Source organism: Hemicordylus capensis, chromosome 5 (genome assembly GCF_027244095.1).
Source record: "Hemicordylus capensis ecotype Gifberg chromosome 5, rHemCap1.1.pri, whole genome shotgun sequence".
Classification (NCBI taxonomy): Eukaryota; Metazoa; Chordata; class Lepidosauria; order Squamata; family Cordylidae; genus Hemicordylus; species Hemicordylus capensis.
In genome coordinates, this window is record NC_069661.1 from 221,243,302 (window position 1) to 221,386,530 (window position 143,229).

General features: G+C 45.8%; 3 protein-coding genes and 2 long non-coding RNA genes across 11 annotated transcripts; 2 read left to right on the top strand and 3 right to left on the bottom strand.

Annotated features, from left to right (window-relative positions):
• Positions 1 to 31,961: 31,961 nt before the first annotated feature.
• LOC128325666 (uncharacterized) lies at positions 31,962 to 37,856 on the top strand. The gene is made up of 4 exons (XR_008307548.1): positions 31,962 to 32,248; positions 33,442 to 33,854; positions 35,056 to 35,780; positions 35,955 to 37,856. It is a non-coding gene; the product is annotated as an uncharacterized LOC128325666 (long non-coding RNA).
• Positions 37,857 to 44,778: 6,922 nt separating this feature from the next.
• LOC128328125 (uncharacterized) lies at positions 44,779 to 65,619 on the bottom strand. Of its 2 annotated transcripts, none has more exons than XR_008309039.1 (2): positions 64,994 to 65,619; positions 44,779 to 45,426 (listed from the first exon to the last, which is right to left on the bottom strand). It is a non-coding gene; the product is annotated as an uncharacterized LOC128328125 (long non-coding RNA). The 2 variants fall into 2 exon arrangements; XR_008309038.1 differs by lacking the exon at positions 64,994 to 65,619 and adding an exon at positions 50,600 to 50,935.
• A 3,147-nt stretch (positions 65,620 to 68,766) lies between these two features.
• On the bottom strand, positions 68,767 to 92,707 carry MCM5 (minichromosome maintenance complex component 5). 5 transcript variants are annotated; one of them, XM_053257359.1, is made up of 17 exons: positions 92,559 to 92,707; positions 91,855 to 92,030; positions 91,258 to 91,384; positions 90,830 to 90,958; positions 90,276 to 90,448; positions 87,628 to 87,783; positions 86,709 to 86,875; positions 84,953 to 85,124; positions 83,614 to 83,725; positions 82,120 to 82,263; positions 80,964 to 81,029; positions 79,799 to 79,975; positions 79,293 to 79,405; positions 77,377 to 77,505; positions 74,674 to 74,816; positions 72,065 to 72,192; positions 68,767 to 70,192 (listed from the first exon to the last, which is right to left on the bottom strand). In XM_053257359.1, exons 2-17 carry the CDS (start codon positions 92,019 to 92,021, stop codon positions 70,091 to 70,093), a joined length of 2,205 nt encoding a protein of 734 aa, XP_053113334.1. In that variant the 5' UTR covers positions 92,022 to 92,030; positions 92,559 to 92,707; the 3' UTR covers positions 68,767 to 70,090. The 5 variants fall into 5 exon arrangements, with proteins under 5 accessions (XP_053113334.1, XP_053113335.1, XP_053113336.1 ...); XM_053257360.1 differs by having other exon boundaries at positions 92,428 to 92,559; XM_053257361.1 differs by lacking the exon at positions 92,559 to 92,707 and adding an exon at positions 92,461 to 92,554.
• A 20-nt stretch (positions 92,708 to 92,727) lies between these two features.
• LOC128327950 (uncharacterized) lies at positions 92,728 to 104,076 on the top strand. 2 transcript variants are annotated; one of them, XM_053257365.1, is made up of 2 exons: positions 92,728 to 92,805; positions 101,962 to 104,076. In XM_053257365.1, exon 2 carries the CDS (start codon positions 102,209 to 102,211, stop codon positions 103,601 to 103,603), a length of 1,395 nt encoding a protein of 464 aa, XP_053113340.1. In that variant the 5' UTR covers positions 92,728 to 92,805; positions 101,962 to 102,208; the 3' UTR covers positions 103,604 to 104,076. The 2 variants fall into 2 exon arrangements, with proteins under 2 accessions (XP_053113340.1, XP_053113339.1); XM_053257364.1 differs by lacking the exon at positions 92,728 to 92,805 and adding an exon at positions 92,878 to 92,983.
• A 437-nt stretch (positions 104,077 to 104,513) lies between these two features.
• Positions 104,514 to 115,521, bottom strand: HMOX1 (heme oxygenase 1). The gene is made up of 5 exons (XM_053251534.1): positions 115,203 to 115,521; positions 114,902 to 115,022; positions 109,448 to 109,939; positions 107,880 to 107,988; positions 104,514 to 105,115 (listed from the first exon to the last, which is right to left on the bottom strand). Exons 1-5 carry the CDS (start codon positions 115,220 to 115,222, stop codon positions 104,979 to 104,981), a joined length of 879 nt encoding a protein of 292 aa, XP_053107509.1. The 5' UTR covers positions 115,223 to 115,521; the 3' UTR covers positions 104,514 to 104,978.
• Between the last annotated feature and the right edge of the window lie 27,708 nt (positions 115,522 to 143,229).

A 143,229-nucleotide genomic window follows, 5' to 3' on the forward strand; every position in this document is an offset into this window, starting at 1 on the left:
CAATAAGAGAAAAATGAAAAGTGAGAGTGCAGAGAAGTATGATGCATCTCCAAGTGGGAAAGGCAAAATGAGGTAATGGAGAAAATATGGCTTAGAATGGGACATTTGGTTTTCTACCATGAATTTCTTTAGGATTTCCTGTCAAAGAGGTACCAGAGCTAAAGCAGACCATGGGACTCCTCTGATCTCCTTGCTTGCCTGAAGTCCAAAAACCAGAAGCTGAGGGCTGTGTTGGAAAATCTGCAAAGTAAGTGAATGCAGAGAAGCAATAGCTGACACGACATCCAGAGCAAGGAAACTCATGCAGAATGTGTACACTTTGTGAGCCACTGTGGTGTAGTGGTTAGAGAGTTGGACCTGGCCTGGAGAGAACCAAATTCAAATCCCCATTCAGCCATGAAACTGATTGGGTGACACTAGGCCAGTCACTTATCTCTCAGCTTAACCTACCTCACAGGGTTCTTGTGAGGATAAACATAACCATGTACACTACTCTGGGCTCCTTGAAGACAGAGCTAGGCATAAATGTAGCAAGCAAGCAAGCAAATAAATAAATAGTGCAAGAGGATGGCTTAGCAACACTAAAATGATGTTCATGTCAGAGCACTACTACACTCTAGTCTAGCGCAAAGTTTCCCATTGAAATAAATGAGGCATGCTACAGTTATGCAACTATGCAGCCTCAAGCATACTAATGGTAGCACAGCACTAATCTGGAATGCACATTCAAGGCTTAGTGCTGCTAGCTAGCACAACACTATTGTTTTAGCATAAAATTCTTCCACAAGTGGTTCACTGCTCTGAATGTCAGCCAGTGATTTTTTTTTTTTTAAACCAAGGGATGTGTGTGAGGCATTGCTCAAGTTTGCCTGAAAGTCATGCCATCTGCTCTAGGAAACCTGCTCTTTAACTCTGCATGAAGGGAAACACACTGTAGCGACTCAGTGCTGAGGGCAAGTTACTCTGCTCATGCTCAGAGGCACCCCAACAATTTTAAGACCTTGCCTGGTATCGAAAACAGATTCTGCACATTCTTTGTAGAGCTCAGGGTTGTCTATGCTCTCCCTCTCCCCTGCCAACTGCTAAAGTAGGTAGAGTTTTTAACTTTAATCTATTCCTAGAGGTTCCCTCCCCAACACCCCGTAATATTTTTCATAATATCAAGCCATTAAAATCTCCACAACTGCTTCCTACATCCACAAGGAGATTGATGCAATTTCTGGAAAATCCACACCAGTCCTGAAGGGTTGGCTTCCCTAGATTAGACTAAATTAAGCTGAGAGAAAGTGATTGGCTAAAATCCGCTTAATGGCAGAGGGAGGATTTGAACCTAGGAGTCCTTCCTCTTAGTCTGGCACTCTGGTCGCTACACCACACTGGGCCTCCATGATAGCTCTCTCATTTGGAGGATGAATTAAGGGCTCTGGAAAAGCCAAGCATTTCCAAAAACAAAGGTTTTCTGAACAGTCTGATTCAAGAGGGAGGTATAGTATACACAAAATGAATAAGGATCGCAAATTACTGTTGCCCCGAATTGTGCTATTTAACAGGAAGGAGAAACCAAAATCTATATAAAAATAGAATAATGTTGTTCCAACTTTCCCACAGCTGCTGCCTTTTAAAATAAATGTTATAGAAACAAGACAGGGTTAAATAGTACCAACAGAAAATCACTTTGAAAAGGTTTGTCCTTTTAATGATTTGACATTGTAAAAGAAGGTTATGTTGCCTGTAGAGATTTCTAAGTTTCCTTAGGGTTCGGTACAGTATATCTGTGGTGGCAATCCATATGTACTTAGAAGAGTACATTTCCTTCCTGCTCAGTCTTTAAATCACTACAGAACATGGGTAAACTAATTATTATATGAAAAATTTGGTGGAGAGTAAGTATATTTTAAATATATCTCATATTCTTAACAAGTTGATAGCAGGGATGTTTCCTAATATCTTGTGGATATTCTTTTATGTGCAGACTCAAGTTTTAATAGTTCTGAAAACAGTTGTGGTTTTTGAGGTCCTGTCAATGACCAGAAATATCCATTCTGCACTCAAAGGATATGTTGCTTTAATTGTTTCAGCCTCATACAGTTGTTGTTTACAAGACTAAGGCTGCAATTCTTTGCACACTTGCGTCTCAATCCAGTTGAATTCAGTGGGTCTTATTTCCATGTCCACCTGCATAGGGTTGTGCTGGAAGTCAGGGGTTCTCAAACTTGGGTCCCCAGATGCTGTTGAACTACCACTACCATCATCCCTAGCCTCAGTCAATGCAGCTGGGGATGATGGAAGTTGCAGTCCAACAACATCTGCAGACCCCGTCTGAGAACCCGTGCTGCAATAAATTCAAGATGGAAGCCCGAAAGGAGGAACAGAGTTCCCAGAAATAAGCAGGGTCTCTTGTCATTCTTCACTGGAGCCAATGCAAAGAGTGAGCTGCAGGCTGGTCAGTGGAAAGAGGTGGAAGGAACTTGACTTGAAATGAGCATCTGCTTTATTGTAGAGGGTGCCCTGCAGAGCATGGCGTGCTGGGCGTGGCAGTGGCACAGTGGGTGAAGATGGGGTGTTCTTGGAGCCCTGTGAAAAGCTGCACCACATCCAGGTCTCTGTGTGTGCAGGGTTCAGAGTTATGATGACCCCAATCACTTTCTGTATGCAATCCACCCTTGAAAATATTCTTTGAGCCCTTTCTCACAATTGGAGAAAGGGCTCAGACCGGATGAGGGGAGAAAGCCTCAACATGCCCCCCCCTCCCCCGAAGATGATCAACTTCTTGTTGCAATTGCCGGCTTATGCTGGTAGCTCCGAGGGTCAGGGTGCCGGAACGTGTTGTCCACCCCTCCCCTGGAAGTCCCATTATTCACCATATGAGTGTGTGATACTTTATGGGGACCCTCCTTCTCTCCCCGAAGCCGGCCAGTAACCCTGCTGGGGCTTGCTCTCCTAACCCCATTTAAGAGAATGGCTCCAGAGGCAGGTTTCCTACTGAGGTGCCTCCAGGATCAGGCACAATCCCGGCAGTACACATGCACAGGGAAAACCGGGCTAGGCTTCCTTAGCCTGAAATTGCCTGCACGTGTGAATAGCTTCTTAGCTTTCAAAAAGTCTTTAAGGACGCATTTATTCACCCAAGCTTTTTAATTAGAATTGTGGTTTTACATTGTTCTAATGTGTTAATTTTTGTTTTAATTTGTTTTATGTAAACCGTCCAGAGACATAAACTTTGGATGGGATACAAATCTAGTAAGTGAGTAATTAAGTAAATAAATAAATTCAATTAATTTAAACAAACAAACCAACCTTCCTTTAATGGTGTTGAAATGAGCACTGGAGTCAATCAGAATATTCAGATCTGAAAATCTTGCTTGTAAATTTCAAGCACTTGAGTTTGACGTTAATCCCCTCCTAGTCCCATAATGTGCTAATGCACTAAATGCCATCCCTTCCCACTGCTGATCTCACAGCCCCTAACTGCATTTCCAATTATTGGCAACCTGAGTGGTGCAGTTAGCAAATTGCTGGATTATTCGGTTTTATTTCCAAGATACATTATTTCTAGCATATAATACTAGAACCTCTTTTGATATAGCTTGACTGCATATATTAGCTGCTAAACAATAAGAGTTCGTTTGCAAGCCTTACACATTACTTACATAACTTACCACACCATATAATCAACACGTCTTGTAATGCCAAAAGAGATCAATCATTCCGCCCATAATTGTCAGTATATTCTATCCCTTTGCCAACACATCATAGTGCTAAAACTTATAGGACTCTGATTAATCTTATCTATCTTCCCTCCTCCCCGCCTCTCATGTTCCTCTGTAAAAAATTTGCTAGGCATTTAACAAGCAAGCCTATCTCTTCCAGAGCTTAGAACAAAGCCAATGTGGGTGAGTGAATGAGATGGTGGGGCGGTGGCACTTGGAGATTGTGAGAAAAAGCCTGAGGTTATTAAAAAAAATTCCCATAAGGACAGCCTTATTTGGTAAGGCAAAGTATTAATCTAGTCCAGAATCTTGTATCTGACAATAGTCAGTTCTGGATGCTTGAGAGCTGAAACAGAAAGCATGTAGCCTCTTGCTGGATTTTTACATTGCTCACCAGCCATTTTGGAGGAGACTATTAACCCATGGTAGCTAAATGGAGCCTTCGTAGTTCAAGGCAGTATATCTCTCTGAATGCTAAATGATAACAACGCATAATCAACTGGTGGAATTCTCTGCCACAAGATGCAGTGACAGACAATGACTTGGATGGCTTTAAGGAGGGTTTGGATAACTTCATGGAGGAGAGGTCCATCAATGGCTACTAGTTGGAGAGCTATAGGCCACCTCCAGCCTCAAAGGCAGGATGCCTCTGAGTACCAGTTGCAGGGGAGTAACAGCTGCCTGTAGGCTTCCAGCGGCATCTGGTGGGCCACTGTGCGAAACAGGATGCTGGACTAGATGGACCTTGGGCCTGATCCAGCAGGGCTGTTCTTATGTTAGAAACAAAACAAGTCATTACCTTCATGCCCTGCTCGGGGGCATCTGGAAGAAAGGGTTGCTAATTCTGATTGAAACTATTCCTGGATATTTCCCTACCCCCATATTTCTTCCCCAGCTTTCCCCCCCCCCACAATATCAAACCATTCACACCCCCTGAGCATTCATCGCCTGTGATGGTACTGAGGGCCAAATGATATGGGCCTGGCTTATGGAGTATCCAGGAATTAGCATAAATCCCCAAGTGACTACAGTATTGAAAATGATCCTGGCGATTAGGGATGTTCATGGAACCAGCGGAGGCGCACCTCGTACTTCCGGGTATATCCGGTAAGCGTTGCAACAGGGTGGCAGGGAGGTATGTTGATGTCCCAATGGACTTTTTGGATGTCACGCACCCGTTGGGGCTAATGCGACGTGGGGGGAAGTACATCCTCCCCCGCCGTTTAAGGCATTCCCCCCTCCCGCCATCGAACCTTTGAACTGGCCAGGGCTTGAACTAATTTGGAGGCCCGTTAAATGGTCTCCGAACTGGTTTGTGCACATCCCGAATCCCCAGGATAGCTTTAAATACTGTAGTCACTTGGGGATTTATGCTGATTCCTGGATACTCCATAAGCCAGGCCCACATCATTTGACCATCAGTATAGGAATATGCTGAAAGGCATCATCTCATACTGCATGGGAGATGGCAATAGTAAATCCCTCCTGTATTCTACCAAAAAAACTCCACAGGGCTGTGTGGGCGCCAGGAGTCAAAATCGACTTGACAGCACACTTTACCTTCCCATCTCAGGGGATGAATGCTCATAGCGATTCTTGGCAACGTCTACCTTCCTAGAGATGGAAAATAGGTGGTAGCATAGTTGCACTTACAGCTTTCTCTAAATGTGTTATCACCCCTTCTTTATCCCTATCCCCAAATGATTAGGGTAAAATTGCAGTCATTTCTGCACAGAGAAAAGGGCTAGGAAGATAAGAATGAGAGTAACAATGAACATATTGTTGTAATCTCTCCACAAAGTAATCTTTGAAGGACATTCCTGCCAATTTTCATTTCCTATTCCTCTGACAGAATAAATAAAATTGTACACTTGTTTTTTGGTTTTAAAACTTTTAAAAACATTTAAAACACGATTGCAAATTTGGCCGCTATAGGCCCAATGGTCAGGATGATAAAAACATGAGAATACACTGAAAGCTGGAAGTATTGCAATGTTAGCACCTATTTTCCATCTCTAGGGATGTAGATCTGGCAAAAAATCACAATGAACATTTATCTCCCCAGATAATCTCCCCATGTGTTATTTGCACATAGCTTCATGCTGCGGGGTAAATGTTGAGAGAAGCCACTTCGAATCACACTTGTGGCATTGAGAGAAGCAGCCCCTCAGCTCTCGGTTTTGGTTTTTACAGTTCACATGGCATGCCTTCTTGTTTTCCTTCTAGCCAATGGGTGAGGGGAGAAAGAGAGATTACTAAAGAGCTACATCTGCACAGTATCCCTCTTATCATGCTAACGTTCCTGCATCAGTGCCTCTACCTATTTGCACTTCTGAGTTTTCAGAAGAAGTAGCTTAAAACCAGCATTTAAAAAACCCGAAAATACCTGGAGAGAAGCTAGAATTTGCAAGACAAAGCCCGATTTGTGTGTGGAGTGGGTCCAAGGATCTTGAAAGGACTTTGGAGTAAGTTTGGCTGGTGTGTGACCGCACACACACTCTTCTGAAGGAGATTCAGGGCAGAAGCCCTGTCTGTAAAGCCTCCCGATGATACCAACCATTCCCAGCTGGCTCATGTACTGAGATTCCAGGCCAGTCCTGGAGGATTGGCAACCCTACTGGCTGACCACTGTGTGGAGGCAGAATGCTGAGCTGGTCTGATCTGAAAGGCATTCCTTAATAGGACTTGGTTTAGGCGGAACAGCAGACACTCCCCATCATGCACTTATGGCATGACGCATGCTCGGGATAGAAAAGAAAGATTCATAGCCAACGTTATCTAAATTTGGGGGCCTCACCCTCTTAAGCCTTTCTGGCATGTGCTATGCATTCTGCTTTTGTCTCCATTTTTGAAGAGGCAGTTATACAGATGCACAAAGGGGCAGAAACTCTTTTCATACCCTCTTAATTATTCAAGAAATGAAACCAGCTGGGCTGTAGAAGGTTGTGCCCTCCATGCTGGGTGAGCAACCAATAATTTTAATTCGCTTCCTGCCTCTTCTAGCAACTCAGGGTGGAACTACTTTCCCCCCTTTGCCTCTTCCCCACCTCCCCTGAAGATTAGTTTGCCCAACCCTTTTTACCCCCACTGAGGAAAAGGTACAACCTATATATTTTCTCCACTGGAGGCAAAATCAGCTTTAGGGTGACTTTCACAAGGAAAGCAGCAAAGAGGGAAACGATTAAGAAGCCCTTCCCCTTCTACACCCACCTTTCATTCATTTTGCAGCCGCCGTGGGTACACTGTATATTTTAAAAGTCTCTACAAAGACTTGCAGTACCATGCGGTTCTGACTTGAGAACACAGTGTACTTGATCCCCTATTGCATTATGGGAAAGCAGGTACCATGTTCTCACCAGTGGGAAATGTTAAAAAGAGGTGAGCACAGACGGCAAGATAGGCACTCTCATGTAACTACCCTACTAACTGAGCAAAGAGGCACCTTTTTAAATATGGTGATTCTCTTTATTTAGCAGGGGGAGAGTAACTGGCCCTATCCACCCCCAGCACTGTACCTCCAGTGACTTTTGTTTCTTTTTAGATTGTGAGCCCTTTAGGGACAGGAATCATTCTTTCATTCCCTCCTTCCTTCTCTATTTAAACTGCTTTGGACACTTTTGTTGAAAAGCAGTATATAAATATGTGTTGTTGTTGTAAAGACCAGAGATGGCCTTTTACTGAGGCAAGGTAAGGTAGTTACCTCAAGTGGCAGATTATTTGAGTGCCAGCAGGATGCCTAGATGCCTCCTGGCCATCAGATCAGCTCTCAAGGACCAACCTGACCCTGGCAGACCTTGCAAGGAGTACCTCTCCTCACACTCTTTGCACAGCTTGCAAGAAACATGAGGAAAGAAGAGGAGGCTGCTGGCAACCTCCACCATGCCACTTTCAAAGCTTGCAGGGGTTGGTTTTGAAAGGGGGCTGTCCCCCAGCAGGCACATGGGGCAAGGCAGTGTTTTGTGGCCTGCCTCAGGTGTCACAGTATCTTGGGCTGCCCCTGGCAAGGACCTTCCTCTGCCGTGGGCTGCATGCAACATGAGACAGAGGAAAATCTTAGAGAAAAGGTTACGGCGTTTCTCACATTTCCCTCCTACCCTTTCTCCAAGTTGCTCAGGGCAGTGTGTCTGGTTCTGGTGCTCTGCACTGGCTGGTGACTATTGGTCACATTCCACCCACTCAGATAACAGCTCAAAAGAAACAAGCACGTTTGCATTGGGAAGATGCATTGCAAAAACTAGCATGGAGAAGCTCCAAGAAGATGCTGTTGTTTTTGGGAAATGGGTGTGGCTTGCTAGGTGTTGTCTCTTTAGGTGCCTGCTTCCTCCTCTAAGCTCAACTTGTATATTTGTAAGTAAACCAATTTCACAAAGACACCACAGCCGTATTCAGACATTACAATGTACTGTACACATGTTTGTGTGAATGACTGTACCTGTGCCCTTCCTGTATGAAGAACAGGCCCATCAAATGTATGGTACAGATAAGAAGTGCACTGACTTGTATCTGTGTACAGATCTGTACATGTTTACACTGTACACTTGTTGTACTAGCGTTGAACATGATGAGGCTATTCTCATGATGGGGGGAAACTGGAGAGCCCAGCCTGGTTTCCCCCCACTGTGAATACCACCAGGAAAGCCCGGTGGTTCAATGGCGGCTAGCCCACCAAAGTAGCCCTCCCCTTAAACGAGGTTAGCAGAGTGAGCGCTCCGCTAACCACGTTTTCCTGATTGTGAGGTGCAGCGGTGTGGCTCTGCACCATGGCAACTCACGAGTAGACTGCAAACCGAGAGGCTACAACAATCTTCCTGGGCTTGGGGTCTCCTCAGAATGCCCCATGCACTTGCGTGGGGCATCCTGGGACTTCCAGGGGCCGGGCAGCCCTGATCCTCACAGCCCCTCCCGGCTCCGTGATGGAGCCAGTAGTCATGTGGACAGCCTGATCCAGCTGCTACGACGGGCTCTCTGCTCCTCTGTGGGGAGAGCAGGCCAAGCCCGCTCTCCCCGCAGAACCCTCTAAATCTCTCCACTGCTTGTGTGGAGAGCCTCAATGTTTGCATAGAGTTCATCAATCTCCAGATATCTCAGGGAACCTTCCTACTGGTTAGATAAATTTGTGTTAATTCTAGGGGTGTGCACGGAACCGCAGAGCTGTGGTCCAGCACTGGGGTGGGGGGTGCCTTTAAGGGCGGGGGAGGGGTTACTTACCCTTCCCGCACGCGTATTCTCGTTAGATACCTCCCTGCCACCCCTTTCCCCGCTTGGCTGCAAAAGGCTTCAAGAGGCCTTTTGCACGTGCACACGTCGCACGCGCTTCATGTCTCCAAAACGTCTGCGCGTGGCCACACACATGCGCGCACGTCGCAGAGACGTGTGGCTTGATAGGTGTTGTCTGTCTAGGTGCCTGCTTGCTCCTCTAAGCTCAACTTGTATATTTGTAAGTAAACCAATTTCACAAAGACACCACAGCCGTATTCAGACATTACAATGTACTGTACACATGTACACATGTTTGTGTGGATGTCTTTACCTGTCATTCACACAAGTGGGGAAAGGGGCGGCAGGGAGGTATCCTGCCACCCCAATTACTAACGAGAATACGCGCGCCAGAGTGGGGGGAAGCGGCAGGAGGGGCAAGTAAACCCTCCCCCACCCTTAAAGGAACCCCCCACCCCAATCCATCCAAACCCTGAACTCCCCATGTCCGGACTGGTCCAGAGGCCTGTAGAATGGCCTTCGGACCGGTCCAGGCACATCACTAGTTAATTCATTTTTAACCCACCCTTCCTCCAAGGAGCTCTGAGAGGTAAACATGGTTTCCACTCCCCCCCCATTTTATCCTCACAACAATCCTGTGAGGTGGGCTAGGCTGAGAGGTTATGATTGACCTAAAATTATTCTGGAAGCTTAATGGCTGAGCTGATATCTGGGTCTTCCTGCTCCCAGTCCAGTATACCAACAACTCCATCACGCCAGCCCTCAGTAGAATGACATACCTGCTTCTCAGCACAGTTCATACATTAGTTAATTCAGCAATGCTGGCATCAGATGCTGGTGCCTCTTCCTTTCCTCAAACTATTTCTCCACACACTGTTCAATCTTCTTCCTATGTGCTCTCTTTGGAGAGTCCAGACGTCATCAGCCCTGCCATAAAATCCGTGGAGGATGTACGGCTGCACATCATCTCCAAGTTCTTGGTTAAAGCGGTGGCAAGAGAGCAAAGCAATCTATGTCATCAAGCCTTCACCCCCACCTTGCCCCTGTGACTCTCACAAGGCCTTGCAAAAAAAGGAAGATGATGTTCCTAACATTCCATATCCGTAGCTATTGGCATGTGGCAGCCTCACCTGCTCTTCCTTGCGCTTTCTTTTGCATAATACTGTCATACTATCACGGCAGCACTTGGCTGCCAGCACACAAAGAAACAAAGGGGAGCGCACTCTTAAAAACACTTCTGTATTCAGCAGCTTGGACAACCCCTGGCAATAGGAGAGAGAGACTTGTATGTGTGGATGGGGAAAGTGGCTTTCTCTGGCCATGAACCTCTCTCACAAAGAAGGACTCCCAAATAGAGCAGACTTTCCATCTATGAAAAGCCAAGCAGGCTTTTGGCTTCTTTCAAGAACCGGTGTGCTGTTTTGCTAGATGTGTAAACTGTAAGCCTGGAAGATTTGTAATGAACCACCTTGTCGTTAGGAACATAGGAAGCTGCCACATACCGAGTCAGACCATTGGTCCATCTAGCTCAGTATTGTCTACACAGACTGGCAGCGGCTTCTCCACAGTTGCAGGCAGGAGTCTCTCTCAGCCCTATCTTGGAGATGCCAGGGAGGGAACTTGGAACCTTCTGCATGCAAGCAGGCAGGCGCTTTCCCCAGAACAGCCCCACACCCTAAGGGGGATATCTTACAGTGCTCACATGTTGTCTCCCATTGAAATGCAACCAGGGTGGGCCTTGCTTAGCAAAGGGTACAATTCACACTTGCTAAGACCAGCTCTCCTCCCATGCTGTTGTAGCATTACATGTGGCTACTTCTTGATTTTGTGCCAATGCAAAGTTAATTGTTTGCTCTGCCATGATAGATCTGTAGAACTTGTGACCCACCAATCAAAATGCAGTTATGAAGGTGCCTTTGCCTGTGGCAGCCACATAGCTATAATGGAACAGCGGAGGACAAATGTCCCTGGGCCACTGGTGCCCATGGGACTCCTGGGGGGTCACCAGAGGCAAACCCCCTCCCCCCTCCGCCACCATCTCTTGGGTGGCTCAGACATCAGATGCCCAATGTTGCCTACCACTGCCAGGAATGAAAACTGCCCCATATCTCACCCTGGGGCTGCCCTCATAATTGCTACATACCTGGCTTAGCGATAGAGCATGTGCTTTGTAAGCATTCGGTCAAAAGGTCAACACACATGTACAGGTGAAACTCGAAAAATTAGAATATCGTGCAAAAGTTCATTAATTTCAGTAATGCAAATTAAAAGGTGAAACTGATATATGAGATAGACGCATTACATGCAAAGCGAGATAAGTCAAGCCTTAATTTGTTATAATTGTGATGATCATGGCGTACAGCTCATGAGAACCCCAAATCCACAATCCCAGAAAATTAAAATATTGTGAAAAGGTTCAACAGTCTAGGCTCCAGGTGTCCCACTCCAATCAGCTAATCAAGCCATAACACCTGCAAAGGGTTCCTGAGCCTTTAAATGGTCTCTCAGTCTGGTTCATTAGGAATCACAATCATGGGAAAGACTGCTGACTTGACAGTTGTGCAGAAAACCATCATTGACACCCTCCATAAGGAGGGAAAGCCTCAAAAGGTAATTGCAAAAGAAGTTGGATGTTCCCAAAGTGCTGTATCAAAGCACATTAATAGAAAGTTATGTGGAAGGGGAAAGTGTGGAAGAAAAAGGTGCACAAGCAGCAGGGACGACCGCAGCCTGAAGAGGATTGTCAGGAAAAGGCCATTCAAAAGTGTTGGGGACTTTCACAAGGAGTGGACTGAGGCTGGAGTTAGTGCATCAAGAGCCACCACACACAGACGGATCCTGGACATGGGCTTCAAATATCGTATTCCTCTTGTCAAGCCGCTCCTGAACAACAAACAATGTCAGAAGCGTCTTACCTGGGCTCAAGAAAAAAAGAACTGGTCTGTTGCTCAGTGGTCCAAAGTCCTCTTTTCTGATGAGAGCAACTTTTGCATCTCATTTGGAAACCAAGGACCCAGAGTCTGGAGGAAGAATGGAGAGGCACACAATGCAAGATGCTTGAAGTCCAGTGTGAAGTTTCCACAGTCTGTGTTGATTTGGGGAGCCATGTCATCTGCTGGTGTTGGTCCACTGTGCTTCATTAAGTCCAGGGTCAACACAGCCGTCTATCAGGAGATTTTGGAGCCCTTCATGCTTCCTTCCGCAGACGAGCTGTATGGGGATGCTGACTTCATTTTCCAGCAGGACTTGGCACCTGCCCACACTGCCAAAAGTACCAAAACCTGGTTCAATGACCATGGGATTACTGTGCTTGATTGGGCAGCAAACTTGCCTGACCTGAACCCCATAGAGAATCTATGGGGTATTGCCAAGAGAAGGATGAGAGACATGAGACCAAACAATGCAGAAGATCTGAAGGCCGCTATTGAAGCATCCTGGTCTTCCATAACACCTCATCAGTGCCACAGGCTGATAGCATCCATGCCACGCCGCATTGAGGCAGTAATTGCTGCAAAAGGGGCCCAAACCAAGTACTGAATACATATGCATGCTTATACTTTTCAGAGGTCCGATATTGTTCTATTGACAATCCTTGTTTTATTGGTTTCATGTAATATTCTAATTTTCTGGGATTGTGGATTTGGGGTTCTCATGAGCTGTACGCCATGATCATCACAATTATAACAAATTAAGGCTTGACTTATCTCGCTTTGCATGTAATGCGTCTATCTCATACATCAGTTTCACCATTTAATTTGCATTACTGAAATTAATGAACTTTTGCACGATATTCTAATTTTTCGAGTTTCACCTGTAGTAAGTGGATTGACCTTTTAGTTCCCTGCTAACTGGGAAAAGAGGCACCTTTTAAAAATGATGATTCTCTTTATTGAGCAGGGGGAGAGCAACTGGCCCTATTCATCCCCAGCACAGTATCCCTCCAGTGACTGTTGCTGGTGTCTATCATAATGTTTTTAGACTGTGAGCCCTTTGAGGACAAGGATCCATCTTATTCATTCATTCATTCTCTATGTAAACTGATTTGGAAACTTTTGTTGGAAAGTCGTATATAAATATTTGGAGAAGGAGGTGGTGCTGGGCAGAACTTTTGCCTGGGACCCTGGAGAGCTGTACCCAGTCAGAGTAGTCAGTACTGGCTAGATAGGTCAATGTCCTGACAGTATAAGGCAGCTGAATATGATTTTGCCCAAGCTTCATACTACATGAGGAGATGGATCTATGATTGACTTCTCCATGTTATCCTGTTGCAGGCTGAGCTGGGGTCTCCACCAAGGCAGGGATCTTGGGGATCCTTGGGCAACTCCAAGCGGAAAGGATCAAGACCTCATCGAACTCCAAGCAAGACTCCACAAGAGCTGAGGCCACCAGCATAGGAGAGATGCTCATCATCTCCCAGCAGCTGCTTGGGTCAGACTGCCAGTTTTTATGACTGCAGCTCAGATGTAGTAGACATTAACAAGCAGCTAACAATAAAACAGAACAATAAACATCAGTAAATGATAATCAATCAATCAATCAATAAACATAAAATCAAATGAATAATCAAATGATAAAAAATAGCCAGCAAGATAAACTGGCAGACAGTATCAGACAGGACTAAAACAGATTAAAACTAGAAAATGAATTTTAAAACTCCCCACAAAAAAAGGAGAGTTTCAGGTTCTTTTTAAAACTCATCAGGGAGGGAGAGTAATGAAGCTCCTTTGAGGGAGGATTGTTATGAAGGCAGTCACTGGGGTGATTCCCAGAATGGAATTTCCCACTGATATTTCCAGGGGCCAGGACTATACATCCTGGCCTTCGACCCTCTGAGTTGCCTGAGGCAGCAGAGGATCATCTGGGTGTGTGATCCATGTACCCAGCTCATTTGATAGATTGTCTGCAGGGAAGGGAAGGTTTAGTGAACCTTCCTCCACGCTCATCTGCCAAGCCCCTCTCACAGATCATGAGAAAGGGCTCTATGTCTAGTTTGGCCCTCAGCCACTCTGTGATCCCAGTTCTCTAGAAGCAGACTGAGCAATTGTGACTTAGTCAAGCCCCCCCCCCCGCCTTCCTATAAGCTTCACAGCTGATGAGGAGAGGAGAGCTGGTCTTGTGGTAGCAAGCACAACTTGTCCCCTTAGCTAAGCAGGGTCCGCCCTGGTTGCATTTGCATGGGAGAGTAAATGTGAGCACTATAAGATATTCCCCTTAGGGGATGGAACCGCTCTGGGAAGAGATTCTAGGCTCCAAATTTCCTCCCTGGCAGCATCTCCAAGATAGGGCTGAGAGAGATTCCTGCCTGCAACCTTGGAAAAGCTGCTATCAGCCTGTGTAGACAATACTGAGCTAGATAGACCAATGGTCAGACTCAGTATATGGCAGCTGCCTATACTTCATATGTACCTATGAGATACTAGCTAGCTGGTCTCTCAGGTGCAGGCGCAGCCCTTTCATGAGGCAGAGTGAGGCAGTTGCCTCAGGCACTGATGAGAAGAAGCATGCAGGCGGCGACAAAGGTTGGGCCCCCACCACTAAGGGCACCACTTGCCACCGCCCTTCCTCACCTCTTTGGGGCATACTGTTCATGTCCCTCTCTTTGCTCCACTGGGGCACACCTCTCCTCCCTCCCTCCAATGAGCTAGGAACATCTCAGCCACCACTGCCTGGCATGGTGGCAAAGTCTGATTCCACATTCTGATATCACACGAAACCAGAGTTACACTTCGGCTGGGCTTTGTATAACTGTGTGTCCAAATGCGTGAAACCGCAGTTGGACCCTAACTCAAACTGAGAGTCCACTCATCAAACTCCAATTTGAACCCTTGGTTTGAAGTGAGGTTCGCTGCTCCATTACGTCCAAATTCAGTCAGGGAGACCGCCTTCCCTGGGACCGGAGTTGAGGGAAGGAAGTTCCTCGCTCTTTCTGTCCTGAATGGCTGCCACGGCTGTCCATCAATCAAAGGAGGAAGCCAGGCAGACAGGTAAGCATGTGTGTGTGGAACTGGAGGTCCATTGGACCCTCAGTTCTGTGTTATGACTGAATTTGGCCTGAGAGTGCTCACATGTTGCCACCACTGTTTTGGCATGCTGGGAGTGCCGAGCAGCCACATGCAAAAGGGTGGGGTTATCATATTGTTCTTTGCCTCAAGTAGTACAATGTCTTGAACAATATAGAAATTGTTGGTATAGAAATCCAATTAATAATTGATAATAATTCCTGCACAATCGTGTACTACAGTCGTGCCCTAAGACCAGCGTCCTACATCTCTCTTTTCCCCATACTTTTCCTCCTATTTTAACTCTCCATCATTCCATTGCATTCTTTTAGGAAGGGAGGTTAAGACAGTGAAGGCATACCTACGGTGACGGGAATAAACTACGCGTTTATCTGCTGTGTAAATTAACAATTGCTATTCATACAAATTTTAATTAATTTATTTCCTTTGCACAGAGCATGCATTGTCCTGATCGCAGCCTGCAGTTTAAAGCCTCCGTTAGAGCAATTTGAGAGCAAAAGAATGCTGTGGAACAAGCAAAGAACAAAAAAGGCCGCTCAGAAGGCTCGGCAGCATCTGAAGTTTGACAAGAAAGGAAAGGAGAGAATGCGACAAGCAAAAGCGGCTACAGGTCCCCATGGCAACCACTGAACTGGCACAGGGTGCTCTTTTGCGCTTGAACTCCCATCCCTGCATGGAGCCCTGTCACTCTGCAGCACGTGCAGCTAGCTGGAATGTACAGCTTGCATTTATATTCATGACTCATTCATCCTACTTGGACAGAGAATGATGGGTGGAATGCCTACGTATTGTTGCCTCCTGAAAGGTGGTGATTGACGTCAGAGAACCATAAAGTCGAAACCAAAAGATTGTATTAAACAGGTAAGACCAGCAGCACACAGCAAACCTCTTCTGATAACAAAGCTATTTGTTGCTAGCAGCTAACTGGAACACAGAAAGCTGCCTTTTACCGAGTCTGGCCTTGGTTTACCTAGCTCAGTATTGTCTACACTGCTTTGGCAGTGGCTTTCCAAGGTTTCAGGCAGGAGTCTCTCTCAGCCCTATCTGGAGATGTCTGGAACCTTCTGCATGCAAGAATGCAGATGTTCTTCCACTGAGCGATGGCCCCATTTGTAAGGGGGATATCTTACAGTGCTCATATGTCATCTCCCATCCAAAAGCAAACCAAGGAAGACTCTGCTTAGCAAAGGGGGCAATTCATGCTCGCTACCACAAGACCAGCTCTCCTCCCATCCAAAGGGAGTGAGCAGGTAGCCATGCTAGTAACTACCACATGTCCAGCTCTTTCCTCCCTTGGAAGGACCTGGGGCTTTTAGCACAGCAAGTATGACCACAAGTTTACAGGGAGGCTTTACTGCGAACTCAAAGTTGTCTCCAAAAACCCGACACAAATAGTGGTTTGTTTTACTCCGGATATAAATCAGGTTACACTCTAATGCACAGTGAAAAACCCAAATTGTGTGTAAACTGCTCCCCGGGAATTCACAGGGACTTCGGGGTAAATCTAGCTGATATGTGAATGCATCCCCTCCATTCCGGAGGAGATGTGAATTAAAGGGCTTCAAAAGCCCCATGTGAAAAGCTTCCTGGTGCATAAACTTAGATTGGCTGGGAAATACCCTAGCACAACTTGTCTATTGACTGTCTCTAATTTATAGACCACTTGGTCCTAAGGTTGAAGTAATTGTTCAGGCCCAACAATTCATATAGATTTCTGCTGCAAAAGTAAAACCGTTCCCCAGTTATTTCACATGGCCTTCTCATTCTGAGGCCTTCTGGCCTTGCCTCTTAAAGAGGCAGTACACCACAGGCAATCTAACTCCCAATTGCTTATTTCACACAAGACAATCCAAACTCTAGCCTTCCATGGATTAGCATTCACAAATGATTTTCAAATGCTGCTGTGGGAAATCTAGCAGATTCCTTGGGAGCTTAGCATGAGTTTTCTCAAGGAGTAGACCAGTCATGGTAGATAATCTTCCCTAAAAGCTTGCCCAACTCCCAGTCTTCTCCTGTGACAATCAGGTAGTGATTGTAGTGATCAGGTAGGCATTAAGTAGCTTGGGGGATTCTAGTAGCTCCTGGGCTTATCTGAAGTAGTAGGACTGACTCACTACAGGAAGTACCTGAGGAGTCAAAGCAGGGGTCATAGAGCACAGGCAAGCAGGGACAGGTAAGGAGACCCTCACTAACTATCTCTACTCCCAATGCCCCTAGTGGTTATTAGGATAGTTGGTGTGAAAGGTTGATGCACTGGAATTCCATCTCCAACACGATGAAGAGTGGGCAGTAGATCGCCCATGCTGCTGGTGACTCCGAAGTGTGTAGTGTAGATGGGATCCAGTGAGCGAGGGTAGGGGCAGGAGCACAATGGCTCATGGAAGTGGGGATACTTATATCCCAAAACATGCCTTGGGGGCAAATTCCTCTTGCCCTTTCCTTCTGATTAGAAGTGGCAGAATGGACCTGCACGGAATGCATTGTTGCTGATCGCTCTTCCTGAGTGTAACTGTGTGTGAATCGAGGCACACCAAGGCTTTTGTCATGAGAAAGAGAGTATATAGGAGGCGAGGAAGGGGATCTGCATAAAGGGTGAAGTCTCCTAATCTAATCTGTACTTCTGATGGGTGCATCTTAGGTTCCTGGCTTGCTCAACCTCCTGTGAGGGGCAGCGTAAAGATAAGGGAGATTTACCTTCACCTGCTTATCTCTCTCTTCCTGCTAAGCCAATTAGCACGTTAGCTCACTGCTATCTTGTGGAAGGCGGGGGAAAAGCCAGGAGGGTTCAGCCTGAGTACAGGATGGCCTTGACTGAGAGTTTAACTCGCCTTGAGTTACTTCTGGGATCTACTTAGAGGGGTTCCCACATAGGGAAGGGGTGCATCTGCTCCCTGTTCCAATTCACTCAGCTGTAGCCAAATCCATGTGCGAATGGCCCACTGCCACCAAGTGACCCATCCCCATGTGTACGGATGGAGGGCTCACAATGCTGTGAAGCTCCTGAGCATATACGGAGTGCAATCTCCAAACCTGGAGACTCAAACATAGGCAGGGAGGCTTCTGGGAGCCTGACAGAAAAGCTCTGCTAGTAACATATGCCTGTAACTGCCTTTGTATGATTTTTAATGTCTTTTTTATGCCTCTCTTATGCCTTTCATATAATTTTTAATACATTTCTGCTTTTCTCTTTTATGTCTTATGACCTTTTAAACATCTGTACCCACTTTTTACCATTATTAACTACCATTTAGCATTATTAACTACTGATCACTACAGCTTTTAGATACTGGCCATTAAGGGCCACTTAGTATGCGGTCTTGCTTCTTGTACTAGACAGAGAAAGTTCCCCCCCCCGTTAAATTTTACTTCTACTTCTGATTTTTATAGTCTTTCATAGTTATTATAATTCCATACCATATGCTTGTATTGTGTCACTTTTAGGCTTCTAGTACGTCACTTATTATGTTTTATGTTCTTATTGTTCTTATGCTGGTCTGAAAACGAAATAAAGATGATTTATTGATTGACTGCTAGACTGCCTGGTCCTGGGGATTCAAGGAAAGTCAGAGTTGCATATCCAGGAGGCTTTACACACAGGGCTTTTATTTCAAATCCACTCCTGATTGGAGTGTGCCAGTCCACGTATTAGCAGGATTTACCCCAAAGTCCCTGCAGACTATCAGGGACCAGACAGATAGGACTTTGTCCCCATACCACCCCCAAATGGAAGATGCTAATTCTGGCTTAGCCCGAAGTATATCCAGCTTTTAAAAATCCTCTAGTTTCAGAGGCTTTTGGGGATGGGGAAAACGGGGCTTCTGTTATGCCCCACAGTTTTCTCTATTATGTGTGGGGTGGTCATGCCAGTAAATCAGAGTTTTTCCAAACTCAATGAAGGGGAGTTTGGCAGATGTTTGGGGTATGGTCTGCTCTAAGTGATTTGCAATTGCAAGTGCTGGGGTGGGGGGTGCTGTTGAAGATTGGTGATGCTCCATTGAGGGATGGGGAGGGAGAAATTGCTGGGGGAGGGGGAGGGAGAAATTCCTGATTTGAACACAAGCACAAACGGCAAAGTGTGTGTCTTCCTATGTATTACGTAGGCTTTAGATATGCAGAACAGATGTAACCTGAGCCCTTTTTTGTCTAAGCTGATTCCTTTAGGGGTATGTATGTGTGTGTGTTTGGTGTGGTGGGGGAAACATGAGGTGATGAAGGCAGTCACTCACAGAGGCAAGGGTTAAACATCCTGCTGTTTGATCCAGCTGTTTGGTAACTCGTCATGCTGGTCTTCCACTCTTAGCTGTCAAACTGTTTTTTAAAAGCACTCTCGCCTCTTCCTCTGTGGTGTGATTTGTGATTGGTTGGAGGAAAAACCCGGAGCAAGTAGGTGGGAACTCTCAGGGAAAAGATCTGCCAGGGAGTGCGGGGAGGAGCCGACAGCTATGTGAACTGTCCATTTAATCCCCCAAAGTAAACATCATGCAAATCTACTGCGAAGCAGATTCGCTCTTCAGATACCATGTCAGATGTACAGAAGCAAAAATGGGGTGCAGTCAGGATCAGGGGTGGGGGGTTGGAAGTCCCATTTTAATAGGGTCCAAGCAGTGGTCCTTCTAATTTGTTTTCATCTTTGTGCGGAATGAGTTTTGTTCTGGGTGGCAGTATCAAGGTACTGTGTGCGCGCATGCATTCAGAGTGGGGCCTTCCTAATTCAACCTGAGTGGGATCTAAAATTAACTGAGCAGACATTGAAGAACTTGTGAGCATCCACAAGTGTGCATGCCTTAGAGGAAACAGTGGGTCCAAGTCATGTGCTCAATGCCCATGTGAGTTACTGAACACCTCAATAGGCTTTTTGGGTCAGGGAGCAGGAAGAATGAGATTACAAATAGCCAGAGAGAAAACAGCCTTTTCTAGATGACCAAAGCCACAAAATAATGATGTTGGGCAGTTACCATCTAAGAAGGAATAAATGGCTCAGCCCTCAAGGTTAATGGGCCATCCAGTAGGAACACAATGAGGGCCAGGTATGGGCAAAAAAAGAGCTTCCAGGGGGTGCCAGAAAACCCATCCAGGAGATGAAGATGGACCAGAAAGCCCATCTCGTAGGGGATAGAGAATGGATCCAAGAGGAGACTGGGCCATTGAGAGGCTTGAATGCCGGAATGTCAGGACTGTTGCAAAGGTGCTCTGGAGGGGTCTGAGCAATGGAGACTGCCTCTGAGGGAGGTCTCAGGCTGTTGGGAATGAACCGTGCGGTCAGCCTGATTTTAATGGATCAGAGAGTCTGTACTGGACCCTCCTGGGAGTAAATCACATTGGCCATGCTTCTCCCTCTTGGGGGCTTCCTAGGTTATTCCAAACTGCAGTGCTTGTGGGGCGGGGGATTTGTGGGCTTGGCTTGCTGCCAAGCAAGATGGCTGCTTAAGCTGACAGCTCTGGATATCAATCATCAGGCCTATCTTCTAAAAACTAGCAGTAAATATGACAAAATGTTATCCAAAGGGTGTGCAAAATATGTGGGAATGGGTTTTGGTCACTCACTGAAGTGGGAACGGAGTCTTAAACCATATCTGTCTTTGCAAAATCCATTGAGCTATTCAGAGGGGGAAGATTGATGCAATATGACACAGGGCCCTGGAAAGACCTCCAAAAGCACCCAAATGGCTGAGAACAGTTCTGCAGAGAGCCAGCTAACAACACGGATTAGGCAATTCGGACTTGATTTATCAGTCTCATCAGCATGAGGAAGTCGTTAGAGTGCTGGACTAGGACCAGGGAGACCTGAGTTCAAATCCCCATCCAGCCATGATACTTGCTAGGTGACTCTGGGCCAGTCACTTCTCTCTCAGCCTAACCTACTTCATAAGGTTGTTGTGAAGAGAAACTTAACTATGTACACTGCTCTGGCCTCCTTGGAGGAAGAGTGGAATATAAAAATAATAATCATCATCATAATCCCTCGAAATTGTGAAACAGCAAATTACAGCAATTGCGAAGAAAATCAGCGGATATGATGTTCGTGTACTGCAATGATAACAAAATTTCCTTTTCTGATTGAATCAACATTGGTTCTACCAGAGTGTTAATGGAGAAAAATTGGATAACATCATGCAACCAGACAGGGGACAGCTCCTCAGATTTTGGAGAAATATTTGGGACAATCCTGTTGATTACAACAAGAATGCAGAATGGATAAAGATGTTGAGGGGAAACCAAAATGGATGACTTGATAATAACGCCCGAATTATTATTGAAAGCCAAGCAAAAAAGATTAAGAATTGGACAGCTCCGGGAATGGATGAAGTACATTGCTTCTGGCTCAAACATCTGACCAGTTTACATAAAAGAGTAGACTAGCTGAGCAATTTAATGATATGCCCAAAGGTGGAGAACTTGATAAATGGATGACAACAGGCAAGATTTGTCTTCTGAAAGACTGTGAAAAAGGCACAGTACCAAGTAACTATAGGCCAATAACTTGCCTTCCAACAATGTTCAAGCTCATGAGAGCAATTGTAGCAGATGCTGTGCAAGACCACCTAGAAAGGAACAGTTTGTTATCACTGGAATGGAAGGGAAACCGTCAGAAAACAAGAAGGATGCAAGATCAGCTTCTTAATGACAAAAGGGTTTTGGAAAATTGTAAACAAGAAAAACAAATCTAAATGTAGCTTTAAAGGAAGCATTTGACTCATTACCACAGAACTGGATTTTAAGATGCCTGGATATGACTGGAGTGAATGATAACATTAAAAACTTGCCAAAAAAAGGCAATGAACACATGGAAGGCTCATTTGCTAGTCAGTGGAGAAGAAGTGGGAGAAGTTAACAACTGGAGAGGAATATTTCAAGGAGACTCATTGTAGCCTTTAATTTTTGTAATCTCCCTAATTCCGCTATCCATTATCTTGAACAAAACAAACCATGGATACCAAACTTCAAAAACATCAGTTAAACTTTCCCACCTTCTTTTTATGGACAATCTAAAGCTTTATGGAAAGTCACTATCCAAAATTGAGTGATTACTCAATACGGTTAGAATTTATAGCTGTGACATCGCAATGGAGTTTGGACTGGACAAATGTGCTATACTGGCAATAAATCGAGGAAAAATGACAACTAGTGAAGGAACTGAGATGCCAAACAGAAACAACATAAAGAGTCTGTCACCTGAGGAAAGTTATTAGTATTGTAGCATCCTCCAAAGAGATAAGATTAAGCATGCTGAAGTGAAGACCAAAGTTAGCAGGTGAGTAAGAAAGACGCTGAAATCCAAACTCAATGTGGTAACAATATCAAAGCAATCAACACATGGGCAATTCCTGTAAGCAGGTATTGTTGATTGGACACAAGCAGAATTGGATGTGCTGGATTGAAAAACCAGGAAAATAATGACCATCAATCATGCCCTACATCCAAGTTGTACGTGCCAAGAAATGAAGGTGGACGTGGAATGTTGCAAGTCAGACAGTCTGTTGAAGAAGAAAAACGAGCATTGGCGGAATACATCAATGAAAACCAAGAAGAAATGCTAGAGGAAGTGAGTAAGACAGGACAGTTGAAAATAAAGGAATTGAAAGATGAAAACAAAAACAGCAGATGATGAATCGTCGAGCAAAACGGCACAACAAACCATTGCACGGTCAGTTCTTTAATGACATACAATCAAAAGTCAACAATAGCACAACATGGCAGTGGTTAAAGAAGGGGACACTGAAAAAAGAAATGGAAGGTCTCATTCTTGCAGCCCAGGAACAATCACTATGAACAAATGTTATAAAAGCAAAAAATTGATAAGGCCCAGAAAGACAGTAAGTGTCAATTATGCAAGGAAGTGGATGAGACGGTTGAGCACCTTATGTGTTGTAAAAAAATTGCGCAGTCTGATTATAAGGAAAGACACAACAAATTGCAAGCAAGAATTGGTGGAATCATCTGATTGAGTTGGTCACAGAAAATGAGGAGGCAAAAATCCTTTGGGATTTTAGAATACAAACTGATTTGTATTGTGTGTGTATTGATTTGTATTTGTTGTGTTTCCCTCTGCCCCACCTTCTCGAGGTGTGTTCCATCACTAGGGCTGCCGCTGTCGCTGCTGCTATAAGGAGGAGGCTGGGCCAGGCGTGCCATCCTCTTGGTGAGAGCACAAGGGCGAGAGCACAAGGGCTCTCAGCCTTGGGGTGAGCAGCCTGGGGCCTCAGAAGACCTTCTTCTTCTCATCAGGAAGCCAGGCTGCCAAGGTGGTGATGTGAAAGCAGCTGATACGCTGCCTTTTGGGGGGGGGGCATTGTTTAGGTTAGCTCAAAAGTTAACAGAAAAAAAATCAGTTGTCCTTTATTAAAAACCAAAGAATCCAAAGAAAACCAAAAGCTAAGCAATTGACCAGTCAGCCAGCTGGTCAACAGTGCTCCAGCTGATTGAGTGCATAACTCCTCCAAAAGACAAACCGCAAACAGAGGAGCAGAGTTTTAAAAGGGAAGGGAAAAGGAAAAAAAACCCTAAGGTGCAGAAGAGGGCAACCAAGATGATTAGGGGCCTAGAGCACCTTTCTTATGAGGCAAGGCTACAATACCTGGGGCTATTTAGTTTAGGAAAAAAGACGACTGCGGGGAGACATGATAGAGGTCTATACAATCATGCACGGTGTGAAGAAAGTGGATAGGGAGAAATTCTTCTCCCTCTCACGTAACACTAGAACCAGGGTTCATCCCATGAAATTGATTGCCAGGAAATCTATGACCAACAAATGGAAGTACTTTTTCACACAATGCATAATCCACTTGTGGGATTCCCTGCTGCCACAAGATGTGGTGACAGCCAACAACCTGGATGGCTTTAAGAGGGGTTTGGATAACTTCATGGAGGAGAGGTCTATCATCGGCTACTAGTCGGAGGGCTATAGGCCACCTCCAGCCTCAAAGGCAGGATGCCTCTGAGTACCAGTTGCAGGGGAGTAACAGCAGGAGCGAGGGCATGCCCTCAACTCCTGCCTGTAGGCTTCCAGCGGCATCTGGCAGGCCACTGTGTGAAACAGGATGCTGGACTAGATGGGCCTTGGACCTGATCCAGCAGGGCTGTTCTTATGTTCTATCTTTGACAGCCAGACTGAATTTGCATAACATTGATAAGCCCATGGTGGAAAATGTGCTCTCACAGCCAGCTGCTGAAATAGTTTTACATAAACAAGGCATTACAGTTGAAACTCTAGACAGCCTTCAAGAGGATAGCTTAACCTTCTCCTTAAATAATTCAGCAAAGGAGAGGCAGCAAGGAATAAATGAAATCAATCAAAATTTGCTTAATCTCAAATGGGCTCTGTCCTCAGTTCAAACAATTGTGAGTCCTCTTGCAAAATTTGGTCAACAGCACACTGAGTGTAAGCTATTTGATAACTCCGGAATTTCAACTCCTGGCGAAACGGAGGTTGTAGGGGAAACATGTTCAATTTGCCTTAACCAATGTCTCCCTAGATAAGGACTTAATAGAGCTTTTGAACTTGGAAGTTACACAGATGGACTCTCTCACTGAATGCTCTGTTTTCCTAGAAGAAATGCCTGCTAACAAACAGTTAAATGTGTAGAAGGGCTTTCTGGTCAATAAAATTACAACACATCAACTACAGAAGGCCACACTACTCGGAACAGCACAAATACTGGACAATATCTTTAATTTTTCTTTAGTTATCCTAGAACCTTGTAAAGGGCCCAATATTTAAAGTACTAAATCCAGTAAATAACATCTGGGACTGTGTGTAAATAGAATAATAATAATAACAACAACAACATAAACACCTGGGCTATACCTGCTATCAGATACACTGCAGGAATAATAGACTGGACCCAGGCAGAGCTAGAGATGCTAGATCGTAAGACCAGGAAAATAATGACTATCAATCATGCTCTGCACCCCTGCAGTGATGTAGATAGGCTCTACCTCCCTCGCAGCTCAGGTGGAAGAGGAAGGCTGCAAGTCCATCAAACAGTAGAGGAGGAGAAAAGAGGCCTTGAAGAATATATCAAGGACAGTAAAGAAGATGCACTTAAAATGGTCAATAATGAGAAACTATTCAACACCAATGAAACAAAGCAGGCCTACAAGAAAGAACAAGTCAAGAACTGAGCAGAAAAATGGAAAAATAAGCCACTGCATGTTCAATATTTGCACAATATAACTGGAAAATCAAACATCACCAAGACCTAGCAATGGCTTAAGAATGGCAACTTGAAGAAAGAAACAGAGGGTTTAATACTGGCTGCACAAGAACAGGCACTAAGAACAAATGCAATAAGAGCAAAAGTAGAAAAGTCAACAACAAACAGTAAGTGCCACCTTTGTAAAGAAGCAGATGAAACAGTGGACCACCTAATCAGCTGTTGTAAAAAGATCGCACAAACTGACTACAAACAAAGGCGTGACAAGGTAGCAGGGATGATACACTGGAACATCTGCAAAAAAATACAAGCTACCTGTAGCCAAAAATTGGTAGGACCATAAAATTGAAAAAGTTGTAGAAAATGAAGATGTAAAAATATTATGAGACTTCCGACTACAAACAGACAAACATCTGCCACACAATACACCAGATATAACTGTAGTCAAGAAGAAAGAAAAACAAGTTAAAATAATCGACATAGCAATACCAGAGGATAGCAGAATAGAAGAAAAAGAAAAAGAAAATCACCAAATACAAAGATCTACACATTGAAATTGAAAGGCTGTGGCAGAAAAAGACCAAAATAATCCCAGTGGTAATTGGCGCCCTGGGTGCAATTCCAAAAGACCTTGAAGAGCATCTCAACACCATAAGGGCCACAGAAATCACCATCAGCCAATTACAAAAAGCAACTTTACTGGGAACAGCCTATATTTTGCGGCAGTATCTATAATAACAACAATATTGATAATAAAATCCAGCCATCCCAGGTCCTTGGGAAGGACTCGATGTCTGGATTAAATAAACCAGTCAATAACACCTGTCTGACTGTGTAAACAATAATAATAAAAAATAACAATAGTGGTGCCAATAGTTGTTGGTGCCCTTGGTGCAGTACCAAAAGAACTTGAACGCCATCATGACACCTTGGGCATGGATAAAATTACAACACATCAGCTACAAAAGGCCACACTACATGAATACTACAACAATATCTTTAATTATCCTAGGCCCCTGGAAAGGGCTCGATAATCAAAGTACCAAATCCAGTCAATAACATCTGGTAGACTGTGTGTAAATAGCATAATAATAATGATAATGATGATAATAATAATAAATAAAAGACTTGCACTCCAGCCCACTGGAACTCTACTCAACGAAGTGTCAGAGAAACTGACAGATCTAGCTGAGACAGCTAACTCAGCAATCAACATAAGCTTGAAGCACCAGGAAAAGACTGAGGGACACACTGCCATAAGCAGAGGATGCCAGATTAAACAGGAAAACCTGCAGAACAGGAGTTGCTGGATGAATATCCGAATTAGGGGCCTAGAAGAATCTGCTGAAGGGAAAACTATGGAAAATTTCTGAGTCATATGGCTAAGCTTAGAGAAAACCTCCAGCACATTTTAAGAGGAAATGAACACCCCACCATTTTGGAAGCACTTTTGTGGGACTCAGTGAAAATAGTTATGAGTAGTTATGAGGGGTTCCTTAATTCAAGAAGCTAGTCTCTTGAAAAACAACAAGCTATGCAGACTTTGTTAAAGGAGATAGAGGAATTAGTATAAGCTTATAAAACTACAAAGAATCAGGAAATCTATAGGAAATTGTGTGGGAAGAGGGAAGAATGAAATGCATCAGAAGTAGATGCAATACAAACACACCTTGCATATTTAAATCAACATTGTTATGAATTTGGCCAGTGCTCCATGTAATTCAATATGGAAACAATATTGAAACAAGGTGGTACATACAGTCCCCTCGGACAACCCGGCACTAAAACCAGATAAGGTAGACTCAGTGCCAGAACAGCACTCGGGACCTTCTGTCACCACCTCTGACACTGTTGGTGAAGAAAGGAAGGAGGACAGCTCAGTAGCAGGACCTTTCCTAGGGCCTCTCGCCCACTCCAACACAGCAGGAGAAGTAGCAGACGAGGAGGAACCATCAGTGCCAACTTCTGATTCTCCTTCCATCTGCTCTGACCCTCCAGCAGTAGAACCAAAGGAGGAAACATCAGTCTCAACACTCCATGAAGCACCTTCCGTCCACACCGGCACTCTGGGCAAAGGCCCAAAGGAGGAGGAAGCCACACCCCCAGGGCCTTCCACCCCATAAGATACTCCAGGAGAAGAACTACAAGAAGGAAGTTCATAGCCAGGACCCTGCCCATGGGCTTCTGTCCCCACCCCACTGGCGGAATTGCCAGAAAAGGAAATCCCAGAGCGTTCCTTTTCTGTCAATGATCTTCATTCAGAGGTGGAAATCCTGAGTAGCTTGCAAATCAAGTATGTCCAGCAGCGTAGGTATTTTGGCGTATGTATTATCACCCTTTGGCATAGACATCCAGCCCACAGATCAGCTGGAGCTTTAATACCCAGTCCGGGTGATGGACCAAGCACTGCCCTTTTTGCAAGGCACCAGAAACCAGCCTGCTCATCACATACTATGTTGGGCCTTTTTGCTCTCTTTCTTGCAGAACTGAAGCTTCACCGCATTGCCCAACCCTCCTTTCTGTTTGTCTGGAGCCTCTACCACCAAGGCCCCAACACGCAGACGAGATTCTACCAGAGTAGAAGCTGGCTCCCGAGGAGGGAAAAGGAAGGTACATTCACAGCATGCCCCTGAAATTACTGTTGGGCTAGAAATGGCTCTTCAGCTCCCTGATTCCTTCTCCTGCGTCTTGAAATGTTTGAATGTCTAGAAGGGGAGGCCTGTGGGTGGATTGTCAGTGCTTGCGGAAGTGTTTCTTCATTTTTAGTCTTTCAGGTGACCAGGCTGTGAAGGCCACAATGAAAGCAGCTTCTCCTGGCGAGCATTGAAGGTAAGTGATGGTGGGTGAGGTAGGATGACACCCCCTTTGCAGCTGACCTTCTGTTTCTTCTCCTTCTCCTCCTCTCTTGAAGATGTCTCTGCTGGCCCAGCTGCATGTTTCCAGCCCCCAGGGTCCAGTTCCTTATTCTCCTCTGCGTTCCTAGAGGTTGCCTCCATCCCACGATCCACCTCCAGTTCCTCTCTTCTCTTGCAGCCCTCTCCCCCTCCTCCTAGAGTCACATAGCAGAAATCTGAAAGAAACTTTACATGGTTGAATGGAGTGGAGGATCCATCACCTACACAACTGTCTGTCTCACAAAGGCTGAACCCCATTTCCTTGACATTTTCCATTCTCATTTGACCATCTTAGAAATTTGCAGTCTCAAAACAGGGGCAGCGAAGCAATAGAGGAGGAGCAGGAACCTGAGGCAGGGGGCAAAAGGTGGGAAGTTGTGTCTGTATTTCAGCTGCACCTCCTTAGGACCAGGGAGACCTGGGCTGGGATTTCCATTTAGCCATGAACCTTGAGGGGTGACTTTGGACCAGTCACTTGTCACACAGCCTAATCTACCTCTTAGGTTAAAGGATAAAGATGACCAGATATGCCTCCTTGAGCTGCTTGGAGGAAGAGCAGACTAAGAGTGTGAAAAAAGCAGACCAAGATCAGCCCTTCTGAGTTCAAGCTGGGATGAAACAGGAAACCAAGGAGGATTGACATGCAATTGCACTTATGTTGATCCTCCTTATAGGGTAATCAATAAACAGGAGCAAAGGTTTCCTGCCCCATGGAACTTAAATTCTGGCGAGAGGAGAGAGGAGTGAAAAAGAGGAGGAATGGGAGAGGAAAGCATAAAGAGCCTTCAGTTCCAGCAGATGGAGCTGCCTCTGCTGAGGCTTTAAGCCAAAAGATGTGCAGAGGAGGTGGGTTTTCAGGTGGCATTGGGAGGACAGGAGCCAGAAGTGGGCATATCTCTGGGTGGGCGTTCCAGACCCAAGAGTTATCGAGGGAGAAGGCAAAGAGTCCTCTCAGAGAGTAGAAGACCTTCAGGAGGCTGAAGGGAGTTGGAGGAGCAAAGACCACCCTGATGGCATGCAAGTTGGGAGGGAGAGGTCAGTGCAGAGCAAGAGGATGGGAAATATCCATGGAGGGTTTTCCAGCAAGGGATGAAGAGTCTGTGCTGGGCATGGAAGGGGGCAAGAGGTCAGTGCAGGGACTAGTAATATGGGAGAAGGGACCCTCACCTTGTTGCTTTTCTTTCGTTCCAGTCCAAAGAGACTGCCCAGAGCTGCCAAGAATGCCTGCAGAACATCAAGGCATGACGTCATGGGCCTCCTGGAAATGGCCTTTCCCCCAGATATTTTATGTGCCATCCAAAATTTTTTTTCTAATCCAGTTTTTATTGGGTCAGGGTTAGGGTGATATTCTATTAATTTTATTGGTTTTATCTGCTCTCCTGTTTTGTGTTTACGCTTATACTCCCCCCCCCCCCCGACTTCATCTGTTGTATTGTTCTGCCATGGTTGCCCTGAGCAGTATCGCATTGGAAGGACAGGAGCCAGTAGTGGGCCCACCTCTGGGTGGTTGTTCCAGACCCAAGAGTCATTGAGGGATAAGGAAAGAGTCATTTTAGGGAGAAGGAGACCTTCAGGAGAAGTTTGAGGAGCAAAAACCACCCTGATAGCGTGTAAGTTGGGAGGGAGGGGTCAGTGCAGAGTAAGAGGGTGGGACAGAGCCATGGAGAGTTTCCCAGGTAGGGATGAGGAGTCTGTGCTGGGCATGGAAGAGGAGAAGTCTTCAGCGCAGGGACTGGCATGGTGGGGGACGCCCCCCTCACCCTGTTGCTTTTCTTTCGTTCCAGGCCAAAGAGACTGCCCAGAGCTGCCAAGAATGCCAGCAAAACCTCAAGGCTTGGAGGGAATGGCAAAGTAGATGGAGAAGCAGAATGGCCAGGATTCTGCCTCCTGGAAATGGACTTTGCTCACCTATTTTATGTGACACCCCCAAAAATTAAAATCCAGTTTTGATCAGATTAGGGCGATATATTAATTTCATCTGTTTTATCTGCTTTACTGTTTTTTGCTTAAGCTTACACTGTTTTAATGTTTTATGTGTTGTGTTGTTCTGCAGTATTACATTGGAGGTGCAGGAAATAAATATTTTAAATAAGTAATATGTAAAGAGCCAGTGTGGTGAAGTGGTTAGAGTCCTGGATGTGGGGAGACACAAATCCAAGTTCAAGGAGAATGGGGAGACCTGAGTTCAAATCCCCTTTCGGTCACAAAACTCTCTGGTTGAATCTGTGCCAGTCTTACAGTATCTCTCAGCCTAACCTACCTCACAGGGCGGGTGTGAGGATGAAGATAATCATGTACAGGTGGCCCTCGTTATTTGTAGGGATGCCATCCTCGCATATAAGCATCAATATGGAAATTACAAACAAAGAAACCTTACCCCATGGGAGTCTGGGAGATGGGAGGTAGGTTCCTACACACAAAAAGGGCTAAAAAAGAATGGGGGCAGATATAAGAGAAATAAAGTACTGTACCTTGCTCACCAGCTCCTCAACAGTGACCCCAAACCCTCCATCCCTCTCTGCTTCTATATGGAAAATCACGGGTTTAAAGTTGGGGCAACCTGGTATCCCTAAATTTGGATCACAAGACTTGGTTAAACAGTCTCCACGAGAAAAGACAGCCACAGATTTAATGGTCCAAAATAAAGATATATTTTATTGATGACAATAAAGAGGCATAGCATTTAAGAACACATGTGAGTATTCTCACATTACATAGAAGATGCTAGATGTTAACGGTGTCTAGACACTAACACTTCACCTTTATCATATAACTATAGTGGATTCTCTAATATATATGTAATTAGCTAGGTAATGAACTAAGCATTCAGTTAAACAACTAGGTAAAAGTATCTAAATCATTAACCAAGACTAAGTCCTATTGAGGACAGAGGAAGAAAGAAGCAGGGAAATAAGATTAAGAGCAGCAACCAGGGTCCAAGAATAATCATTGTCAGAGAAGGCATCAGGGGAAATGTGGGCTGAGGTGAAGTGGGGTAAAACAGTATCAGAGAAGAATGGACAAGGATAAAGTGAAAAACAGAGTTAGAGAACAAGGAAATCAAGCAGGTTCCTGGTTAGGAAACAGGTCTAGGCCATGTAGATGAAGCGGAGTTAGAGTACTTCCTGATCAAGGTGCTGATTCCTAATCAAGGCTGATTCCTATGACAGATGGGGGAAGAAATCCAAAGGGAAAAGTGGGGGAGATGCAAACAAGGCCAAAGAGCAAGCTGTGTCAGAGAAGAGCCAAGGGAAATAAAGAGGGAGAGCTGAGGCTACAACCAAGATACAGGGGGCAGAAAAAGCAAGGGAAGCAGATAGATCGACTGGGCAAATTAAGGAAGCAGTGAGAAATTACCGGGGGAGAACTATGAAAGACTGGGGAGACTCACTCAGACCTTCTGGGTTGCAAAACAACTTGAACATAAGTGTATTTATAAATGAATGAAAGAATGAATGAATGAATGAATATTTGTTCCAGAAGTTTTTGTAATTTTCTGACATAAAACAAGCCACTTATAAGCCTTAGACAGTTTTTGTTTTTAAAGCCAGCACATTTTTCAGTGTGTTTTAAATTAAATATTCAGAGACTTCTCAGTCTCGCCCCACCACCCATATCAAAGCCCTATGGCAAGCAGATCCCTATATACGGGGGTAACCACAAAAAGGAATTCACAGCCTACCTTGCAAGAGCTGTGCTGGATGGTCTGGTCTGCTGCAGGGAGGGTCTGCTACAGGGAGCTCTGCCAGCCTCCTTCCTGGCTTGCTGGGGCCTGCCCAGTTCAGGCTTCAGGGAGGCCTACTCAGAGGCCTCTCTGGAAGCCCCGCCCGCCCACCCACCCACCAACCAATCAGCTGAGAGGCGGGGAGAGAAGAGCTCTGCAGTTTGCAGGCTGCTCCAATCTAGGCCTCATTGCCGATCCTAGGCCGGAGCTGGAGGCAAGTGGCTGAGGGGCCCTGGGGCTGGGCAGGTGGGCAATGGGGTGGGGGTGGCAGGAACTGGCATGGCGTCCCCACCTCAGTGGTGCCTAGGGCACGTGCCCTGCCTGCCCCCCCCCCAGTTCTGCCTATCCCAATTTGTGAACCTCCATCCATTCAGATCAAATTTTGCAATGATGTTCTTTCTTGACTTTTGTTTTGTTCTAGTAGGCTTCTGTTCTTTTTAGCTAATTACCATAGTCCTGCCTAGGAGCATGTGAGGAGGATAACCCAGAGAGATGTCCTTGACTCTAGCAGCCAGAAGAAGCCTTCACGGTAAGTGAACCAATGCTCTGTTTTTAAAAAGCCAACATCTAATACACACCAAACTGCAGTGCTAAAACACTGCTTACTCCTAGACTATTTCCTCATAGAAACACGTCAACCATGCTGAACCGAGTGTTTAAACCAAATTAAAATGTGGGGTATGTGTTCCTGTCAGATCGAGGGTCCAGATCCTGTAACACAGGAAGTTGTTTTTAAGAGCCGCAAAATGATTCTGCGCTGTAAAATGGCAGCCCAAAATGACATTGAAAATCATTTCCAGTCACTCAAAACTGCAAATAGGCGAATTTTGCCTATTTTTAATATCGTAGATAAAGAAACCGGGTCTCTAAGACCCATCCACAAATAGGCGAAACTACGGTTGTGGATTGTGAGGGCCACCTGTACACTGCTCTGGGCATCTTGGAGGAGGAGCGGGATCAAAATGTAAACATAAATAGAAATAAATCTTAGCTTAGCTCACTTCAGAGTATAGGACACAGTTCCCTGTTTTCATCAGGACAGCATGGCAGGGGAATATAATGTTGGGATCATTTCTAACCCAGAATAAGCCACTCTTAGCAATGAAATGAGAGACCATGAGGCTGTTCTCATGCGCAGCCTAACCCACACTAGGGACGCCCAGCCCGAGTAAGGCTGCAAGTGTGAACCGCCGGGATTGGTCCCAATCCCAGTGGGGCAGCACCACCCAGCACTGGCCTTTTACACCGGCTGTTAGCCAAAGTTAAGGCAGTGAGCACTCCCTTTCCTCTGGCTACTTGCTCATATGCAAGAACGGGCTCCTTCCCGCCCGGCCTCACACAGCCTAGAGCAAATGTCTCTTGGGGGAATCCCCCATTGCAATGTGAATGTTGCGCATTGCATTGTGGGGATGCTTGTGGATAGGGGTGGTCTGCCTCCGCTGCCTGTGCAGGAGGAAACAAAGTTCATAATCCACCTTGCATGAGTCCCCTGAAACATGTAAAAGTGCCGAGGCAACAGTCTCGCCCACTGCATGTCCCCTCCCAGAATCTGGAATTCAGCCTGTGGTCCTGGAGGTTCTCTCTAGCCACTGAGGGGCCTCTCCTCCTTGGTGAATGTGCCCAATGCCTCTTTGAATCCATCCAAGTGAGTCTATCATCACTATATCTAGAGGCAATGAGTTCCAAGAGTTCATTGGCTTTCTTTTTGTGTCTTCTGAACAGAAACGGGGCCTCAGTGCCAAATGGAAGGCAGAGGAATTTCCTAGAGAAGACACTTCAGCATGCAATTAGGGGGAAAACACGTGGGGAGCAGGGAGGGCAGGACAGGGATGAGTCCCCCGCTGGTGCTTTGATACTTGGAGCTGCATCCCTGAGACACAGAATGGATTCAAACCAGAGCCAGCGTGGCCAGTAACTGATCTGGTGACCTCACAGTCAGCCACAGAATTCTGCAATCATGTTTCCCCTTGGAGACCAGCAAGGATTCTTCCAGAGGCTCACTTGGCAACCATCTAGAGAAGCGGTAGCAACTTGTACAAGTTAGCTGTCTTGGGCAATCAGATTGATCCCCAACTTCTCCTCGTAGCTCAGTCGGTTGTCAAGATGGGTGGCTGTTGTTCCTGGGCCATCTGCAGGTAGGTGTCTGGCATGAAGGGACCAACAAACTGTAATGGCTGCCTGGGCTTGGCTTTTAAAGACACCCTCCCTTTGTTTTAGCCTGTCTGGGCAAGGAGATGTATAGCCCAGCCGGCTGTGTTCACATGTGCTGTTGCGCTCCCTGTGTGAACTTCAGTGGTCACAATTCCACCACTTAGATGCACACCTCACAGCGGGCGACCTTTGAAGGTCACTTGTTGGGGTGATTTCCCCTGTATTTCACAGGAACAGAGGAAGCTGCTTGATATGGAGTCAGACCACTAGTCCATTTAGCTTAGAATTGTCTACACAGAATGGCAGCGGCTTCCCCAGAGTTGCAGGCAGAAGTCTATCTCAGTGCTATCTTGGAGGTGCCAGGGAGGGAACAAGGAACCTTCTGCTCTTCCCAGAGCGGCTCCATCCCCTAAGGGAAATATCTTACAGTGCTCACATGTGGTCTCCCATTCATATGCCTTAACCAGGGCAGACCCTGCTTAGCAAAGGGGACAAGTCACACTTGCTACCATAAGACCAGATCTCCTCCTCTTTAGCTTGCATGTCCTAGACCTGTGAAGCTGTAGCAAGCGGGAACTACTGCATTCCTCAGATCACAGCTATGCTTCCTGATGATGTTTTCCAGGCAGGTTTCCAATGCTCCCATCTGTCCATCCACACATGGGCAAGAGGCTGTAACTGCTTGGTCCATGTGAAACATCAGCTCCCACCCTGGAGCTGGAGAGGGAGAAGCCTCTTTCCTCACATGCACGGGAGGGCGGCCTACAGCTCAAGGGTGGAACCATTGCTTGGCAGGCACAAGGTCTCAGGCTGAGCCTTCATCCTTTTCTGTTCAAGGTTCTTAGCTAGCCAGGAAAAGCCTCTGCCCAAGAGCGGCTGCCAGCCAGAGTAGGGCAAAGAAAGCCAGAGGTATGACTCGGTAGAAGGCAGCTGCATTTGTATGTACTGTGGATGGAGCCCGGCTATGGCACTCTCTTCCAAAGCCTATTTGGAGAGGGCTGTCTTGCCAGTGCTATGCAACATCCTCCTCCTCATTCCTTGCTTGCTTCCTTGGGTGGCCCACCTTCCCCATCATCCCAGGTGATGTCCCCAGCTGGCTAATCAAAGCAGAAAGGGGAGGCAATTTCTATCAGGGCTACAGGCCATCCACATTTCCTGATGCCTGCTTTATTTCCTCTCTTGAAGGTCCTTTTGTACTTCCCAGCACTCTGGGTGAAAAACCAACAGGGGCAATCTCAGATCCCGTACCCTTCCCTGGGCATTGCATCCCCTCAAACACTCCATGTCAAGAACCAGAGGAGGAAGACTCAGTGCCAGCCCTCCGCCCAGAGCCTTCCACCCCCTTGGACAACCCAGGACTAAAACCAGAGGAGGCAAAGTCAGTGCCAGAACAGCACTCGGGACTTTGTTATCACCTCTGACCTTCTTGGAGAAGAAAGAAAGGAGGACACCTCAATGGCAGAACCCTTCCCAGGGCCTCCCATCAAATCCAACACAGCGGGAGAAGTAGCAGAGGAGGAACCATCAGGGCCAACCCTCCATGAAGGACCTTCCATCTGTTCGGACCTTCCATCTGCTCGGACTTTCCAGCAAGACCAAAGGAGGAACCATCAGTGGAATGACTCCATGAAGAACCTTCCATCCACGCCGGCACTCGCGCAAAGGCCCAAAGGAGGAGGAAGCCTCACTCCCAGGACCCCCACCCAGGGCCCTCCATTCCATCAGATGCTCCAGGAGGAGAATTAGAAGAGGCAAGTTCTCAGCCAGGACTGTGCCAAGGGGCTTCCGTCCCCTCACCACTCTGGTGGAAGAGCCAGAAGAGGAAACCTCAGAGCGTTCCTTTTCTGCCAAGGATCTTCATCCAGAGCTGGGAATTCTGAGTAGGTTGCAGATCAAGTATGTAGAACAGTGTAAGTATTTTGGCTCCTCATCACCCTTTGGCATACACACCCGGCCCACAAATCAGCTGGAGCGTTAATACCCAGCCCAAGTGATGGACCAAGCTCTGCCCTTTTTGCAAGGCACCAGAAACCAGCCTGGTCAACACATACAATGTTGGGTCCTTTTTGCTCTCTTTGTTGCAGAACTGAAGCTTCACTGCATTGCCCAACCCTCCTTTCTCTTTGTCTGGGGCCTCGACCACCGAGGCCCTAACACGCGGACAAGATTCTACAAGAGTAGAAGCCAGCTCCCGAGGAGGGAAAGGGAAGGTACATTCACAGCACAAATTGCTGCTGGGCTAGAAATGGCTCTTTAGCTCCTGATTCCTCCTCCTGAATCTTGAAATGTTTGAATGACTAGGAGGGGAGGCCTGTGAGTGGATTGTCAGTGCTTGCCGAAGTGTTTCTTCATATTTAGTCTTTCAGGTGACCAAGTTGTGACGGTCACAATGAAAGCAGCTTCTTCTGGTGAGTACTGAAGGTAAGTGATGGTGGGTGCAGTAGGATGCCTGCCTTTGTAGCTGACCTTCTGCTTCTTCTCCACTCTTAAAGATGTCCCTGCCAGACCTGCCGCATGTTTCCAGCCCCAGGATCCAGTTCCTTGCCCTCTTCTGCCTCCCTGGTGGTTGCCTCCATCCCACCCTCCACCTCCAGCTCCCGGATCCCTCTTCCCCTCCTCCTCTAGAGCCAGATAGCAGCAATCTCAAAGAAACTTTGCACAGTTGAATGGAGTTACAGGTCCATCAGCTACATGACTGTCAGCCTCACAAAGTCAGTATTGCATTACCCCGACCTTTTACATTCTCATTTGACAATCTAAAAAACGTACAGTATCAAAACAGAGGCAGGGAAGTAATAGAAGGAGCAGGAAGCTAAGGCACTGGGCAAGTGTGTGTGTGTGTGTGGGGGGGTGTGTCTGTATTTCTGCTGCCCTACACCTCCTTAGGATCAGGGAAACCCACGCTGGGCTTCCCATTCAGCCATGAACCTCGCTGAGGGACTTTGGGCCACTCAGTTGTCCCACAGCCTTACCTACCTCTTAGGGTTGTTGTGAGGATAAAATGACCAGGTATATCTCCCTGAGCTGCTTGGAGGAAGAGCAGACTACGAATGTGAAAAAGCAGAACAAGATCAGCCCTTTTGAGTTCAAGCTGGGATGAAACAGGAAGGAGGATCGACATACAATTGCGCTAATAGCGATCCTCCTTATAGGGTCATCAATGCACAGGAGCAAAAGTTCCCTGCCCCTAAGAGCTTAGATTCTGGCTTTGGAGAGAGGAGTGAGAAGGAGGAGGAATGGGAGAGGAAAGCATAAAGAGCCTTCAGTTCCAGCAGATGGAGCTACCTCTGCTGAGGCATTAAGCCAAAAGATGTGCAGAGGAGGTGAGTTTTCAGGTGGCATTGTGAGGACAGGAGCCAGAAGTGGGCATACCTCTGGGTGGCTGTTCCAGACCCAAGAGTTATCGAGAGAGAAGGGAAATAGTCATCTCAGAGAGCAAGAGACCTTCAGGAGGCTGAAGGCAGTTGGCGGAGCAAAGACCACCCTGATGGCATGCAAGTTGGGAGGGAGGGGTCAGTGCAGAGCAAGAGGGTGGGAAATATCCATGGAGGGTTTTCCAGGTCGGGATGAGGAGTCTGTGCTGGGCATGGAAGGGGGCAAGAAGTCAGTGCAGGGACTAGTAATATGGGGGGAGGGACCCTCACCCTGTTGCTTTTCTTTTGTTCCAGGCCAAAGAGACTGTCCAGAGCTGCCGAAAATGCCTGCAGAACGTCAAGGCTTGACGTCATGGGCCTCCTGGAAATGGCCTTTTTTCAGATATTGTATGTGCAGTCCAAAAAAAAATTTAAATCCAGTTTTTATTGGGTCAGGGTTAGGGTGATATTCTATTAATTTTATTGGTTTTATCTGCTTTCCTGTTTTGTGTGTATGCTTATACTGTTTTTATCTTTTCATCTGTTGTATTGTTCTGCTATGATTGCCCTCAGCAGTATTGCATTGGAGGGCCAGGATATAAATATTGCCAATAAAATATATTTAAAGAGCCAGTGTGGTGTAGTGTTTAGAATCCTGGATATGGGGAGACATGAGTTCAAATTCAAGGAGATTGGGGAGACCTCAGTTGAATTCCCCATTCGGCCATGAACCAGTCTTATCTTATCTCTCAGCCTAATGTACCTCACAGGGTGGGTGTGAGGATAAATGTAACCATGTACAGGTGGCCCTCGTTACTTGCAGGGATTCCATTACCTCTATAGGACTCCAGGAGTTAGGTTCCTACACACAAAAAGGGGCGAAAAAAGAATGGGGGCAGATATAAGAGAAATAATGTACTCTATCTTGCTCAATGATAGCATTGCTATCTTTTCAACAATGCCCCCCCGCCCCACATTCCTCTGCTTTTACATGGAAAACCACAGATTTAAAGTTGGGGTAATGGTGTCCCTAAATTTGGATCACAGGTCTTGGTTAAGCAGTCCCCAGGAGAAAAGACAGCCTCAGATTTAATGGTCCAAACTAAAGGTATATTTTATTGGTCCATTAAAAGATATATTTTATTGATGACAATGAGGCATGGCATTTAAGAACACATGTGAGTAATCTCACATTACACAGAAGACACTAGATGTTTACGGAGTTTAGGCACTAACACTTAACCTTTATCATATAACTAGAGTGGATTATCTAACATGTATACAATTAGCTAGGTATTGAATAACTAAACAGTTAACTAAGCATTCAGCTAACAAACGAAGTAAATGTATTAAATTTAAATGGGTTGGCGCTGCTGTTGCTGTTAGATCTCACTGCAGTGTTCGACACTGTGGACCATGATGTTCTGATCCACCGCGTAGCTGATGCTGGGATTTGAGGCGTGGCCTTGTGGCTGCGTTCTTTCCTACAAGGCCAGAGTTATAGAGTAGCTATGGGCGATGAGAGGTCTTCACGTCATGTATTAACATGTGGTGTCCCTCAGGCACCCTCAGGCTATTCTCTTGCCCTTGCTGTTTAATATTTATATGCGGCCTTTAGCAAAGCCGGTGAGGAGTTTTGGGCTAGGGTGCCATCAATATGTGGATGGCACCCAGCTTTTTCTGCTGATGGATGGCAGGGCTGAGGACACCATAGCTCAGCTGACCAGGTGCTTGGAGGCAGTCGTAGACTGGCTGAAGCAAAGTCGTCTATGGCTTAATCCAGATAAGACTGAAGTTCTGTGGCTGGGCCCAAAGAGGTCAGGGGGGAGTTTCCAATTACTGACCCTTGATGGTGCTTGTTTGATACCTCAGCCTACAGTAAAGAGTCTGGGTGTGATTCTTGATGCCTCTTTGAATATGGAGGCTCAGATCATGGAGGTCGCTCGAAAGGCCTTTTTTCAGTTACGCCAAATACGGCGGCTAGCCCCTTATCTGTCCCCTCTGGATTTGGCCACTGTGCTCCATGCGACGGTCACTTCTAGGTTAGGTTATTGCAACTCACTTTATGTGGGGTTGCGATTGCGCCTAACTCGGAGATTGAAACTGGTGCAGAATGCAGTGGCCAAGGTCCTTACTAAGGCGCCTTGGTGAGCACATGTGACACCTTTGCTCGTTCAACTGCACTGGTTGCCGGTTGAGTCCCAGGTTAGGTTTAAGATATTAACTTTAACATTTAAAGCCCTACACGATATGGGCCCTCCATACCTCCAGGACCGCCTTGTTCGATATGTCCCTCGCTGCGTCCTGAGATTTGCCACAAGTAATACCTTGGTGATTCCGGGCCCTAGGGAAGTTAAACTGCAATCAACTAGAGCCAGGGCCTTCTCAATGGTGGCCCCGGCTCTATGGGATGGTCTCCCGGATAATATCAGAGCTCTCCATGATTTGTTGGCTTTCCGTAAGGCATGCAAGACGGAAATGTTCCGTTGGGTGTTTGGTCGCTGAGATAGCTGGTCGTAGAGTGATCTGGTTATCCATAGTTATTATGTCTTGTAATGAGTACTGTATGAGGGTTGTGGTTATGATGTTATGTATGTTGTATTTTATAGAACTGTGTTGTTTTGTATGTTATTGCTTGTAAGCCGCCCTGAGTCCTATGGGAGTAGGGAGACATATAAATCTAAATAAATAAATCACTAACCAAGATTAAATCCTATTGAGGACAGATGAAGGAAGAAGCAAGGAAATCAGATTAAGAGCAGTAACCAGGGCCCAAGAACCATCAGTGTCAGAGAACGGATCGGGGGAAAGTGGGGTGAGGTGAACCTTCACCTCAGCCTAGAAAACAAGAGACCAAAACAATTGAAGCAAATAAATAATGACAAGGACTAGGGTAAAGCAGTATGAGAGAAGAAGAGACAAGGATTAGGTGAAAAGCAGTCAAAGAGCAAGGAAATCAAGCAGGTTCCTGGTTAGGAGACTGGTCTAGGCCATGTAGATGAAGCAGAGTCAGTACTTTCTAATCAAAGTTAATTCCTAATCAAGGCTGATTCCTATGACAGATGGGGGGAGAAATCCAAAGAGGAAAATTGGGGAGAAGATAAGAGTCAAGGGAAATAAAGAGGGAGAGCTGAGGCCACAGCCAAAACACAGGGGGCAGAAAAAGCAAGGGAAGCAGATAGATCGACTGGGCCAATTAAGAAAACAATGAGAGGTTAGAGGGAAAGACAGATAGACCTGCTAGGCAGACTAGGAAAGACTGGGGAGAAATGGAACTGGAGTGGAGGACAGCCGAGCTGGTCTAGGATGAAGCCATTGGCTAACAGTGGAAGCAGAATATGAAGAGGTGACTTTAGCTGGGTGGTCAGGGGGCACCAACAAGGAGATGGGCCACTGGATGAAAGTGATGGGGATTTGAAGTGCTGGGATCCATTTCAGAGGAGATCTGATGACTGGAGCTGCTTAAAACTGAGAAAGGCACAGGATTGGAACCCTTCCCAGGAGATCTGTTTGGAATCTACCTCTGACTGGGCAGTGAGGGCCCCAAAGCCTCTCATCTGCCTCTTGGGGCAACCCTTTGGATTGAGAGTTCCCATGGAGACTCTTCTCTTATCCTGGGGAAGAGCTGGCTGTCTACCCCTAGAGACAAGGGTTTCCCTATTATGCTAGTCCAAAATGCTACTAGGCTGCCTGATGCTTAAACACTCACATACATACAGGCATGGCTCCATCCATCTTCAAGCCTGCTTGGGAGGAGAAGGGGGATTAAGAAAAATCATAGTTACCTCTCCAGGGGAGATGTTCTGAAGCAAGAATGGGGTGTGCCGCCAGGATGAGAGGGGGTGAGAGAGAGAGAGAGTGGGGCTTCGAAGTCCCTTTTTATAGGATCCAAGTCATGTGCTTAGTGCCCATGTGAGTTACCCAAATCACCAACATATGCTGCTTGATTCAGGGAGCAGGAGGAATGGGAGTACAAATTGCCAGATAGAAAGCAGCCTTATTCTTGACCAAAAACACAAAATATTGGTGTTGGGCACTTATCATATAAGAAGGAATAAATTGCTCAGCCCTCAGGGTTAATGGGCCATCTAGTAGGAACACAATGAGGGCCAGGTATGGGCAAAAAAAGAGCTTCCAGGGGGTGCCAGAAAACCCATCCAGGAGATGAAGATGGACCAGAAAACCCATCTCGTAGGGGCCAGAGAATGGATGCAAGAGGAGACTGGGCCATTGAGAGGCTTGAATGCTGGAATTTCAGGACTGTTGCAAACATGCTCTGGAGGGGTCTGAACAATGGAGACTGACTCTCAGGGAGGTCTTGGGCTGTTGAGAATGAACCGTGTGGTCAGCCTGATTTTAATGGATCAAAGAGTCTGTATTGGACCCTCCAGGGAATAAACCGCATTGGCCATGCTTCTGCCTCCAGGGGAATTCCTACGTTATTCCAAACTCCAGTGCTGGGAGGTGGGTGTGGCTTGCTGCCAGGCAAGATGACTGCCTAAGCTGCCAGCTCTGGACATCATCAGGCCTATCTTCTAAAAACTAGCAGTAAATATGACAAAATACTCTCCAAAAGGTATGCAAAATATGTGGGAATGAGTTTTGGTCACTCACGGAAGTGGGAACGGAGTCTTAAATCATATTTGTCTTTGCAAAATCCACTGAGCTCTTCAGAGGGGGAAGATCATTGCAAGATGACCCAGGGCCCTGGAAAGAACTCCAAAAGCACTCAAATGGCTGAGAGCAGTTCTTCAGAGAGCCAGCTAGCTTCGTGGATTATGCCATTCAGACATGATTTATCCAAAGACTGGGCTGCTGCATTCCAGCCCACTGAAACTCAACTCAATGAAGTGTGAAGCACCAGGAAAAGACTGAGGGACTCACTGTCATAACCACAGAATGTCAGATTAAACGGGAAACCGGCTGCACAGGAGTCGCTGGATGAATATCTGAATTAGGGGCCTGGAAGAATTTGCTGAACGAAAAACTATGGAAAATTTCTGAGTCATACGGCCAAGCTCAGAGAAAACCTCCAGCACATTTTAAGAGGAAATGGACTCAGTGAAAGCAGTGATGAGGTTTCCATTGGGCTTCCCTCAGAAGCTCCAACAATCCGAACATTCCCATTTTAAACAGGTCACTGAAGCTAAATGAGCAGGTTTGAGTAACCCCTTCTTGGCCACCACTTTGAGCATCTGGCTAAGAAACAGGCACCACCCATTTCACTACTCTTCCCTATCTTAGATCACCCTGCATTTGCAGATCCAAGCAGATAACAACAATATGAGGAGTGGGAGTCAAAAGGGATTGACAGACTGAGGGAAACCAGTATCAGAAGCTAAGCTGGATACTATGCTGATTGGCAACCAAGTGACTTGGATGCAGAAAATTCAATTCCAGCACTTTGCATCCAAGTTGCTACGGAAAGGAGAGGCTACTTCTAGATTGTTGATTATCTATGGAAACTTATGTGTCTCACTAATTAACAAAACAAGAGGGTCAGCCTCACTTATATACAATATCCTCATTTCCAAATCCTGTGCTTTCTCGGGAGGGCTAAAAGCAACATGGGAAACTGATTTAGGAACCTCTCTTGAAGATCATGAATGGGAAGCAATTTGGCTGAAGCAACCGCTTAGAAACACATCAGCCCAGATAAGGGAGGCAACAAGAAAGGTGGTACATAGATAGCCTCTTACCCCAATCCAGAAACACTATATCACCAAAACGTCTTCCTCATTTTGTTGGCACGGATGTAAAAAGAGAGGTACTCCCTTTTATTAATGGTGGGGTTGCCCATATGTAAAAGGCTATTGGTAACCACTTTTTCCTATAATCTCTGAAACAGTCCAACTCGACCTTCAGCCTGATCCCATGATAGCATGTTTATCAATTTCCAAAGGTACTCACAGATAAATCTTAAAAAGATCTAATAACTCTGCTGCTAGCAGCAACCAAGACAGAGGTAGATTGATTGATTGATTGATTGATTAAGTGCTGTCAAGTTGGTGTTGACTCTTAGTGACCACATAGATAGATTCTCTCCAGGATGATTTGCCTGCCTCTTCCTTCTTCCTTTCCCAACAATATTGTCATAGCTCAGTGGTAGAATATCTGTTTTGCATGCAGAAGGTCCAAGGTTCAATGCCCAGCATCTCCAGGTAGGGCTGGGAAAGACTCCTGCCTGAAATCCTGGAGAACTGTTGCCAGCCATTGTAGACAATATTGAGCTAGATGGACCAAGGGTCAGACTTAGTATTGTTACCTGGGAGCAACCCAGCAACCACAAACCAGACGACAAGGATGGCTGAAGGAAGCAAACACTTTTTATTGTTTTACAGCCAGCGCTGGCGGCAGACTTCTCTGTGCCTCACGGCTGTATCAGAGAATCGCGCGCAGCTGCCTTTGTCTCAGGTTTTTTATACTTTAGCATAATTACATTCAGTGGATACAATCTTCATTGGTTAGCATCATTGTCCGTCATTTTACAAATATTATAATCTTTGCTAATTAGACAAACATTCCTCTATTTCAGTCGAGCCTTTTCTACTACCTATTGATAAGCAAAACTATCTCCCTTTCCTTTCTCTAGCCAGATGTGTCCTTGAGGTATTATTTTTCAGGCTCGGCTATCAGGAGATACTAGAAGAGGGGCCTCTTTCTACATTTCAGCCAAGCTGGCAATATTTATGACCTTTACAAGCTACAATTAACAACTTGCAGCTTGTAGACTCTATTAACCATTTCTTGACCATTTCTTCAACATCATCAGTGGGTGGGTCCCAGAGTATAATCTAAGGGCATACAGTACAGCCACCTGGGCGTTTTCCAGATTACACGCTGCCACATGTCCCATAAGTGCCCCTCCGTATTGCCAGTGTCTTGACACCGCGCTTGCTGCGCTGTCAGCAGGGTGCCGTCCATATTTCTGATGCCTTGTTTCGAGGAGAGATGTTCTGTGACTGGCCGAGTCCCTATATCTTTCAGCGGTCTACCAGATTCTCCAATATAAAATGAAGTGCAACTTAACATTCAGTTTTATATATTGCACCTTTCCACAATTTCCTTCCCCCTGTTCACAAATTTCACAGTCTTGTGCGTCACATCGATCATACAATCTGGAGTTAACTAATTGTTTTATTGGTGCTGTGCAAAGCACATTTACTTTAATTCCTTGTCTTTCCAAGATTCTCTGGGTTTGTCACGTAAACCATGTCAGGTATGAATTGCCTGTCTCAAGGAGTTGCAGAAGAGATATAGGGAACATCTGGCAGATATGGGGCATTGTGCACAAAGCCCTGTCCAATGCATATGAGGAAGAAGCACAAAGGCAAAGTAGTGCCTACTAAAATATCTATTTTGGGGATTGAAAGGAAAATAAAGGAAGCATTATTTATCGAAAAATTGAGACCAGGTATCAATAATCTTGAGGCATTGGCTGATGCTATAAGATTCATTAGCCTGTGTGGGGGGCAGGCAATTCCCTTCTTTCTTCCTCCCCCTTCCCTCACTATCTCTCCACTAGTCACAGAAGAAACATATGCCACTGAAACAGTTTTGATGTGTACCAACTTTTATTTTTGTGCAATACAGGGTCTCTTGAAGAGAACTGAATTATTAATACATGCATTACATCACTGATTTATCAACCAATATAAATAAAATCAGAATTTATCTGCATGCATGTTCAGACAAGAAGTATGAGCTGAAACAAAGCAGGAACACTTTCCAGACTGGTCACTAAAGAGATTAGGAACTTGCTCTTTAAAAAGTGAAAGGCTCCGATTCTAGGGATACCATAAAAAGTCACCAATTTCTATATATGTACCACAAGAAACCAAGAAGACTCTCCCACCAGACTGACCTATAAGGTGGCAGGGGGAGAGAATGAACATAATCTAGTAGAATGATTCTATAGTAGAAAATATATTCAGTGTAAGTAAAATGGAAAATATTGCTAAAACAATTATATATTCAGAGAGGAGCAATAAAGTCCATAATGTGGAAGTGAGTACAACACATGAACAAGTTAATCCATACACGGTATATTCAAAAGAAGCAATGAAGTCCGTGAAGTAGAAATATGAATGAAAGAGTCCACTACAATGACACAGTGACCTCCATTTCGAGATGCCTCTTGGTCAACTGGAAGTGGAAGTTGATCTTGTAAAACAGCATTGGTCAACAGGCTCCAATTCCGAATCTTCCAAGAGATAAAACTCAGTTACTATATAAACTTCAAATATATTTCAGAGATATACTTCCCCAATATACCCCCACAAGGGATACCTTATACTAAACATCATAGTAATGAACAAAATAGAAAGTTTGTGCAGAACTTACACTATATAAACTTATTGTATTGCAAGATGTAGTGAAAACATGCCCCTATCTCATTCCCAAAGATAAAGAGATTTCTGAACTACACAAACACTCCGTTAGTAATAAATATAAGCACAGAACAACATAAGAGCGCCTTCTTCTGCATAATCCCCATTGCACGTTAAGGTCATCCGAGGAGGTCCGTCTCCAGTTACCACCCGTTCGTCTGATGGTGACTCAGAGGTGGACCTTCTCTGAGCTGCTCCTGGGTTGTGGAATGCACTCCCTGCAGAAATCCACAATTTGAGTTCATTACTGTCTTTCAGGGGAGCCCTTAAAACTTATCTGTTTGGCCTGGCCTTCTAGGGTTTTTTAACTGTTGTAAACTGTTTTAAGTGGTTTTGAATGTTTGGCCTGGTTCTCCAGGGTTTTTAACTGTTGAAATGTTTAATTAATTGGTTTTATTCTGTTTTTGTAGTTTTGATTTTTTTTAATTGTTAACTGGTTTTAATTGTTTTTATTTTGTTGTAAGCCACTCTGAGCCATTTTTGGAAGGGTGGTATATACATCAAATAAAAATAACAAATAAATAAATAAGAGAACCTTCTCAAAAACTGTATTACAACCGCTTGTGTAGTACTCTTATTCTTACAAAACGTCTTAAATTCCAATTATCTTGAATAAGCAGGTAGAAAGCTTACTCATACACCTCCCTACTCAAATTCAGCTTATATACCCACTGACAATCAGTTGTGATTACAAGACTGAAGATGTGCTACCAACGATAGGTCCCAATTCCAAATGAACTTATAACAATGGTTGAAAACATTGGTTTTACAATGCTGGGTCTTTACCAGAACCCAGAGAATTTTCACCATAATAATGAAATTTTTCAAAATTTCCGAAAGGTCCATGTAGGACTAGAATATGAAACTCGTATGCCAATTGCCAGCTGCAATACACTAACACTGCTATGAGAAGCACACTCGGGATGTATTACCCAATACAAGTGAAGTATCAAGGACATCTGCAGACACGTATTGTGATCATATATGTAACAATACAATATGTTCTTACAAAAATGATGAAAAATCCAATCTTTCAGTAAGTCCATATGGAACTACAGTTTTCAAATTTAAAAATCCAAGAGGTTTTGCACTGAAGAAATTTGATTGGTCTCCCCCTTATGTTTATTGTAAGCCTTTTGGGGACAGTGGACTAATTTCTTTTTACATACCTTTGGCTGCGTATGCTGTTTTGAGCATTTCTTTTTCTGTTTCTAAAGTGCACATAACTATTTTAATAAAAATAATAATCATTATATTTGTATCAATTATATTTGGGGTGGTATAATTATGTATTGACTAGATTTTCTCTTCTCTGTTCCTTTTTATCTTGGGTTGTTTTTTAAATGTCAATTGATTTACAGGTTATGACTGGACAGATACATTTCAATGATATTTATAGCCAGATCTGCACTTTCAAATACGTTTTCATAGTATTCATAGCACTAATACTTGGTTTGCTGGCATAGAAGTGGGTGCAAAGGGAAAATAGCAGAATAGTGGCAAAAGCAACCCAGCAGCCCCATTTGCTGAGGTGACTGTGAAATCCCAGAAGAAGCGGCGGTTCGACTGACAAGTCCACCAGATCTGAAAACCAGGGCCTGCGAGGCCAGTGTGGAGCCACCAAAACGACCTCCGCTCTCAACAGCCGGATCCTTCGAATTGTCTGTGGAATGATGGCAAATGGTGGAAAGGCGTAGGATAGGCCCGGGGGCCACGGAAAGGTCAGAGCGTCTACCCCCTCCGCCTCCAGAGAGTGGTACCTTGAGAGGAAACGTTGCAGTTTGGCATTTCTTGGCTGTGCGAACAGGTCCATGATCGGCTGACCAAATCTCTGCACAATCCACTGGAAGGCCCGAGGATCCAGTGACCACTCTGCTGGATCTATCTGTGATCGGCTTAACTAGTCTGCAACTACATTTAGCGCCCCACTGACGTGATCGGCCTCCAGGGACAGCAGGTGCTGCTCTGCCCACGTCAGAAGGAGCGAGGCCTCGCACATCAGGGCTCGAGACCTTGACCAGCCCTGCCTGTTGATATGGGCTTTGGCTGTGGCGTTGTCCGTGCGCACTAGAACATGACAACCTCGAATCACTGGAAGGAATTCCATGAGGGAAAGACGAATTGCCCTCAGCATCAGCCATATGATGGAGTTGGCGCACTCAGCCTTGGACCAAAGGCCTTGAACCACATGCTGCTGGCAGTGACCTCCCCAACCCAGGAGGCTGGCATCCGTCGTCACCTGGACACGCTCCATAGGGAGGAACTTGATCCCCTTTATCGTGGATGGTGACACCCACCAATGTAAGGAGCGGACCACTCGAGGCGGCAGGCTGACCAGCATTCTGGACCTGCCCATCACCTGGTCCTGAAATTTGAGGAGAAACCACTGGAGAGGATGGGAGTGGAATTGGCTCCAGGGGACTATGCCCAAAGTGGACACCATACGCCCCTGCAACTGGGACAGAGACAGAATGTTGGACCTGGGATGGGAAATTAGCACCTGACAGGAAGCCACCAGAGACTTTCTGCGATCCGAGGATATGCAGATTGTCCCTTGTACAGTATCGATTACTGCCCCCAGATGAAGAACTCTGATCTGGGGAATCAGGGAACTCTTGGGACTGTTTACTATGAACCCGTGCGCCTCCAGTACGGAAAGGGTCAACTGGACATCCCACTGACCCCTGGGGAGGGAGGAGGACCTTATCAACAGATCGTCTAGATAAGGATAAAGATGGGCGCCCTTGGTCCGCAGGTGCGCCACAAGTGCCACCATAAGTTTGGTAAACACCCGAGGCGCAGTCAAGAGACCGAAGGGAAGAGCCCGATACTGGAATTGCAGGGATTGGTAAGCAAACCTCAGAAACCATCTGTCTTGCTTGTGAATGGGCACATGGAGGTAGGCCTCCTTCAAGTCCACTGAGGCAAGGAAGTCTCCCTGTTGGAGGGCCATCAAAATTGAGCGGAGGGTTTCCATATGAAACCCCCTCCTGCGGAGGAACTTGTTCACAAACTTTAGGTCTAGGGTAGCTCTCCACTCTCCATTCTTCTTGGGGACTAGAAACAGGATGGAGTAGACCCCTTTTTGCTGTTCCCCCAAGGGAACAGGCTCGGTCGCACAGACTGTAGATGAAGGATAGCCTCCATCATCGAGCGGTGCTTGGAAACCCCGCGAGACCTTGGGGATGGGAGAAACCGATCCGGAGGCTGAGACGCAAACTCCAGAGAATACCCTAAAGAAACCGTTTTCAGGATCCAGGAGTTGGAACAAGTCTGAGCCCAGACCTGTGCAAACTCCCCCAACCTGTCCCCCACCAGGGTGAAAGCCTGAATCTGAAGGGGGCAAGACTGAGGGCAGTCATTGGGCCTGGTTTCGCTTGAAACCTGGCTTAGAAGGCTGATTGGGCTGCTGGGGCTTTTGAAACGAAGTGTCCCGAAAGGAAGGCTGGTTCCTAGGCCAATTTGGTCTATCTGACCTATACTGCCGAGAGCGAAAGGAAGACCTATACCCCCTGAAGCCAGACGTAGCTGGTGAAAAACCACATCGGTCCTGTCGCTGAGATGCGGCAGCAGAGGGCATTGCCTTCTTGTTGTCCTTTGTCTGAATCAAGACAGTCTCCAGTGCATCACCAAAAAGCTTGCCACCCTTAAATGCTGAATTGGCAAGATTAGACCTAGATTTCTGGTCAACTTTCCAATTCTTTAACCAGAGATGACGCCTAACAGTGACGTCTGAAGCCAGGGCCCTGGCCGACAATTGGGCAGCATCCAAGGACGAATCAGCCATGAATTTGACCACCTTCCCTAATTTATTGAGGCCTTGCCTAAGGTTAGTAAGCTCAGGTGGAACCATAGGGGTGAGCTCCTTCACCCACAGAACCGCAGCCCTAGCAAAAATGGAGTTAGCCGCTTAAGCTCTAATAGACAGCGTGGTGGCCTCATGAGACCTGCACAGAGCTGCATCGCATCTTTTATCTTCCACATTCTTTAAGGCATCCTCCCCTTCCTTAGGGAGCACAGCACCTTAAGCTTACTCATAAGCGTACTGCTAGAATTGTACATGCGCCTCACTACTGGTAAAGGACCTTTACCTTCAGTAGGTTTGTCCCACTCTGCCTGAAAAACCTCCAAGAAGAGCTGAGGACAGGGAACACTGAGCTCCTGGGATCGCAAAGAAGGAAGGACTGTGGGATCCCCTTCTGTCCCCTCAGAAGCAGGTGAAACCACTCCTCCCAAACGAAGGGTTTTCCTGACTTTATGCAGGAGAACTGGATAGTCAGCCTGAGAGAACAGGCGATAATTAGAATATTGAGAGGAGAAAGGCTCCTCCTCATCCCCAGAGAGTTCCCCTTCCTCTCTGTGCGAATCAGAGGCATCTGATGGTCCAGGAAACTCCCGGCAAGGGGAATTCCTGGGAAGTGCAACGGAGAGAGGGGGGATCGGCCGGCAAGGAGAGAGGGCAAGGGGCCCCCCAACTGGGATGTGCTCTGCTGGGCTGGGCTGAAGGACAGCGCGCGGCGCACCCGGAGCCGCCAAAATGGCCGCAGCTGAAATTTGGGCAGGAAACTGTGGTGCGGGGAGCAGTAGGGCGGGGAGCCATGGCGGCGCCACAATCAGCTGGGCTGGGACTGGCGATGGAGCGACAATGGACGCGGGTGGCCACAGGAGCTTACTGACTTCCTCGGCCACCACGTGCCTCAGCAGAGCCGCAAAACATGGGGGAATGTCCCCCTCCTCCTCCTCCTCAGCTTCGCCCACCTCAGGGGCGGTAGCGGCAGCTGTGCACAAGCGTTTTGCGGGGGGCGCTGATAAGGAAGCCCCGGCTCCAGACCCCTCCTCAGAGCCCCTAGTCGGTTCACCAACCGACGGCCCCACAACCTCCCCTTCACACTGCAGAATGGGGGCAGCAGCCTCTGGAGGAGAATCACCTCCACCTTCCTGCAGGACCGCGTGGGCGGGCGACTGGGTCTTGCCCCGATCGCCTACCTTGAGTGAAGGCTTTTCACGTTTCTTCGCCTTTTTGGCCTTAGCAGCCTTGTGGCTCCGAGAACTGGGAGCGGGAATGGAAGCCACAACCCACTCGGCTTGGCACAGAGAGTGCGCCACGGAATCCTCCGAGAGAGAGGGAGACGCCTCTCTCTCGCCACGCCGTGGCTCCATTGCCATTATAAGGCAGAGCAGCGGCAGGGGAGCTAACAAAAACTCCTTTCCCTTTCCCTAAAATTCCCTTCACTTTGCCGCAGCAGACAGGAGAATTTAGGCAGTAGGAAGAAGCAAAGAGACTAAACATAGAGGAGCAAGTAGAAAACAGCCCTGCTGGAGCGAGACAGGGCAAAGAACTGGAGCTTCAGGGGATTGCCCCTCCCTCCTGCTGCGAGCCAAAGCTCTTGATTGGCCCTGTCTAGGAGCAGGAGGTCGAGACAACCCAGCTTCCTTGTGGATACAACCCTCCTCTGAGGGAAAATGCTGGCAGAGATAAGGGCAAAGTAAGCAGACAAAGGGAAACAGTACAGACTGTAAATTGCAGATGTTGGGGGACTGTTACGTGTCAATGTTGCTGTCAATTGCTTGTTGTCTGATGTAAATGAAGATCTGCGTATGTGCTTGCTAAGGTATCATCTTGCAAGGTATTGCTATGTATTAGCTATGTATGATCAAATGGCTTTGAATGTATAAATACCAGCCTGTAGCTTTGAATCTTTGCTCTCGATTTGGGTACGACCCTGATAGACTTACTTTTCTGCAGAAGTAAATCTTTTAAGCTTTTCCTGTGTGTGTGTTTATTGGCGTCTACACCACCCAGACAAGGACCGGATTTTCGGTATATCACCAGCCACCTTTATATACCATCTAACATCTTATAATTTGTGTATGACTTCTGTTTTTGAAATGCACAACTGTTCTTTTAGAACTACACCTTTTGTTTGTTTGAAACTGCACGTTTTGTGTCTGGTTTCATGTTTTTAAAAGACCAGAGCAAAAGGAGAACTTTTCTGCTTACTAACTGAGCAAAGAGGCACATTTTTAAAGTTGTGGCACTCTGCTATTAAGCGGGGAGAAATAATTGCCCCATTCAGCCCAGTATAGCGTGACTTAAGCGGCTATTGCTGGTGTCTCCATCTTCACCCCATTGTAAGCTCTTTTGGGGCAGGGAGGCATTTTTTTCATACATTTTGTAAATTGCTTTGAGAACATTCTTGTGTGTAGAAAATCCGTATATAAACACATTTTTTAAATTAATATAAACCAATAACTTGCAGAAGTTCCTAGAGGTGGAAACGGCAGCTCAAGCATCTCTTCATAACAGAGATGCAGGGGTTCAAAACAGAGGATCAATATCAGCTGAGATGGCCTCAAAAACAACACAAGAGCAGTTGCTGAAGGAATATTTATTCCAAGACATTTCGAGAAGATATATTTTTCAAGGAATATCTTCACTTGATTGCCTGAGAGAAATGTGTCAAGAACACATTTCTCTCAGGCAGTCAAGTGAAAATATCCCTTCAATAAATTATCTATCTATCTATCTATCTATCTATCTATCTATCTATCTATCTATCTATCATCAAAACACATCAAAATAAATATTTCTTCCGATGCAGGGGTTCCCCTGTTCTCTTGCGGAGTGGCTATATTGGGCAAAAGAGCCTGCCAGTATATGTGGAAGCTCTTTTTCTGCTCAGCTGCCCCAAAATCCTTCCAGGCAGGCTACTGTAGGGTTGCCAACTCCAGCCTGGAGTCTCTAGGAATTGGTACTGTGGAAAAATATTGGAGGGGGGAAGTATCCAGGAACAATTCCTGTCCAAAAGAATTGGTAACTCTGGTGTGTGCTACCTAGCTAGGCAGCTTGGAGATCTGAATGGCTTGATACTGTGGAAAAATATTAAAGTAAATAAAATCTCCAGGAACAATTTCTGTCAGAAAGAATTGGTAAGCCTGGACTGTGTAAGCTGTAAGTAGGGAGCTTGGAAAGATCTGAATGGATATTGTGGAAAAATATTGGAGGGGAAAAAATCTCGAGGATCAATTCCTGTCAGAAAGAATTGCTAACAAACTCTGGTGTGTACTTCCTAGCTAGGGAGCTTGGAAATCTGAATGGCTTGATACTGTGGAAAAATATTGGAAGGGAAATAACCTCCAGGATCAGTTTCTGTCAGGACTGGCAAACCTGGTGCTCCTCCTAGCTAAGGAACTAGACACCCTAGTTTCCTTTCCATGAGCATCGAGTCCTTGAGTCTCTTTTTCTCTCAGACTTGACAGTCAAGGCCTGAAATGCAGATTTAAACAGGTGAAACTTGATTCAGTGTGTGCTTCTGAGGGCGAGGGAGGTGGGAAAAGCCATTACCCCCCCCATTTTGCCTCATCCCCTCTTTTTTTATCCCACTCTGTCTCTGTGCGTGAACTTTGCTCGCGAGAACAGGGGAACCCCTGCATCTGAAGAAAATCCTTCTGGATTTTACTTTTTTTCCCCCTCTGAGAAGCCTCTCATTTAGCTGGAGGGTGTTGACCTTCAAACCTCACTGCATGACTTTATCCTTCATGCTCTGAGTAGTGGTGAGATGGCATCTCTGACTTCCCCAGACATGCGCTTGGTCTGCCCTGCCCATGGAGGAAAGGATGGATGGTAGAAATGTAGCATCTCTGACCAGCCCAGACCATCAGCTTGGTCTGCCCTGTCCACAGAGGAAGCAAGGACAGTGGAAATGCAGCATCCCTGATCTCTTCATTCAGCATGGAGCAGGCTCAGGTGGCTGAAGGCTCATGGGGAATGGACTTTGATCAGGCAAGGACACAAGTCCTGAAGACTTAAGCTTTGAGGTCTTGTCCCCCTTTATTTATTTATTGCATTTATATACCGCCCCATCCAAATGGATCTGGGTATGTCATGCTTGGCTTGAGCTCTTTGTTGAACAGAGATGGTACAGAATAAGCCATTCAAAAGAGAGTATAAAGAGTAAAGGTCTTGAAACATAGGAAGCTTTTGTTGTTTAGAAGGCAAAGGGGAGAAAAGACAGAAGAAAGTAGTGCAGAAGGAGGAAGAAAAACAAGCAGGAAGGAGCAATAGGGGACATGAAAAGGGAAGAAGTAGGAGGAGACTGGCTTTCAAGAAGCTTCACAGAAGAAACGGGGAGATTCTGCTTCTACAAGTTGGATGGCCTCATTGATGGCTTTCTTGCTGCTTGGTATCACTGAACAGAGGCTGGATTACCTGGATCCTGGCTCTCTTATGATTAACTTTATGTCCCTACACTAAGTAGCCTGTGATTTTGGAGGGATGTGGACTTAACAGGATGCACTGTGTCCATACACTCAGTGGCCCCTTTTTGGGCTGGGGTATGGCTTTCTCAAGATGGACTTCACGTCTTTGCACTGGGGAGCCTCTAAAATTGTGGGAGGAAGACCCTGTTAGTGGCCATACACTCTGGAGCCCCAGTTGGACTGGGCTGTGGCTTTCTCATACTGGACTTCACGTCTTTGTAATGGGAGGCCTAAAATAGTTGGAGCAAGGCCGTCTTAGTGCCAACAGATGGGGGATCCCCTCATTGGGCTGGCGTGTGGCTTTCTCATGCTGGGCTTCAAGTCTTTGCACTTTGGAGCCCCTAAAATGGTTGGAGCCTGGCGTTCTTAGTGACCATACCGTGGGGAGCCCCTAATTGGGCTGCAGTGTGGCTTTCTCACACTGGACATCACCTTTGCAATTGTGAGCCCCTAAATTTGTCAGAGGAAGGCCTTCTTAGTTGCCATGCAATGGGAAGCCCCTAATCGGGCTGTGGTGCAGCTTTCTCATGCTTGATTTCACGTTTTTCCACTGAAATTAGGGGAGCATGGCCTTTTAGTGGCCATACACTCTGGAGCCCTAATTGGGCTGGGGTGCAGCTTTCTCATGCTGGATCTCACATCTTTGCACTGAGCAGCCCCTAGAATTTTTGGAGAATGGTGTTTTTAGTGGCCATATGTAGGGGAGCCCATAATCGGCCTGGGGTGCCCTGATTAGGATGGGGTGCGGATCTCTCATGTCTGACTCCATGTTTTTGTAATGGGGAGCCTCTAAAATTGTGGGAGCATGGCCATTTTAGTGCTAACACATGGGGGAGCCCCTTATGGGCTGGGGTGTGTCTTTCTAATGCTGGACTTAATGTCTTTGCACTGAGGAGCCTCCAGAATTGTGGGAGGAAAGCCCTGTTAATGGCCATACACTCTGGAGCCCTAATTAGGCTGGGGTGCAGATTTCTCATGTCTGACTTCATGTTTTTGTGGGAGCATGGCTGTTTTAGTGCCAACACATGGGGGAGCCCCTAATTTGGCTGGGTTGCAGCTTTCTCATGCTGGACTTCATGTCTTTGCACTGGGGAGCCTCTAAAATTGTGGGCATATGGCCATCTTAGTGCCAACATGGGGGAGCCCCTAATTTGGCTGAGGTGCGGCTTTCTCATGCTGGACTTGATGTCTTTGCACTGAGGACCCACTAAATTGTGCAAGCATGTTCTTCTCAGAATGGACTTAGTGTCTGTGCACTGAGTTGCCATTCTTTTGTCTGGAGGGTGTCTACCTCCATTCCTGGCTGTGTGACTTCGCCCTTCATCCTGTGAATGGTGGTGAGGTGGCATCTCCGAAATGCCCAGTCCATGGATGAAGCAAGGGACGGTGGAAATGTGCCATCCCTGACCTCTTCATGCAGTGTGGTGTGCTGAGCGGGCTCTGCTGGCTGAAGGCACTCAGTGAGTGGACTCTGATCAGGCAAAGAGACACGTCCTGAAGCCTTAAGCTATGAGGTCTTATTCTCCGTGGGTTGGGCTCTTTCATGAACAGAGATGTCCCCCAAGAAGCCCTTCTAAAGAGGGAAAAGAGCTAAAGGTCTTGAAACCTATGAAGCTTTTTTGTTGAGAAGGCAAAGGCGAGAAAAGCAGATGAAAGAAGTGTGAAAGGAGGAAGAAAAACAAGCAGAAAGGAGCAACAGGAGACATGAAAAGTAGGAGGAGGAGACAGGCTTTCAAGAAGAATCACAGAAGAAACCGGAAGGTTTTGCTTCCACAAGTCAGATGGCTTCATTTCTGTCTTTCTCTCTGTCATGTATCATTCTGAGTAGGGCTGGTTTACCTGCAGCGTGGCTTCCTTGTGCTGGACTTCATGTCTTTGCACGAAGGAGCCCCTAAAATTGTGGGAGCATGGCATTCTCAGACTATACTTAATATCTCTGCACTAAGTCCACCTGAATGTGGGGTGGGGACATGGCTTTCTCATGCTGGACTTCATGTCTTTGCACGGGGGAGCCTCTAAAATTATGGGTGCATGGCCTTCTTAGTGGCCATACAGTGGGGAGGCCGTAATTTGGCTGGGGTGTGGCTTTCTTATGCTAGACTTCGCAACTTTGTATTGGGGAGCCCTAAAATTGTGCGAGGAAGGCCTTCTTAGTTGCCATACAATGGGAAGCCCATAATTGGGCTGTGGTGAGGCTTTCTCATGCTTAACTTCACGTTTTGCCACTGAGGAGCCACTAAATTAGGGGAGCTTGGCCTTTTAGTGGCCATACAGTGGAAAACCCCTAATTTGGCTAGGGTGTAGCTTTCTCATGATGGACCTCACATTTTTGCACTGAAGAGCCACTAAATTAGGGGAGCAGGGGCTTTCTTAGTGGCCATACAGTGGAGAACTCATCATTGGGCTGGGGTGCGGCTTTCTCATGCTGAACTTCACATCTTTGCATTGAGGAGCCCCTAAATTAGGGGAGCAGGAAGGGCCTTCTTAGTGGCTATACAGGTCTACTGGATCAGGCCCAAGGCCCATCTAGTCCAGTGTCCTGTTTCACACAGTGGTCCACCAGATGCCTCTGGGGAGCCCACAGGCAAGAGGTGACGACATGCCCTCTCTCCTGCTGTTGCTCCCCTGCAACTGGGATTCAGAGGCATCTTGCCTCTGAGGCTGGAGGTGGCCTATAGTCACCAGATTAGTAACCATTGATAGACCTATCCTCCATGAATTTGTTTAAGCCCCTTTTAAAGCCATTCAAGCTGATGGCCATAACCTTATCCCGTGGCAGAGAATTCCATATATTAATTATGTGCTGTGTGAAAAAGTATTTCCTTTTGTCGGTCCTAAATTTCCCTACCTTCAGTTTCATGGGATGACCCCTGGTTCTAACGTTATGAGAGAGGGAGAAGAATTTCTCTCTGTCCACTCGCTACTCCATGCATGATTTTATACACCTCAATCATGTCTCCCTGTAGTTGCCTCTTTTCCAAACTAAAAAACCCCAGATGCTGTAGCGTTGCCCCATAAAGAAAGTGCCCCAGGTCCCTGATTATCTTGGTTACCCTCATCTGCACCTTTCCCAGTTCTACAATGTCCTTCTTTAGGTGTGGTGACCAGAACTGAACGCAGGACTCCAAGTGTGGCCACACCATAGTTCTGTATAAGGGCATTATAATATTAGCAGTTTTATTTTCAATCCCCTTCCTAATGATCCCTAGCATGGAATTGGCCGTTTTCACAGCTGCTGCACATTGAGTCAACACTTGCAATGAGCTGTCCACCATGACCCCAAGATCTCTTTCCTGGTCAGCCACTCACAGCCAGGGGCATATCTAGGGTAGGGCAGGCAGGGCACATGCCTTGGGCGCCACTTGAAGGGGGTGCCATTTCTAAAAAGACATAATTAAAGAACAATGTATGACTGCTGAAAACAAAATGGCCACCATGCATGCTCAAATGGCCTCTGCGAGGCCCTAGGCCATGCCAGGCCTCGCAAAGGCCATTTGAGCATGTGCAGCAGCCATTTTGTTTTCAGTGGCCATTAAAAAAAATTATATGGCCAACACACATGCTCAAATGGTTCCTGTGAGGCCCTAGGCCAGTGGTGGCGAACCTTGGCACTCCAGCTGTTTTTGAACTACAACTCCCACCATCCCCAGCCACAGTAATTGTGGCTGGGGATGATGGGAGTTGTAGTTCAACAACAGCTGGAGTGCCAAGGTTCGCCACCACTGCCCTAGGCCTTGCCAGACTATGCAGAGGCCATTTGAGCATGTGTGGTGGCCTCCAAAATGGCCACCATGCCAATCTTTGCAGGTCCAAACAGGCCCGGAAATCAGCCTAGGATGGGATGTGGCAGTGAATTAAGAGGCTGGCACGGGGAAGGGGACCTTTGCAGCCCCCCCCCCCCGCCACAGCCTTTTGGAAGCCCCCCGAAGGGGCTACAGGTAATTTTTTTAATGAGTCCCAGCATACTGAAATTTGTAATTTTTCAGCATTTTTTGGTCTGGCTACATCCACTACTAAATAGTTTTTGAAATATTAAAAGATTAAAGAGCTTGAATTGTATTTTTGAGCTGATGATATGGTAAAATTATCTGAAAGATGGGTGTCATATGTTTGGACAGGGGGCGCAATTTCAGTGCTTGCCCTAGGCCCTATTTTCCCTAGATACACCTCTGCTCACTGCTCAGATCCTATCAGTGTATATGTGAAGTGGAGTTTTTTTGCATACACTACTGAGCTAGCTGCACCAAGAATCTGACTCATTACAAGGCAGCTTCCAATGTTCATATGTAAACCCTGATGTAAGGTTTCAGGTTCATCTAGAATAGGACTGCACAAGTTTGGCCTTCCAGTGGTTGTTGGACTACAACCCCCATCATCCCCAGCCATAGTGGCCACTAGGGGTGATGGGAATTGTAGTCCGACAATCACCAAAGGGCCAAATTTCTGCTTTCAGAATGCTTTCAGATTCTTCATTCCTATGATGTGTATAATTAATTGCAGTATATTAAAAAAATATACATCTATCTCCCAGCCAAGATATACGGTCAGCGCCACTCACCCTGAGCCAGATCTGGGTATTAAGCAATGATTAAGGGAGCCCATTTGTCATAGTGGTGTGTGATATATTTCAGAGCAAGCCCTAGATTTGCAAGTGGAATTCTTGCTGCCGCATGACTCAGAGTAGTTATCTAGGAAGTGGCAACTTTGGTATTGTTTTGAGAAAATAACAACAAAATGTTATGGTTGCCCAGCAATAATTAAAAATGGACCTTTTAAAGTTGTGGTGCTCATATTTTTATCCTATATTTTATAAATAGGAAGGAGAGAGCAACTGCCCCTGTTCATCTGTGATGAGATGCAAATCTCCATCTTAGCTCAACAGTTTCTGACTTTTATTATGGAGGAGACAGGGCCATCAAGCTACAGGCCTAAACCCCTTTTCACAGTAAGTAACCAGTTAAAAACGGATTCAGCTTAGACATGTTAGTTCAGCCCCATTGAGGAGGAGGAACCTCCAGTTTGGAGGGGAAACCTTAAACCTGGATTGGCCTAAGACCAGTGTTACATCAGAGAAATGCTGACTCTTTCCCTTGGATCCCAGAGCTGTCTATCTCTGGAAGAGTAGGGAAAGTATTTCCCCATTTTAGCCTACTTTCCAGTGGACTTATAGATCAGCTGGCATTCTCTGTGTGTGTCCATGTATCCCCACCTATCAACTTCACAACATCTGGACCAATAAGAACCAAATTGGGTACAGTTGTAGGGACACATAGGGACACCTCAATGGCATAGTTTGTGATGATGTCATCCACCCCAATCCAAGATGGCTGGCGCTTAAACCTTTGAGGCACAAGTGGGCTAGCTTGTGAACTGCTTAACCCATTTGAACCAAATTTGCTACAGATGTAGGGACACATAGGGATGCCCAAAGGCTGTCGTGTGTGATGATGTCATCTATTCCAATTCAAGATGGTGGCTGCGTGAACATCTGAGGCGCAAGCAAGCTAATTTGTGGACTGTCTAAATAATTTAAACCAAATTAGGTATAGTTCCAGTGAGTGACGCATAGGGAAACCTCAATGGCGTAGTTTGTGATATCATCCACCCCGATCCAAGATGGTGGACACATAAACTTTTGAGGCACAAGTTGGCTAACTTGTGAACCGCCTAACCAATTTGAACCAAATTTGCAGCAGCTGTAGGGACACACAGGGACACCTTAATGGTGAAGATTGTGATGATGTCATCCATCTCAATTCAAGATGGTGGGCAAGTAAACTTTGGAGGTACAAGTGCACTAACTTGTGGACAGTCTAACTGATTTGAACCAAATTTGCTACAGCTGAATGGACACATAGGGATTCTCCAATGGTGTAGTTGGTGATGGTGTCACCCACCCTGTTCCAAGATGGTGGATGCATAAACATTTGAGTCACAAGTGCACTAACTTGAGGACTAACTGGTTTGAATCAAATTTGGAACAGCTGTAGTGAATGGCACACAGGGACACCTCAATGATGCAGTTTGTAATGATGACATCCACCCCGATCCAAGATGCTGGACACATGAACATTTGAGGCACAAGAGAACTAACTTGTGGACCTCAATTTGCACCAAATTTAGTCCAGCTGTAGAGACAGTGAAAGGAAAGTAGGCTGATTAGTTCTTACTAGAACAACTTCTGTATCATTATAAAATAGGGGACAAGAACCCCTCCGTTTTGTCACCAGTACAGTCTTGAGTTGCCAGCAACTAGGCACCTTGTCACCAGTGGCAGCTGGTGGCTCCTGCAACTGGGTGGGCGCCAGGCAAGGCAGGTGGTGGGTGGAGCCAGAATAGGTGGCTCAGTGGCGGAGCCCATTTACCCTTGCCCAGCACCTCCACATAATAAAATGACATTTTAAATGTGCCTGCTTTGCTTATTTTATCTCCCTTTCTAGCAATCCTGGCATCCAAATACAAAGCACAGAGGATCCTGCCTAGGAAAGGAGACTATTTATACTAGCTACCACAAGTCCAGCTCTCCTCCCTTAACAAATATATTTATTATTTATTTATTATTTATTTATTTGATTTATATACCGCCCTTCCAAAATGGCTCAGGGCGGTTTACAATTAAAACAATTAAAATTACAATTACAATTAAATTACAATTACAATTAAAACAATATAGAGCCCCCACCCCAAAAAAGACACACCACATCAATGGACAATTGCATTATCTATATGCATTCCTTTCCATTAAAGTACTACTGCTGTTGTACTGAGCCAATGAACATGCATATCTTATCAGAAAGGTTCTATATACTCAAAGTGATGGGTAGTATTTTAGGGCAAATGAAGAATACAGGAACTATAATACCAGTTGCAGGGGAGCAACAGCAAGAGAGAGGGCATGCCTTCACCTCTTGCTTGTGGGCTCCCCAGAGGCATCTGGTGGGCCACTGTGTGAATCAGGATGTGGGACTAGATAGGCCTTGGGCCTGATTCAGCAGGGCTGTTCTTAACCAAACTAATGGGAGGGAACATAAGAACAGCCCTGCTGGATCAGGCCTGCCCATCTAGTTCAGCATCCTGTTTCACACAGTGGCCCACCAGATGCCACTGGGAGCCTGCAGGCAGGAGTTGAGGGCATGCCCTCCCCCCTGCCGTTACTCCCTGCAACTGCTATTCAGAGGCAAGGTGCATTGGCATCTGTTTCTTTCTGTGCATCAGCTTTTTAGTGCTTTACATAAGAGTTTAACACACACAGAGTCACTCTCACTGTTCCCACTAAGGCACATGCATTTGCTCACAAGCTTTATGATGTCTGTCTACTCCGTTAATTTTAGATCCTGCTCAGGTTGAATCAAGAAAGCCCCACTTTGAATGCACTAGCACCCTGTCTTGATATTGCTGCCCAGAACAAAATTCATTCTGTACACAGATGAAAAAGATTAGAGGGAATAGTAGCCTCTTAGTAGGCTCTTCACATGATTAGTGTGAAGAGCCTCTAGGGGGTTTTCGGGGAGAGCGGGCTTAGCCTGCTCTCCCCACAGACCGGCTGACAGTCTGCTCTTGGTGGCTGCAGCGGCCACCCACACGATTGCTGGCTCCGTCACGGAGCTGGCTAGGGCTGGGGAGTTTGGGGACAGCGCGGCCCCCGGAAGCTCCAGCATGCCCTGTGCAAGTGCGCAGGGCGTACTGGAGAGACCCCTGAGCCGGGAGGCTGCTTTTAAGCCTCCTGGTCAGGAGTCTACTCGTGAGTTGCTGCGGTGCAGAGCTGCGCCACAGCAACTCATGATTTTAAAAACCCAGTTTAAGGGGAGGGGTTGTTTGGCAGGTTAACCACCAGGAAGCCACCGGGCTCACCTGCAAGCCCGGTGGCTCCCATGATCAGGCAAAATCGGGCTAGGCTCCCCTAGCCAGATTTTGCCTGATCATGGGAATAGCCTCACTCTCTTACACAGAGCACGAACAAGCAGAGTCAAAGTCAGGATGGCCAAGACACAATATGAAGCATAGTTGACAAATTACGCAAGCGGTCAATGAAAGAGCACATTAAAAACCATCCACGAGGGCTAAGAGTGAGCCAGGGAACAGCAAACCAGTCAGTCTCACTTGAGTACCAGAAAATATGCTTTAACAAAGCATCAGACAGTCTTTGTGTGTGTATATGATCACGAGCAGGGTACCCAACAAAGTCAACTTAGATTGGTTAGAAATCTGTGTATTTCATTTCATAGTAATGGCCTGAACACACAACTGTCACATCCACCGAAAGCAGCCCTCACACAACATTTGAAGAAGTCTACTGTATAGACTTTTGTAACATGGACAGCAATCTCAAGGGGACAATTTACTGTCAACTTGGAACTTGGCTCTTTGCTGGCCCAGCAATGGACATCATACAGCCAGGCCATTTAAAAAAGCTTATAGGGGTTAGGGAGGGTGGCAGTAGAGCGAGAGGTGGGCTGCTGCTTACCCTTTGCAGAGTATCAGAAAAACCCACTTCCTCAGTACTTGTGGTCGTCCATGTGATCAAAACTAGGGTCAGCGAAGCCTTCTACCTGAGACCAGGGGCTGGACACCTTCCTGATATTTGATTGTATGTTAGAGAAAAGCAAGGTTGAAGGCTTCATCATGGGCTACGCCCCAGTTGGGTTGGATGAGCATGCCTTACCCAGATGCCTTCCCTAGCTTCGGAACGAGGTAGGAGGGAAAGCCCTCCTACCCATCTGGGGCTCGACAGATGAGCAAGCTCCCTGCCTCCGACCTGGCTTTTACTGTATCTAACAAACGATCAAATAGCAGGAGCACACACCGCTTCCCAACAAGGCTGGGAGGCTTCTCCCACTCTAATAATAACCATGAGGACAGTCCTCTTGTTTTCAAAATAGACACAATATGCTTTGGGATATGTCTGTTGTTCTGGCATTCTGTGCCAGACCCGGTAGAGTGTTCATTCTCTCAGAATAAAATCAAAACCCAAACTTCCAAACTACAAATACTACTGCTGCTACAATGAATATGTGTATATATCACTTTCCAACAATATTATCAAAGCAGTTTACATTATTTATTATTATCATTATTAATTTAGATGGTTCCCTATCTTAAAAGGGTTCACTATCTAAAAAGAGACATAAGGTAGACACCAGCAACAGCCACTGGGAGAGACACTGTGCTGGGGTTAGATAGAGACAGTTTATCTTTCCCTGCTAAATCTGAGAAAATCACTTTTAAAGGTGTCCCTTTGCTCACTTAAAGTAAGTAAAGTTGTGCCATTGAGTAGGTGTCGACTCCTGGCGACCACAGATCCATGTGATTGTCTTTGGTAGAATACAGGAGAGGTTTACCATTGCCTCCTCCCACGCAGTATGAGATGATGCCTTTCAGCACTTTCCTATATCGCTACTGCCCGATATAGGTGTTTCCCACAGTCTGGGAAACATACCGGAGGGGATTCAAACCAGCAACCTGGTTCAAGGAGAGCTGGTCTTGTGGTAGCAAGCATGACTTGTCCCCTTAGCTAAACAGGGTCCACCCTGGTTGCATATAAATGGGAGACTATAAGTGTGAGTACTGTAAGATATTCCCCTCAGGGGATGGAGCCGCTCTGGGAAGAGCATCTAGGTTCCAAGTTCCCTCCCTGGCTTCTTCAAGATAGGGCTGAGAGAGATTCCTGCCTGCAACCTTGGAGAAGCTGCTGCCAGTCTGTGAAGACAATACTGAGCTAGATAGACCAATGGTCTGACTCAATATATGGCAGCTTCCTATGTGCCTAACCTCTTGTTCTCTAAGCAAGTTACTTCCCCACAGCGCCATTAAGTGGCCCTTACTAAAAAGGAAAGGAAAGATTATGCCATTGAGTGGGTATTGACCCCTAGTGATCACATTCCATGTGCTTTTCTTGGTAGAATACAGGAGTGGTTTACCAGTGCCTCCTCCCATGCAGTATGAGATGATGCCTTCAGCACCCCTCTATATTGTTGCTGCCCAATATAGGTGACTACAGACATATTTACTAGGCACAGTCTGGGAAGCACACCGGTGGGGATTTGAACTAACAGCCTCTTGCACTCTAGGCATGCTGCTTCCCTGCTTGTTAGCAGGGTTAAATACCACAACACCAAGCAGTCATCACAGCACATTCTGGGCAGTTTAATTTAGCCAAAACATTTCTGTCCAGCAAAAAAAATGTGAATCACAGTATGTAACTGATATGCAGTCAGTGAATATGGCAGAATTCCAAGCACTGAACCAAGCACTGTAAGCAGTCTTTTATGGAGAAGAAATACTTCCTAAATCAGGAGGGGGAGGGAGGGAGAGGGAAAGATATGGAGGTGGGGAGGAAGGGTGAGAAACTACCTGAACAAGGGAGGAAACAGAAAGGACCAAAGAACAACACCAGACTTCAAGTTTTCACTGCCACTGTTGCTTGGTGTGGAGATGCATTCCCTCTTTCATTTGTAATGCATCACATTTCTTAAGAAAGAAACATCAGCGGCTGGTCTGTTGTAATGACTTCACCCAAAAATGTAATCTAGCAAGAGCTGAAGCTTCTAATCAAGAATCTACAATCTCTATCACATTAAATGTTAACATGGATCTGCCCCTTAGAGAGTAGGCCCCCCACATAACCAGGACAGGAATGGCAGATCTCATGGAGTGCTTTATTTTTGCAGCTGAGGGCAGCAGAGGCTCAGGGCTAGGCACTTTATGATCACAAGCAAGTCCATCTTTTCCTTTTATGTTGGTAAATCAACACTAAGTTAACTCATTGCAAGGAACAGCTGGAGTTCTTGTACTCTGTTCCTAAATTGCTGGTGCCCTCTACTGGCCATAAATATGTACAATTCAAATAACTTCACTCTTGCGGCTTGTTGGTATGATTTTCCAGCTGGTAGTGGGTATCATAGCCTGTCCAGGATATAGGAAAAGTGTCGTGCTGAATATGAAATGTCCAGGAAATTAAGGAAGATTGCATTAATTAATTTTGTGAAACTGAATAGTGCTCTGTGATATAGCTGGTCAGAGACCATAATAAAACTCTATAACAAATTTTACCAACTTTTCTGGTGCTTCTTTCCAGGCATTGTAGCTACATGGTATCAGTGTTTAAAGGTCTCATATTCTTACCCTTTGTCTGGCACTAGTGCTGCTGATTGGCTAGGCTGGCTCTCTATGTATGGCTCAGAAAATCCCTTCTCCTCCTTTCTGGATCATCTCTAGAATCGTGGGGGTGGTAGTGGGCCTCTGGGATTAGCTGTGAAGTAGAAGCACGGAGGGGGGCCCTTTTCTCTAGAGGCCTTGTTGGGGTCCCACTTTGCTCTAGAACTCTCACTGCTTGATGCAGCACCTTGAAGGCCCCTCTTAGCCCACAGGGAGTATCTCCTATATGTGGAGTGGCAGGAAGGAACACAAGGAGCAACAGGCCTTAAAAGCCAACTGCCCTTTATTGCTACAACAGGAAAGATGAAGCTCTGCGGAAGAGACACCCCCAGCTACTGCTCCCCAAACTAGGTGCCAAGCGCCACTCTTTCCAACCCCTGTCACAAGAGCAGGGTTTGAAATGTGCGCCTCCCTGCTTTCTTGACAGTTGCGTCCAGGAATTCTCTCTGACAAAACGTGGCAATCCAGACAGACCCTCGGTAGCATGGAGCCGCCATGTTGCAGCTCTGAGGGAGAAAAGCCTCCTGCCTCCAATAAATTTATTTCCCAAGAGAAACAAGAAATGTTTCCTAAATGTTCTGGGTCGAATATCATGGCAGCTATATGTGGGAAGCAGCCTTGACTTTGGAACTGTTTAGATCAGGCCTGCTCAACTTAGGCCCCCCCAGCTGTTTTTGGACTACAACTCCCATAATTCTCAGCCACAGCAGCCAATAGCCAGGGATTATGGGAATTGTAGGCCAACATCTGCAGGAGGGCCGAAGTTGAGCAGGCCTAGTTTAGACGATCTCTTCCTCCTCAGGTGGGCCGGGAGGGATAGCATAGCAAAGAATTTGATTACAGTCTATTGACCAGGTGGGACAGGAAGGGGATGCAGCAAGACCGAGCCCCCCTCATGATGTTTTCTGCAGAGGTTCAGATACATCTCTTTATCATGTGCAGAGGGCTGCTTGTCTGAATGGCTGTTCTATACAGGTTCCAGATCCTAGAGCCAAATTCAGACATTATGCTGTATGAGTGTACAGATGTCTGTATACATGTACATGTGAAGAGACTGTACCTGTGTTTGTTTTAACAATGAACCTGGATACAGGCCCCTCAAATGCATGGTACAGATAGGAAGTGTACTTCTGTGCCTGTATTCAGCATGACATGTGATTGACTGCACCTTCATTATTAATTTATTAATTATTATTACTACTATTATTTAAAATATTCATAGCCCACCCCTCCAGTACACTACTGCTCGGGGCAGCTCACAACAATAAAATAGATACAATATGCAATAAAATTAACCAAATTAATAAACAAGTTAAAAGTCAGGTTAAAAACCACAATTAGTATTAAATTGCAGATTAATTTTTTTAAGCTAACAATTGAGAATTATAAAAACTAAAGAACCTATGATATAACCACAGAAGGTGCATTAAAAGCCTCTTTAAAAAGATGTTTTTAGTTGTTTTTTTAAAAACAGAGGGAGCATGGAGAAGCTCTTTAGGGAGGGCGTTCCAAGGCCAAGGGGCCACAACTGAAAAGGCCCCGTCTCTAGTCCCCACCAACACTCTGTTAGTGGTGGGACCATGTGCAGGGCCTGAGGTGATAAATGAAGGGCCCTCGCATGTTCATATGGGCAAATGTGGTCCAACAGGTACCCCGGCACCAAACTGTGTAAGTAGAGCTTTAATGTTGAGACCAGCACCTTGAATCTAGCCCAGAAGTGGACTGGTAACTAATAAAGCTGCCACAGGATGGGTGTGATGCTCATGAAATGACTTGCGCCCACTAGCATCCTTACATCAGCATTCTGGACCAGTTGAAGCTTCCAAACCGTCTTCAAGGGCAGTCTGACATAGAGCACATTGCAGTAGTCCAATCTGAATGTTACCAACACATGAGTGATTGAGGTCAGGTCCGACTTCTCCAAATAGGGTCGCAGCTGGCATACCAACCATAGTTGGTAAAAGGCACTTCTGCACACTGCAACCACCTGTGCCTCCAAGGACAACATTGGGTCCAAAAGCACCCCCAAGCTGTGGACTTTGTCTTTCAAAGGGAGTGTGAGCCTGTCCAAGACCAGATTTATCTCATTACTCAGATGATCAGTTCTACCACCCAGAGCACTTCCATCTTATCTGGATTAAGTTTCAGCTTGTTTGTCCCCATGCAGTCCAGTCCTGTGTGCAGATCTGTAGCTGTATACTCATTGTAAAATAACATGTCAATGGCCCTTAGTTTAAATTAATATTTGGAATGTGTGCAGAGCGATTGTTTGGATAAACAGCTCCCCCACATGGTAAAGGATGTGCCCGGAGGGCATTGCGATAGCCATAGAAGAGGTCAGGAAAAGTGCTGTCTTTATTTCTTTTCTCATTGCGTGGGCTGGTAAGGTATTGTGCAAACCAGCTCTTTCTGACTCAATTCTAGCACTCTCAGTTCTAGCACTGACTCAATTCTAGCTCTGCTCCCAGACTGAATGGAGTGGGAGGTGTTCCTGAAGAAGGCTTGCTCCTTGCCCCACTGTTGAGGCAGATCCAGCCAGAACTACCAGGGACATCAGTAAGGGAGAAGGGCAACTTTCTGTGAGGAGTTTCAGTTGTCATAGTCCAATTGCCATTATGCTATGTGAGGAGAGCTGGTCTTATGGTAGCAAGCATGAATTGTCCCCTTTGCTATGCATGATCCACCCTGGTTTGCATTTGAATGCAAGACTACATGTGAGCACTGTAAGATATTCACCTTAGCGGGTGGGGCCACTCTGGGAAGAGCATCTGCCTGCTTGCATGCAGAAGGTTCCAAGTTCCCTCATTGGCATCTCCAAGATAGGGCTGAGAGAGACTCCTGCCTGCAACCTTGGAGAAGCCACGGCCAGTCTGTGTAGACAATACTGAACTAGATGAACCACGGTCTGACTCGGTAGAAGGCAGCTTCCTATGTTCCTAGCATGGCCCTCCAAAATAAGACATAGGATGCAGGCTGGAGTGAAAGATTTGTGTGTGGAAACAACTTTATTCAAGTATTTTTAAAGATCTAAAAAGGTCAAAGTGGAAAGGTCAAATATTGATAAATACTCTCTCTTATGGAGCATTTTCTCCTCTAAGGAGGCCCTGATCAGAATTCAATAACCTGAGGGAGGTTAGGATCAGACAGCTAACAAATTAGGGTTTTGGTTGGCGGTTCGAATCCCCACTGATATGTTCCCCAGACTATGGGAAACACCTATATCGGGCAGCAGTGATATAGGGAGATGCTGAAAGGCATCATCTCGTACTGCGTGGAAGATGGCAATGGTAAACTCCTCCTTTATTCTACCAAAGACAACCACAGGGGTCTGTGGTCACCAGGAGTCGACACCAACTCAACAGCACACTTTACTGTGGTGGTGGCACCACTGCTGTGGAATCTGCTACTGAGGAAAGCTTGCCTCAGACTACACAGTTTGTACCTTCCTGTAACTAGAAAGGGATGCTTATATTCACCAGCCATTGAGAATATTCAGGTGAACTGTGCTGTGTTTTGTTATTTGGCTCATGCAGTGGCTCTGCTGGAGGTTTTAGCACAAGGGTAGGCAAATTTGACCCTCCAGCTGTTGCTGAACTACAACTTCCATCATTCCCAACCACAATAAATTGGGAGTTGTAGTTCAACAACTGAAGAGCTAAGTTTGATCAACCCTGTTTTAGTATGCTATTTAAAGTTCTAGGCTACCTTGCTTAAAAAAGAAAGATAGATAAGAAATAAAGTATAATTAAACTACTTTATTATTTTGTGCATCCTTATAGAGAAGCAGCAATTAACTAGAATGGGAAAACAAACAAGAGAATGCAAGAAAAGGCCATGCCCTCTTTGGAGACTTTGCTATATGGAGTCTTTACTGTTTCCTGAAAGTGGAGTATCCTTCAGTTTAGGAAGACTGCTTGTGCATGCGCGCGCGCGCGCGCGCACACACACACACGTTTCCTTTCCCTTTGCAGATTTGCAACTTGGCAAGTCAGGATGTAGGGGAAATGATGGCCTTTGATTGCTCTATGGGCAAGCTATTTCTTTAAATAAAAATACTCCTGCATTTAGGAAAACTGAAAAATGTCTCAAATCACTCTGGCTGACACTCTAGCAACGTTACATGCGGGTTGCAATGTAACATTGCACTAGATGCACGAACAGTTGTGCAACTGACAGCAACTGGAAATAATGGCGGTCAATGGCACAATTGGATTTGTGCAACTCCTGCATTTACCGCAACAGCACTCTTGCACAACTGTGTGAATGTTACATTGCGACAGGTATGCAATGCTGCGTAGTACGTCAGCCTCTATTATCTCTGCCCCTGCACTGGTAGCTTCCTAAAGTAAGGAATGCTCCTAGTCCTCTCTGCCAAGGCCAACACATTTTCTTCCTTTCTTCCACGGGAGGATGAGACACACAAATTACTTTACTGATTACTGGCTAATAACTTATTGATGTGTCACCACCATGTGCAGGAGTCTGGTTGCATAAACATGCCATGGAACTCACACCTCTCAAGGAAAGGATCTTTGTAGATAACCAGCTCTTTGCCCCTGGGGCAGTATCAGTGACCTCAATGCAGGTCACTCGAGATCATGGTATAGTTTAGCACACCTAACAACTAAACTTCTAGAGTATGGAAGTGGAAAGATCTAACAGACACACAAATGGGATTAGATTTCTTTTCCGTATGCAACAGGCCACCCTTCCCTATTCCACCTTTCACCCAACAGCATCTGCCAGTGATGATCACATCACATTTTTAAGTTTTAATGCAGCTAAAAGGCTTTTAATGTTCTAGCAAATCATCAAGCTGACATTTTAATGGGGATAATGAAACAAATAAAAACAAGAGCTCTTATCTCTGGCCTCTTACTTCCAGGCCTGGAAGAGTCTCTGCACTGAGGAAGTAACTTCTTCCTGTTCTCATCACTCTTTTATTCTGAAGGACTTTGCTGTAGAATGTTGGGAAGGCAGGAAACCCACAAATGACTCCCAGACCTCGAGTGCTGACTGTGGGCAAAGCCAGCCTACTGAAACATCACAGCAGGAGTCACAGTTTTACTTGATGCGGAAGAGGACCTTGCGCTGCATGCGATGCTGGATCTCACCACGGCGCATCATAAGCTGCAGCACTCTGTAGATGGCATGCTCGGGATATTTCTGCACGGGAGGTAAGAAGACAGAAGATATGCTGTGAAGAATATGGCGCTGAAATGCAGCAGCTGAGCTTGATAGGAAACGTCAGGCATGTTTTAAGAATCCAACCTCTGGGTAATTTACCATGCAGTGTGTTTAGTCCAGGGCTGCTCAACTTCGGCCCTGCTGCGGATGTTGGCCTACAATTCTCATAATCCCTGGCTATTGGCCACTGTGGCTGGGGATTATGGGAGTTGTAGTTAAAAAAAACAGCTAGGGGAGGGCCTAAGTTGAGCAGGCCTGAATAAGTCTTTGCTCCACAGTAGGGCTGCATTTCAACTATTGGCCACCGTGGCTGGAGATTACGGAGTTGTAGTCCAAACCCAACTGAAGAACTGAAATTGTGCAGCTCTGAGCCACCCCAACTCCACCACATAGAGGGACCCTGTTCCCTCATCCAGCATGCAGACAACATAGCAGGTCATTTGGGGGAAACAGGAGTTGTGGACATACCTCCAGTATACCCATCCAGCCCTCCTTGCTGCTTTTCTGCCTAATGACTTGACACAAACCTCTCAATCTCTGAATTGCCAATGCACACTCACCAAGGAGGATGGGAAGGGAGGAACAGGACTTTGGGGTCCCTCTGCATGCAGGTGCTACACCCTCGCATAGGAGGATCACAACCTGTTCAACTCGCTTCCTCCCAAGAGCGCAGAACAACTGGGGGTGGGGAATCATAGCTCAGTGGGAAAGCGTCTGCTTTGCATGCCGATGGTGACTTCCATCTCTGGCATCTTCAGGTAGGGCTGGGAAATACTCATCTGAAACCCTGAAGAGCTGTTGCCAGTCAGCATAAGCAATAGTGAGCTTGATGAACCAACAGTCTGATTTGGTATAAGGCAGCTACCTACATAACACGACTTACAGTCTTGTTCACATGGTTACTAAAGTTAACAATCCCTTCATCCGCTTCACATCCGACTTGCACAATCAGGAGTTAAGAATCAGAAGCAAGGCAAAAGTGGGTCAAGAACCTCTGGGCAGCGAGAGGCTCTTGATTCTTCTCTTTCTGGGTTAGGGCCACTGTGTGAGATCAGCATCGTGGGTGCCTAATACAGCCTGTGCCTCACTCAGCAAGCGGCCCACTGCCAACCCCTGAGCAATCTGGCCCCACTGCTTCTCCTCTTTGATGTCACTGCCTGTCCATCTGCCATCTGAATGATCCAACCGTGACAGCAGGAAGGAGAGAGACCAAGAGGCTCGGTTTGCTTCACCCTCTCCCTTTGGGCAGCCATGCATGGTAGGTTCAGAAGAAGGGGGGGGGGAATGAAGGGGCAGCTGTGACAGTGAGGGGAGGGGGCCCACCAAGGGCATCTTGCTCAAGGGCTCCCCAAAGCCTAGAGGGTGCATTGATCTTGCGAAAAAGTAACTGTGCAAAAATGGCATAAGTAGGCTTAGAAGCACTGAAACAAAGAGCAAGAGGATACAGGATTAACACAGGCAGAAAACCCCAAGGTGAGAACTGTTGGTTCAGACAGACTGACAGACACACACACTCTTCCTATAATGAAGCTCTGAAAGCCGACAGATATTACTTTAAAGGCCTCCATCATTTATATGGTAGGGAGCCATTTCTATGTTGAGCAACAACGGAAAGAGACCTTAAAGGAACTTGGCTTGATTTACTTCAGAAGTCCACAGACTCTAGACTAGGGTTGTATAATTTGCATCTCAGCAAGCCAAGCTTGTGGAGTGATGGACCGGGGCGAACTAAAGCTCCATTTTTTTCTGGCTTGCCGAGACTGCTCTAGGACAGGGGTACCTAACCTTGGGTTCCCAGAAGTTGCTGGGGACCCGGATTTGTGCAGCTCTGAGCTAGCCCTCTTAAATCACCTGTTTCAGAAAATCCTGGATGATACTGTGTTCAGATACTTGGGAGCCAATGGCAAAGCGACGCTTGAGCTGCTTTTCAATGCGGGACAGCATCTCCTGGTCTTCCTGGGTAGTGAAGCCTTCCACTCCTAGAGGAGAAAGGATGCATTTGAAGACACACACCGACACTTTCCTGCAGAAACCTACTGCAGCCATCTCTGGGATTGAATGTACCTCCCAGTTCACATAATACATTTTGCATCCACATGAGCAGTTGTGATCTCCTTTGGGAACACAGACAAAATGCAAAGAAAGTGCAAGAAGAGTGAACTGGGTTATGTCACAACGGCACCTTCTCTGAAGGTAAAAGCATCTGTTGGCTGCTAACTGACAGAAGTATTGAGTTCTTGCCTCCTTAAGAGACAAGTCATGGGGTGAAAGAGCAGCAGTCTTCAAAAAATCCTACGAAACCACCCTTGTCTGAAAACAAATGCAGTTATCAGGGGAACTAGATCATCTTTTAACTTCTGGCATTGTTTTACTAAATCTAGCTATCATCATCGGCAGCATTCATACTAATTCTGTGCAAGACATTATATTCGTGCCAGAGTGGGGAGGGTGATTTTGCCAATAATCCTTCCCTCTGCAGCCCACCTAGGGTTGGGGGACCCTCAGGGACAAAATTTCTGGGAGTACAGGGGTCTAGAGGGAAGAATCAACAAAAATTGCTCCTCCCTTCTTGTGCAAGCTCATCTTCTGCTCATAGTAATCAGCACTGTATACTTACAATGCTTAGAGTCTACATTATCTCAGTACTCCTCCTTGCAGCAATCCTGTCATTTTATTTATTACACTTCTATCCTGCCTTTTTTTCATCATGGAACTCAAGGCAGCAAAGATGGAGTTTCTGGGGGCTGTGTGTGTGTGTGTGTGTGTGTGTGCGCGCGCGCGGGGGTAACCCATCCAGGTGCTGACCAGACCCAGTCCTCCTTAGCTTCAGCAGGGTGGCTGGATCACATTCTCTCCTACCATGCCCTGTAAGGAAAGTTAGTACCATTGTCTCTATATTGCAGGAGGGATGAGAGCAAGAGAAAGTGGCTTGCTTTTTATTATTATTTTTATTATTATTTTTGAAAGTGGCTTGCTTAAGGACCACCCAGTGCAGTGATATTTTTCAAGCAGGGGCCACTTTGGTTAAACAAAACAAAACAAAAACTTTCAATGTGAGGGCTATTTCCCACCACATTGGACTCCACACGGTTGTGCCATTTTTCCCCTCCTTTAAGAGAAACAAAGCCTTGTCAAACTCTAGCACCACCTTGGAAGGTGTTGCCCTCCCCAGTGCTTTCTCTACAGAGCTCTGTGTGTGTGTGTGAGCACTGGAAGAGACTACACTGCCTTCCAAGAGGGCTTTAAGGCTCCGGTTCCCTTAAAGGAGTCCCACTGGTGCCTGCTGCAGTGGGAGTGGTCACCTCTGTGCAGCGCCAGGGGAGCTGTATGAGAATTCAGCTTTGAAGGGATGTGCACAGATTGTTTTGGGCAGCCACGGGGGGCAGAGAGCGGTAGCTTTAAGAATGAGGCATACAGGTCCTTACCTGCTCCTCTGCCACCCTGTCGCTCTCCTTCCCAAAAGGCCGTGCTCGTCTGGGGTTCCCAACCAGTGGTACTCCAGATATTGCTGAACTCCACCATCATCCCCCACTACAATTTATTGTGGCTGAGGATGATGGGAGTTGTAGTTCAGCAACATCTGGAATACCAAAGGTTGGGAACCCCTCCAGTAAGAGATGATCCAGAGACCTCCTTGCTCATCCTCTTAGCCATCCCACCAGCTCTCTAAAAAAGGTCACATGTACAGTGTTTTAGTTGCACACAGAAAATAAAACTGTTGCCCCATGAAGAGGGCAATTGAAACTAGGGATGTGTACGAAATGCTTGGCGGCCATGTGCATGCCCATGTCATGCCCATGCCTGTGTCGTGTGTGGGCAGCTGGAAGACACCTTGATGGGGGGAGGAAATGGTGGTGAGCGGAGGAGGAGCAGGTATGGACCTGCTCTCCTCCAGGTTAAGAAAGGAAAGGAAAAGAAAGGAAAGGAAAGGATGTGCCGTCGAGTCGTTGTCGACTCCTGGCTACCACAGAGCCTTGTGGCTTTCTTGGTAGAATACAGGAGGAGTTGACCATTGCCTTCCTCCTGCACAGTATGAAATGATGCCTTTGCCGTTGTCACTGAAGTGAGCATCCGCCTTCATATATTGCTGCTGCCTGATAGAGGAAACTACAAATACAAATTTACTAGGCACAGTCTGGGAAGCACACAGGTGGGGATTCGAACTAACAGCCCTTTGCTCCCGAGGCAAGCTGCTTCCCCGCTGCAAAACCACAGGTGATTCCTGTGTTAAAGGAGATATGTCATTCCTTTCTTTTAAAGAGATGCGTCATGATTTGGCTTCTGAACCGCATTTTGTGCACATCCCTGGTTGAAACTTGAGAAGCGCCTTCAGTCTCCTCTGCCGCTTGCTTTGAGGGCAGCATGTCTGCATCCCTTCAGTATCACTCTGAACAACAAGCAACCTCTGGTCAAAGGAGGACACGGAGGCTGTGCGAGTGACATTGCTTCAGCCGCCTCACCTGAGAGGTTGCCCGACATGGCAGCATCAAGGGTCGACACCTGGAAGAGCCGCAAGGCTTCTTCCACATCGGCCTCAGTGGCAAAAGGCTGAAGCCTCATCTTGCTGAGGGACTCTGCAATTCGCACAATAGCCTCCAGCTGCCTGCACGACACAAAGAGAAGATCCTCTTTAGAAGGAACACACACAAAAAACAAAGCCAGTAGGGGGAAGAAACAAACTAGTATCGCTATGAATACCAAGCAAGCTCTGGCCATAAAGGGCAATACTGAAGTAATTAACAGCCAGATTCTACCCACTGTCGAGCAGTGAGTCAGTTGGATAGGATGGAGATGACAGCCCTGTCCGCACATTATGTTCATCGTATGCACAAGCGGTGTACAGCATATGCGCATGCAGTTCTGTATGTATATACAGTAGTACACTTCCTATCTGTACCTTGCCTTTTCGGGGGCCTGTACTCATGCCTCACTTTTATAGTAACTCCACTAACTGAGCAAAGAGGCACCGTTCAAAGTGGGGCTTTTCTTATAGTTAGCAAGGGGAGAACAACTGTCCCTAACCAGCCCCAGCACAGCATCTCTCCAGTGGCTGTAGGTGGTGTTTACCTTATATTTCCTTTTAGACTGTGAGCCCTTTGGGGACAGGGACCCATCCTATTATTTATCATTCATTTTTCGATGTAAATGGCTTTGAGCACTTTTGTGGAAAATAAATAGTTATAAGTGAACACACGCAGTCATTCACGCAAAAACACATATGTGCACACAGACGTCTGCATGCACATACAATATTATGAGGCTCTACACACAGTGCGTAGAGTCTTAAGGGGTTCTACACAGCCCGCTCTCCCCACACATACGAGGAGTCACTCGTTGCTGGGCGGCTGGATCGGCCACCCAGAGGAGGGGTGGCTTTGGTTGGGCACTCCCACACCTGGCTGCGGCTCGCAGCTTCCCAGCGGAGGTGGGGGAGTACTGCTGCATGGCCCCCCAGCAGCACCATGCGAGTGTGCAGCGCCTTCCTGGGGTCCCCTCTCCCCCGAGTGTGTCAGCTGACACACAATCAAACGAACGAGGTTAACCGAGCGCTCGCTCCGTTAACCTCGTTTAGCGGGAGGGGTATTTAGGCGTGCTAGCCATCGTGGAAGCACCGGGCTCGCCTGCAAGTTCTCATGATGGAGGGAATCTGGGTTTCCCTCCAACGTGAGAATAGCCTCGATGTCTGGATAGGTTTATGTGGCCTTGTGTCCAAACCGGCAGAGGGTCCATGCCGGCACCAATGCAAGGAGCTTAATGCAGCTGAGCTGTACAAGCACTTGTGTAATGGGCAAAAATGGGATTTGGCTAAGATATCTGCCTTGGCGCCCCTACATTTGTTTTGGATAATAATAATAAATAATAATAAAAGTTATTATTAAGAATATATACATATCACTTTTCAACAACAAAAAAGTTCAAAGTGAAAAATAATAATGAGGAAATGGTTCCCTGTCCCAAAGGGGCTCAGAATCTTAAAAGAGACACGAGGTAAACAACAGCCACAGCCACTGGGAGGGATGCTGTACTGGAACTGGATAGAGACCGTTGCTTTCTCTCTGTTGGATATAAATCAGCCGCCATCACTTTAAAAAGGTGCTTCCTTGCCCAGGGAAGGAGGCTAGGCCTAAGCTATTTAGCTCAGGGGAGGAGACAAGAGGAAGCTTATGCTGCATTTCCTCTGCTCAAACCACTGGAAGCTAAGGAAGAAGTTCTCCCCTCTCTTAAACATGTATAATCTGTCAGCGAGGCCTCTTTGAACACAGCTGCCAACTGTGTGTGTCTCATTCATGTAGTGGATGAGATGAGTAACTGTGTTCAGAGGTTGTACTCTGCCCAGAAAGAAGAGCACTCTGACACATGGAATGTCTATTTGTCGATGGGGCTCCCTAAAGTGAAGGAAGAGTTCGCCCCTTCAGACAAGGATGCCACATTCTCAGTAAGCATTAAATCTAGCTGTTCCACTGTCTGGGCTTTTGCACTTCAGACTGCAGATGGGGGCTTCCAAGACTGAAAGGTTCTCTATATGAAGAGTTGCCTGCATACAGTAAGCTAAATATCAAGGGAAAGGATTCTAGCCTAGCCATCTCCCTGACATGAAGACTAGGATCTTTTCATTCTCCATCTTTCTTTGGAAGAGCATTCAGTCGTGTGATCCCCTCCCTAAAGTATGAAGTGGTTCAGCCAAGACACAAGTTCACCATCTCATGAGAACTAAGCCCCACACACGGTCACTAGCTTCACATAGCAAAGTCTTTCTTTCCCTGAATAGCACATTGCAGGGATGACCGAACTGAGGTTCTATTTGTTGGAATACAACTCCCATCACCCCCAACCACATTGTCCAATAGCCAGGGATTATGGGATTTGTTGTCCCAACAGCAGCTGAAAGGTCTCAGGTTGGCCAGCCCTGGCATGTAGTCCTATGGAGAACGTCATTTCCTTGTTCAGGCCAAGCACAACCAACCAGGCAAGGTCCTTTAATGCAGCTCTTGCGCAATGCTCACATGCCTATGAGATCCAAGCTCTCAGTGGAATAGTATACTCAGCAACTACACAACAGTCCTGGGGAACAGTTGTCTGATCTGTCCTGGGCACAGCACCAGAGGCTTCCTCAGCATTACCTCATCCCTTCCCATTACCCAAGTTGCATGCTGTTCCCTTACCTAACAGTAATGGGAATGCTGGAACGACGGTCATTTTCCCGTTCGTGCTGCCGGGCGCCACTGCGCATCAGGATGTAGCGGTTCTTCAGCTTCTCCGCAGCCGCTGCAGAAAGGCGAGGGCCACACTTCCTACAGGAGACAAACAGTGTAGGTAGCCATGCTGGTCCATTTTTCTACGCTTTGGGAAATAGTGCATTTAGTTGTCTAGGAGAGGGATATTGAAATTCAAGGAAAACGATGAACCACCGGAAGATGGAACTTTTAGGGGGTTACATGCCCTCCAACTTTGAGGTAACACTACACAATTTGGCTTCTGTTGATTCAGTTTCTGCACCTTGTTCACCACTGAAAATTAATCTCCAGCTTGGCCAATATAGATAGCCATGTTTCTCTTTACTTCTGCCTTCTGCCATTCATAGGGCTCAGTGTGGTTTGATCTGTAGTGGAGGTAGAACTAAGTAACTGCTAGATTTTCTACAAACGAGGAAACTGCTATTAGGTTCTTTTGTCCCAGTAGCCCTGGGTTCTTCCTGAAATCAGCCCCTGGCACCCAGTGAAATGATCAAATCAAATGCACGTAACTCCTCCTGTTCAAGACTTTGGGGCTATTAAATCAAGCCCACTTCCCCCCAACCCCCCCCTCCCCCGCTTTGTTTAACATCCAGCCTGATAGTGAGGCTAGTCACACAGATGTGCAAAACTGGGCTAAGGGAGCCCAGCCGGCTTTGCACGCATGTGTGTACTGCAGGGATTGGGCCGATCCTTGTGGCACCGTGGCAGAAAAACCCGCCTAGGAAGCCTCCCTTTAGCTGTGGCTAGCAGACTCGGGGGGGGATCCCCATAATGCACCATGCACTGCTGGTGGGTGCGGGGGAAAGCGGGTGCGGGGGGAAGCAGGTGCTCTACCTAGGCTAGCACTGCCCTACTTAGGTAGAGCAGGTCACGAGAACGACTTCATTATCTAACTCTTGCACAGATATCAGAGACTGTTCTACCCAAAGGTAAAGGTAATGTGTGCCGCCAAGGTTTTCTCTAGTAGGATACAGGATGGGGTTTACCATTGCCTCCTCCCGCACAGTAGGAGATGATGCCTTTCAGCATCTTCCTATATCGCTGCTGCCCAATATAGGCATTTCCCCATAGTTTGGGAAACATACCAGTGAAAAATCGAACCAGCAACCTTCTGCGCCACTTAAGGTAGTTTCACTCATCTGGAAGAGCGACAGTGTCATTAAAACTACAAGCTAAATAACCCTTTTTAGGTCAGTAGTTATCTTTTTCTATTTTCTTTTTAAGTTTTTTTTTTTTAAAAATTCTTATCTTCCAAAGAGTGAGCAACTGGAGTGGAATAAGAGGGCAGATTTCTAAGTTTTCCTTTTTATATGATTTTGAAAACCATCAGCTCATATAGAACAACTACCCCATAAGTGTTGTTGTAATAAGGAATTTTTTTTACAAAGCAGACGTAATATAGAGTGGCATGCATGCATTCCCCATCAATTTGCTCTTAAATTAGCCTCAGCAGGTGGAGAGATTTTCAGTGGAGGACCAGTATGTGGGAGAGAAATTGCTTTATCCTTTCAGCCATTTTCTTGCTTAAAATCACCACCCAACCTCACAGCGGTTTTCCTTATTGTGAGGGGGGGAAAAGGTAGAAGGAACCAAATCTTTTCTCTTGCAGGTAGCAAAGCTGCTGGGTTGTGTGTGATTTTGAGTAGAAGAATGGCAGGAAGGGAAAGGTTAAGCAGCCTCTACTCTCAGCCTCTTGACGGTACTTAGTCTAAAAAGAAAAATAGGGGAAATCCACATGTGACTGCATGTCAAGCCTAGTTTGGACCTCTGCGCATTCTGTAGCCTGCCCAGAGTTCTGCCATCCTTCCCAAGGGCTTACCACCACAATTCCCCATGAAACTCACCCTCGGCAATAGGCGATCAGCTTCTTCAGTTTGTTCAGCTCAATCTCTCCCTCCACAGCCTGGGTCTGTGTCAGGGCACTCACATGCAGTGACATCACATGCTTGGCCAGTGTCTAGAGCAGGTGGATTGGAAGCAAAATGCATACTGAACCCATCTTCTTCCCATTTTAACGTGTATGAAGTTTACAGGAGTTTATATCAGCCTCTAACAATGGCTCTGTTATGCCTTACCACTACTACTATTTGTCATTTATGAAGTGGTTTAAGCATGTTTATTTTGCAAAGATTATTTTCCAAAAATGAAATAATCCTGCACAGGAGATCTGTAATATTCCCAGTCCATGGAGATCAAGATACTGCTATTTGGGTAATCCATACAGAGACTCCAGGACAGAAGCGAGGCTTGAATCCAAGATTTCCAAGATGCAAGCCCAGCTCATCCCAAGCAGGCAGCCCTATGGCGCCTACCACCATCCCCTGGTGCTGAGCTACACTGTGTTACCTACCATGTCCCTTTCCTCGTTGTGCTCATCCTTAACGATGAAGATCATGTCAAATCGGGACAGGATGGTGGGCATGAAGTCAATGTTTTCCTCGCCTTTCGTTTCGTCCCAGCGCCCAAAGACCGAGTTGGCAGCCGCTAACACAGAGCAGCGCGAGTTCAGAGTGGTTGTGATACCAGCCTGCACGAGTGCCAGGGTGAAAATGAACTCGGATCAGCAGGAGCTTAAGAGCAGCAAAGTAGGCAGGATAATAAACCCCATATTCCAGGCCCTCTCCCAATTTTTGCTGAATTATGTCTGGGCCCACTGGCCAAGGTGATGATCTATTTTTAAAACCTGCATGCTGCTCTACTCAAAGAAGCATCCAACACAGCTCACAGGAAGGATAAAACATTCAATAATTGTTAGAAGGTAAAAAGGATGCTTGAAGCTACTTTGGAAGTCCACAATGTCTCCATATGCTAGTTAAGAAGAAACAAAGCCCACATCATTAGATGTTTAGAGAAGGGGCTGTCATGGTAGCAGAGCACATTTATTGCATCCAGAAGGTCCCAGGTTCAACCCCCAGCATCTCCAGGTAGGGCTGAGAAAGACCCCTGCCCAAAGTCCTGGAGAGCAACAGCCAACCAGGGCATACAATACTAAGCTAGCCAAGTGGACCAATTGTTTGACTTAACAGTAGGCAGCTTCATATGTATCTCCAGTTTAAAATCAGAATGCAATACACTCCACTAGGGATGTGCACAAGCCGGTTTGGCGCCTCCTCTGGGAAGTGCCAAACTGGCTCAGGCACCAGCATTCAAGGTGGGTTGGCAGGGTGGGGAGCGGTTCCCCTAAAAAGCAGGGGAAAAGAGCTCCTTGTCTGCCGCCTTGCCACTTTTCCAGCAGTGGTGCCTGCTCTCCAAAAGGTCACACATGACTGCGGTGCTGTTCCCTGCAGCCTCCATGTGGTGTCAGCAGACACACGGCTGGAGGTGGTGGACGAATAGATAAGGAGCTCCTTAACTGCTTGAAGGAAACATTCCTCACCCCACTGGTGGCTCTCCGAGCCGTCTGTGCACATCCCTACCCACCACCACCCCAAATACAAGGTCCACAAACTGAAGATGCTTAAGCAAGGAAGCAACAAGCCCTGCTCAGAGGCGGGTCCTGCCTACCATAAGCTCACCTTGGCAATGGAGATGGTTTGCTGCTCCATTGCTTCGTGGATAGCCACTCTGTCGTCCTCACGCATCTTTTAATGGGGAGAGAAACAAAATCCATAAATGTCAGTGTCAGGTTTCACAGGCTGGAATGTGAATGAGAGAAGAGAGGAACCACCCAGCAGCCTGTACTATTTCCTGCTCTCAGACACAGGGAGCTGGTGCCATATCCAGAACCTTCCCAGGCCACTGCAACAACTTCAACCATTCATTGCCAAAAAGCACAGAACAAGTAAAAAACCTGTACTAGTCTCTCTCTTTTTAAAAAAGCATTACACAAAATTCTCACAGAATCTCACCAGAGAATCCTACAAACTGCATTACACTATAGAACGAATATCAACACATTTCTGACCCTTCATAATTAACTATTGTCAGTGTTCCTTCTAAGGCGTGTGCATGTAAGGCGTGAAAATGTGTGCTCACACATTTTCTGATGTCCGCTCAATTAACTTTAGATCCCACTCAGGTTGAATCACGAAAGCCCCACTCTGAATGCATGTGCACACATACTGCCTTGATACCACCACCCAGAACAAAACTCTTTCTACACACAGACGAAAATAATTAGAGAACACTGACTATAGTATTCACAGGTGAACAGTGGTGGACATCCTGATTAATGGAATGATTGTGCAAGGGTGCTGTGCTAGCTAACTGCGGTAAGGCTGAAGCTCATGTTCCAGACTATAGCTGTGCTTGCACAACAGGTGCACAACCTGTGGCATATGTTTTCAAAGGAACTTTTGCACAACAGAGCCATTCTGAAAATCCCCGTAATTTTGCACAGCTATGTGATCTTCTTGCATAAGAACAAGTTTAATGGTACAATGGTACAACAAGCAACAGGATCAGTGTTTTTGCAACATGGATTTCCAGATGGTGGCGATTACAATTCCCAGCATTCCCAACTGCAATGGTCTTTGGCTGGGGATTATGGCTGTTGCAGTTAACAATATCTGAGAATCCCTGTTACAGGGAACACTGGTCAGGACGTAAGTCACTGTCTGACATGGCCAACAGCTGGTCACTGTAGGAAACAGGGTACTGGACTAAATAGGTCTTAGACCTGATCTAGCAAGGCTCTTCTTATGTTTTTATTCTGGTCCATCCAACTTGTACCTTATCAAACTCATCAATGCAAACCACTCCCCCATCGGCCAACACCATGGCTCCTCCTTCCATGAAGAAGCTCCGTGAAGACGGGTCTCTGATCACAGACGCCGTCAGACCAGCTGCACTGCTGCCTTTTCCAGAGGTGTATACCTGAGAGGGGGGAAGAGGGAAAGGCAGAACAGCACATTGTACAGGAATCAAGGAAAACACTGTAATATGGTTGTCAAAACCTGGCAGCCACAGAATTAGTAGCTTAGTCATTTACTTAGGGGCTGGGGCTGCAGCTCAGTGGTAGAGCATATGCTTTCATGTAGAAAACCCCGGGTTCATTCCCTGGCATCTCCAGGAAGGGCTGGGAAAGATGCCTAACTGCAGTCTTGAAGAGCTGCTGCCAGTTAGTGTAAGGCAATACTGAGCTAAATGGACCAATGTTCTGACTCAGTATAAGGCAGCTTCCTATGTTCCTAAGAAGCTAGATGGATAATCCTAGGTAGGGAATTCCCAGACACGGCTATGAGAAAGGCACTTGCACATGTTCCCACTCATCACACTTGTGTCAGGTGCTGGGATACACAGGAGGGTCTTGTCCAGCTGATCTTAAAGAAATGGGCAGGCTCTTATGGGAGGAGATGAGCCTTTCAGCATCCTGGTCCTTAGCCGTTTAGTTCTGAAACTCAGCATAGAAAAGCTTTCTAAACAGGTTCACTTTCACTTTAAACTAAAGTGGCTCAAAGGTTTAAAAAGCAAAGCTTTCTAAACAGAGCAAGGAGGGAAGCATGGGAGATGAGGAGAAAGAACTGGGAAACAGTGGAGAGCTGCATCTGGTTCACCTCAGGATTGGGCTGCTCAGACAACTGGTAAGGAAGTAAGAAAGCAAGTTAGAAGGTGACAAAGAACAAAGTGTTCCAATTAAGATTGCAGTTGTTGGGTGGGGAAGTAAAAGCAGAGGTTAAAATTGGTCTCATAAATGGTTCAACACAAGTCCACATCATGACTCAACATGATTTTCTTTAGCCTCTTAAAAATGGTGCACCAGGATGTGATTAACTGGGATCACAGGACTAGTTTAATATCTACAAACCAACTCAAAGGCCACCTTCAGTGGTCATAAGAACAGAAGCCACCTTAAGTTACAGGATGCAAGCCAAATGAATTATAAGATGGCAAGTTCCAGGTGTAGGTACACACATTAGCTCACACCCAAACTAATAAAGCACTTGTGCAAATGTGTTGTGCTTGTGCAAGGGAGTTGCACTAAATCTGGAGTTTGGAGTAAACTGACATATGTTCATGGCTATTTTGTCATGCCCAAAGAATTCTGCCGTTGATGTTCAGGCGGAGTTCTGATGAAGTGGTTTATCATCCAAAGAAGTCTATGTCCTGAAGGTCACATGCATTGCAAGGTGAAAACACATAAGCTGAACTGCCTTAAGAAGCTCTGGTATGAAAGATCTCCCAGTGGCAGTGGCAATATGAACAACTGGCAACCAGGACACTTACCCCAATGGGTGAACATCTTTCTACAAACTTCAAGAGCTGGGACTTAGCTGTGCCAGGGTCTCCCAGCATGAGCAGGTTAATGTCCCCTCTGCGGGTCAACCCATCCGGAAGCCTACCGAGCAAGCCATGGAGAGGGAAAAAAGTTTTGTTCAGGAAAAAAAAAAAATCCCCAGAACAGGTCACCGAGATGCCAAGGAAGCAGCTACATGTCAGGAGTAGCATCCTGGATCTCTGAAGAGAAGAGTTCTACTGCTACCTCTCCTCATCCTTAACACGTCACATGAACATTGAACAAATAACTTCACCATTTGAACACTGAACATATTCATTTCACCTACCCATCCCCAACACAGCATCCCTCCAGTGGCTGTTGCTGGTGTCTATCTTAATGGTTTTTTGTTTTTAGATTGTGAGCCTTTCGGGGACAGGGAATCATTTTATTTATTTCTACGTAAACTACTTCAAGGCCACTGGGAAGTGCAGATTAATAGTATTTATAGCATTTATATACCGCCCTATACAAAAAGTCCCTGGGCGGTTCAGAATATAAAAACCATTAACATAAATTAGAACTAAAACTTTAGAACTATAGACTAAAAGCCTGACTAAACAGGTATGTTTTTTGTTCCTTCTTAAAAGCTTTCAGAAAAGGGGAGACTCTAATTTCATTAGGAAGCGAGTTCCAGAGTCTTAAGGCAACCCTAGAAAAGGCCCAGTTTTGAGTCACCACCAACTGAGCTGGTGGCAACCTCAACTGGACCTCCCCAGATGATCTTGAGAGGCGGTGGGGTTGACGAAGAAGGCATTCTCTTAAAAACCTCAGACTCAAGCTGTTAAGGGCTCTATAGGTAATGTGTCCATTTCTGTTTTACCCCAGTGAGGAAGGAAGATTACATTCATTATTCTTTTCTGCACTCCTTGGTAAGAAGCTCTGCTCTACCTACCAGGAACAGTCACAACACAAGCGGAAGTCAAGGAAGCATCTAGCTAGAGAAGCAGACTGCTCTTCCATAAAATGGGAGAAGAGCTGTTCACTTCCTCCCAGCAAGAAGAATCTTAAAAAAACTACCATCTTAAAACACAAGCAGATTTATTGTAAGCCTTCATGGACAAGAGCTCACTTCACCAAATGCACAGATCTACACTTTATCAGATCCTCATTGCCATGTAATATTTTCTGCTTCTAATGAATTAGACTCTACTAGTCCATCAAAGCATATACTATAAGTCTGAGTCTTTAAGGGGTCCCTAAATTCCTCTTTTGCTGTAGCAGACTACGGGGGCTACCCTCTGGAATTCCTTCCAACTGTATTCCCCCACTGAAGCCCATAGCTGGTACCTCTTTCGGGAACCTCCAAAGAGCATGCATGCAATTGCTTTCTTGATATCAGTACTGCCATAGATGGAAGGGGCAATGCTCTTGGCAATCGTCTCATAAACGTTGGGCATAGAAGTGAGAGACCGAAATTCCTCTTCTTCTTGAGGAGTCACAGAGCCACTGACACTGCGGCCTAGAGAGGGGAAGGTGGGGAAGGAAAAAGAAATATCAAATTATTGGAATCAATTTCATAACAGGTTGGACAGTTTAAAAAAATAAATCCAACATCTGCTGTGATGTCATGCCAGCCTGAATTTTACATATTCAAATACTGGCATTTTATTTTAATGCTTAGAAGACCCTATCTTGTTTTTAACATACGAGTGGCCACAGAATGCTTGGATACTACATTTTTAATATGGTAGAAGCTGCAATGTGATGGATAAACATGACTACCTGTATTATGGTGGCTACCTTACATTAGCAGGGCCAGAGATCTTTTAGATGGGGGCACATAAGCAAGTGAGCCTGACCAAGAGGAAATAACCTCAAGAAGTTGAGGAGATCTAGTATAACTTCCTACAACTTTTTGAAGGCTGAAGATTAAGATTGGCTGAGTTGCCATTGGCCTACCCAGGATCTGAACTTGCTGGCACAGTCTATGGAGTGAAGATACTGGCTGACATTCAGACTGATACTCAGCAATACTATCAGGGGTTACTTCGAAAGTCTAATTCGTTTCAATAGGACTACTCTGGAGTAATTTAGTCTAGAAATCAGCCACTGATAATGACTGAGGATAATACATATAAAAGATTTTGGGGTTACTGTAAAAGATAGGGTATAAATAGAATATATATCTAAATATAAATGATATATGTAAAATAAGTATGATATGAGGACCCACATAAAAAGGTATTTTAAGGCTATTGGAAAGGTAGGGTACACATGGAATAAAAATATATAACACATATTTTAATCGTGTCTTACCTTTCAATTTAGGTCAAGATATTTGTTCTACTTTTCATGACTGATTTTTTGTTTAAATGGTTCCTCAAACTTAGGATATATTCCCATCCTCACCCTGATTCCACAACACGCAGAGAACAGTTACAGTGATCAAAGCACCAGGTTCTCTGCGTGTTGTGGGATCGGGGTGAGGATGGGGATATATCCTAAGTTTGAGGAGCCATTTAAAAAAACAACACACCAGTCATTTCTTTTTAAAGTGGAATATAAGACAAGTTAGGGATGTGCAGAATGTTCTGCACTCAGAATGGTCCATTTCGAGTGTTCCAAGCTCAGAACAGGACACCTTTCAAATGAAGGGCCTGTTCTGAGCTTGGAACTGAATGGCTTATTTTGAGTTGGAATGTTCCAAGCATCATTTTGGATTCCAAAATGGCGCTTGGAATGTTCTGAGTCAGAATGGCATTGTTCCAATGGAACAAGCGGTTGCTCTGATGGAATGTTCTGAGGATTTAGCATTCCGTCCCGAGCTCGGAACGGAACGCTAAATCCATTTTGTGCACACTGAAATGCTAAATCCATTTCATGTATACTTTTCTAATACAAGTTAGCATTAGAACAGGAGCCAAGAGACTGGATACCAAGCTGGGGATTCCCTGGGTTAAATTACCCTCAGCCACAGCACTGAAGGTCTGTTCTTTAACCCAAGATACCCTGGCAACTACCTAAACAAAATGAATAAAAATTAAAAGGCATTACATAACAACCACCCCAGATGAGGGGCAGAGCTTCCCGAGAATAGTCTTACCTGACCCTTCGGTGTCCACTTGGATTCCCACCACACGAATGTAAGAGCTTCGAATGCCCACTCCAACATTGTCCCGGCCTTTGTTCTTAGTCAGACCAGCCTTCTTGATGGAGTAGATGCCCATGATAGTGACTCTGTTGCCAGGGACAACCTTGTCACACAAATACCTAGAAAGGGGAATTTTGGCAGCATAAGTAAGAGAGGAAAGCAAACTGCTAGAGCAGCGAGAAAAACCCCATCGTTTCCTCCCCAAAGAGAAAGGGATACAAAGTGCGGAATGTGTTACAGAACTGGACCAGCAGGTGCAAACAACAATGACTTCCATCACAAGCAGAAAGAAATTCAAGAGGTACAGTTGCAGTAGCTTGGTTGGCAGATGACTCTGCTTGGGAACTGCAAACTGGACAAGAAGATGGAGGTTTTGTTTGTTTGTTTGTTCCTTAAGCAGGGCTGCACAAGTTTGACCCTCCAGCTGCTGTTGGACTACAACTCCCATCACCCCCAGCCACAGTGGTCAATAGTCAGGAATGATGGGAGCTGTAGTCCAGCAGCAGCTGGAGGGCCCAAGTTGTCCAGCCCTGCTTTAAGAACAAATTGGGAACAGATTATTTCTGTGCTCCAGCTCAGTTTTTACCAGGTACCACTACTATCCAAAGGACTACTGTCTCATGTTATTCATTACTTAAAGTTTACAAAGAGGGTGGGGACCTCAAAATTTTCTTTGCAAGGTTAGTAAAGCAATGGTCAGAAGGAGAGAGGGTGTCAAATCTCTGGGACCATCTTTTCCCCAGCTTAGCTAAAGGGAGAGCAGAGGACACCTGTACCAACAGAGCTATTCCGCTTAAGTGTCAATGGTAGGTCAATCAAGTTCTCTGTCTACAACGAACATTGTAGGAAGGACTGTTAAGAGTGGCATCACCTGTCACAGTACAGCTGCATGTGCCGGGGCATCTCTCCATGAGGGACAGCATCTGGCGACTCCTGCAGCTTCAGCGTCTGAAAGTCCACACACTTGCACTTGTCTGGAACAATGAAGTATGGGTCCAAAGGGCACTTGGTTAGGCCAGTCTGCTCCCTGAGAGGGGAAAACAGAAGCAGATTATGTAGTACCTTCCCATGAAATCCCATGTGCAGATGGGGGGGGGGGGGGGAATATGGCCAAGAGAAACAAGTTGCCCATAACTGCAGGATCTGAACCCCAGGAGTCCACAACCTGCTTAGCAGATAGGCCATAGCAAAAGCTCTTCCCTCCTGATGTGAGCATGGCAAGTCACTAGCACCAGCCTCCACTGAGCTGAACACTCCCTTCCTCCTTTTTCTAGCACCAGGCAGTGCTGAAAGAATGAGCTTTCTCCTCATCACTAAGTTACTGCTACTCTATAAGGCTGTTCTCATGAGCAGCCTAACCCACGCTAGGGCAGCCCAGCCTGAGGTAGGCTGCTTGTGTGGAGCACCAGGATCACTCCAGATGCCGGTGTTCCCACCCAGCCTAATCCCACTTTGTAGCCCAACCTTTAGCCAAGGTTAAGGGTGCAAGGGCTGCCAGGATAGTGTGCGCGCTCGGGCTACTTACAGCCCAAGGGCATACAGAGGCAGGCACCTAGAGAGACCATCTCCTAGGGGATCCCACAAGGCACCGTGCTTGTTGCACAGTGCATTGTGGTATATCCGGAGGTCGGGATGCATCATCCCAGCTGGAGGATGCAGTCAACGCTCCAGGCAACATTTGTTTTATGGTCCGGGGGCAGGAGGTCAGTCAGTGAAACCCTGTTCCCTGCCCCCCATAGGTCATGTGAATACCTTTATGCTTTCAGACCAAGCAGGCCGGTGTGTGAGTGAGTATACACACACACGATACTTAGACAGTGGCAGGCAGTAGTGGCTGGTGGGCATTGGAGCAGGGGAGAACCTGGTCACTGAGGCAGAAGCCTATCCCACCAACCCTTTCCTCCATGCCAGTGGGCTGGGAATTTACCCAAGCCTGCCAGCACTGAAGAAAACAGAAAGAGCAGGAAAGCAGGGCAAAAATAGAAAACAAAAGCATTTGGGGTGGGTGGAGGAGAAGGCAGAAAGCAAAAACCACCACCAACAGGCAAAAAGCAGGGAGAAAAAGGCAAGAAGGAGGATAGAAAGCAGGGACTGTATCCCCCCTCCCACCAAATAAACAAGCTAGCAAAGGGTCAGACTTACCAGCAGCCAGGGAATCTTCCAGAGCAGAGAGCTTCTTCCAGCCCCTCCTCTCCTGCCTGTAACTTGTTTTGGTCTTACTGGCTGGAACAGCTGCTACTCAAGCTGCTCCAGCCAATCTGATTCCTAGGGGGCTCCTCCTGGCACTGCCCCCCAGGAAGGAGGAGAACATGTATTAAAAATATACTCCCTGAAGCAACCAGGAAGTGCATTTTAGCCCATTATTTTGGTTCTTCCTGGGGCCAATGCCAGAAGGAGCCCCCTAGGAATCAGATTGGCTGGAGCAGCTTGAGTAGCAGCTGTTCCAGCCAGTAAGACCAAAACAAGTTACAGGCAGGTGAGGAGGGGCTGGAAGAAGCTCTCTGCTCTGGAAGATTCCCTGGCTGCTGGTAAGTCAGACCCTTTAGCTTGTTTGTTTTTGTCTGTGGGGGAGGGCACTGCTCCTCCTGAGCAGCCACCTGCTGTTTGTTCTTTTGACTAGGTGGTCTTGGTCACACGTGGTACTCCTGCTAAAGGGACAAAGAGCCACCTTTTAAGTGGTGACTCTTATATTTAGCAGGAGGAGAGCAGTTATCCTTATTTCTCCAATTCTCCAGCACAACATCTTTCTAGTGGCTGTCACTGGTCTACCTTATATTACTTTTTAAGTTGTGAGCCCTTTGAGATCAGGGAAACATCTTACTCTTTTTCTCTCTCTACTTAAGCCACTTTGAGAACTCTTTGTTGAAAAGCAGAATAGAAATATTCTCAATAATAACATTTGTAGATTTACAGCTGGGCCACCCAGAGTACTTTGGGGATATTTGTAACTTCACCGAATCATTGAAGTGTCTGTAATAATCCCTTTGCTCTGCTATTTTGGGGGCTGGGATAACAAGATGCAAGAACCAAACTAAGCTAGTCATGACTAAGCCCTGCTGAAATAAATGGGACAAGTTAGTTATGACTAACGTAAGCCCCGTTAATCTTATTTAGTACATTTATACAGCACCCCATACAAAAAAAAGTCCCTAAACGGTTCACAATATAAGATTTCAATGGGATTTAGTTATGACTAACAGTCTAGATTCCTGCCCAATGTATTTTCTGTAGTGCCGCTATTGTGGAACTCTTCACTAAGCCCAGGAGAATTTTCAGACAAGGTTTTATTCCATGAGAGCAGGTGGGGCAGGGAGGGGCTGGATTTCAACTAGTCTATGCCAGTTGTGTTTAAAATGCCACTGTTTCATGCAATTATTTCATAATACTAAGATGTACATAACCTGCTGATTTCTTATTTAAGATGAAATGTAGGATGTCATTTAAAAAACAACTAGAAGGATGCTACATATAGGATTAAATGGACAAGCAGCAGAGGAACTTTAAGCCTCCTTCTCTCACGTGCTACACTTCCGCGGAAGGGCGTATCCTTCCAGTCCAGGACGCAAGCCAATGTTGGGGATGACATTCCGGCAGGTACGACACTGGATGGTGATCCTGGTAGCTTTGGCTCGTACGGCAGTAGCAGCAATAATGATTCCTGGGATCTTCACCAAATGTGACATTTGGTCAGACTGAAGAAGATTAAGAGGAAACCATAGCAATGAGATAGCTGCAAAAAGGAAACCTTTGCACACAAAAGATTATTGCAAGCAAATTTCTGGCAAAGATTAATGAGCATTTTCACCCTCCTCCCCAGCTGTACCATTAAGATCAAATGAGCAACTAACCCACTGGTGTTTTCCTGCCAAAATAAGGATACATCATCAGACTTCTCAGGTCATACAAGTGAGCTATGGCTAGTGCCACCTCATGGGGAATAACAAGGCTTCTGAATGCAAGAGGATAGGAAGCTGCATTTGCTTCACACAACTACAGCTTGTCATCCACTTTTAGTGGCTCATTACTGGGCATCAAGTAATTCATGGTTTCTCAAAAGGCCTTTTCTAGCTTACCTTGAGGCTGCGGATGTTGGCTGGATTGGCATCTGATCTCAGCATGACTTGGATATCCTGCAGAGTCTCCTCTCCTGCTGGACGAGGACGTGTTACTTCATCAGCCACCTCCTTTGCAGCTTCCTCTAGCTGCAGAAGGAATGACACGGTTTAGAAGATCAAAAGCAAACAACTATGGACTAACACCCCAAACCGATCTGTTAACTGGCCCTGTCCATTGCCAGCACCAGTATCCCTCCAGTGGTTGTTGCTGGTGTCTATCTTATGTTTCTTTTTTTAGATTGTGAACCCTTTGGGGACAGGGAGCCATTTCATTTATATCTATCATTTATATCACTTTGGGAACTCTTGCTGAAAAGTGGTACATAAATATTCATTGTATTTACTGCATTTTCCTCCCACAACTTCTCACTCCATCCCATACGCACCAGCTGCAGGTGATCTGCAGGCTGCTTGTACAGGTAGTCTGCCAGGTCCTCATCGAAGCTTGCCAGGTCCTCCACCTCCACCTCAATCCAGTACTCGCCCAGGTTGTAATGCCGTTTGAGCTCATCTCTGAGACACAGGGAGAAAGAGGGGGCAAGTGGGGCTGGGCAAGACTAAAAGCAACACGTGCACACACTAGTACTCCTTTGTCAGAACTTTACAGCAAGCTAGCTAACCCACGTACACTAACAGCCACACTGACCCAGAGAAGCCCCCTTTAAGAATCATGAAGTACTAGGAATAGAACACAAAACACAACATAATGTGACCCTAAGCATGTTTGCTCAGTAGTAAGCTCCACTGAACAGAACAGAGCTTACTTCCAAAGTCAGCATACAGAGGACTGTAGCTGTATCCCAGTTAGGAAGCAGGAAGACTTGGCAAGCCAGTATTTTATTCTGCAGATTCTCAGAGGAAAACCAAGACGGATAAGGGATCAGGAATTTATTTTTTTTGGCATTTCCTGGAGCACCTACCCAAAATTAAAGAGTTATAAACATATGCCAAAGAAGGTTGACTTATACAGTGGGAAAACACACCTATATTTGAAGGTGAAGCCAGTCCGGTCTGTCCCAACTCGGTACTGCCTCAAAAACTCTTTGAAACGCTTTTGCAGTTGGGACTTTCGGATTTGTCCCTCATCTGCCGCTGGCTCTCCACCAAAGCTGTCACTATAAAAGATGCCAGGATCGTCAAAGCCAGACATGGCGATTCACTGTGCAGAAAAAGAAAAGAGTAGTAAGTGCAGGGAAAGGCACACATCGTCCACATGGGGCTGGAATGCAGGACTTGAGCTGAACTAGACAGCTTAGTGCACTTAAGACCAGAAACACAAAGAAGTGTATCAGAGCTTAAGCAAAATGCATTCCTTTCTACGGGAACGTCAGTCAAACCCTACAGATGCCTAATCCTTCTTCTTTCCTTATGGCCTTGCCTTTTTCGGACAGCAAACCTTCATAAAAGTTTTATTATTTCAACACAACCACTGGAAATAAGACAATAACTACAATAATTTGGAATCAAGAGTCCTAGGGCATACTCGGTCCGGCCACGTGTAATTTTAGAAGTTATTTATTCCTGCTTACAAAGCAGCTTTTCCCTCCCCCTCTCACCCTTTCCACGATCAAGGGGGAAGGAGGAGCTACCGAAAATCCAACTGACTCCCCCAAGCACAGCAGAGGAGGGACGCTGCTCTCACGCGCCCACCTACATCGGTTCCCCCTCGCCCCAGGCACACACTCACCGGCTTTCCCAACTGCAGCTTTTATTCCAGGGGAAACAAACTTCCGCCACTCCGCACAAGAAGGACGCAAAAGGTTTTCGCGGGAAAATGTTTCTTTGCCCGCCCACGGTCGGACATTCTTAACTCTTATTGGTCCAAGCGAATGACAGCATTAGTGATTGGCTCAGGCAAAAACTGTCTAAGCCCGTCCTGTCCGAACGGAGCGAACGATGACAGCGGGCGATGAAGCCGATTGGAGAAGGCTGAGGTAAGAGCCCGCCCCTTTATGATAAGTAATATAGAACGCATTTTTGGCGCCAAAAAAACCCAACCTTGAAGGGGACGGGATTCAGGGGAAGAGAAGAGAAAGACCAAATATGGCGGCTGAGAGTTGGCGAGTGAGGAGTTGAGACAATATCAGTCTTACTGCATAGTTCTTTCCCTTTGTAAGTAGAGATGGTTGCTAAGTTATATTTCTATGGCTTTCATACCTGCAATGGGTAGAGCTTTTCTCAGCAAGAAAGATACGAAATGATGGGGAAAATGAAAGTGCGCTCGCAGAATTTCTGCCTGCTTGCTATGCAGTGCTTAAAAGGCAATTCAACAAGTGCATCCTCTCCCTAAAACTGTACATCTTCCATGCTGGAAAAACCTCCCCCACCCGCTTTTTTTTTTTTTAAGTTACTGCTTTGCCATTCTGCTATGAGATGCAACCATTACCAGGCTTGTTGTGTGGTTAAAATTATGAAAATAGCCCTGTTAAAGGGGAAAAACGAAAGGAAAGATGGTGTTGTTCTTTGCTGTGTTGCTGGACTGAGCTATTCTCTTTTCTGGACCTTAGTAGCCAATGACACCAATTTGATTATAGATGGGCAACAACAATGCCAAAATATGGTATTTGAAGCCCTAAGTGGCTTAGGACTGGAGTATTTCAACTGTCTTCTGCTGGGGGAACCTGCCTTGATGTTACTGGGAGAACCCCAGCAAGTTTTAAGCCTGTTTTCTGACTGCAAGAAAACAGAAGAATGTGTGCAGACATCTTGGTATCTCTGGACACAAGGCTTTCTGATCCAAAGAGCTTTGCATAGGGGAGTGTTTTCAGACAGCAGGCTTTACTGTGGATTTACTGTGAGCCTTTACTGGAAGTTCGAAGTTGCCCCCCAAACTGATGCAAACAGTGGATTCTTTTTACCCTGGATATAAATCGGGCTACACTCTAATGTACAATGAAAACCCCGAATTGTGCATGAAGTGCTCCCTGATAGCTCGCAGGGACTTCAGGGTAAATATGGCCCATGTGTGAATGCACATCTCCATTCCAGAGGAGATGCAAGCTAAAAGCTGGGTGTGGAAAACTGTGATATCAGAGCCATGGAGACTTCTGAAGTCTGATTGGAGATGTCCATATTATCCTGTGTAGGGTTGTGCTGCTGCTGAAAGATCACCTCCACAGCTTGGGGATGCTTCTTGTACTGTAGCTGTCCCTAAATAGTAGCTGTGGCGAGGAGTGCCTTTACTTAGGCTGGTGTGCCAGTTACAGCCCTATCTGGGCTCGGACCTGGTCCGTTTGTCCCTTATTGGGCTTGACTACTGTAAGGTGCTCTGCATGGGTCTGTCTTTTACAACAGTTTGAAAGCTAACTAGTGCAGAATGTGGCTGCCAGAATGCTGGCAAGGGCCAGATGAATGTCCCATGTCACACCTATATTGTACAGGCTGCACTGGCTGTCCTTTTGCTTCTGGGCAGAATTCAGAATGCTGGATTTGGCCTTTAAAGCCCTAAATAGTCCAGAGTAGGTTACATTACTTGCTCTCATATGAGACTGCCAGAGCGTATAGATTTGCCTTGGGGGACCCGCTCTTTGTTCTGCCTCTGCGATACATCTGGTGCACACCAGAGACCAGTGGTGGTGCACATCTCTGGAACTTGCTGCCTATTTTTGGAAGGGTGGTAGAGAAATAGAATGAATGAATCAATCAATCAATCAATCTCCGTCTTTTGCTGTTTTTAAATGGTAGATTAAAGCTGCATTGTACTTCTTTTAACATGGGAAGATAGTAAATCAGAGGCATGGCTAGTGTGAAGATGGGAAAGTGCCTTTTCTGTTGCTCTGTCACCTGAAGTTCTCTTGCCCCTCTCCTTAATGACATTTTGCTCCAGATTAAGCACCTTATTTTCTGTCAGCTCTTTGTCTGGTTTGGACATGTAATTATTTTTTTCCCTTGTATTCATTTGTTTTTCTTGATTTGGTGTTCTGTGTTTGCTGAGTTTGATTTGGTTTTTGTTTGCTTTATTTATTGTGAGGATACTTGATTTCATGTGAGCTGCCCTGAGTGCCTCAGATGAAGACAGAAAGGTGGGATATTAATTATTTTAATACAATAATAATTACTGAGTGATGCAGTTTCTCCTCATGGTAAAATAGCTCCTGCCAAGACAGCATATAGCAAAATGGGAACAAATCCTGGACAGGCATGGATTGGTGTGTTCAGCAGGCAAAAACATTACACTTATGGTCACCAAGCAATTATCTTAAGATCAAAAGGCACCGTGAGGCAGGGCCGTCCTTGAGTAGGGCGAAACGGGCAGCTGCCCCCTGCCCCATGCCATCTGGAGCCCCGTTCCTGGCCCCTCCCCCATGGCTGCTACTTCTCCATGTCTTTCCCCATCACACAGCTCTCTGCCTTACATTCTAGGCAGACTGCAATGGGGTGTTAAAAGTGGAGAGCAACTGCAGCTGGTGGGAGAGCCTTGCCATCCGCGATGGATCTGTACTCTTACCTTTGCCGCACAGCCTGCCTAGAAAGTAAGGCAGTGCTGCGCAGCTGGTGAGGAAGGAGGGGCTGGCCCAGCTGTGCAATGAGCAAAAGTGGTGGTGGGTGGCGCACACACAAGGATGAGGGAGGTGAGGCTGGGTCAGCCAGCATCTTGTCCCACGCTCCCAGCTCGAATTGCAGCCAGGTCACTAGATGGAGGGCTTGCTTTCTCTCTTGCAAGCCCTCCACCTAGTGATCTGTCTACAAGTTGGGCTCAGAGAACCTGGTGAAGGGCACAGAAAAGGAGGTGGAATGACGATGACCCTCAACATGAGGGACATGGCTGGGGCCCCACTCATGCTTACATTGATTGATTGATTGGATTTGATTTATATACCACCCTTGTGACATGTGTGGCATGAATAGAAAAGTGGAAATTGTATTTGCAAGTTGTTATTTGTAACTCAGCTTTGTTTGCTGTGTTTGCTGTGAACTGATCCTTGATACTTGTTGATTCAACCTAGTCGACTTAGAGGATCTTATCTCTTTGTTTAGAGTAGCTGTTAGACACTGTGTTCTTATAGATGAGCTATGCATATTCTGCTATGTGTATTGTAGGATAGATAAGACTGCTATGCAAAGAACGTATTACCAAATATGGAGTGGAACTTTCCAGAAAGTATGTAAACTTTCCTATACCATGATTGGCTGAATGTTGATGCCAAGGGGTGGAGAAAAAGCTTTATAAACTCTTGTTAGTCTGTAAGAGGCACGCTCCCTGGACTTTTGCCAAGAGGCACCGGGGGTCGTCCTCAGCGCTGAGAAATAAACCTTTGTCTCTTTCACTATCCGTGTCAATGGTCATTTGCTCAGGTAACATTCTGGTGCCGTGACCGACTCGGATGGTCAAGCTGGTCAGTTGACCTACCCGAAGTGGACTCGAAGTCTGTCTTCCTGCCCCGCGAGGAACGACCCCCTCGGCGCCACTTCCTTTGTTTGGAAGGAGAGGCTTGAAACTCGCGGAGCGTGCAGCCAGACTCGACTTCCTGACTGGGTGCGGAACGAGACATAACACAACGCAGGAGTGTCCGGACAGGTAAGGGCTTTTCGGACACAGGGGTTGAAGTCCCGGATGGGTCCGAGAGGGGAGGGTTTCACCATCTGAAGTCCCTCTGGTTGAAGTCCCCCTTGGGGTAGAACGTCGTCCAGTCTACCCGAGCCACTGTGAGGGGCGGCGGACACCGTCTCGCTAACGGCAACGGCTCGCCCTGGAATAAGGGCTGCCCTGGGAGAAGGGCGTATCTGGGAGGTCGAGGGTGGAAAGTTGATGAATGTTGAGTGATTGTGGAGAGAGTTTGCGTGGGGACCCATTAGGGGAAACCTAAACTGAGTGTGGACCTTGTCACTGGCAAGGCGGGACGCCCTATTAGGTTCATAAACCCGGCGATGGGAGTGAACTGAAACAGGCGGCGCGAATCTGGTGTTGGTGTCTTCCTACAAACGTCTAGACTAATTGGACCCCTTACCAATTGGTCGACCTCCTTTTCCCTTTTGTGTCTGTGTTTGAGAGTGGTGAGAAAAGAAAAAGGGTTGAAAATGGGTGGGGGAGGTTCGAAACTCACCCCGCTGAAATGCATGTTAGAAAACTTTAGTAAAGGCTTTGACAGGGATTATGGAGATCCCCGCCCCACTCCAGGGTGGTTAAAAATACATTGTACTGAGGATTGGCCAGCCCAAGAGCCTGAATGGCCAGCTGAGGGAACATTTGATTTAAAGTTAATTATGAAAGTCCATAAGACCGTGACAGACTGCCATCCAGATCAATATCCATACATCGATCAGTGGATGTTAAATGTCATGGAACAACCGTCTTGGCTTAAGAAATGTAAAGGGTGTGCAGGAGGAGAAGCGGTAGGGACATATGTAGTGAACCGATCTAAGAAAAGAAATAGGCAAAGACAAAATGCAGTACCCAGGGGGATCGTTGTCCCACCATCGGCTCCCCCATTGCCTCAGAAGAAGAAGGAAGTAGACCCAGAACCCTGTGAGGAGGAGGAGATGCCTCCGCCCTACAGACCCCTTTACCCAGAAGTTAAACAAAAGCCAGTTGAGCCTACTCAAATGGAACTGAGAGATCTGCCCGCGCGCCAAGCCGAAAAGGTGGAGAAGGCGAAGCAGGCAGAAGAGATAAGAGGGGAGAGTTCAGAGGAAGACCCGGAAGAGGGACTCTCAGCTTTTCCCGTAAGGGTGACCAGAATACTAGAAGGAAAGGTTGACCAGAAACAATACCAGTATGTCCCTTTTACCTCAAGTGATTTAATTAATTGGAAAAGAACAACTAAGTCATTGAGTGAGGAGCCAGGAGAGATGATTAGTCTGTTTGAAACCCTGTTCGCTACCCATCGGCCCACATGGGGAGATGTGCAGACCCTTTTCAAGGCCCTGCTGTCCCCAGATGAGAGAAGCCAGGTTTTGGACAACTATAGAAAGATGCAAGAGGCTTATGCCCAGACAGAGCAGATGAGCCTGGAACAGGTTCAGAAATTGTACCCATGGTGTGTTGATCCAAAGTGGGAATTGAAAGATGAAGAGCCTCATGGTAATTATTAGAAGTTGGTGATGGCAGCTTTGAAGATGGCAGGGAGGAAGACTATTAATCTGACCAAAGTGGCCGAAGTCATACAGGGACAAGATGAGACCCCTGGGGATTACATGGAACGTCTGAAAGCCGCCTACCGGCAATGGACTACTATAGACCCAGATGACGGGGCCAATAGGAGACAGATTAATATGACCTTCATTGCCCAAGCACAGAAAGACATTAGAAAGAAGTTACAGAAGAGAGAGGAAGCGGAGGACATGGACGAGTCAATGCTTCTGGGTTTGGCCTGGAAAGTCTATGCCAACCGTGATCCTCCGGAAGAAAGAACAGCTACCGCAATGGCTGTGGCATTGAGAGGAGGTTTTGGAGGATTTGGAAGTAGAGGAAGAGGACGGGGACAGGGGCAAGAAAGAAGGCAGTGGCAAGGACAAGGACGCGGAATGCCACTGTCGCAAGACCAGTGTGCATTTTGTAAGGAATTTGGGCATTGGCAGAGGGAATGCCCAAAGAAGGGACGCACACCACGATATGGAGAAGAGGAGGGGATAAGAGGAACTCGAAGATGGGAAGACAGGCAGCGGGCGGCAGCCGTGTTGCACACCAGAGGCCAATTAGACTGAGGGGGGCCGGGATCGGGACCTTTGAGCCTTTCCCCCGAGCCCATGGTACAGATGAAGGTTAATGGAAAGGCTACACCATTTATGTTGGACAGTGGAGCTACAGTGTCAATAATCCAGAAACCATTGGGCTGCGAGACTGGCTTAAAGTTACCCATTCAAGGAGCCACGGGAGTGTCAAGTCTGCGGCCGATTTTCCGGATAGATGACTGCAAAATAGATGGGGAAACGTTCCATCATGAGTTTATTTGGCTTCCGGACTGTCCAATGAATTTATTGGGAAGAGACATTCTGTGCAAATTACAAGCAACATTAACTTTTCAGAAAGATGGCACCTGTAATTTAAAATTGCCCCCTAAGTGTAATATACAAATGCCAAAGGAAAAAGCAGGGAGGTGGAAAGCCTGGTGGGACTTAGGGAGAGATTCCGAACCAGCAACACCTGAGACCCAAATAATGATGGTACAGGTCTCAGAGTTCCTGCCAGATCATGAGGTATGGGCAGAGAACGGAGGGATCGGAATGGCCCGGAACCACCCACCAGTATGGATCCAAGTTAAGCCAGGAGCAGAGCCTATAAATATTCCCCAATACCCCATCCCGGCAGAAAAGAGAAGGGGAATTAAAAATACACTAGAGGAATTCTTAGACCTCGGGGTCTTAACAGAATGCCGAAGCCCGTGGAATACCCCACTGTATCCAGTGGAAAAGAGTACTCCAGGACAATATCGCCCGGTGCAAGACTTAAGGGCAGTAAACACCAGAGTAGAACCAATGGCAGCTCTAGTAGCAGACCCATATACTCTTATGAGTTCAGTACCACGAGAAGCAGTTTGTTATACGGTCCTGGATTTGAAAGATGCTTTTTTCATCATACGATTATCAGAGAAATCCATTCCCATTTTTGCCTTCACCTGGGTCGGTCCAGATACGGGAAAAAGAACTCAAATTTCCTGGACCAGGCTAGCACAAGGGTTTGTCCACGCGCCCTCAATTTTTTCAGAAGCGCTTGAGAAGGATTTAAGATCTATCCCAGTACCCGAGGGCAGCGCCATTTTGCAGTATGTAGACAACATCTTGCTGGCTACACCTGATGAGAAGACATGCAGGGACCTAACCCTAAGGGTCCTTATACACCTAGGAGGATGTGGCTACAAAGTCTCTCGCAGCAAAGCGCAACTAGTACAAAAGGCAGTAAACTACTTGGGGTTTCGGCTAGAAAATGGACAGAGATATTTGTCCCAGGATAGAGTGCAAGCTATAGTACACATTGATCAACCCCAGACGAAGAAGGGACTTAGAACATTCCTTGGAATGACCGGCTACTGTCGGGTGTGGATTCCGGGATACGCACAAATAGCACAGCCCCTGTATGATGCTGTACGAGGCGAAGGCCCTCTGGACTGGGGAGAGGAGGAAGAGAAGGCTTTTCACACTCTTAAAGAAATGCTTACAAAAGGTCCAGCACTGGGTCTACCAGATCTCAAGAGCCCATTTAAGTTATATGTAATTGAACAAGGAGGAATAGCAAAGGGAGTGTTGACCCAGAAAGTTGGTCCAGCAACTAGACCTTGTGCCTACCTGTCTAAAAGGCTCGATGCCGTGGCGAGAGGTTTTCCGCCTTGCCTCCGCACTGCAGCAGCAGCAGCACTACTCTTACAAGATTCTAAGAAGTTAACATTCGGCAGTGAAACTACTGTGGCGACAATGCACTCTGTAAAAACCTTACTCAGAGAGGGAGCCGTTAAATGGCTAACAGGGTCCAGGCTGATGAAGTATCAACTGATGTTGTTAGAAGACCCAGAAGTCAAACTAGAAACCAGCCTAAACTTAAACCCGGCAACATATTTGCCAGAGCCGAGTGAAGGAAGCGACCCAGGACATGACTGTTGGATCTTAATACAGGAAACCTGGGCAGCCAGACCAGACCTACGAGCAGTCAGGATTAGCAACCCAGATATGGAGCTCTGGACAGATGGGTCATCCTTTGTAGAAGAGGGAGTGAGGAAGGCAGGCTATGCTATTGTAAACAACCATGAAAGCCTGGAAGCTGAAGCCCTGCCAACCGGAACGTCAGCTCAACTGGCAGAGCTAATAGCTGCAACCCGAGCATGTGAACTGGCCACAGGAAAAACCTGTAATATATTCACAGATTCGAAGTATGTTTTCAACACTGCCCATGCACATGCTGCACTTTACCGTGAAAGGGGAATGGTGGACTCAAAGGGAGAGCCAATCAAATATAAGAAACAGATCTTGCAGTTTTTGGAAGCAGTATTGTTACCTAAAAGATTGGCAATTATACATTGTAGAGGACACCAGAAGACAAACACTGAAGAAGCCAAAGGGAACCAAAGGGCAGATAAAGCGGCAAAGGAAGCAGCTAGGAACAAGACTTTGATCATGACTGTTCTGTTCCCACCCCTTTCAGAGTTGGAGGAAGAATGGGAATATGAACCAGAAGACCAGAGAACAGCAGAGGCAATGGGAGGAAACAAGAGTGAAGGGGCCTGGGTGCTGCAAGGGGGAAAGCTGTTAATTCCAAAGAAACACATATTAGGGATGGTAAAGGCATTACATGAGGGGTCACACATGGGGGCAGAAGCTATGTATGAACTATTGAGGAAGAAATATTATGCACCCAACCTGTCTCTGTACACCAGACAGGTTGCGAGGAAATGCACAACGTGTGCAAAGGTTAACCCGCGAGCACAAGGCTCCCGGGAACAGGGGAATGTGGCAGTAGGAATAGGACCCATGGAAATAATTCAGGTAGATTTTACTGAAATGAGTAAATGTGGACAATATAAATACTTGTTAGTGATAGTCTGCACTTTAACCGGGTGGGTGGAAGCAAAGCCGTGCAAGGCTGAAAGTGCACAAGCACTTGTTGAATGACCACCTACCTTTGTATGGGTTGCCGATTCAAATCAATTCAGACAATGGGAGTGCTTTTGTGTCAAAGGTTGTACAAATGGTGTCAAGGTCTCTGGGAATAGAATGGAAAACCCACACAGGATGGAGGCCTCAGAGTTCAGGAAAAGTGGAAAGGGCAAATCGAACTCTGAAAGATCAAATGACTAAGTTGATTGAACTCACCCAACTGAATTGGGTGACGCTGTTACCTTATGTATTGTTTAAAATGAGAAACACGCCAATGGGGAAAGACAAACTTACCCCGTTTGAAGCAATGTATGGGAGGGCTTCGCCAGTACTAAAGGGGGAAAGGGACCTATATGAGACAAAAACAGCTGAATGGGCAGCAATGCTCTCTCACATGCGCAAGCATTTGCTGGAAAGGGTTCCCATCCCAATTATAGATCCAATTCATGACTTTGAGGTCGGAGAATGGGTCTGGGTGAAAAAGTGGAAGAAGGAACCCCTTAGGCCCCGTTGGGAAGGCCCTCACCAGATACTGCTGGTAACACCAACTGCTTTAAAATGTGCAGGTGTCAAAACCTGGATTCACTATACCAGGGTGAAAAGAGCTGACCCCCCGGAGGATTGGGAGATTGAACCTAAGGGGGGCCTCAGGTTTAGAATCAATAGAGTCCAGAAGACACCGTGAAGTAAAGAAGAACCCCCTGCTACACCCTACCGGTAACGGGTGCACGTCCTCGCACGGGGCAAGATACCCTTGCTGCCTCTGACTAGGTAAACAGAGGCACGTCATCGCACGGGTCAACGAGCATCGCCATGAGAGTTATCCTGTTTTGCTATTTCCTTTACCTTTTCCACGTGCCTACTGAAGCCTTGCCTTTGGCTCCTATATCACACCCCAACATGTGGGTCCGGCACGCGTATTATATGTTTCATATCTATGGAACCAATGTCTCCTTGATATATGAGCACCCTTTATCTGTATCCCACCTGTCCTTTTTGCCCACCCCCATCAATAGCCCGGAAACCATTGTAGGCCATTTGCAGAACCTTAAACGGTCCATGCTATTCACTGACCCCCCAGAAGAACTAAATGCAACGACATTCCGTCTTCTGCGGTATCGTCGTGCTCTCCCAGGCCTTTGTTTTTGCTGCCATAACTCTGGCACTTGGGATAACAAATGGAAAGATCATAAAAAGGTGGACCACTGGAGGAAAGACGCAGGCAATTACTCAGGATGTACTGATCGATTTTATTTGCATGGAAAGTATAATAATTCCTACGTGTTTAATGTAACCGCTTTGAATGGCTCTCTAGATGATTTGTACACCTCCTTCCCCATGTTCATGCCCAACTTGACTGGCCTCTCCGGGGCTTCCATTTGCAGCGGATGGCAAATCAAGGACCCCAATCTATGGTTTTTCTTTAACTCCACAGCCACGAATTATCATCCTGGCCAGTATCTGTGCGCGGCAGTGGGCTACCTGACGCTTCCAGTACAGGTTGTGCCACCGATAACAACCCGCCCCAGCTTGCAACGAGCCCGAAGGGATGTCATGGGGCCGCAGTGCCAAGATGAGGTCATCATAGGACCTCAACTCTCTGAGGGCTCTTCAGGAGGGCGGGCTATGGCAGGTTCGTTTACTGGGTTCCTGACTCTTGGCTCTTATCCAGGAATTATAGCACAAGAAAAACGGTGGTCTGTTATTGGTCTCACATGCCGTTTAGAAAAGACCATCAATGCTACTGGTCGTATAGTTCGAGACCTCCAGGAGGAACTAGCGGGCCTCCACCAGGACCAAATGCAGCTTAGATTTGCAGTAGACTTTCTGTTAGCTAAAAGTGGAGGATTCTGCACTGTAGTGGGCTCCTCCGGCTGTCAGGTACACTATCATGATTTAAATCGCACGATTGAAGATGAGCTTACTCACCTAAAATCCCTAATTGCCAATAACAAGTCGGGCACCTCGAACCCTTTTGCTGGGCTTTGGAACTGGTTACCGGGAACTGATTGGGTTAAGGGAATTTTGATGAGCCTGTTAGGTCCCCTAATAGTTGTATTACTGTGCATTTGTTGTGCTCCCTTTCTGTTGCAATGCACAACTAATCACCTTCAGCGCACGATGCATGGTATAGCCCAAACGCATGCCAAAGTTATGTATATGAAAATTGCCAATGAAGAATTAAGGAGGCTTGAGGAAGAACCTTGAATTTTGGTAATTAGAAGGTTCTTAAGGGGGGAGATGTGACATGTGTGGCATGAATAGAAAAGTGGAAATTGTATTTGCAAGTTATTTGTAACTCAGCTTTGTTTGCTGTGTTTGCTGTGAACTGATCCTTGATACTTGTTGATTCAACCTAGTCGACTTAGAGGATCTTATCTCTTTGTTTAGAGTAGCTGTTAGACACTGTGTTCTTATAGATGAGCTATGCATATTCTGCTATGTGTATTGTAGGATAGATAAGACTGCTATGCAAAGAACGTATTACCAAATATGGAGTGGAACTTTCCAGAAAGTATGTAAACTTTCCTATACCATGATTGGCTGAATGTTGATGCCAAGGGGTGGAGAAAAAGCTTTATAAACTCTTGTTAGTCTGTAAGAGGCACGCTCCCTGGACTTTTGCCAAGAGGCACCGGGGGTCGTCCTCAGCGCTGAGAAATAAACCTTTGTCTCTTTCACTATCCGTGTCAATGGTCATTTGCTCAGGTAACACCCTTACAAAAATGGCTCAGAGCAGTTCCCATTTGCTCTGGCCTGCTCCCCCCACGGGATGGCCTGCTGCTTGACAACTGCTTCCCCCTTCACATTGTTCCTATACAGGCTCCCCTCCCTGTCCCCCACTCCGCAACTGTAGCTTTCTGGGGATTTCACCAAGATTGGTGTCTTTCAAAGAAGAAAACATGGTACATAAAGATCAAACAGCCCATGACCAGAAGAATTAGTTATGTTTAGGATTGAGCCTGGATTAGCTAGCTTCCTGTCTTGCATTATGCAATATGGTAAAGCAAGAAAAAAACACTCTGCACCTTGGCTCTGAAAAGAATCAAGAAGTACACAATGTAGTCAGGGAGGTTTAATGGTTGACCATATAAATTAACACAAGTTACAAATGCAAAGCGTTTTTTTCCCTCCCCCCTCCCCCCAAGTTGATTGCTGAAGTCAAACTGGAAACAAATGTGTTTTAGTAACAAACATATAACTTAAAACTTCTTTCAGCAAAGCTTTGCCTCATGGGATGAAGAGAAGCATGCAGTGCAGTATCTGACTATCGTACAAGACAAACACTGGACAAAGAACCAAAAGTAGCACTTACTCCTCAAGTAGCCCAGCGGTCAAGTTATTAGTCTTTGTGGCTTTCTCCTTATTTAAAGGCGCACCATAAGGCTCTTGAGAGAAACGTTGCCAACACAAGCTTTTGAATGTAAACTGTTTATAGAGTTTATATGGTTAGTAAAACAAGAATGGCCAGGCTCGGGTCATCTAAGCCAGGGCATCCAAGCAGGTCTTCTTCCACAATGGAACAGAGCTGTTAGTGTAGGAAGAGCAGGCGCTGGTGAAAGATATGTGAGATCCAGTCTGTTTACATGGCATACATGCCCACACCAATTGTTGCTGCCAAAAAGAAAAGGGCAAGGGCCCAACGGATGATTGGTGTGCTGGGCAGCATGTCCGTGTGCCTCATCTGTGTCCGGTCACTTTCCTTTGTGGGCACTGAACCTATATCAAGAGACACGAAAACTTGTCAGATTGGAAGCCATGTGAAATGCTTCTCACCCACCCCTCACATGTTTCTACTGTTCCAGTCCAGTGTTCCCTCTAATGGGGATTCCCAGATGTTGTGGACTTCAACTCCCAGACTCCCCAAGCAAAAGCCATTGCAGCTTGGGATTCTGGGAGTTGTAGTCAACAACATCTGGGAATCCCTGTTAGAGGGAACACTGCAGTCATGTTGCTAATTTCATCAATCGCTGACAGGAGCTAACTTTGAGCAGAATGTTCAGGCAAGGCAAGCAATATGGAAAGATAATAGTGCGGCCCTAGAGTGTGCGTGTGTGCGGCTGCTCCAACAACATGGAAAACTACTTGGTGAACATAGTCTTAAAATGTGGGGTGGGATACTAGAAATGGGCAGTTTCCATAACAGGTCAGTCACCAAAGAGACTCTTTTGATTGTGCTTAATTTCATAGCTAAGCTCTGTCATGCAGAAATACCAGGATGTTGGACAGAAGGATGGGGGAGTGGAAGCAGCTATATAAAACTACATATTTCAAAAATGCCCATTCCTTCTGTGCAGCCAGTTCCCACAAGCCATACTACACCAAAGCTGATTCCATACCAGTCACTGGCAACCTTCCCAGGAAAAAAGGAAACAGTGGGTTCAGCATAGGTAACGGAGTCCATAGGACAGAAAGTCTGCATAAAGTTGGCTTCTTTCCCTCTTTAGTACATGCTTCCTTTTATTTCCTGTTGTGTGTTGAGGCATCAACATGTGAGGGTTGTCCTACGGATGTGCCCTTACAAAGGACTTCGTTTTTGTGCCATTTGCGACTGTGAGGTTTTACTAGACATTGTTGCCTGGGGAAGCCCATGCAGATGGCCAGGCTACACCAGGTTGAGGTCTCCATTCCGGTTATTTTGGACATCCAAGGAAAGATATTGTCTTGCTAATTGGCAAGGAGCCTTTTGCCATGCATCAGGTGCAGATGGGTAGTACAAAGCTAATCTGTAACCACCCTTGGTCTATATTATTATTATTAATAATAATAATTCAATTTCTATACCGTCCTTCCAAAAATGGCTCAGGGCGGTTTATATTACAGTTGTACACCAGTTTGAAATCTGTATGTCTCCAACCAAAGAGCCCTGGGAATTGCAATTCTGTGAAGAAGAGCTAGGGATCTCTGTTGGAGAATTCTCTGCATCCTCACAGCTGGATTATTTGGGGAAAGGCTATGTTAGCTAAAATGGTTACAAAGCAATTTAAGTTTGTAGTGAAGAGGTATATTTAGGGCTAAACTATATGTTGTATTAAGCCTGTCATTAAGAGAGTGGTTTGCATCCTGTCTAAACCAGTCTCTTAAGCCCTATTCAGACATCATGTTGCATAAATGTACAGATGTCTGTACACATACTTGTGTTTGAAGAACTATAGCTGAGTTCATTAAAAAAGTGAGCCTGGATACTGGTCAATCAAATGCATGGTACAGATAGGAAGTGTACTCCTGTACCTGTGCCAAATGTGTGAGAGAGCATGGTGTAGTGGTTAGAGTGCTGGACTAGGACCGGGGAGACCCGAGTTCAAATCCCCATTCAGCCATGATACTAGCTGGGTGACTCTGGGCCAGTCACTTCTCTCTTAGCCTAACCTACTTCACAGGGTTGTTGTGAAAGAGAAACTCAAGTATGTAGTACACCACTCTGGGCTCCTTGGAGGAAGAGCAGGATATAAATGTAATAATAACAACAACAACAACAACAACTTGTGAATAGCTGTACAGGTGGACCTTGTTAATTGCAGTACTGCTATTTGCAGTTCTGCGTATCTGCTGTCAGAGAATAGACACTCGACCTCCATATCCGTGGATACAAAAGGGTTAAAACCTGCATATCCGCAGTGCCTAGGTGGCTGGAAATTACCTCTGGGGTCATTTCCAGCCACCATTTTGTGGCTCTTCTGTTGAGAAAAAAAAGAACCCCGCCCCCATGATTGTTCATGGAGAATTGGCGGTTGGGGGTGGGGGCATTGCTGGACGGGAGACCCATGGATTATTTCAATTATTTTTGCCATTTTTCAGACTTTTTTTTTGCACTGCAAGAACCTAACCCCCCCAATTCCCATTCACTCCATGACTTGTTGTCCCGGAACCCCTGTGGATAATGAGGTCCACATGTACCTGTAAACTCATGAGTGTTGAACCTAATGCCTGAATAGGGCTATGCACTTATTATAAACCTAAACTGCTTCATAAGTGCCTCCTCAAAAAGCAGCTGTGGGGGCCCGCCAGTCCAAATCAGGACTTCAGGGAAAGGTATGGTACTGCCTCCCTGCACTGTTTTCCGGCTGAAAGTCCCCCCCCCCCCCACTTACAACCATTATTTGTAACTGTTTGCTAGTAGATAGTGCCTTTGAGGGAGAATTCAGCAGGAAAACAGCTCAAGGGCAAGGCATGAACCCTTTCCCCATCACACCATGGTCCTGAGTCTGATTGGGTCCCTCACGACTGCTTTTTCATAAGAGGTGCTTCCTGTTTTAAAGCCCATTTCTTAATGATGGGCTTAACATAATGTGTAGTTTGACCCCAAGCAACACACTGTTCCACTTGCTGATTTGCTCGGCTTGCAACGAGAGTATACATTACATAAGCTGGGGAGGGGAATAAAGGATTGCTCCTTTTTCTATTACTTAAAGGTCCACGGGAAATATAAGCAATGCAATTGTAGGAGTGGGTGTGATTAAGATGTGATTAAACAAGCTCTTACTTTGTGTTCTGTTGTTTCCTCTTGTGTGAAGTTGTGATTTTGGTTGTATGAGGTCGTTGTTCTCCAGTGGCCGTTTCTGACTGGCCAGGCTCTGCAGCTCCTTGAACACCTGAGAAGATGGATCGCAAAGGAATTTTTAAGAAGCATTTTCTTCCTTTATTCACTGAATCTATTAAGGCTTTGTAAAGAGGTGTTTTAGCAAACCTAGAAGGACCTTTGATCCTCCTAGGCACCTATTGTCTTTTGAAACATCCTGTAGGGAGACATCAAGAATCTGCTACTGTGCACAGAAAAAGCAGACTGTGGATACTTGTGCTTGTGTGTGCAGTGTGTTTGTGTGTGTGTTGTATCCATGTATGTGAAAGTTGTAGCGGGAGGGCGGGGAGCAGGTACAGCACCAGTAACTGCAAGGAAAGGGAAAAGGGGTACCAATGCAAGCCCTCAGATTAAAAACAAACAAATGACCATCTATAGTGGCTCTCATGCAATGGTGCAAGCAAATGCCTTTTTGCCACCTCTCCCACTTACTGCAAGTGCTATAGCCTGCTCCCCTCTCCATCACTCATCAGCATCAAGAGACCCTCGGCAACACTATTGGTTGTTGCATGGGTGGCAGGGGAGGGCTCTGCATTGAGGGGGTAGAGAAAATAGTGTATGGTCTCACTTGTGGATGCAAGACATTATTAAAATAAATTAAAAATGGGGTTGCAACTTCCTTCAGAAAACATGCCATAAATCTATTGCATATTATTTAATTTTAAATTTGCTCCCTGCCAAATGTTGATTTTAGATTAAAAATGGCAGTAGCAACAAAAGCAGGTTCAAGTTGGAACTTTGAGGGAACAATTAGACCAAACTGAAATTCTGAATGGCTATATTGCTGATTGTGGAGCCAGAAGGGGAAAAAAAGTCAGGGAACAACAATTTAGACAGATTCAGTAGAAAGATTACAATACTGTTTCTGTTTGGATTCCTCCCCCCTCCCCCGCCAATAAACCTACACGCTCCCTGAATTGTTTGGGGGTTGTTCAGTGTTGTGGTCTTCTTTAGTGATTACATACATCTTCTCTTGCCCCTACCTCTTTCTTTCTTTTGTTTAACATTAGGCCTAAGTAAGAGGTCTGAGAAACTTGAAAGCTAGATCACTGCTTTGTGGTGGTTGGTTGGTCTGAATAAGAGACAATGAGGCCATTCACCAATCAAAAACTGTGTTCTACCCAGGTTTGGGAGCTTTGTGTGCTTCCAGTTTTCAGTTGTGTGGAAGCAAGGAAGGAGGAAAACCTGGGTAACCTTTCCTCCTACTTTGCTTCAACACAACTGAAATTTGGGAGCACAGCACACACAGCTCCCAAACCCAGGCAGAACACACTTTCTGATTATGTGAATGACCTCACTGTGTCACTGTTACCATTTCAGTTTGCAAAAATAATTTCCAAGTGGGAGAAGCTCAGTGCAACTCTTACAAATCCTCTTCATCTCCCAGGATTGCCAACTGAAATGTCACCAGGACTTTCATGATAGCTGCTGCAATTTGCATGGTGGTGGGGCACAGTTAGCAAGTTACTCACTTCTACATTAAGCAGGAAGGAGTTCTTGGCCTCTTTGAGGATTTTCTCTTTGGTAGCAGAGTCCATGGGTATGCTGTTCATCCGAGCTCGATAAAGCTGCTTGAACTTGCTGATGTTGGTGACTCCAGGGAAACTGAAGAAAGCCAGTCCTTCTCCAGTACTGGGCAGCTTGAGAGACTTCTGTGCAATCTTCTTCAGAATCTGACCACCAGACAGATCTCCCAGGTATCTGGTGTATGCGTGGGCCACCAAGAGCTCAGGTTCATGCTGGCCCACGTGATGAATCCTGTCTACATACTTCTGAGTTGCCTCATGGCACTGAATTTCATTCCTCCATGTGGGACCATAGAAGTACTCCAAGTCTTGCTCCAAAGCAGTCTTGCGATTCAGCTCAGCTGGGAAATAAACAGGCTCATAGACTGGGTTGTTCTTGTTCTGCTCAGACTCCTCCTCCAGAGCACAGTAGATGTAATACAGGGATGCTAAATACAGCTGAAACAAGGAATAGAGGATGGGAAGGAAAGCTTAGTTCCAAGGTATCTATTTAACCACACAAGATAGCCCCTCGAATCTCCTATAGAATAGTCTATGTTCTTATTGTGTATATGTTGTACATATTTGTGATCCATGCATGTTTTGGATGCTACCAGGTTTATCATTTCAGGGATGTGGAAGAGGCCAATAATATCCAGTTTAGCTCTGTCTACAAGGATATTATGGATAACCTTTGTCTACCTGGTCGAGCCACCTAATGGCGCAGCAGGGAATTGACTTGACTAGCAAGCCAATGGTTGCCAGTTCAAATCCCTACTGGTATGTTTCCCAGACTATGGGAATCACCTATATAGGGCAGCAGTGATATAGGAAGATGCTGAAAGGCATCATCTCATACTGTGTGGGAGATGGCAATGGTAAACCCCTCCTGTATTCTACCAAAGACAACCACAGGGCTCTGTGGGTGCCAGACACCGACTTGACGGCACACTTTACCTTTGTCTACCTGTATTTTTTTTATTATCAGTAGATGGTGCTCTGCCATTTCTCCATACCATGGGAAACTGTGATTGGTTAATTACTTCTGTCGATCACTCAAGGGGAGAAGTGAAGACAAAGCTGTCTTGTTGCACTTTGGATGACTTGGACTGGATAAATCAGGGCTGATCTACAACTTCGGCCTTCCTGCAGATACTGGACTACAACTTGCATCATTCCTGACTATTGGCCACTGTGGCTGGAGAAGATGGGAGCTGTAGTTCAAAAACAGCTGGAGGTCTGAAGTTGTGTAGCCCTGAGATAGGTGATCTGTTTCTGGGCTATTTAGTTAATTATTTTTAGAAATGGTGTTATGCTGGCAAAGTTGCAGCTTGTATTAAGCACTGATGTAAGATGCAGCTGTTCTTTAAAATGGCTGCATACTGGGTGGTTCATCTTCCCATGATTCCCAGCTACAGTTGATTGTGGCTGGGGGTGATGCAAGTTGTAGTTCAGCAACATTTGGAGGACCACCGATTGGGAACCTCTGACATAAAATGGTTTGGGTGCAATGTAAATTTACAAACAGATGAACCAATAGTCCGATGGTCTAAGACAGCTTCATATGTCTAATCCGCCCCTTCAGAATGTAGCTGTCCTGGATTACATCAAGGGCAGTTCCTTCTGCTCATGGGTTGTTACCAATGTTAGAATATTCAAGTTTAAAAATTTCTTCAGTAAATCTTCATACAGCTGGGTTGCCTTATTAGGCAAGCATTCTGATCATCATTTTAACTACATATTAAAGCTGCATTGATATTCACCAGTCAAAAAATCTGGGCTAAAAGCATTCTCCATTAATGTAGTGGAATTCATTTTGTTTTTCCAGGCCTGTATGTGTGATGACAGGCTGACAGTAGTTGGAAAAAGCAAAGACTTACTAGTAACACTGCTAATGAAGTCAATAGTTTTGAACCCATCAAGGTTACTGGTTACTTCCTCTGTACAGAGAGTAGTTCCTACTTCTACACTGCCACTTCACAAACTCTAATCATGAGTACATTTAGTACCAAACAGTATTGCAAAACCAAACAAACAAACACTGGCAGACATCCAGACTAAGTTACTCAATAGTATCATTCGGAAGCTGCTCGAAAGGACTACTTAATTTAAATAGGACTACTCAGGAGTAATTTAGTCTGGCTGTCAGCCACTGTAAATATTGCTGGAAATTCTAAGAAAGATTTGGTTAAATGTAGTAAGACTGCCCAGAGCATGCCATTTGAGAAAATGTTGCAGATTCCACATTCAAGAGTGCTTGTTCATGGAAGATAAGTTTCACTGGAATAAATAAAACTTCTGCATCAAGGCTGGGAAATCCCTGGTGCCAGGGAGAACATTGCTTAGAAATTTAACCATGGCACCTAGACCAGGCTATTCAGAGGTAGAATTATTTCATTTGTCCCAGGCAGCCCTGTTTCCGTCAATTGCTATTTTGAACTATTTGATTGACAATTTTTCATGTACTTTGTTGGATGATTGCTAATCACCCAGAGCCTGAGAGAAAACATTTAAAACTCAGGTGCATGAATAATTGACCTCTAAAAAGCTGACCTAAGACAGTTTTGATTTGTGAGACATAAAGTTGCTCTTTTTGCTGAGGGCGGCCAAGCTATATGTCTTTCTCACTCACAGAGGCTCTGGGTGATTAGCAATCATCCATCAAAGTATATCAACAATCCCCTCCACCCTAGTGACACTAATAGCAACTTTGGGGGCTAATTTCAATGAGGAAAGCCACATAAGGAAAGGATTGAAACTACCACCACCCCCTCTCCAGCACTGCTTCTCCAAGCTTCTGTTAGCCCCACTGGAAGTGGCCAGGGGCTGGCGGTGGGGTGGGGGGGAGCAGGTTCCTGTATTGTTCATGCCTTTCCTCCACCCCGCCACCAGTGACAGTATTAGCAACTTCAGGGGAGGACTTCAATTCAAAAATAGCACGGGGAAGAGTTAAAATCTTTCCCCCCTATGCCACTTCACCTTCTTCCCCACAGCTATTTTTAGGCTTTAAAAATACAACAGAATATATATGATGATGAATCTCTTGTATCCTGTGTGGTTTGGCCCTAATATTGTGTTTGCTTTTGCATTTCTTTACCAAAAAAAGTCTCTTCTACTTGTAATTCCAGGATTTTATGGACTGAATCTTTTATGGGATGTTAAGATTAATCTTTATGCTTTCCCTCCCCACCTAGTTGAACTAGTTAATTGGAAAAAGCTGATCAACTCAGAACGGAAACCTCCAGGCAATATTAAATGTTTAGTAGCTGTTACTATATTGGCCGCCTGAACCAGTCTCACAAGTTATTTCACCATTGCTGTAATTGTCTTTGTCCTGTTGACTTCTTAAAATCTGTGCCCTATTTACTGGCATTTGGTCATTATTTCTAGCTGGTTCTACTGGACTGTGGTAAAGAATGCTCAGATAATCAGCATTTAATTAACCAGTACCATTGGCTCTGGCACACACCTGCAAGACCACTCCAAATTGGAAAGGAAGTGGGAAATACACTTAGGGTTGGTGTGCTAGTCCCATTAATATCTGTGAGAAGATTAAGCATGTCTCCCATTGGAATAAATGGAACTTGAAATGTGCATAAGGTTGGTTGGATCAAGCCCATTGTTGCCACAGTACAGGAAAAGGGAAGCCAAGAGATGCCAATGAAATTCTCCAGGCTTGAGAGCTCATAATGTTTACCTGGAGGAATAGGCGAATATTAAAAGCTTCTGAATTCTTTTCTGTCTTGTATTAAATTTTGAGCCAAAAATTCCTGGCTCATTCAAGTAGCCCTGGATCCCCCAAACTCCTTCCCTTCAAACCACACTTTGGTATCCCAGCTGTATAAGAGGGAGGTCAATTGTTCTCTCCCTCAGTGCTTTGTCATCGGGCCATGGCCCTGCTGTAGGCCCTTGGGCACTTGGGAAATTTAGTTGTCCCCTAAGGCTACCAACATTGTGGTAGCCCTCTGAGAAACTCCATTTCTACACTACAGAGTACATCAGCAGTGCGTGCCAAATGGGGAGGGAGAGATGGACCCTCCATCTTTCTCTCTCACAGCCAGAGTACTGCTCTCACCACCAGTATGTGCTTTAAAGGAAAGGAGGTCTTAGGGGGTTGGGGGCTGATTGGGTAAGTGGGGGAGGGTAGACTATTTCTGAATATGAAAAGAAGCAAAACTGTTCTTGATTGGGAAGAAGCAGCTTGGCTTACGTTCCTAGCAAATCCAACACAATCCATTACTAGAGCTACATAATTAAGAGAGTGCTGCCTTCTTCATGAACCCCACCACCTATTAAGATCATCAGGGGAGATATGGTTGTGGTCACCACTGGCTCACTTGGTGGCAACCCCAAACCAGACTTTTCCTAGGGTTGCCTGGGGTTCTGGCGCACACTCCCAAATGAAATCAGAATCTCCCCATCTCCAATAGTTTATAAACTACTTTTGAAAATGCACCTATTGTATCAGGCTTTTAGTTTATGATGTTTTAAAGTTTATTGATGGTAACTTCTAATTTGTTTTAATGTGATGTTTAGGTTTTAGTGTTTGGTTAAATTGTAAACTGCCCTGAGATTTTATATAAGGCGATATAAAAATATAATTTAAATAAATAAATTAACAAAACTTATAAAATACTCTGGCTAGCCAATTTGAATTGATAGTTTCTTGAGCTGTATGCAGGAAAAGAGAACTATAACCATGTGAACGAAGTGTCTATAAGAATTAAGGTTGGCTGCCCAGTTAAAGAAATGTTAGTTGATCAACTATTGCATCTTTAGTTTAATTATATGTGCACATTAATACAAACAATAGGTCAGGAACAACAAGCATTTGTCTTTTGTTTTTAGGTGACCCATGCATCCTATCAAGGGTCATCTAAAGAGAGACATTCACTCCCATAAGAGAGAAAGGGGAGAAGGCCACTTAAGATAGTGCTTGCCATCTGCTGCTTTTATATGTAGTTGTATTAAAAATTATGGCTGATCCAGATTAAACTTTAGAATTGAGGTGGTCCTGTTGACATTAAAAAGATAACTTAATTTCAATGGGACTTCTATGATTAAATTTAGTTAGGATGTCAGTATATATATAACTTACAACTGACTAAAAAATGCAGAATTACTGATTAACCAGATAGAGCTATATATCTGTTCTGACTAATCAGTGGTTCTATGATTGTTTTTATTAAATGTTTTAAATGGATCTGACTAATCAATTACACATTGTAGCCTTAATAGGAATTGTTAAGCCTATCAGTGAAGTTCTTCAAACTGGAAACTCAAAGCAGAAATTTAAGGCTCTATTTCTGGATACTGTATTCATTTATTAAGCTAGTCTCGCTTCCTAGCATCTAAGTCATGACTTGCAGTGACAATTCATTCTGTTTACTGCTCACCCCAACAGAACCGGAACTCGGGTACCTTAAATTCCCGAAGTGACACCTGTCCCTTCTGGAAGCTCTTCATGAACTCTGTGTTCTCTGCCTGTTCGTGCACATCTTTGGTGCTTTCCTTCAGGGCTTCAGACAGGTCTCGGGGCGTTCTGGAGGGAAAGTGATTGATGGGGAAATGTTAGCATTGAGAAGCATCTTACAGGCCTCTTACATACAAATAAGTCTGTGGGGAGTTATGAAAGGAAGAAACATTCCAGGGGAAAAGAAATAATTGTCAATTGCCTGGAGAGAGCATTCAAAAGAATGTCAGTCTCCAAATCCATACTCACCCTTCAGAGTACTGTGTCATTTTTCTCTCTTCTTTCTTCTTGCCTTTCCCCCCTCTGTAATTGTTATGTTTTCCTCCTTCTGGCTTTTGGTGTCTTGTTCCCTTCTCTCCAGAGTCTGAGAACCTTCTGAGTTAGGCAGCCCTTCTCCTGCATCTTTCTTTATACTTTTATCCTGAGATCACGTGCCCAGCCCGGAAAACATCTGACCTGCTCAGTGTACAGTTCTCATTGTATTGCAACATACAAACCTCTCTTGCATTTTTTTTTCTCTTTCAATTTTCCTCTCCTCTTACTACGGAAGCTCAGTCCCTCCCTCTTCCTCCTCTGGGGAGGGAAGGAAAGTCACTTGATGCATCTTGACAACCAAGCATAACAGGATATCAAGAGACTTAAAAAAAAAAAAAAATGCTAGGCACGTTGCCCAGGCTGATTAACCCTTGTACTTCCCTACAGTCCCAACCTATATTCTTAAGTATAGGATATCAATAGGGTTCATGATTCTGGTTAGTATATGCTGTGGCTTTTGTACAAAGACAAGCCAACAGAGGGGAAAAGGTTAATATTTTGTGTAGCTGTTTTAAAATATTTATTTATTTGAAATATTTATACCCTACCCCAGTACACTACTGCTCGGAGCAGCTCATAACAATAAAATAGATACAATGTAAAATAAAAGTAATAAAACTAACCAGATTAAGTAAACGAGTTAAAAGTCTGGCTAAAACCATAATCAGAATTAAGTTTCAAATTAAAAGTTGTTTTAAAAGCTAAAAATTGAGAATTATATAAACTAAAGAACCTACCAGATATAACCAAAGATGGAGCATTAAAAAGCCTCTTTAAATAGATGTGTTTTAGTTTTTAGTTTTTGTTTTTTTAAAAACCAACAACATGGAGGGAGCAGGGTGAAGCTCTTCAGGGAGGGCGTTCCAAAGCTAAGGGGCCACAACTGAAAGGGCCCTCCCTCTAGTCCCCGCCAACCGGATCTCTGCACAGTGTTCTAAAATTCATTACCCTTCTCATTAATAGCCTGATCCTATGAAGTAAGTGTCTCGGTGATCATGTGCAACTTATTTGTGTCACACCATCCCCACAAAGCAAACAGATGGGCCAGATTCAGACGAAAAACAAAATTGGAGGTCCGTTCACCTCCAGTTTTGCTAGCTGAATGTCCGAACCTGGGGAACTGGAGTTAAAAGAAAAAATGGACTCGTGGTTTTCCTCCTCTAACTCCATTCATCGCCTTCGGTTTGTAGTGAGTTATGCCACCATAAACTGTATTCCGGTGGCACCTTTATTACATCCAGATTGGGAGTGCAGTTAGCCTTTCCCACAAACCAGAATTGATGGAGGAAGTTCCTCCCTCGCTCGAGACAGCATTAGGTCCGAACGTGGATGGGAGAGCGGGGGGAAGCGGGTGCATGGAACCGCGGGTCCACGGGACCCTCAATTCTGCAGTAGTTCTGAACCTGGCCATGGTGGTGGCATTATCTCCGTCTTACAAACTGAGGTTGTTTTCAGACCTAACACGAACAGTTCATCCTAATCATGTTTAATTGGAAATAAGTCTCACTGAAGTCAATAGAACTTCCTTCCAAGTAAGTATGCTTTCCAGAAAATCATTCAAAAAGTAATGTGCACACTTTCTACTTGCCTTTCTTAAGGAGTTATTTCAGTATTATTAAAAATACTTCTATTATGCTTCTTAACAAAAATTTGTCAAAGCAGTTCATAGGATTACCTGCCCCCAAAGAGCTCACAATAAAAAGAAAAAGAAAAAAGAGAACAAGGTAGACACCAGCAAACAGCCACTGGAGAAATGCAGAGTTGGGGGTGGATAGGAGCTGTTTTTCTCCATCTGCTAAATATAAGAGAGTCACCACTTCAAAAGGTATCTCAGCCCTGACTCAGCCCATTTAGCAGACACAGTACTTCACAATGAGGCTATTCTCATGAATACAAGAAAGTGGGCTAAGAGAGACCAGCCTACTTTCCTGTGGCCGTGGGAACCACCGGGATCTATGTGGCTCCCGACGCTTAGTCCACTTGAGTGTCCCCCCCACCCGCTTAAACCAGGTTAGCAGAGTGAGCGCTCCACTAACTCTGTTTTACTGATTGTGTGCCGCTGCAGCGCGGCTCCCTGCCATGGCGACACACTAGTAGACCCCCGACCAGGAGGCTACAAGCAGCCTCTGGGGGACTCCGCAGAATGCCCTGTGCACTCGCATGGGGCATCCTGGGACTTCTGGGGGCTGGGTGGCCTCCAATACCCCCACCACTGCCGCTACCGGCTCCATGATGGAGCCAGTAGTCGTGTGGATGGCCGATCTGGCCTCCCAGGGACAGCTCCCTGCTCGTCTGTGGGGAGAGTGGGCTAAGCACACTTTCTCTGCAGAGCCAGGCAAGGCTCTCCACACTGTTCGTGTGGATAGCCTCACTACCTCCATGTCAGGGAAAGTACCTGTTGAGGAATCCTCTCAGCCCCACCCCCCGCTCAGAATTATGACAATGACTACAAATATTTGTGTACCACTTTTCAATATATGATATCTAGGGCTGCCATCCTCAGAAAATCAAGTATTCTTCAGCTAAAAGTGTGGAATAGTATTGTCAGTTGACCAGGGGCAGGGTGGGAATCAGTCAGCCCCTGATTATGTTCTTTTCTCTGCAATTTGATTTACAAAAATGCTGGCTATTAGCCTTGGTAGCCAAACAAAATATGTGTGTTCAGAGGGTGTAGTTCTTTGGCTTGGTTCAAACAATTGTTTGAATCTAGATTTAACATGGGTTAATGACATTAGTATGATTGTGTGAACCCATGTCAAGGTGTTTTATGGCCTGAGATGAATCTGAGATTCCTGCCTAGGTGTGGGTTCATACAATCATGCTAACGTCAGTAATCCACATTAAACCTAGGTTTGAACAATTGTGTGAACCAGGCCTCTGAACACTAAAAGCTAGGACCAAATGTTGTTGCTTTCTTGCCTTTCTTGTGGGCTTCTCAGAGGCATCTGAATGGCTACTTTTGGAAACGAGAGGCTGAACCAGATAGAACTGTAGCCTAATCCACTGAGGCTAGTTTTGCTTTCTTAGAAATTGGAAAGCAGAGCTGTTGATGATACATTAATCCAAGGTTGTCTACTTGCATAAAGTATGCTAAAAGGTAAATTGTGCCTTCGAGTTGGTGTTGACTCCTGGTGACCACAGAGCCCTGTGGTTGTCTTTGGTAGAATCCAGGAGGGGATTCATAATATAAACCTGTTTATAGCACTTACATTTATATACCGCTCTATAGCCGAAGCTCTCGAAGCGGTTTACAATTATTTAGCATATTGCCCACAACATTCTGGGTACTCATTTTACCGACCTCGGAAGGATGGAAGGCTGAGTCAACCTTATCTCCATCATTGGTGTACAACTGTAGCTCTAATGTGGATGTTCCACATTAGATCATTCCAGCATAAACCAGTAGAAATTGGGTAGCAGAGGTTGTCTATGTCTGCTTCTTTAAGCTTAAGAGACAGTTTCAGTCAACAACTACAACTATTTATATAATGTTTTTCAACAAAAGTTTCCAAAGCGGTTTACATAGAGAAATAATAAATAAAAACTGGAAGTACTGTGCTGGGGGTGAAGAGGGCCAGTTACTCTCCCACAGCTTAATAAAGAGAATCACCATGTTTAAAAGGTGCCTCTTTGCCCACTTAGCAGGGGTACAAGTGAATGTTCAGTTAAGTGAATGTCCAGGCAATATTAGATAATGACACAGCAACTGACTCAGCTAAACTTCTTTACATCTTCACTTTCTTTATAGAAGCAACCAGAACATTCCAGAATTCTATTGTAAACTCCCTCTGTTCTGCTGTTTTACTACTGGACAGCTGTTACTTCACTGTGCTTATCCTGAGTTATATAACTCCTGCTATTTTGGTAAAGAGACATCAAGCTCATTCATACGTCTAAGCAGGGGAGGCTTGTTATACTCTTCACCCCGCCCTGCCCCCCATGACCGAATCCAGTTGCTGGGAGTGTGGACTGCGCTCCCATACGAGCAGCACTGCGTGCCTGCAGTGTGCAGCTCTGGAGCCCGGGACAACACATCCCGGTCTCCGAGAATCCCACAACGCACTGTGTGACACACACGATGCAATGGGGGATTCCCCCGGGAGATGGACGCTCTAGGCAGCTGTCTCTGTGTCTGCTGGGGCTAAACATATCCCCAGCGAACACATGATCCAGTAGCCCAGCTTAAGGGAGTGCTCACTCCCTTAACCTCAGGTAACAGCTGGGCTCCAAGGTGGGGCTAGGTGGGACTGGACCACTGGGATCAGGCCCAATCCCTGTGCTTCTCACTCGCAGCCTAACCCAGGCTGGGCGTCCCTAGCCCTAGCTGCATGTGAGAACAGCCTAATCCTTTAAGAAGCAGTGGCTATCTTACACTTAGCAGAGGGAGAACAACTGTTCCTATTCAGTCAAGCATAGCATCTCTCCAGAGGCTGTTGCTGGTGGTGTGTGTGTGTGTGAAGATTGTGAGCTCTTTTGAGACAGGGAATCATCTTCTATTTTCTTTTGCTATGCAAACCACTTAGATAATTTCCTTTGGTTGAAAAACACTATATAAATATATTTTGAAATAATATAGTAAAATGAGAGGTTACCCTTCAGGTATACACCACTGGTCTGCTAAATTTTCATCATGTAACAAGGAATTCACCTTCAGAGATTCCAGTTTAGGAGAAGGGTGGAGACGAAAGCCTCCAAGTGTCTCCCTTTCTCATATGCCACTGGCATCATACACAGTTCGCTTTTAGGCACTGGGAAAACAGTAATGTTATCTAGGTGTTCCAGCAACATCACTCACCTCTTCATCATCGCTTTCCAGTCAAGTCTTCCAGTGCTGCATGGTTTGTCCAAGCTTAATGCGTAGGGGCAGTGTAAGAAAATGTGGCACAAACTTATGATGTCACAAAGACTCTAACATTTCTCAGGGCTTCAGAAAAACACAGTCATCATTTATGTCTATGTGGTGTAATGGTTAAAGTATCAGATTAGGTTCTGGGAGACCCAGGTTCTAATCCCCACTCAGATGTGAATCTCACTGGATGACCCTGGGCCTGCCACTATCTTTCAGCTTTACCTACCTCACAGGCTTGTTGTGAGGCTAACATGATGGCTGGGGGCGGGGAGGAGAACCTTGTATGTTGCCCTGAGCTCTTTGCAGTGTGGTAGATGAGTGGTGAACTTGGACAAAGGCCCTGTTCCGTACTAAGCTCACTTTATGATCTTGGGCCAGTCACCATATCTTAACCATGAAATACAAAGGACTGCTGTCTAGTCAAAATGGGAAGGGATAATAATTAAGGGAGCCTGTCTTTTCATAAGACGAAAGAAAATTTTATAGTGAGAACTGCATTGTCTCCTGTAGCACAGCAGAGCAACTCTGAAAGCACACTTTAAATTATTCTCAAGTCTGGCTGTCTGTGTTCCAGCTGCAGGGAACAATGCCAGAGGCTAGCTTCAGAAAAGGAAACATTACTCAGCGAAAGCAATGCAAGAAAGCATTGCTGCTACACATCATCTAGTGACACAGCAAAATCTACTGCCAGTTTCCAGAGGAAATGCTGACTCAAGAAGGAAGCTTGTGTGACAGGAAAAAACAGCTTCTCAGCAAGCGGTAACAGATTTGTGGAGACTGTGAAAGATAATTCTGTCAATACAAGAGAAATATAAAATGGAATGGATAAGGAATAGCCCAATGTGGCTCTGATGATTAAGAAGAAAGCAAAATTAATTCCAAAAGTGCTTCAGTAGTACAATTTATGTTTGTCCATAGGCAGCTCACAGTCAGTACTACTATGGGACAGATGTGGTGTTCATTTAACTATCGCAAGAAAGTCAGTTTGATGGGCACAGCAAAGGGAGGACATGATTTTTGCTTGCTGTGGGAATTGGCAGGGCCCCCTAAACACTGAGGCGGTTATGCGTCGGCAAAACTGGGCTAAGGAAGCCCAGCCCGGTTTTGCCTGTGCATGAGAACCGTTGGGAGTCGCTCAGCTCCTGACAGCATCAAAACCATTTAGGGAGCCCACCTTCGAAATTAGGTTAAGAGAACAAGAACTCCCTTGACCATGTTTTTTTCTGTCCTGGCTTGCAGCCGGGGCTGGTAGACTGCAGGGCTCCCTGCCGGTGCCAGGGGAATCCCCATAATGTACTGTGTACTTGCACAGTGCATTATGGGAGCTCCAAGGGCCTCCTGGCCCCTAAAACTGCCAGCAGTGGCAGAGGATCGTCTGGGTGCACAATCCACACACCCAGCAAAAAGGAGCAGCTTGTCTGTGGGGTAGGTAAGCTATTAAAGGCTTCCTCGCCTTGCCCCTTTGAGCCCTTTCTAATGATCACGAGAAAGGGCTCACTGTCTGCCCCAGGTTGGACTAACTTTCCTGCAAGTAGCCTGAGGAAAGAGAGTCCTTTTGGTATATGCACGCACACACCATGTTTGTCCAATTATTTTGACCATGGGAAAGTAGATTGTGATCAACCAACTCGTGTTCCATTTCCAGTATGGTACTTGGTGCTGAACAATTTGTGGATTGCTAGATTCTAAGCTTAAGTGGTTCTGACTCATAAGTACACACAGTACAGGTTAGATGTGAAGGCACATGGTTCTTCAAGAGTCACAACTCATAAGAACATGAAGCATTTGATCAGGTGCTATGTAAGAAGTCAGCATGGAAGGCAGTACTCATTGTCATCCCAAGTACAGGATCAGGAAAGTCAATCAATGTGAAGAAGCATGACATGCTGTGACGTTTCAAAGGGAGGAAAATAAGGGATCTGTTCCATCCAAAATTAATTATTGCTTGTTCCTCAATTAATTAAAAGTATTTCATCCCACCTTTCCATCCTCAAACCCATTGTGGATTACAATGAAACAGAAAAACCATAATTTCTTTCCACAGCTGGGAGTCTTTGAGTAGAATCCTAAGCCAATAAGCTCCTCTGAAATGCCTAATTCAAAGGACTTTGTGCCCAATTAGATTATCAATGACACATTCAACTGACTAGCTGAGGATATGCAATGCCACCCAGGTAATTACTCAAAGTGTGATGTAAGAACATGAGATAAATTATATGGAATGAGGACCCACCTTGTAATACACGTGTGCATGTGCACTCACACACTCTGCCTCATAGTATTCATATTTGCTCAATAATGAAAACAAATCATAAGCCTGACAACTGCCCTCGGGGTTGTGCTCTGAACCAGTGATTGCCATGTTCTTGGAGGCTATGCAGTTCTTCAGATGTGTAGTTGGAAAGTGCTGGTGGAAATGTTCTGGGAGTTTGCAACAAATTTAGAAATAGTAGCTGACATGATGTGCAGCCCACTGTTGTAATAACTCTCCACACGCACACCGAGCTGCTGTAGATTTGTAAGCTGCCCTGATGCTGCCCCTGCTAAATGGGCAAAGAGGCATCTTTTTAATGTGGTGATTATCTTGATTTAGCAGTGGGAGAGTAACTAGCCTTATCCACCCCAGCACAGAACCTCCAGTTACTGTTGCTGGTGTCTATCTTACATTTATTTTTAGACAGGAAACCATCTTATCATTTCTCCTGGGTGTGCCTTCGAATGTGCATCCCGGCACCCAGCCTGATTGGCAGGGTAGCGGAGGCGCCTGATTGGCTGAGGCGCACCCAGGAGGATTGGTTGCTGTGGCAGCGGAGGGCCGGCCGCAGAGGCCAAAGGCGGTGGCAGGCCCAGCCCGGCCGCGGAGGCAAGGCCCGGGGGCGGGGGGGAGAAAGTGTGTGTGGGGGGGGAGAAGTGGTGGTGGGGAGGAGAGGCAGTGGGGAGGAGAGGCAGCTGGGCCCAGCATGGGCCGGCCGTGGTTAGGAAGCGGAGACTGGGGCAGAAGGTGGGGGGAAAGAGGTAACCGCTGGCCTCAAAGAGCACACAGATGCTCTGTGCGAGGTCAGCTAGTTTATTATTTCTCTGTGTAAACCGCTTTGGAAACTTTTGTTGAAAAGCAGTATATAAATATTTGTTGTTGTTCAGAACCAACGGTTGACTAGCTGGATAAATTTAATGTTACTGTACTTGCATTGTACTTGCTGATATAGTCTCAGAACTTCTTTTTAGTGCAGTGGTGCACAATTCAAATGCACCAGTGGGCCAAAACCAACTGTGACTTGGCATGCAGGGGCCAAGGTCAGTTTTAAAGTTATGTAATAAAATTAAAATTGAATGAACATCAAGATAATTAATATAAAAGAAAATTAAATTATTTTTAATAGCTAGGGGAGGGGAGGCCTGTGATTGCCCCCCTCCCCAGCAGCTGCCACCCCCTTACCAGTGCTGATCCTGCTAGCCCTCAAGCCAAGGCTGTGTGTTGGGCTCTCCCTGCTGCCACTGCCTTTTGCCATGCCACCTCCCTCTGCGCTGCTTTCATGCCGAGCCAGCTCCCGGCTGCAGGAGGGAGGAAGCTGCCATCTGGTACTTTCCTCCGCTGAAGAGCCACTTGGATATGGAGTTGCGTGGCCGCTCCCGGGCAGCAAAAGGGAGGAAAGGCCAAAAGCAGCTTCCTCTTGCCTGGCTCGCTTCAACAGAACTGATTACAAATGGAGCACGCGCACATGCACAACCTTCACCTGTATCCAGTTCTGGCTCGGTGGAAGGAGGAAGCTGCTGTGCGGCCTTTCCTCCCTTCTGCCACCCAGGAGCTGCTGTGCCACTTCATTTCCAAGCGGCTCTTCAGAGGCCACATGGGCGGCAGTGGCAAGCCTCACTCGCTGCCCACTCAATCCAACCTGAGGTGCTTGGACAGCAAGCTCCAGGCACGCGGGTGGGCAGGTATGGGGAGCGCCCGCTTGTGGGAAAGAGGTGGGGGTAAGAAAGCCCTGCGGGCTAACTGGAATGTGCTTGTAGGCCAGATCCAGCCTGTGGGCCATATGTTGTGCAACCCTGGCTTAGCATCTTTGGTAAATTGTGGAGAATGGGTTAGGGGCCACAAGACTGGAGACAGGCTAATGTTGTCCCCGTCTTCAAAAGGAGGATCCGCGAAACCACAGGCTGATCAGTCAGACTTCCAATATCAGGAAAGATACGAAAACAGATTGATAAACTTCTTGATAACAGTGCAATGATTGGAAGAAGCCAGCATGGATTTGTCAAGAATAAATCCTGTCAGACGAATCTTATCTCTTTTTAAAAATAAGGGTGCTAATACAGGGGGAAGCGGCATGACTGGTGTGGGGTAGCACACCTGGTTTCAGCAGCAGGGGTGGATCAGAAGTGTTGTGGGGGAAGGGGTAATGGAACAGGATGAAGGGACACCTTGTGAGGGTGAGAGGGCACCTTGGCAGTCCCCACAGCCCAGGGACACTTGTCCCCTCTAACCATGTTTGCTATGTTCCTGCGGAAGACGGACAAAACAGGAACCAAAAACAGGCCTTTCCCCATGGGCTTGGAGTGTGAGTCAGACTGTATGCAAAGGTCTGCATTGCTCTCTTATTTGACACGGATGAAGACAGATGGTGGAGAATTAGAAGAGTGGTGGGTGCATGTGGGCAGCAGAGGCAGGATTAAAGTTGGCTGTACCCTGTGTTTAGTAGTCATTAGGGGCAGAAAAGGGTTAAAGCCTGGAGCCAGATTGCTTTACATCGACATCATACCAAAGTCTGTTTCCCAGCTGGGATGTGTGCCAATTTAAACAGCTGCAATCTCAGCACAAAGAACAGGAAATGATTTGATTAAGCACAGGCTGACATGTGCTCCGTGACTCAGCGAAAATTGTCCTAAAGACAAACCTTTACTCAGCAATATGGAGGGGCCAAAAAAAAAAAAAAAAAAGACCCACTAAAAAATAAAAACCCTACCATGACACAGCAGAATGTGGAGACAGAACACATGACTTGATAATGTCCGTAAAAAGGTTAGTCAGCACAATCCAGACACACTGTCTTTATTTGGTCATGGAGTTGTTCTGTGGTTGGAGTCCACAAAGCAGAAAGAATTTCTGAAGTCAGCAGACACACACAGTTTTAAAACAGTTTATTGTCCATACCAATGGGGGGAAAGAAACATTTTAATATGTTGTTAATAAAAGAAATGTGTTATCAGAAACTAGCAGGAGAAAAGGAGAAGCAGCACCTCAGGCTGGTGCTTAAAATATCTGGTTTTATTTTTAGTAGTAGTAATTTATTATGCCCAGTGCATTCCATTAGCAATCTGTTTTGTGGACATAGGACCTTCTATGCCGGCCATGCCCCTTCTGCCAATTCCGAGGGCATTGCAGGTGCTGGACACAGTCATGCAGCTCGTCAAGCTGGTGAGCGCTTTCTTTAGCAGCCCAACTGGGTGCTTCTTTCCTTTCCGCTTCCTTATGAGCATCCAGCTGGGCTGGTGAAGAAAGTGCTTGCTGGCTGGACAGGTCACATGTCCATGCCCAGCACTGGTAATGCCCCTTTAACCTTGCCATGTCCCCTGGAATTTAGGGTAGCCCCGGATTTTGGCTCCTCCACTCCGTTACTAAATTCCACCTGGATTTTATCTCTTTTAAAAAATAAGGGTGCTAATACAGGGGGAAGCGGCATGACCTCTGCCCTCCCCATCCCCACACAAAGCTGTTGTGAGAACAACCTGTCTCTCTATTGGTTAGTGGAGGACCTCAGTCACTTAACTAGTTCAACTAGAATTAATTTGGCTTGGATCACAACTTCTCAATCTTTACTGATACTTAGATTTCCAATTAACAGATGCTGATTCATAGGTTATTCACCACGTGTACCAAGACAGTCCACTTCAGGCCCTTTCTTATTAACCCAGCTTATATATAAAGCTGGCTTTTGAGTCCCAAGAAAGATTCTTCCCTGAGTCTTTCCCTCCCCTGACCCAAAACCCTATCTAACTGTTTCACTCTTCTTCCAACTCTCCTTTCACTCCCTATAAGAGAACATTTTTATTGACAGCGCTCTAGATTCCAAACTCTCCAGCACAACAAAAACAGAATGTTAACCCTATACTTGCCCAAACATCACACCAATCTAGAGTGTCTCCTGTACTCTGTTGCCCTTTCACAATCCCTCTTCCACTTCTTTCCCATTTTCATTACTAGCCCAGCATGAGGGAGGTAGGAGGTTGCATGCTGGGTAAGGATGAGGAGGTGGTGGTGGTGGTTGGGTTTTCACAGCCACCCCTGCAAATTAAAATAAGGAGATGCACTGGGTGAGGTGGTATTTGCTGACCTGCCTCTGGCATGCAAGGTCTTGGGCTGCCACTTTAAGTGCGAATGATTTAATGATAGTAGGAACCAAGGTGTTCAAGTGAGTGGAGGAAAACAATTCTGAAGAACCATAGTAAACAACTGAAACCTAGAACAGCAGCAATTTAGAGAGGCTGTTCTCATACACAGCCTAACCTGGGCAAGGGATGCTTAGCCCAGGTTAGGCTGCACATGAAAACCGCTGGGATCGGGCTCAATCCTGGTGGGCCAATATTATTTATTTATTTATTTATTTATTTTCGTTGTTGTTGTTGTTGTTTACACAGTCAGACAGGTGTTATTGACTGGTTTGTTTTATCCATACATCGAGTCCTTCCCAAAGACCTAGGATGGCTGAATTTTATTATTAATGTTGTTGCTGTTATTATTATAGATATCGTTGCAGAATATAGGCTGCTCCCAGTAATGTTGCTTTTTGTAATTGGCTGATGGTGATTTCTGTGACCCCTACGGTGTTGAGGTGCTCTTCAAGATCTTTTGGAATTGCACCTAGGGCGTCAATTACCACTAAGATTATTTTGGCCTTCTTCTGCTACAGCCTTTGTATTTTGTTATTGTTTCTAGTTCTTTTTCTTCTATTCTGCTATCCCCTGGTATTGCTATGTCGATTATTTTAACTTGTTTTTCTTTCTTCTCGACTACAGTTATTAATTATTATTATTATTATTTCATTTATTGAATTTATATACCGCTTAATATCAAAATCTCTAGGTGGTGTACAGAATTAAAACATAATATAAAATATTAAAAGAAAACATTTAAAATTCATAAAAAGATAAAAGTCATAATAGATAAAAACACATTAAAATTTAAAAATTTGATCTCAGTTGAAGGCCTGGGAAAATAGATACGTCTTCAGGGTCCTCCTAAAAACAAACAGAGAAGGAGATGCTCTTATTTCAGCAGAGAGCATGTTCCAAAGCTCTGGGGCAGCCACAGAGAAGGCCTGGTTCTGAGTTGCCACCAAACAAGTTGGTGGACCTCTCCAGATGATCTTAATAGGTGACCGGGTTCATGACAGAGAAGGTGCTCTCTTAAGTACCTTGGACCTAAGCCGTTAAAGGCTTTATAGGTAATAACCAGTACTTTGTATTTCATTCAGAAACATATTGGCAGCCAGTGCAGTTCTTTTAGAATCGGTGTTATATGGTCCCTTTGGGTAAACCCAGAGACTAATCTGGCTGCCACATTCTGAAAACAATTGTAGTTTCTGAACTACTTACAAAGGCAGCCCCACGTAGAGTACATTACAGCAGTCAAGCCTAGAGGTTACCAGCATATGTACCACTGTTTTAAGGTGGTACCACCTGGCCTGGCTTTTAAGCCCAGCTGTTAGATGAGGTTAAGGGAGCAAGCACTCTCTTAACCCTGGTTTCCTGCTTGTGTGTGAGCACGGGCTGCTTCCAGCCCAGCTGCACACAGAGATGGGTGCCTAATGGGATTCATGGAGGCCAAAACAAAGAGTTCCAACCTTCATTTACCAGCACTACCTGGAGCAGTGTGGAGACTCATCCGTGCAGTTCTCAGCAACACTGGTCACGTGCGTGTGCAGCTTGTGCACCGCCCAGGCTGTGAGTGATCGTCTGAGGGAAGGTAGGTTTAGATAAATTCAGAAATTTAGAAGGGTTTAGATAATTCATGGAGGACAGGTCTGTCAATGGCTACTAATCAGAGGGCTATAGGTCACCTCCAGTCTCAGAGGCAAGATGTCTCTGAATACCAGTTGCAAGGGAGCAACAGCTGGCAAGAGGGCATGCCCTCAGCTCTTGCCTTTGGGCTCCCCAGAAACATCTGGTGGGCCCCCGTGTGGAACAGGATGCTGGACTAGATAGGCCTTGGGCCCGATCCAGCATGGCTGTTCTTATGTTCGTAACATCCAGTTTGTCCTGAACATAGTTTGGGATCTTGTCTTGAGACTTGGTGGATTGATCTTGATCTGTACAATCAAATGATCCATTTCTACATGGAGCACACAATAAAGTAACAGAAGGGAGGAGGGAAATGCTTGACTACCAAGCAAGAGGGAGAGGAGAGCTGGTCTTGTGGTACCAAGCATGACTTGTCCCCATAGCTAAGCAGGGTCTGCCCTGGTTGCATCTGAATGGGAGACTTGATGTGTAAGCACTGCAAGATATTCCCCTCAGGGGATGAAGCCGCTCTGGGAAGAGCAGAAGGTTTCAAGTTCCCTCCCTTGCTTCTCCAAGATAGGGCTGAGAGAGATTCCTTCCTGCAACCTTGGAGAAGCTGCTGCCAGTCTGTGAAGACAATACTAAGCTAGATAGACCAATGGTCTGACTCAGTATATGGCAATTTCCTATGTTCCTAGGTTGCTAGTTCAAATCCCTGCTGGTACAACTATATCAAGCAGCAGTGATATAGGAAGATGCTAAAAGGCATAATCTCATACTGCGCGGGAGGAGGCAATGGTAAACTCTTCCTGTATTCTACCAAAGACAACCAAGGGCTCTGTGGTCGCCAGGAGTCAAAACCAACTCGACAGCACACTTTACCTTTACGGAAGGAAATTATCTTAATGTGAGTAAAAAGGTCATGTGAATTCATGCTCTAACATTCCTCTGCTAACAGTTACAGTTCCCTCAAATAAGAGGGAACCATTTCAGCTATGAACTGCAGTATATGAAACCAACTTGTTAATATGACCTTTCGTTTTCGGTTCCCTCTTATTTTGGAAAAAATATATCAACGTTTCTAATTATCAGCAGTTCATAGTGACATCCAGTTCCAAGAGCAGGTTTGGTTGTTTTGCTCAGCAGTTCTGAAAAGCAAAAGGCAAATATCCAGTAGCAAGAGCTGAATCTACACATGGAACAAAATGAGGTGATGGAATTCTGAGGTGGAAGAGTGGACTGTACCACGTTTGACTGTAGGTGGAGCAAGACTGGCTCCAGATTGGAGGGGCCCCTGGGCAAAGTGCCCTCTGCCTCCTCTGGGGCCCTCTTTTGGCCCGGTCCTAGTGAACTTACCAGGTGGTGGGGCAGCACTCCTCTCACTGTCACCAGCCCAGCCCTGGCAGGTATTTGTACATAGTCTGAAAACTTCAGTTCGTTCAAAATACGGCAGCCGGAGAGACCATATTATGCCAGTTTTGAAACAGCTACATTGGCTGCTGATATTTTAAAACCTATAAAACCTATCTGTTTGGCCTGGCCTTCCAGGGTTTTTAAATAGTTGTAATTGGTTTTAATGTTGTAACCTGGTCTTTTCAGGCTTTTAAATTGTTCTGATTCTTTAATTGCTGTTTTATTATGTTTTAATTGTTAATCGTTTTATGCTGCTTTATAACTTCTGTTTTAATTGTTAACTCATTTTAATGGTTTTGTTTTAACTGTAAACTGCCCTGAGCCATTTTGGAAGGGCAGTATAAAAAGTTGAATAAATAATGAATAAATAATAAGTGGCTGTGGCTGTGGCTGTGGCTGCAGCTTCTCTCTCCAGCACCATGAGTGGGTGAAGTTCCCTGAAATGCTCCAGTCCATTCAATTACTTTGCAGTTATACCACCTAATTCCTATTTCATTTAGCTGTTTGTGTAACCCAGGCTGAGGTGGAATGCAGTCAATAAAGATAGATGGGCGGAGGGAATAAAATGAAAAAAGCAGCATACGGAAGCCAATAGGGTTGCCACCGTGTGTGTATTTCCTGTCAGAGGCTCTGTGCCTTTACCAGTTGTATTACTAAGAAATTCAATAGATTTACCCAGTATGGAGCTGCTGTCAGGGGGAAAGTGACATCTATTTTTCACTGCCTAGAGTTCACTGTTTTTTTGAGGCAGTATATAAATGTAATAATAAATAAATCAGTGCTGTACAATTTTGGCCTTCCAGCTGTTGTAGTCCAACAGCAGCTGGAAGGCCAAAGCTGTGCACCCCTGAAATAAATAAAATCTATTTTTTGCCTGCAGTGCAACTGTTGAAGCCACTGATTTATATTGTACTGTACTATTTTTAAGCCATTTGGAAAACTTTACCTCATCTTTCAGCAAAAAGGCTCTTTTGTGTTGAAGGGCACAAAGCCCCTCTCAGTAGAATACATGACAACTTTAAAATAAAGTGAATGGGGAAGTGTGCTTCCAAAGGCCGAATGGCACTTTCGTTGCCTGTTTTTCCTCACGTTTTGCTTCTGCCATTCTGAATTACGCCAAATATCATCAGAGGGGAAGTGAATCTGCACAACCGACTTTACATTTTACACATGGGAGGTTATTCCATGTATAAGATTTTGTAGGACAAAGGGCATTTTGAGTAGGGGAATTTCTGATTTTTCAACCAGAGCTGTTGAATCCCGGCTAATCTAACGCAGAGAGCAGGCAACATGAAGTCCCTCAAAATCACTTTTTTGCTGGGCTTTTGAAAACCTGAAAGTCAAAGCATTCATTTATTAGAGATACGTCCTAAAATTCTTAAATAGGCACCCACAAGTTTTTCCTAATGGGATAAATAGCCACTTCAGGGAGGTGATACCAGTTGGGGAAGGCGTTAGGCAAAAGGTTAAAGCCCCTTCCCTGTGCTTCAAGTGTAGATCCCTTGGCCATGAAGTATGTTTTTGAAGAAAACAAATTGTGAACTTCCAGTCACAGAAGTCCACATCATGTGTAGTTTGGCCTATAGTTGCAGTGCAGAGGGTATGGCAAAATAACTGCCAAGGGAGATGAAATAGATGGGTTATTAAACTTGTCTGATATATTTTCTCTCTCTCATTAGTCCACATACCAGATTCTTCAAGGTGAGACATAACTTCCTTTCAGGTTAGTCCAGGACCAGTTTGGACATCCAGTGCATGTACAGGAGCAGTAGGGACAAATCTTCCTTCTGCCACATAATTATGGGAAAGTGCTCTGGCATGTCAGAAGGGTGGAAGGACATGCACACTCACAGAGCGTGCACATTTTTATTACATGTTCGAGGGTTGGTGGATGAGGTATTGTCCAAACCAGCTGCTTGTGACTATTGTCCTATGAAATGGCTGAAGGCTTAATTTCTCTGACATCCTTTTATTGATTTGATTTCTATACTGCTTTTCATTAAAATAACCTCAAAGCGATTGACAGTATAATTAAAACAATGCTCCACTAAAATATAAATGTACATATATTAAATATAAAAATATCATCTCTATTTAAAAGTTTAAAAACCTATATAAACCAGTAATACACAAAACACAAAGCAGAAGCACTAAAACAACAACAACAACAACAACAACAATACTTCAGTTTAAAAGCCTGCATGAAGAGCCATGTCTTTACTTGTTTCCTAAAAATGGTCATAGATGCCCACCAGGAATGCATTCCAGAGCCTGGGGGCAATGACTGAGAAGGTCCTGTCCCATGTATTTGACAGCTGAGCCTCTCTCTCACTGTCAGCACACGTTGGAGGGCCCCCTCTGATGATCTTGTCAAGATCAGTCGGCAGAAACCTTTGGGAGCAGGTGGTCCTTCAGTTATCCAAGTCCCAAACTCTTAAGGGCTTTAAAGGTCAAAACCAGCACCTTGAATTGGACCCAGAAACAAATTGTTAGCCAGTGCAGCTCTTTCAGAATGAGTGTAATATGATCCCAAAGAGGCAGCTCCAGATAAAATCCTAGCTGCCGCATTTTGTGCTAGTGCAGTTCCAAATATTCCTCAAGGGCAGCCCTACGTAGAACGTGTTACAGTAATCCAGCTGTGTTGTGACTAGGGCATGGGTAACTGGAGAGATCTGCCTTCTTGAGAAAGGGATCCAGTTGGTGCACTAGCTGAAGCTGTACAAAAGCACCTCTGGCCACCACCTCCATCGTAGCATTCAAAGCAGAGCTGGGTCCAGCAGTACTCCCAAGCTGTGTACAAGCTCTTTCAAGGAGAGTGCAACCCCACCCAGAACTGGTCGAATCCCTTCATCCTGATTGGCTCTCCTACTGACCAACAACACCTCCGTCTTGTCTGGATTCAGTCTCAGCTTACTAGCCCATATCCAGCCCATCACAGCCTCCAAGCCCCGATTCAGGTTATCCACTGCCTCCCTAGGATCAGGTGATAAGGGGACATAGAGCTGAACGTAATCTGCATGTTGCTGACAATTTATTTATTTAATACATTTATATACCACCCCCAAACCAAAGTCTCTTGGACTGCATTGGGCAATGCAGTCCAATTCCCCAGATGACCTCTCCCAGCAGTTTCATGTAGATGTTGAACAGCATGGGGGATTCCATAAACCAGTGTCCAAGGATCCGAGCGGTAGTCCCCCAGCACCATCTTCAGGAACCTCCCCACAAGAAAGGACTGAAGCCACTCCAATCCCCATACTCAAGAGGCAGTCCAGAAGGATGTTATGGTTGATGGTATTGAAAACAGCTGAGAAGTCCAGCAGAATCACCAGGGATGCACTCTCCCTGTCCAGCTCCCGGCATATGTCATCTACTAGGGCGATCAAGGCAGTTTCAGTACCATGTCCAGGACAGAAGCCAGTTTAAAAGGGATCTAGATAATCTGTATCATCCAAGACCCTCTGCAGCTGAGATACCACCACACGCTCTATCACCTTGCCCCAAAGGGGGAGGTTAGAAACAGATCTGTAATTGTTCTGGTTGGAGAAATCAAGGGAGGGCTTTTTAAATAGTGGTCTCACCACTGTCTCCTTGAGGCATGCTGGCATCCTGCTGGCACATTTTTATTAGCCATGAAGATCAAGGGTCTGGAATGCACGATGTTGCCCACACACTGCCCAGCAGGCACAGAGGGAGGCCAGCGGTGGCCCGTGTTCAGCCCGCCACTGTGGCCCACTAGCTCTCACCCGTGTTTGACGTCAGATGCAGGGCGAGTAGTTTAGCTTGTAAATGGGGCTGTGCGGCCCTGTTTGGCATCAAAATTGGCCAGCGCCATGTGGTGCTGGCTGGATTTAACTTGCAAGTGGGGCCGCATGGCCCCATTTGCGAGCTAAACTACATCCTCGTGTCTGATGTCAGATGCAGGGTGTGTGGCTGGGGCGTGAGGCCCAGCCTCTGAAGGGTGGCGGTCCGGGTTCTTTGAACCCATTTGCGCAATGGTGGCTCCACCCCTGCTGCCCAGTATCTCGTCCACGTCCTCAGGCTGTACCAACAGAAAAGAACTGAGGACAATAGGACCATTCGATACCCAAGGCACATCTGCCAGAACTGCCACAACCCTGGTGTCAAATTGGCATGGATGTGAGCAACTTTATCTGCAAACTGGTCACAGTGGGTTCCTCCCCCATTATATAGGCGGATGTGTGAAGCAATATACAATATTGTGGGTATGCATACACCCTGATGCTGATCGTGCAGCATGTCAGCATTACTTGATGCAGATATGGTGTGTGGTTGCCAGGGTGCAGGTGTAGCTGCCATTTCCTAACCCAATGTGTATTGACATTGTGGCTTACCATATCTTAGGAAACATTTGAACAGTGAGATGAACCAAGACACGATCATCCAAACATAGTCTATAGTCTGGATAGATCTCCAGTGTATGGAATTCAAACACTCTGGACTTTTGGGCCATGGGGAGTTGCTAAGGATTATTGTATAATGCCCCTGCTAACCGAGCAAAGAGGCACCTTTCAAAGTGGTGGTTCTCTTAGCAGGGGGAAAGCAATTGGCCCTATCCAGCCCCTTCTGGTGGCTGTTGCTGGTGTTTATCTCATGTTTCTTTTTTAGATTGTAAGTCCTTTTGGTTCAGGGAACCATCTTATTTATGTATTCTTTATTTTTCTATGTAAACTGCTTTGGAAACTTGTAGTATAACACTGGAAGGATAAATTTATTCCTGATTTGCATCTTTGGATAACTTGTGTGTATTCCCTGTCAGCATTTGAACTTTTATTTTTCCTGTTAGAATGATAAAGAGGAGTTTTCTGTTATTTGGCTTAATTTTAACAAATTGTGTTTTGAGAATAAAATTTGTAATACGATCCCCCTGCCCTTTTCCCTCTGTGGTGTTGTTATTGATATATTATAAATTATTAGTAGATTATATTAATGATTAAGGAGACAACAGAAAAAGAAACAGTCTTTCGTTTCTCTGGAGAGAAACAACACTGGCTATTGCTTCATAGCTTCTTTGGGTGAATACTCTCATATGCTGGGCTCACGGCGTGCTGTAGGATAATGACTCAAAGCCTTTTTACACAATGCCTCTTTGCATCATGACCTATACCATTAATAATAAAAAAAGAGTCAGACCATACTGTCTTCCAACCACATCACTTCTTAGGAAGGTAACTATATGCTTCCTGATGACACACAAGATTTATTCCAGCTGTTGCTGTATCACTGACATTTTCAGTGGTGGATCCAAAAACTAAGGCAATATGAATCTGCACATATGACTACTAAGATTAGTGTCAGGTTGTGGGGAGCCCTGGGGTGGAGCCCTGTCTTGGGCCCCTGTCCTGGATGGCTGGGTGGGTGGCAGCTGCCAGGAATCCACTTCATGGTGGTTGTGTTGGCCACTACACAGCTACTGGCACCCTACACCCAGAAGAAATTATTAAAATGTTTGGGGAAGACTTATCTGGGCACTGTGGTGTGGAGTGATTTGTGGTGGCTGCACTGGTTGCTGGCATTTAAGCCTGTGTACGAACACAAAAGTCAGAATTGGTTCTGAGCCAACTCGATCTAATCTGATCCTTCAAATATCAGCTTGGGTTTTTTGGACCCTTCTCTACGTTGGGATTAGAGTCGGGATTGGGATCGGAGTTGGACAAACCTTAAAACATGTTTTTAAAGTAACCGCGGATACTTACTGTGAACCTGGAAGAAAAGTTATCTCACACCAGAAAGTCGTAGGGGAAGTGATGTGGTACCAGAGAATCTCAGGAGAAACCTGGAAACTGGCTGCTTGTGAGTGAAAAATGGGCTAAAAACATATTTTTTTAAAAAGGAGATATGCATGGGCAGAAGGTGGTTCCTCCCCAGCTGTGATCACTTTAAAATTTTATATTTTATTTAATTTATTTATTTATATTATATTCTTGCTGCCATTTGGAGCTCTGGAAAGCTCCAGTTTTTAATGAAGGGGGTAGAAGAAGTCAAATCCAAACTGGGCTGGGTGAGTTCAGGTTCGGACTCTGAACCTCTCCATGTCTGGTTTTACCAGTCCGATTTTGCACAGGTCTACTTCCATTTTTAATAAGAATGTAATGTGCCTGCCCTGCCCGCTCTCTGTGTCACAGTCATGCAGTGATGGGATGAATGCACTGCATTGTTTGTTTTTTAAAGGTTTATTGCTAGCTTGGCTACTAAGAAGCACTCCAGATTGTTCTTTGGATCACTGCTGCCACCAAGGCTCAAATCTGAGGCAGGCACAACTGGGCAGGGGCCCAAGGCTGGACTGTGGGCCTTCTGATGGTCCTGGGCCCCTGGCCAGTGCCCAGGTTGGTTTACCCTTGACAAAACCACTGGTGCGTACCTCACAATTGATGCTGCTGGAAGCTTGCACAAGCTCACAGCTTTCTATGTCTGATACTGATACATTACCAAGTATAAAAGGAGAGGTTCCTACCATAAGTGGCTTAGAATCTAAAATGTCAACACAGGAAAGACAGCAGTGGAATGGGAGGCAGATGCAAACTAGGGAAGAATTTAACTTGGAATGTGAGATCTTACACATGGAAACTGACCATGGTTAAAAAATATTTATTTATAAAATTTTGAAACATTTCTGCAACCTGAAAATCAGATCATGCAAAGTTCAGGGGTAAATGAAAGTGACAGTGGTTTTTTTTTAATGTAGCTAATTAGTATTAATTATATTAGCACCAGCATCAAGGATATGGAATAGTCAAGTAGATTAAACAATCAAAACACAAACAAAACCTCCATGTAATTGTATTATAACAGCAGTATTAACTGCAAAACTGTTTGCCATTAATATGGCCAAAGTTGCAAAAACCAGTTCTCTGGAAATCATGACTTGGCTTTTCCATATTGTGAAATGGCTTAATAACATTTTTTTTTAACACAAAAGTAATAGATTTTGCTTCTGCTTTCTAAACGCCAATGATGTTGTGAGACTACGTGCTGCTCGGCCGTCTGAAGGCAGAGTTTGTGCTTTTGGCAACTATTTGACCCAGGCAGAAATTCAACAAGTACTGCCTTCCCCAACACAAAGTAACAGTTATATGAGGAACTAGCATTGTATTGACATCTAAGATGGCCCTCTTGAACTAATATAATTCCTTCACTGATGGAAGGGCTCCAAACAACATGGCTAATGATATTTATGGCAAATTAATAGCTTTGATTTACTTTCATTTGGGCATGCTTGTGTGTTCTTTGTCTATGGCAAGAGCAAGGTTCCACTGGACAGTGTTGGAGAGTGGGTGTTAAAGTCCAGGTGTGGGCAAATTTGGCCCCTGAGCTGCTGTTGAGCTACAGCTCCCATCTTGCCCAGCCACAATTTATTGGGGGAAGTGTCCATTATAATTGTCCATTACCAGGGGATTCAAAGTGGTCTTCTTAAGAAGGGGTCTAACCATTGCCTCTTTCAGACAAGGCGGCATCCTGCCCTCCCTTAGTGAGGTATTAATGATATCAGCTAGGCCAGTTCCAACAACCTCCCTTCAAGATGAAATCAGCCATGTTGGGCAAGGATACAAAGAACAACTGGTAGGCCGTACCACTCCAAGCAGTTTGTCCACATCGTCAGGAGTCACAGAAACTGATCCAATCTAATATTGCAAGAGGGATTGCTGGATGCCTCCCTAACTGGCCCTGAAGAAATATTGGAGTCCAGATCAGCCCATATGCAAAAGATTTTATTTGCAAAGAACTCATTGAATGTGTCAGAGTGAGACATTGTTTCTGGAACCAGATCTGAAACAGAAAGGGTTAAACCCCTGACAATCCGGAACAGCTCTGCTGGACAAGAACTTGCAGACAGAATACGCACAAAATAAAATTGCTTCCTTGATGCATGTATTGCCACAGTGTAGGCCTTCAGATGGGCTCTATGCTGTGTCTTATCGAATTCAAATGAGTCCTCCTCCATTTGCACTCCTGTCATTTACCTCGCTGCTTCTGCTCCTGTAGCTCTTCCATATACCTTGGAGCTAATTTTGAAGTGGGTCGGAGAAGACGCTTAGGAGTGATTGTGTCTACTGGATGCAACAGCCTTCTCAGGCAGACCATTCTAATAGGTCCACCACCCCTGCAGGGTTCAGACTAGGGATGTGCATGAACCAGTTTGGCAGTTCTTTTGTGTACTGTCAAACCGGTTCGAAGTCTGGCAGTTCAGATGGTTTGGCGGGGGTGGGGGTTTACCTTTAAGAAGCAGGGAGTGTGCCCTCCCCCACCGTGTTTTCCCCAACGGCTCTGTCTGCAAAGTCGCTAGTATGGGGTGGCAGCATACTTCCTTGCCGCCCTGGCCAGCGTCAAACTGGAAGTGCCCGACATGTGTGTGAGTTCCGTGCACATCCCTAGTTCAGACATGATTGTGAGACCAACCTTAACCAGGAAGTGGTCCATCTATGACAATGGGGAAACTACAGGAGACCCCACCTACGGAACATCCCCCTGACCCGAGCAAAAGACAAAATCCAGCCTCTGACCAGGACTAGGTCCTAGGACTAACTGGGATAGGCCCATAGTTGACATGGCTGCTATAAACTCCTGAGCAGCACCAGACAAGTAAGTCCCAAAGTAGATGTTGAAATCACCCAGCACCAAAAGCCTGGATGACTCCAACAGCAACTCAGCGACCAACTCTTGTCAGTTGAGTTAGGGAGTCTGTTAGGCAGTGGGGTGGAAGGTACACCAACAGAATCCCCAATCTATCCTAAGTCCCCAACCTAAGGTACACACACTCAATATAAGTCAATTCCCTCACATGGATCCTAGCAAGGGAGATGTTATTCTTATGGACCACAGTTACTCCATCCTAACACCCACTTCCCCTAACCTGCTCAACAACCGAGTACCCTGGGGGAAGAAGCTGGGCCCACACAGGACCCTTAGCCTCCCCCAAACAGGTCTCAGTTATACAAGCCATGATCAAATCATGGATGATTTCGATCTTGTTTTGAACTGATCTGGCATTACAAAGGAGCATGGTTAGGTTCAGTGGGGAGTTGGAACTACTCCCCGAGGCCTGAGAGCTGACAGGGCAGCTGGAAGGGAAAACAATAATTAAATCACTGGACTCCTTTCCCCTACCAATACCCAATCCTCTATTTCCCCCCACCACTGAAATAGCTGCCTTCATCTCATCGAACACCCCCCCCTGATCAATTCTGAGCCTAGACTACATCCCTGTGAGCAGCCTGACACAAACCACTAAAACAAAACTAAAACTGGAAAACCTTGAGCTTAACTTCCCCTCAGACCTCAGTCCCATACTGAAGGCTTGGCACCAAAAGCTGGTCCCCTTGGGTGACCAGCTTACTGGTCCCTGTGCCAGCAGCTACACCTCTGGCTTGCCATCTCTCACGTGGACTCTCATGTGGCTGATGAAACTGGCCCTTGCAGCTGCAGCTCATCCGAGCAATCAGGACAGCGGCTCAAGTTGGCAGAAGTTATTCCAGCAGTGGGTCTTCTCTGCTGGTCAAGGCTCAAGGGAGGAGGCTGGGTCGGCTCATCAAATTTCCTGTTTCAGATGGAAAAAGAATCCCCCCCCCGACTTAATCCTATATTGACTTAAGGTCCCCTCGATATCCCTTCATCCTACATTGGCGTAAAACCCTATATTGGCTTAAGGTCTCCAGAGAGCTTCTAGCATGAGGGCCCGTTGCGCAGCTGAGCAGGCACAGAGGGGGAGTGATTTCTGCTGCTGTCCCCTCCCTCCAAAAAAGCCCTTTCCATAAATCTGTCCTTGAGGGTTGTGCAGCCTTTCTTTTCACGTACTGCTGCACATCACATTGGTCATTTTAAATTTTAAAAATTGCCCTTCTTCTACCAGTTATGTGTGTGACGCTAATGTGAAAAGAGCAGACAAGCTGTTAGTGACAGATTCAAGGAAGGATTTTAGGGAGATCCTGGAATGGAACAGTCAAGGCAGAAAACTGCAGGATCTCAGGATGCAGGGTATGGCCTCTTTGATATAATGAGGCTATTCACACGAGCATGAAAAACCGGGAGCCCAGCCTGGTTTTGCACACTCGTGTGAACTACCGGTATCACGTCCAATCCTGGTGGCTACATGGCAGCAAACTTTTATTGTGTGCCTGCTGTGGCTGCTTTCAGTTGCAGCTGGCACATTAGGGGGCGGGGGGGAATCCCAGTAATGCACCATGCACTTGTATAGTGCTTTATTGGGACGCCTGGGGGTGGGGCGATGCACGACGGCACATCCTGGCACCCCGACCCCAGAGTTGCCGGGCGAACCGCAGGGGGAGCCGCCCACACAGAGTAGGAAATGTGATCGTCTGCAGGGAAGGTAAGCTTAGCCCTGCTCCCCCGTAGGTAGCCCACAGGCTCTTCTCACTGATCATGAGAAGAGCTCTAATCTTTTACTGCTATTACTGCTGTGAATATTGCTTATATTCTGCTGAGGTTTACATAGAAATAACACGATGGTTCTCCAGCTAACCTCTGATCTCTCTTTCCAACTTCATCCAATGCTCAACCTGTATATTTGTATAAAGAAACCAAATATTACAAAGACACCATCAGTCTGTAGTGGCTCTCCTTCTAAAAGAGAACAGCATCGAAGCAGCAGGGAACCCTGGAACTTCTCATTGCTCAAGAAAGTGGGGCAACGGGTGGGAGCTCCACAATGTATAATCTAGGAGAAGTGCCGATTTCTGCTGTTGCCGGGGAGGCTTCAGATTTAGCAGACAGCTCCTAATGCACCGCAGTACCTCTTTTATTTAAAGAACCCAGTTTGCCAGAAACAGCAGGAGCAAAGAATATTCTCACAAGCTAACCCACAACAAAAGGAGTACAGGAATGTTGCTCTAGTGGTTGAAGAGAGGCTTGCAAGCAGGACACCCACATCTGCGCAGAATGAGACACTGCTGACCTCTGCTGGCCCTTTTGTTTTAGAAACATGCTCTTTTAAATGTAAACGGAACAGGATTTCTGTATTGGAGAAAAGCACATCTTAGTATGTGACCACCTTACATAGGTAGACACATACTGCTGTGTACTGGCCGAGTATTTCTAGCAGGAGTACAACAAACATGCACGAAGCAAAATACAGACCTTTAAGGTAATTTGTAACAATCTGTTCTATATGCAAGCACCTTAAAAAAAAAAAAATTCTCCCTGCACGACAGTAGGAAAGAGTTAAAGAGTGAAGCTACTCTCACTAGAGAGAGGCAAACATCGAAAGCTTGCTCCCAGAAGTGCTAAATGGGGACGGGGAGAGAAAACCTCCAAGAGCTCCTCCATCCCCAGCCACAATGAGTTTGCACACCCACCGTAAGTTCAGTGTAACCAAGCGGCAATTCCACATGACCTTGTATAGCCATGCATAGGGCTACCTAGGGCTACAACTAGACCCTCACCAGATATCCTGGCTGTTCCTTTTAAAGGCCTTGATGCAGCTTCTTGACCACTAGTTAGGGTTGCCACAACTTAAGGATTTGCATCTGCCCCATTACATTTTCTTTTCCAGCGAATTGGGAGATGAGGCAGCGACAGCTTCTCCCACTTGTTTCCCCCAAGTCTTTTCATCCACCCCTTTCCAGACCTGCTGTGAAGCACACATGGAGTTCTGCTCATTAGTATGTCTGCTTGACAGCATCTTCTTCCTTCAGCATGAGTCTGCATGCAAGTACAGAGAACTTCTGCTGTGCTTATAAACAGTGTGGGAAGTTGAAGAAATATTTCATCCGTGGCCTTCAGGTGCTTATAAATTGTTAAGTCTTCACCCATTCCATGTGGGGAGGCTCAGCTTAAATGATCTTGCTCTGTGATTCCAAACTCTTGCCATGAATTCTGCCTTTTACTTTTGCTAGCAAAAATGTGTGTGTTTTCACTGTTTGTAATGGTCCTTTTAATAACCCAAGGTTTCCTGCTTCTGTTATAAGAAAAATCTTGTTAGATCAGTCTAAAGATCCAGTAGGGTCCAGCATCCTGTCTGGACCATATGGCCAACGAGATGTTTCTGGGAAGTCCACAAATAAGGGATGAAACCCACACACCCAACCAGCAAGTTGTATTTAGTAGTATACTGCCTCTGAATCTGGAGGCTCCATATTGCCATCATGAAAAGTCAGTGCTAGACCTAGCCATTTTCAAAACCACTTAAGCTAGTGTCAATGGTTTCCACAAATGAATTATGTGTTGTGTGAAGAAGAGCCTTGTTTTTGCTATCCTGAATTTCCTGCCAATCAGGTTCCAGCTTCCCAGTTTGTTGCTATGAAGCAACTGCCAGCTGATACCATGAAAAACCAATTCCTTTGCTCAAATTGCTTTGAGAGGTGTCATTACTTGCAAAGTTGCAGCCTTTAAGTGAAGGCTTTGGCTGTAATTAATCTTGCAGGGAGAGAGGAGAGGAGGAAAGTAAACCCATAGCTAAGCAGGGTCTGCCCTGGTTGCATCTGAATGGGAGACTTGATGTGTGAGCACTGCAAGATATTCCCCTCAGGGGATGAAGCTGCTCTGGGAAGAGCAGGTTTCAAGTTCCCTCCCTGGCTTCTCCAAGATAGGGCTGAGAGAGATTCCTGCCTGCAACCTTGGAGAAGCCGCTGCCAGTCTGTGAAAACAATACTGAGCTAGATAGACCAATGGTCTGACTCAGTATATGGCAGCTTCCTATGTTCCTATGTCTGTTCCCACCATAGCAAAGGTGAGCAGAACCTGTAGTTTTTGAGTGTCAAGGAGCCACAATGAATGCCCAGCACACATTTATCTCCTGTTTCCATTTTGTGAGATTGCCTGCCACCATACAGTCGTCCCTTGCCAACTGCAAGGGTTCCGTTCCTTGTGGTTGACGAATTCGTGGTTGACAAGGCATTAAGACCAATGGGAAACAGAGGATTAGGGGAATCGTGGTTGCAAAAAGACAGGAAAAAAAGAGTTTAAAATAGAAAAAAACCACCCGATCCCCAGAAATCACCCCGACTCCCAAAATTCCCACCCCCACTTCCAAAACATTTCACCAAACTGCAGATACTCAGGTCATGGTTGGCAAGACCTGCCACAATTTCCCAGTTGTGGATACACAAATCCATGACTAGTGAGGGACGACTATCTGGGAAGAACCTAAACCAGTGTTGCACGACAGCAGGCCTCCTGCAGATGCTGGACTAGAACTCTCATCATCCCCGACTATTGGCCACTGTGACTGGGGGTAATGGGATCTGTAGTCCAACAACAGGTGGAGGGCCAAAGTTGAATTTCAACAATGGCTCTCAAAGTTTGCAGTCTGATCCTGCGCATGCTTACTTAATAGGAATCCCAGTAAGTTCAATAGGACTTACGTTGTACTCCAGTGCAGGAAGATTCAAGACAATAGAAATTTGACGAACAGATGCCTGAACAAATTGCTACTCTTATTTAAGAATGAAACACAGCTGCCCTGGAGCCTGCTTTCTCCCACAATTCCACTTGGTGCAGTATCATTAAAGGGGCAGTATCATTAGCAGTCTAGTAACAGCAAAGCTTGTGACAAGCTCCAAGTGAACAGAAGATGAAGGCAGACTCCACTAGTGTGTCACACTTACTCTCTAAGTCTAGGAAGCATGTTTAGGATTGCAAATGTAGTTCTAAGCCTCCCTGAATTGTGTGTGTGTGTGTGTGTCCCAGACATGATGTGTTGTTACAGTACTGCTGTTGTGGGGAAACAAC

What these genes read in the sequence shown, in the direction of transcription:
- MCM5 (XM_053257359.1), bottom strand. Translation starts at nt 92,021, where the DNA reads ATGTCTGGCTTTGACGATCCTGGCATCTTTTATAGTGACAGCTTTGGT. An exon ending in ATGCAGCTGTACTGTGACAG is followed by an intron (nt 86,876 to 87,627) that starts GTGATGCCACTC and finishes TCCCCTTTCTAG; the next exon opens with GTATTTGTGTGACAAGGTTG. An exon ending in AGTGGACACCGAAGGGTCAG is followed by an intron (nt 85,125 to 86,708) that starts GTAAGACTATTC and finishes TCCCCTCTCTAG; the next exon opens with GCCGCAGTGTCAGTGGCTCT.
- LOC128327950 (XM_053257365.1), top strand. Translation starts at nt 102,209, where the DNA reads ATGAGAGTTATCCTGTTTTGCTATTTCCTTTACCTTTTCCACGTGCCT.
- HMOX1 (XM_053251534.1), bottom strand. Translation starts at nt 115,222, where the DNA reads ATGACACAGTACTCTGAAGG. An exon ending in ATGACACAGTACTCTGAAGG is followed by an intron (nt 115,023 to 115,202) that starts GTGAGTATGGAT and finishes CTTTCCCTCCAG; the next exon opens with AACGCCCCGAGACCTGTCTG. An exon ending in CCTTCCTGCTTAATGTAGAA is followed by an intron (nt 107,989 to 109,447) that starts GTGAGTAACTTG and finishes CCATCTTCTCAG; the next exon opens with GTGTTCAAGGAGCTGCAGAG.